This window comes from Eleutherodactylus coqui, chromosome 13 (genome assembly GCF_035609145.1).
Source record: "Eleutherodactylus coqui strain aEleCoq1 chromosome 13, aEleCoq1.hap1, whole genome shotgun sequence".
Taxonomy (NCBI): domain Eukaryota; kingdom Metazoa; phylum Chordata; class Amphibia; order Anura; family Eleutherodactylidae; genus Eleutherodactylus; species Eleutherodactylus coqui.
The window spans coordinates 31,032,321-31,176,499 of record NC_089849.1 but is presented as its reverse complement, the minus strand read 5'-3'; the positions used below and the strand labels follow the sequence as shown (position 1 = coordinate 31,176,499).

Here is a 144,179-nt window from a genome sequence, read left to right as displayed (position 1 = left end):
GATAGGTGATAAAACTCAATTTTACTTATGGACAGTGCATTAGTCAGGAGAGTAACAATGAAGACCTGTGAAAGCGAAGATGGAAGACCTCTAAGAATGCAGGGTTCAAGGTGATCAGCCAATCACCTCGAGTCCTGCTTTTGGCACCACCGGCAAACAGTTGATTATGCCAGGGAAATTGCCATTGCCGCTTGTGGTGCTTTTTGGATGTGCTTTGCCTTGTAGCAGGGCATATAAACAGGAAATACTGTCTTGGCACAAACCTTTAATGTTATGTACAGATCAGGATAAACTACTTCTCTGCTATTTTGATGCACTGTATAAAAAGTGAGAATCTTTTACAAACGTGCTACAGAACAGAGCTCCTAGATAATCCACGGGGTTGTATGAGATGCGATAGAACAGTCAACTTTTTTTTTTTTGCAAGAAACAGCGCCACCCTTGTCCATGGGTTGTCACAGGTATTTCAGTTCAGTCTTTAAGAAACTGGGCACAATCCAGGAAGAAGTGCATTGTAGTTTCTGGGAAAAGTGCAGAGTTATTTTTCTCTTGTCATACAACCCCTTTAATAGAGACATTTGCTTCTTATTTATAGTCTGATGGCTTCTTTCAGCATCAAAAAAGAAAAATGTCCTCTTACCACCACAACGCGGATCATCTACAAAAAGTGTCAGTGACGTTGGATGTGACAAATGTTCTCATCTCTAGGGCAGTTCTTGAATGCTGCAGAATAGAATGAAGCTGTTTTTGGAGACAATTTGCAGGGTTATATGTCCCACTTACGTGGTCACTCATCATGGTGATGGATGAGACACTATTGTGACATTTATACAGATATCCTGCAGACCTATTATGTACCGCTGCCAATTTCTAGGCTTTTCAGCTCTGTATAAGTATAGATCATTGTTACAGATATTGAGGCTGCCTGCCTACTCCACATGTATATAGGTGGAGAAATTACCGGGCTCCAAAGAATGAACATAGGACGACTTCCAATTGTCAATCATTTAGTTGTAGTATTAGTACCTATAGAAAAGAGTATAGACTATAATATATTAAATACTTTCATGCAGTGCCGACCCTTAGGCTAGATGGCACCTTGTGCAGAATTTTTTGGTGCCCCTTCCTTGTTATAAAAAAAACTATATATATATATATATATTGCACTGAAAGCCGCAAGACAGTATGTTGTAGAGCAGGACAAGCTGAGCAGATTGATATATACTGTATATACTCGAGTATAAACCGACTTTTTCAGCACATTTTTTAATGCTGAAAAAGCGCACCTCGGCTTATACTCGAGTGAGGGACTAGGTTAAAAAAAATGCAATACTCACCTCCCAGCCGGCATCTGTGTCCCCGGCGCAATGGCTCTCCCGGCAGTGCCGCAAGCTGCTATGCAATTCTCCCCACTGTCATCTCTCTGCTCGGCTTTCAATTCCCCCACTGTCAACAAGTACGCTGTGATTGGATCGAGCGCCAGCCAATCACAGCCGGTGAAGGACATCACTGAATGGCACTTGATCCAATCACAGCGCTTACTTGCTGACAGTGGGGGAATTCAAAGCCGAGCAGAGAGATGACAGTAGGGAGAATTACATAGCAGCTTGCGCTATCGCGCCGGGGACACAGACGCCAGCTGGGAGGTGAGTATTGGGGTTTTTTTTTACCTAGTCTAGCTAGGCTTATACTTAAGGCACTTAGTTTTCCCCGCTTTTTGTGGTAAAATTAGGTGCCTTGGTTTATGCTCGGGTCGGCTTATACCCGAGTTAATACGGTAGTTTTTTGGGAAAAGATTCAGTATTTTATTCATTAAAACCCTGCTGGTTTTTATGCTTAGGAGTCCAGTGGGCGGTCCTATTAGTGATTGACAGCTATCGCTATATGCACGATCATACAAGGAAGGCTGTCAATCACTGAATAGGACTCTTAATCATAGAATGACAACTATTGATGTCACCATGAAGACATGGTGGTATTTGAGATAGCTGACTGAGTGGAGTGGGTCAAAAGCTGTTAATGCTGCAGAGAGTAAAGGTACCTTTACATGGAGCAACTGTCAGTCAGATAGTCGCTCAGAAAAGTCGCTCAAGCGTACGAAGGACAGCTGTTTGAAAGTTTTTACATGGAGCACTTATTGCTCATACGTTGTTTGCCAAGATATCGTTCATAAAGGGGGTCTCCACGCTAAGTCACTATCCCATTGTTCAAAAACTAATAATCATGACTTTACACCAGATGACTTTTAATCAACCAGCAACTATTTTTAAGTGAACTGAAAAGAAATGACTAGTGTCTAGTGAGTGAATTATCATTTGTCACCCAGTTGGTGGCTGTCTTTACGTGGCACAACTGTTCTTGTGTAGGCTACACAAATTTAGGGTTAATTCAAAAACATGTCCACTCTTTATATTGCCAAGCAGTGATAATAACTAGAGATGAGCGAACACCAAAATGTTCGGGTGTTCGTTATTCGTAACGAACTTCCCGTGATGCTCGAGGGTTCGTTTCGAACAACGAACTCCATTGAAGTCAATGGGCGACCAGAACATTTTTGTATTTCGCCGATGCTCGCTAAGGTTTTCATGTGTGAAAATCTGGGCAATTCAGGAAAGTGATGGGAATGACACAGTGACGGATAGGGCAGGCGAGGGGCTACATGTTGGGCTGCATCCTAAGTTCACAGGTCCCACTATTAAGCCACAATAGCGGCAAGAGTGGCCCCCCCCCCCCTCCCAACAACTTTTACTTCTGAAAAGCCCTCATTAGCATGGCATACCTTTGCTAAGCACCACACTACCTCCAACAAAGCACAATCACTGCCTGCATGACACACCACTGACACTTCTCCTGAGTTACATGCTGCCCAACCGCACCCCCTCCCCCCCACAGCGCACACCAAACTGTCCCTGCGCAGCCTTCAGCTGCCCTTATGCCACACCACCCTCATGTCTATTTAGAAGTGCGTCTGCCACGACGAGGGACCGCAGGCACACACTGCACAGGGTTGGCACGGCTAGGTAGCGACCCTCTTTAATAGGGGCGGGGCGATAGCCCACAATGCTGTACAGAAGCAATGAGAAATACAATCCTGTGCCACCGCCATCAGGAGCTGCACACGTGGGCATAGCAATGGGGAACCTATGTGCCACACACTATTCATTCTGTCAAGGTGTCTGCATGCCCCAGTCAGACTGGTTATATGCACCTTAACAGTAACCGCGTTGGTGGTAATGTGGTGGTGACTGCGGACCTAGTACCACGGTTGTATTTTGTTGGTTTTCGGAATGTGGCCAGGATTAAGTGGGCCGTGGCGGGGGGATGGTGGGGGGGCTGTCTTGTAGTGTCGGTAAAGGTGAAATTCTTGGACTGCCACCAGACGAACCAATGCAAAGGCATTTGCCAACAATGTTTTCCCTGTTGGAGGAGGAGGGGGATGTTTTTGAGGCACTACGTGTCCTCTCCACGTGTCCGTGGTTATATGCACCTTAACAGTAACCGCGTTGGTGGTAATGTGGTGGTGACTGCGGACCTAGTACCACGGTTGTATTTTGTTGGTTTTCGGAATGTGGCCAGGATTAAGTGGGCCGTGGCGGGGGGATGGTGGGGGGGCTGTCTTGTAGTGTCGGTAAAGGTGAAATTCTTGGACTGCCACCAGACGAACCAATGCAAAGGCATTTGCCAACAATGTTTTCCCTGTTGGAGGAGGAGGGGGATGTTTTTGAGGCACTACGTGTCCTCTCCACGTGTCCGTTCCATGTAAGCAATAGTAGCACTCAAGACAGGCCCCAGTAACAATTCTGAAGCAGCAGTATAGCGGGAGCGCAGTCTTCGTTCCATGTAAGCAATAGTAGCACTCAAGACAGGCCCCAGTAACAATTCTGAAGCAGCAGTATAGCGGGAGCGCAGTCTTAGTTCCATTTCAGTAGCCTTAGTATAGCCAAGGCACAAGTGACATTTATGTAGCTAAAGTGTAGGCCAACCCCACACACCTTTCTGTACCATGAGTGCAGGCGAAGAACATAGAAATTACTATGATTACACTGTAGGTGAGGGCCCCAAAAAATTGGTGTACCAACAGTACAAATGTACCTCAGTAAAAATTGGCCATGCCCAACCAAGATGGCAGGTGAATCGCTTTGGTTAATGTGGCTTAAGTGGTAACTAGGCCTGGAGGCAGCCCAGTGTAACGAAAAATTGGTTCAAGTTAAAGTTCCAACGCTTTTAAGCTAATTGAAACTTATAAAAATTGTTCTGAAAAATTATTTGAGTGAGCCTTGTGGCCCTAAGAAAAATTGCCCGTTCAGCGTGATTACGTGAGGTTTCAGGAGGAGGAGCAGGAGGAGGAGGAGGAGGAATATTAGACACAGATTGATGAAGCAGAAATGTCCCCGTTTTGGATGGTGAGAGAGAACGTAGCTTCCATCCGCGGGTGCAGCCTACGTATTGCTTACGTATCGCTGCTGTCCGCTGGTGGAGAACAGAAGTCTGGGGAAATCCAGCCTTTGTTCATCTTGATGAGTGTTAGCCTGTCGGCACTGTCGGTTGACAAGCGGCTACGCTTATCTGTGATGATTCCCCCAGCCGCACTAAACACCCTTTCCGACAAGACGCTAGCCGCAGGACAAGCAAGCACCTCAAGGGCATACAGGGCTAGTTCAGGCCACGTGTCCAGCTTCGACACCCAGTAGTTGTAGGGGGCAGAGGCGTCACCAAGGATGGTCGTGCGATCCGCTACGTACTCCCTCACCATCCTTTTGCAGTGCTCCCGCCGACTCAGCCGTGACTGGGGAGCGGTGACACAGTCTTGGTGGGGAGCCATAAAGCTGGCCAGGCCCTTAAAGACTGTTGCACTGCCTGGGATGTACATGCTGCCCGATCTACGCACATCCCCTGCAACATGGCCCTCGGAACTGCGCCTTCTGCCACTAGCGCTGTCGGCTGGGAATTTTACCATCAGCTTGTCCGCAAGGGTCCTGTGGTATAGCAACACTCTCGAACCCCTTTCCTCTTCGGGAATCAGAGTGGGCAGGTTCTCCTTATACCGTGGATCGAGCAGTGTGTACACCCAGTAATCCGTCGTGGCCAGAATGCGTGCAACGCGAGGGTCACGAGAAAGGCATCCTAACATGAAGTCAGCCATGTGTGCCAGGGTACCTGTACGCAACACATGGCTGTCTTCACTAGGAAGATCACTATCAGGATCCTCCTCCTCCTCCTCCTCCTCAGGCCATACACGCTGAAAGGATGACAGGCAATCAGCCGGTGTACCGTCAGCAGCGGCCCAAGCTGTCTCTTCCCCCTCCTCCTCATCCTCCTCATGCTCCTCCTCCTCCTCCTGTACGCGCTGAGAAATAGACAGGAGGGTGCCCTGACTATCCAGCGGCATACTGTCTTCCCCCGCCCCCGTTTCCGAGCGCAAAGCAGCTGCCTTTATGGTTTGCAGGGAATTTCTCAAGATGCATAGCAGAGGAATGGTGACGCTAATGATTGTAGCATCGCCGCTCACCACCTGGGTAGACTCCTCAAAATTACCAAGGACATGGCAGATGTCTGCCAACCAGGCCCACTCTTCTGAAAGGAATTGAGGAGGCTGACTCCCACTGCGCCGCCCATGTTGGAGTTGGTATTCGACTATAGCTCTACGTTGTTCATAGAGCCTGGCCAACATGTGGAGCGTAGAGTTCCACCGTGTGGGCACGTCGCACAGCAGTCGGTGCACTGGCAGCTTAAAGTGATGTTGCAGGGTGCGCAGGGTGGCAGCGTCCGTGTGGGACTTGCGGAAATGTGCGCAGAGCCGGCGCGCCTTTACGAGCAGGTCTGACAAGCGTGGGTAGCTTTTCAGAAAGCGCTGAACCACCAAATTAAAGACGTGGGCCAGGCATGGCACGTGCGTGAGGCTGCCGAGCTGCAGAGCCGCCACCAGGTTACGCCCGTTGTCACACACGACCATGCCCGGTTGGAGGCTCAGCGGCGCAAGCCAGCGGTCGGTCTGCTGTGTCAGACCCTGCAGCAGTTCGTGGGCCGTGTGCCTCTTATCGCCTAAGCTGAGTAGTTTCAGCACGGCCTGCTGACGCTTGCCCACCGCTGTGCTGCCACACCGCGCGACACCGACTGCTGGCGACATGCTGCTGCTAACACATCTTGATTGTGAGACAGAGGAGGAGGAGGAGGAGGAGGGTGCTTTAGTGGAGGAAGCATACACCTCCGCAGATACCAGCACCGAGCTGGGGCCCGCAATTCTGGGGGTGGGTAGGACGTGAGCGGTCCCAGGCTCTGACTCTGTCCCAGCCTCCACTAAATTCACCCAATGTGCCGTCAGGGAGATGTAGTGGCCCTGCCCGCCTGTGCTTGTCCACGTGTCCGTAGTTAAGTGGACCGTGGCAGTAACCGCGTTGGTGAGGGCGCGCACAATGTTGCGGGAGACGTGGTCGTGCAGGGCTGGGACGGCACATCGGGAAAAGTAGTGGCGACTGGGAACTGAGTAGCGCGGGGCCGCCGCCTCCATGATACTTTTGAAGGACTCAGTTTCCACAACCCTATACGGCAGCATCTCAAGGCTGATGAATTTTGCTATGCGGACGGTTAACGTTTGAGCGTGCGGGTGCGTGGCGGCGTACTTGCGCTTGCGCTCGAACACTTGCGCAAGCGACGGCTGAACAGTGCGCTGAACTACACTGCTGGATGGGGCCGAGGACAGCGGAGATGAGGGTGTGGGTGCAGGCCATGAGGCGGTAGTGCCTGTGTCCTGAGAGGGGGGTTGCATCTCAGTGGCAGGTTGGGGCACAGGGGGAGAGGCAGGGGTGCAAACCGGAGGCGGTGAACGGCCTTTGTCCCACCTTGCGGGGTGCTTGGCCATCATATGTCTGCGCATGGTGGTGGTGGTGAGGCTGTTGGTGTTGGCTCCCCGGCTGAGCTTTGCGCGACAAAGGTTGCACACCACTGTTCGTCGGTCGTCAGGCGTCTCTGTGAAAAACTGCCAGACCTTAGAGCACCTCGGCCTCCGCAGGGTGGCATGGCGCGAGGGGGCGCTTTGGGAAACACTTGGTGGATTATTCGGTCTGGCCCTGCCTCTACCCCTGGCCCTGGACACCGCACTGCCTCTTGCAACCTGCCCTGCTGATGCCCTTGACTCCCCCTCTGAAGACCTGTCCTCCTGAGTAAGCGTTGCACACCAGGTGGGGTCAGTCACCTCATCGTCCTGCTGCTCTTCCTCCGAATCCTCTGTGCGCTGCTCCCTCGGACTTACTGCCCTTACTACTACCTCACTGCAAGACAACTGTGTCTGATCGTCATCGTCCTCCTCACCCACAGAAAGTTGTTGAGACAGTTGGCGGAAGTCCCCAGCCTCTTCCCCTGGACCCCGGGAACTTTCGAATGGTTGGGCATCAGTGACGATAAACTCCTCTGGTGGGAGAGGAACCGCTGCTGCCCAATCTAAGCAGGGGCCCGAGAACAGTTCCTGGGAGTGTTCCCGCTCCTGAGCAGGTGTTATTGTAGTGGAGTGAGGAGGCTGGGAGGAAGGAGGAGCAGCAGACAGAGGATTCGGATTGGCAGCAGTGGACGGCGCAGAACTGCGGGTAGACGATAGGTTGCTCGAAGCACTTTCTGCCATCCAGGACAGGACCTGCTCACACTGCTCATTTTCTAATAACCGTCTCCCGCGTGGACCCATTAATTGGGCGATGAATGTGGGGACGCCAGAAACGTGCCTCTCTCCTAATCGCGCAGTAGTCGGCTGCGACACACCTGGATCAGGAGCTTGGCCTGTGCCCACACCCTGACTTGGCCCTCCGCGTCCTCGGCCGCGTCCACGTCCTCTAGGCCTACCCCTACCCCTCAGCATGCTGTATTACCAGTGATTTGATTTCACAGGCAGGAAATAAATTGGCGCAAGACTGCAGGCCAAATATAATTTTTGCCCTTTTTGGAAAACGAAAGGCCCCACTGCCTCTAGTGAATGAATTATCTAAGTTTAATAACTGTGCTGTGTCCCTGCTTATGTGTCACAGAACGTGAGGGTAGCAGAGTTATTATAACTCTTGGAGAGCAGGTATTTTTTTCCCAATTAAGGAAAGCAAATGGCGAAGCCAGCAGTAAAGCGTAGCTGGGTGCGTATGATTTAGCACTGTTCTTCACGCAGCTCACACGTCTCCACCGCCCGTAAGGACGGACAGAGGCTGGACAAATAGATTTGTTTTCAGTTTTTTCCCACCAACAGGCAGCACTGCGTATATTCAATGAACATGAGAAGTTTAATAACTGTGCTGTGTCCCTGCTTATGTGTCACAGAACGTGAGGGTAGCAGAGTTATTATAACTCTGGCAGAGCAGGTATTTTTTTCCCAATTAAGGAAAGCAAATGGCGAAGCCAGCAGTAAAGCGTAGCTGGGTGCGTATGATTTAGCACTGTTCTTCACGCAGCTCACACGTCTCCACCGCCCGTAAGGACGGACAGAGGCTGGACAAATAGATTTGTTTTCAGTTTTTTCCCACCAACAGGCAGCACTGCGTATATTCAATGAACATGAGAAGTTTAATAACTGTGCTGTGTCCCTGCTTATGTGTCACAGAACGTGAGGGTAGCAGAGTTATTATAACTCTGGCAGAGCAGGTATTTTTTTTCCCAATTAAGGAAAGCAAATGGCGAAGCCAGCAGTAAAGCGTAGCTGGGTGCGTATGATTTAGCACTGTTCTTCACGCAGCTCACACGTCTCCACCGCCCGTAAGGACGGACAGAGGCTGGACAAATAGATTTGTTTTCAGTTTTTTCCCACCAACAGGCAGCACTGCGTATATTCAATGAACATGAGAAGTTTAATAACTGTGCTGTGTCCCTGCTTATGTGTCACAGAACGTGAGGGTAGCAGAGTTATTATAACTCTGGCAGAGCAGGTATTTTTTTTCCCAATTAAGGAAAGCAAATGGCGAAGCCAGCAGTAAAGCGTAGCTGGGTGCGTATGATTTAGCACTGTTCTTCACGCAGCTCACACGTCTCCACCGCCCGTAAGGACGGACAGAGGCTGGACAAATAGATTTGTTTTCAGTTTTTTCCCACCAACAGGCAGCACTGCGTATATTCAATGAACATGAGAAGTTTAATAACTGTGCTGTGTCCCTGCTTATGTGTCACAGAACGTGAGGGTAGCAGAGTTATTATAACTCTGGCAGAGCAGGTATTTTTTTTCCCAATTAAGGAAAGCAAATGGCGAAGCCAGCAGTAAAGCGTAGCTGGGTGCGTATGATTTAGCAATGTTTTTCACGCAGCTCACACGTCTCCACAGGCGTAAGGACGGACACAGGCTGGACAAATAGATTTCTTTTCAGTTTTTTCCCACCAACAGGCAGCACTGCGTATATTCAATGAACATGAGAAGTTTAATAACTGTGCTGTGTCCCTGCTTATGTGTCACAGAACGTGAGGGTAGCAGAGTTATTATAACTCTGGCAGAGCAGGTATTTTTTTCCCAATTAAGGAAAGCAAATGGCGAAGCCAGCAGTAAAGCGTAGCTGGGTGCGTATGATTTAGCAATGTTTTTCACGCAGCTCACACGTCTCCACAGGCGTAAGGACGGACAGAGGCTGGACAAATAGATTTGTTTTCAGTTTTTTCCCACCAACAGGCAGCACTGCGTATATTCTATGAACATGAGAAGTTTAATAACTGTGCTGTGTCCCTGCTTATGTGTCACAGAACGTGAGGGTAGCAGAGTTATTATAACTCTGGCAGAGCAGGTATTTTTTTCCCAATTAAGGAAAGCAAATGGCGAAGCCAGCAGTAAAGCGTAGCTGGCTGCGTATGATTTAGCAATGTTTTTCACGCAGCTCACACGTCTCCACAGGCGTAAGGACGGACAGAGGCTGGACAAATAGATTTGTTTTCAGTTTTTTCCCACCAAAAGGCAGCACTGCGTATATTCTATGAACATGAGAAGTTTAATAACTGTGCTGTGTCCCTGCTTATGTGTCACAGAACGTGAGGGTAGCAGAGTTATTATAACTCTGGCAGAGCAGGTATTTTTTTCCCAATTAAGGAAAGCAAATGGCGAAGCCAGCAGTAAAGCGTAGCTGGCTGCGTATGATTTAGCAATGTTTTTCACGCAGCTCACACGTCTCCACAGGCGTAAGGACGGACAGAGGCTGGACAAATAGATTTGTTTTCAGTTTTTTCCCACCAACAGGCAGCACTGCGTATATTCTATGAATAATAACTGTGTTGTGGCCCTGCCTATACAATTCTTTCCCTGCAGTATCAATGGAGGGTGGAATGCTCTGCAGAGGCGATTTTGAGAAGCCCAAAAAAAATGCAGCACAGCCAACAGCAGCCTGGACAGTACTGCACACGGATAAATATGGCCCTAGAAAGGACCGTTGAGGTTCTTGAAGGCTACACTCACTCCTAACACTCTCCCTGCCTATGCAGCACTTCTGTCCCTAATGCCAGGTGCAACGGTCTGCAGAGGCGATTTTGAGAAAAAAAAAAATCCCACTGCTAACAGCAGCCAACACACAGCTATCAGTGGCCCTAATAAGGACCTTTGGGGGGTCTTGAAGCCTACACTAACTACCAATTCTTTCCCTACAGCAGCTCCGGTATAAACAGCACTGTCCCTCATCTAACTCACACCGCATCTGAGGCGAGCCGCGGGAGGGGCCGACTTTTATATTAGGCGAACACCTGATCTCGCCAGCCACTCACAGCAGGGGGGTGGTATAGGGCTTAAACGTTGCAGGGGGAAGTTGTAATGCCTTCCCTGTCTTTCAATTGGCCAGAAAAGCGCGCTAACGTCTCAGGGAAGGAAGTGAAAGTAACCAGAACACCGCATGGTGTTCGTTACGAATAACGAACATCCCGAACACCCTAATATTCGCACGAATATCAAGCTCGGACGAACGCGTTCGCTCATCTCTAATAATAACCCATTAAGGTTCATCAGGCTGCTTCACTTTTAATTTCATTGTAATCTTCGCTGCTTTCATTTTACACATATAAGGTCAGGCAGATTTCTTTATTAGTTTGTTTTATGACGTTTTTGTGTTGTCTCTTACTGCTATTTGTATGTATATATAATGACACAGAACCATCACTACATAATTAGTTAGTTAGATAGTTATATTTCTGTGGACTGCGTGTAGTGTATATGTCTTTCAGTGTGTTATATACCCGTGTTTCCCCAAAAATAAGACAGTGTCTTATATAAATTTTTGTTCATAAAGGTTTAACTTTTTTACATGCATAGCTGCCTGGACACTATTTAAATTGACTTTTTTAATTAACTGTTAGCAGGGCTTAATTTTGGAGTAGGGTTTATATTTCAAGTATCCTCAAAAAGCCTGAAAAATCATTTTGCATCCTCAAAAATTCTGGAAAATCATGCTATGCCTTATTTTTAGGGGATGTCTTATTTTCAGGGAAACAGGGTACTAGATTGTCTTGCCTTGAAGATGGTGGCTTGTTAGAATCTAGTACAGACAAGGATAGAACAGCCCAGTGAATTAGCTCTTTACAGAGCAGCCAATCACTACTAAGCAATGGATGGAGCAAAGTTTTAAAAGTTCTTGTAACTTTCTAGAAGATGCAGAAGGAGAGAGTAGAGTGTAGTATATAAACCAGTAAGCTTGTTTTAAGAACGGCATCTCACTGCTTGGAACTGGTTCCTGTAGAAGTGGTGTATTGGGAAAGGTACAGTCTCCAGGGCTGTGGTGTGATACCCACATCAGCAGTATGTTGCTACAGCCTGGCTACACACTCCAGGACCATGGTGCAAATCCACATCAGCTGTATGTTGCTACAGACTCCAGGACCATGGTGCAAATCCACATCAGCTGTATGGCACAGAAAGGGTAGCCCTTGCTTAAAGGGGTATTCCCATCTCGGCTTTTTATGGAAGCTCTGTTCTGATCTGTTGGAAAGAGCCAAGCGCTTAGTGCTACACTCTTTCCACAGTCTCATTGAAGTGAATGGGAGCAATGAAAGCAGCGTATTACAGCGCTGTTTCCACAGATCCCATCCACTTCAATAAGAGCTACGAAAAGAGCACAGCACTAAGCACTTGGCTCTTTTCATAGGCAAAAACCAAGTGACTGGTAGCCATAGCAGCATTTTCCCATCTCGGCAATGAAAAGCTGAGATTGGAGTTCCTCTTTAACCCATTTAGGACCAAGCGCTGTAAATATACGGTGCTTGGTCCTGGGCTTAAAGCCCCGCTGATAGTAAAATTACGGCAGGGATTTAAGCCTCCTTCCTCTGCAATCAATCAGAGGCAGAACGGGTCGTCAGCTGTTAGTAACAGCTGATAACCCGGAGGAGAAGGCAGGAGGGGTTTTTACCCCTTTCTGCCTTTTTCTTCCCTGAGTACACAGTGCTCAATGGGCGCTGTGTACTGAACAGTGAAAGTGGAAGTGTAACTTTCACTATGGGAGTCGGGGGTCACATGACTGTTGGGATTCTCTACTATAGCAGAGCTGCAGGGTCATACTAGACCCTGACCAGCTCTGCCAGTGACTAATGTCACTGCAGGAGATGTTTCCCCCTGTAACTGGGGCTCCTATGGATGCCCCAGCTACAGTGGGAAAGTGTCAAAAAAAACCAAAAAACATTTAAATGTTCCCCAGATGTGTTACATGACATCATGGGGGACATTGATAGTAAAAAACATGATTACATACATAAGTAAAACAAAATTACAGAATAAAATAACAACATATACATCAGAAAGAAAATAACTCAAAGCCAACACCAACCAAAACCGTTTCTATAAGCGCCCTGTAATCCAAAACCATACATATTATATATCAAAACGTCCGAAACAAAATGAGGAACCCATTCCCATATTTTATTTTAGCATAAATATACTAATTTAAAAAAATACCTATAAATGTTTTCAAAAATCATGTTTCTAGCTTTTTACCCCCAATAAAACTAAAAAATGGGGGGAAAAAGTCAGTAAAAAGATATAAAAAAATAGCCCTATATGTCACGGGAAAAAAATGTAGCAAAAAATTTTGGTAGCTAAAGGAAAAAAAATAGGGCAGTAAAACCACCACATGGGTAAAATCCCTAAAAAGCGCCTGGTCCTTAAGGTACAAAAAACAGCCTGGTCCTTAAAGGGTTAAGCCACCAGCCTCAGGGCTGGACTCTCAAATTGGATCACCAAGTTTTGTGTCTTTCTCAGTTGGATGTTGAAACATTGTGCTTGTGGATCAAGTAAAAGTGAGTTGCGTTCCAATCCTCATCTTGACCTTCTCAACTCTTCTTTTCACCTACAGATCTCAAGGTGTCCGACTGCATCACACAATGAAGAAGAATAGAAGTAACCACAGGGCAAGTGATTGGCTCTACATGCGGTTGTCTTCTGCTTGACCATTGGAGCCTATTACTGGGTGCCCACTGGAGGATTGTTTTGTACTTTGGTGGGCTAGCTTCACCCTGTTGCCAGCAACTCTATACAGTTTTTACATTTGTTATCCATTCAACATTGTGTAAAGAATGATCCCCTCTCCCTTTTCATAACTGTCTCACAGGATTTATTTGCTGTCTGCACGATGGTTAATCTTACAGATATACTTTAAGTCATCTGTAAAGGTTATGCAACAGAATGATATTCTATTTGAGAATGATTAATTCAATTGAAAAAATGTCAGTCAGGTCTCTCAAAGCTCCGAAAATGTATTGTTGTCGGGATTATAAATAATTTCCAGGGAAACATTGCTATAGAGAAGTAGCATCTGATCAGTTGTTCGTCGGCCTGTGTGCTTATGCACTGAGCTGATTTCTGCAGGAAGCAGACAGCTCTATTCCCACTGCAGTGGCAAGGTTTGGTATTACAGGCAAAGTTCCCATTGAAGTGAACAGCTTGCAATACCAAACCAGGCCACTGCAGTGGGTACAGAGCTGTTTGCTTCCTGACAAATGAGCACACCGGCCCGGCAAACAGCTGATCATAGGGGTCCTAGGCGGTAGTCCCTCACATATTTACTATTCATGGGTTAACATAAGAAAAGACCATCAGTAATTTACAACTGGCCAATCCCTTTAAAGGGTTTTTCTATAAGCACACAGCCTTACTTAATGGCTTTAAAGAGGACACTCAGCTGATTAAAATAAACAAAAAGGCTCAAATGGTGTAAAATAATAAAATAAGTTGTACTCACAACTCCCATTCTGATGCTTCTTGAGTTCCCCCACTGATCTCTACTTCCTGGTCCCTTTCAACATGGACATGTGACCACTGCAGCCAATCACTGGCCACAATGGTTACTCTTTACAATCAGTGTTTGGCTGCAGGAGTGGTGGGTCACCACTGCGTCAAGTGATTGGCTGTATCAGTCACATGTCCACTTGTGATTGACTGCAGAGGTTACATGCCTGTGTTGAGATGGATCAAAAAGTAGAACTCAGTTGGGAACCCAAGAAGCATCGGAATGACTATGGCAGGGGATTGGTAAGGTGAGCATGACTTCTATTATTAGTGAAAGGGGCCAAAGACTTTCTGGATACACTGTAAACTTGGAAAGGTGTCTTCAAGCCTTAAAGCATGGTTGGGACAGTTTAGTAGGGTGGCAAATTGTGATGGGTCCCCTTTAAATAGTGAAGGCCCCAATGGCATTTAACCCTTTTAACCCTGCTATATAATCCAGATTATAATCCAGGACTGTCTATAAGAAAAAAAGAGCAAATCTTCTGGAAGCTCCAGACACTTGGCAACTACCCTGCTGCTAACGTGGGATCATCAGTGGTGATTAGAACATTACCGTAACGGACTGGGCTTGCGGAATGACAGCACATTTCTCAGACACTGTCTGAACTGGGAATTATTTCCAAATCAGCAGTTTTCAGGGGATATTAGCAGGTAGGAATTTTTCATTTAATGACATGTCACTCGATTGGTCTGTAATACGGGGCGTTTAGGGTGGTCTTCACAATGCAAGATTTGAAATTTGATGGAGAATGTGTTCTCCCCCGAAACAGACGGCAAATATTTCTTTCCACACTTAATATTCCAGCTTCACGTTACAAGTTGGAAATGTCCCTTTTGTTCAGTAGTCGAATTGGAGGGGAAACTTGTCTTCCCAACACTAATAGGATCCAGACTGTGATAAAGCTAGCATCTGTATCTATATATAACCGGATTTACAGGCCAGTTGGATGCTCGAATGAACTCTGGCTTCTAGTAAAGTAGCAGCCAGAAAAGCAACGGCGCACCACGTCAAGGCCTTGGTATGATGGACACCTGTCAAGACAGACAAGCATGAAAGGAAGAGTTCTGGGAGACCATGCAGGGCGGTGGGCACAGCTGTTGGGGCCAAGATATGATAGGCATATCAGACCTTGGCACAAGAATCTTGCTTGGGCATGGGTGGTTTCAACGCAACATGATACATTCCGACCCTGCTAACAAAGACAAAGAATGTTACATCTCACTCACTTGGGTCATAACTCATATTTGGCCCCTAACTTCTGTTCATAATTGTGGAGGGAATTTAGGATGCCAAAAATGGTGTAAAAAAGTCATAACTTTTGGCACAAGAACGATTTATTCATAAATGTTCAACTTTTTACATTTACGCCAGCTCAGATCAATTTTGGAAAACGTGGACATGGCTAGTCCGGAGGTGGTGTGGCTGCTTTGTCCCGACAGATGTAAATATGATTTACGTCAGAAACTGGCAGAAATTGTAAAACTCGTAACTGGTGTAAATTTCTTTTTAGGCACAAAGACAGCCCGAGATGCGCCAAATGTGTGAAGAGGAGTTTAAAACGGCTTTCTTAATAAGTTCCTCCATTATTTATATAGCGTATCTCATTGTATGACTTGTGTGGGAGACTCTTAATTAAGACTTTTTGAAAAATTCCTTTTTTTTTGATACTTTGATGCAAGACCCTTTACAAGGGTTGTCCCACAATCGGGAATAAGTATCAGAATGGTGGTGGTTCAACCACTAGAACCCACATTAGTTGCAAAAAATGAGCATCAAGAATGTCCATGAATGAGTGGAGTAGTGATTATACATGCATACCACCACTCCATTCATTTCAATAGGACTGCTAGAGGTAGTGGAACGCTCAAACTCGACTATCTCCTGCAGTCCCATTGAAATTAATGGAGTGGCGGTGTGCATGCGTGACAACTGCTCCCTTCATTCGTGCATGGTCAGAGTCCTTGTGACGACAGTTAAATTCATGCAGGGACCTTTGGGACCCCTGTTCTTGTAATCAGTGGTGCTCCCAGCAGTCGGTCCCCCCACCAATCTGGTAGTTATCCTCTATCCTATATCAGTGCGACACTTGAGAGTCAAGTGGGAGTGGCCTTTCCAAGGGGTGTGACTTATATAAAAGGCTGGTGCTAAGTATATTCAGACATCCTTTAATAATATCAGATCCCAGATCAGACCGCAGACCTTCTAAATATAACCAGACCCTCTATGTTTATATCAGACCTTTAACTTAATTCACACTCCATACCAGACCCCTAAAAATAGTCAGACCCCCTGATCAGACAAAAAGGTAGTCAGACCAGAATATATATTTACCCTCTTCGCTCCCAAACACTGGCACACTTGGTCCTAATGGTGTCCAGTGTCCATTTTGGGAAACTATGTCCTGATGTTGGCTGGCATCAGGAACCAGTATAGCGTGGCACAGAGCTGGGAGTGAGGAGGATAAGCATGCAGGCAACTATTTATTGGATTAATCCAATGGTAATGGCCAATTTTGCTGCACCTTATTTTGGCCTCCCTCCGTGAAAACTCTATATGATAGGGTGATTGGGCTAAAAATACTGTGACTCCCTATAAACCAGATGGGTGGACATGTCTAGGACTGCGACAGGGCAGAAAACCCAATTTCTTAGTAAATTTGCCCTCCAGGGCATTTTAAGTAAATGGTCCTGATGCAACCAATTGGCGGAGGGTAGCTTGGATTACAGAAAACAACAAGCGGGATTGCTTCGGTTGGTATTTTCCTCGGAGACTCGCTGTCTATTAAACTGCAATAAACAACTACTTTTATTTATGACTAATGTGCGAATTGGATGCGACAAAGTGATATGACACCTTGAAATGTGAAACAAAAGCTGGCTGTGTGAGCATTATACATGCACGAATCATCACTGAAACCTTTCTGGGGACAAGTTTTAACACGGCGGCTTTTAAGGATGTTTTGGGTCCCTTCCTTGCTAGAAAGATCCCCTGACAATAAGCTGATCACAAAGTCTTCATCAATCATGTCTACGAGGAAACCTGGCAGTAAGTATTCAATTTCCCTGCAGCGCCACCACAGGGGAGATTAGGTATTACATGTAGTCGTAAGGGGGTGGTGCAAACACATTAGTGAATATTTGTTTGCATGAATGTTCACTTGCCCAAGCAAAGCATTGCCCTTCCCGTGAGAGTTGCCAGCGGCCATCCTGAAGATATAAATGATTTGTAGCTGCGCCATCAAGAGAGCGCGGGAGAGACAGCGGACAAAGGAGCAGCAGTGGGTGCTGCTCGGCATACACTAGAGTGGACTATAACCAACAGAGGACGGAATGTTACGTGGCAGTAGCCATTGAGCCCACATGGCAGCGCATGCAGCACTGACCCCAAGCTGGGGAGTAGTGCAGAAAAAGGCCCTGAAGACCAGGGGCAAAGAGGAAGACCCAATGGGCTCTGAGAGCGGGGGGCTGAAGTTACAAGCCAACTGGATAAGAGGATAGCCAGACATCACACACATTTGAAGGTATGCCTCCTGCCAACACACATAAGACAGGCAGGCTCGGAAAGTTTGCATACATGGTTGGGACTAGGGGCTCGGGTACGAGCAAAGAGCTGGGACTGTGCTAGTTGGGGATCGAAAGCGATAACTTTTTTTATTTTTCCATTGACGGAGCTCAGAATAAAAATTGTGTTCAATTTATTGTACAGGTTGTTATGAATGCGATGATACCAAATGTGAGTTTCCACATTTTTTATAATTTTTTAAAACAAAGTAGGGAAAATATGCAAAAAAAGGGGGGTACCGGTTGACTATTTTTTCACTTTTTTGATCGCACTATTGGTTTCCTGTCTGACATGCTGCTCTAACTTAAGCAGTTCTTAGGGCATGACTGTAATTTTGTCAGGTTAAGCAGGCATGAAAATCACACCCACAAAACGTGTTGAAAGAAACCATTGTTTGCAAAGAAAAGAGAGGGCCGGACCTATCTCTCAGTTTGTTTGTTTTTAGCGCAAAATTTAAATGGTGAAAAAAGGAAAACTTTTTACTAGCTCATGCACAAATACACTTTTGTAGCGTCAGCGTCATTGTGCATGCGCCCGTGTCTTTAAGCCCTTATACACTCATTTATAATAATGCAACAGTGCATAATTGTTGCTTCTCATAGTGATCATAGGCCATAGCAGACCTGGACGCCATTATCTGGTGTCCAGTTCCATAGCAACCCATCGACCCTGACAATTACATAGCGTAGGGCTGATGACACCACAAAGGGAGCATTCTCCTTTTGTGAACCCCTTACATGCCGCGATCAACATTGATTGTGGCATGTAAGAGATTAACAGCGGGGATCGGAGTTCTCACTGATCCCCGCTGTTGCAGTAGGAGGCCAGTCGTCTCTGGCTATGGATGGAGCAGGCTCAGCTTCTGGGTGGTTTCAGATGAACGTGTTTTCGTCATGTTTTGTGCCCGTGAAAATTACGGCATGCTGCGATTTTTTTCATGTACGTAAAAACATGTATAAAAAATGTATACGTCAATGCAAATCAATGGGATTTCAGCTGTCCATATAATACACGTAAAAAATATGCGCACCACTTCGAACGCAACCATAATGCTGATGTGGCCCCTGATTTAGATCATAAAAGTAACAAGGAGCATTTTGGAAAACTAGAGCAATTTGCCATTCAGGGTTGCAGGAAAGTTGAGTAAAACCGCCAGTAAAAGCCGAAAAGAAGCCCCTCTTTGTCATCAAGCAGTGTTTCGTGTAAGAGACGTTTACCGCCATCGTTGTAGATGTCCAGAGACAAAGAGCTGGTTAGGATGCGGTTTGGAACAAAAGTACAAATCCAAGGAGCTGACTTCTACAAGGTACTAATCCTCCTTCTGCACCTCGCTGCACGGAGCCATCTCCTGCCAGATGTCAGATGGAGGAAATTTAAACACCAACTTCTCAACACATACTTGTGTGCGTCTCAGACATTATGTGCTCCCACACAGCCGGACCACCCGGGATAAGTGTCATGTCACCCAGTCCTGCCAGGCATTGGGAAAGCAGGCGCGGCGAACGCTGGGACACGGCTCCGTAAATGGATTGTGATCCCGGGTGCTTACGCTGCATTAGTCTCTTCCTATTCTAGGCTGTCGACACGCAGAAGATTGCTCCAAAGTTTAAAGGGCTACCAGACCCGAAGTCAGCACTTTATAGGAACTGCTAATGTCAGTCACATATGGAAACCTTTATGGTAGTAGGCGCAAAGGGATCTTTCTGTACTGATACTGAGAAATATGGATGGCTGATAACAGGGGAGAATAGATTATATTCACCTACAAAGCAAATATATACTAAGTGACCGCCTTATTAGAGACACCGGCCCTCTCACGGTTGGAGCTTCCCTGTGTGGGAATTAGACTATTGACCCCGGAGTGCAGCATAAAATCACGTAACAAAGTTTTCCGTGGATCCGTTTCATCCGTTTCTATAAAAGGGCGGTTTCAGATGAGCGTATTCCAAAATACGCTCGCTCACTCTTACGCAACATTTTGCGCAGATGATGAGTGCATTTTGTGAGCGTGCCTGCACAAACACTGTGCGTAATTGCGCAGGCACCACTAGTTGACATGGGCGTGGGATCAGCCCACATGGCTATTAATGGCTATTAAGCCAAACAAGGTTCTAATGCGCGTGGGTTTGCACATACAGTTGTGCACCTCGCATAGACCTCTATGGGACTCTTTGGTGTGCAAATGCGCATAAAATAGAGCAGGTCCTATTTTTTTGCGTCTGTAAATACTGCACGCACACAAAAAAAAGGAATGAGAGTGAACTCAGTGGGTCCTATTCTCCGCGGTTTGCGTGTGGGACTTTCCCACATGCAAAAATGAGCTAAAACACACAGTATTTATGCAGGAGATGCGAGTTGCGCAACTCACATTGCACAGCGCATGGACACTCCGTCCGTGTGCTGTACAATGTGTGGCATACAGCACCATGCATGTCATACTCTCGTGTAACACAAGAATAAAGCATGCAGCAAATTTTCAAACCCAGACCATGCGTCCTACCGTGTTTCCCCGAAAATAAGACTCTGTCTTACATTAATTTTTGCCCAACAACAGGTGCTAGGTATTATTTTCGGGAGAGTGTAGTGGCCAGAAACATCTATTTCTGGCCCCTCCATAACTGTCATACATGTCATGTCTTTTGTGTAGATGCACTGTGTAAGCTGTCTAGTCTCTTGTTATGTGTATTGCACAGCTGCAGCAAGTGAGAGGCTAACGTTTGGATGTGGCTGGGATATGTCTGCAAATGTATCAATTTGTCCTGTCACGTGGTATGTTAGACACTATAAATATGAGTGTTTGAGAGCGAGGTGTGGTCTGAGTCAGAGAGTCTTCATCATCTTCAACAGTTGAGAGTGGAGTGCTGGCCATATGGGGGTACCTTCAACCCTCATGTGGTGAGGAGTGATGGAGGAGAAAGAGCAGTATCCTGAGGTCCCCAATTCCAGGAACCATTTGTGACAGTGGGCGAGAGAGAAAGAGAGAGCAAAGTAAAGAGTCCGCTGTGCAGAGATTTAAGTCCTTATTAAGTGAGTGTCTATGGAGTGACCCTACCCCCAACGTCCTCTGGAGAGTTTCCCCTTCCAGGAGCGGTACCTGAGAGATAACGTGGACTGCAGGACTGATATCATCCTGAGTTTCCTACCTGATCTCAAGTCTTCTGTTCTACCTGCACTGGTGTGCTTTCCGCTGTATACTGTTAAAGCTACAAGTAAAGTTTTGCCAGGCCCTGACCATTCCCAGGGACTGAGGTACTAAAAAGTTATTGTGTATATGGACTTCCTTTATTTCTCCGCCGAGGGTCATTCTGGTGAGTAAGGAACGGTGGCGTCACCTGTGACATATCTACAGTTTACCGCACGTTTATAGGCCATCCCTGTTCCAGGGCTGTCTGTTGACAAAGGCTTTTGCCGAAACGCGTTCAGCGTGCACTTGTGAGCTGTATGCTTTATTTTATTCAATAAAGAAGGAAATTTTTAACGGTAGCAGCTCCCCTCCATCTCTATTTTCTGCTCATATGGAATCTGGCCGTTTGCCGTCGGCTACTTGAGGATGGAGCTCCTGTTGGATCCCAGATCTTCCTGCAACATTGAAAGTTACTGCTGGTGAGGTGAGCCCACATCTCTCTTTTTTGGCTGTCTGGAAGAGGCCTAGTGGTACTTGGGCTGATGTGGTGTGCGTTCCTCCAGGAAGGAGTTGGTAAGAGCCACCGTGACAAGTGACAACTCTACCCTCCCAGCTCCTCAGTGCGGGCTTCGAGTCCTGAGTGGCCCTTCGGGACACCACAAGAGGTTTTTTTTATATTTACTTAGCAGGCTCGGTCCAGGTCCCTCCCGCTGCTCTCCGCATTGATTGGCCAATTCATAAATCCCGCCTCCACAACGCGATGGCTGTGATTAGTTTTTCAACCGCCGCTCAGCCAATCAATGCAGCGCTCGATGAACCAATCACAGCCATCGTATTGGTTCGGGTGCTGCATTGACTGGCTGAGCAGGGATCGAGAACCAATCCGAACTATCACTTCCTGAAGGTGGGATTTATGAATCCCGTAACCAGGAAGTGATCTTTTGTGCACAGCTCAGGACTGAAAGAAGCGTGTCGGGGCTCTGGAGAGCAGCCGGAGGACCTAGACCAAGCCTGCTAAGTAATGTATTTTTTATTTTTTAAAATGTAATGCCGATGGGGCTTATTTTAAGGGTAGGGCTTATATTTCAAGCCTCCCCAAAAATTCAGAAAAATGGGATAGGGCTTATTTTCAGGGTAGGTCTTGTTTTCGGGGAAACAGAGTAGTGCAAAAAAGGAAGGGCAGACATGCACGCTATAGCACGATCTTCACCGTATAGAAACGTGTTCTATCGTGTGCAGTTTTGCTCTTATGCTAGTGTGAAGAAGCCCTTAAGGCGGCTTCACACAGCTATATGCACAAATATGCTCACCTCAGCGGGATGCATCTGTGCATGAATGAGGTTGATTTGCGTATAGTACTGTACTTCATGCACCCGCAAGATTAAAAAGCTATTAGCCCAATGAGGTCCAGATGTGTTCTTTTCCACGCAGTTTTGCATGCCTCTCATAGACTTCTGTGGGGCCATTGTTGTGTAATGCACAGAAAGATAGAGCAGGCTGTATTTTTTTGCACAAGCACGAAATGTGCGTGCGTAACATGTTCATAAGGGCTTCCTCAGAGGGCTGTGATTTCAATGGTTTCATTTTCACTGTGGTGTTTCTTGCACTACACGCAAGAAAAAAATAGGCCTTGCCAGAAAGGATAGGGCAGGACTTATCTTTCTGCTTTTTTTTTTAACCTGTGCGCAATAGTGCGGAATTTAAATGGTTAAAAAAAACTTTTGACTGGTTTATGCGAAAACACGCTCCAAGGCGGCAAGCGTATTTGCGCATGCGCCTGTCTGAAGAAGCCCTTAAATCGAACCCATAGACAGCAGTGGGTTCTATTCTCTGCATATTTCACGCATATATAATACGCACACAAAAACACGTGCAAATACGGTCGTCTGAAGAAGCAAAACAGAAAGGAGAGACTCCAGCAGACAAAAGAGCACAAAAATTGTATAACTGAGCAGTGGAAAACCATCACCTGGTCAGATGAATCCAGATTTCCGTTGCTGATGAGAGGTCAATATTTGGTGCAAGCAGCATGAATTGATGAACCCTTCCTGTCAGCATCAATTGATGAACCCTTCCTGTCAGCTGGTCAGAGCATGTCAGTACTACCAGCTAATCTGTGGTAACTACAAGAAGCTTCCTGCCCGCAGGGGCCGATATTCCTGCAGTGCCATTTCATTGCCTAGTAGAATCTACACCATGACGAATTGCTGCGGTTCTGAAGGTCAAAGGAGGTCCAACGCGCTACGAGATGGGGGTCTCTGATCATTTGTAGATCATTTGTGAATTTTCAGTTCTTTTTTTGATACAGAGCTCCAAATCCTCTACATAATCATACAGTGAGCCTCTTCCAGCCTGAAATGACCGATAATGGAGGATGAGAAAATGGGGGGGGGGGGGGGGGGGGGGAGGAATCAGATATCAATTAGATTTGAGATTTCGTGTTCTGTGATGCGCCGCGGACTATGTTATCTACACAATGGTTCCATCTCGGCTATTTTTGGTATTTTTGAAATCCAATTTTTCATTTTAGAGGCGGATTCATCGCTTCAACAAGATCTGCATTTGCAGAGTATTCACGAGGGAACTTGAAGGACTCTCAGATACAAAAGGGAATCTCAAGGCTTTTTCCCGTGGTATCTTACCAGACAATAGCCGAATCATCAGCGCCGACCAGAACTGACGGTTGTTACATATGTCGTGGCATCTGCAGGCAGTATTGAGGGACCTGCTGGTAATACAATGTCTACAGTAGCCAACCACAGAGATGTGCTAATCTACGGGCGGCTTCACACGGGCACATGCGTTTTTGCACACACCTCAGTGCAACGTATTTGCGCTGGAAACAAGGCGATGCTTAGTGGGGGTCAAATTGTTGGGACCTACACTGATACAGAACAGGTTTTGGTCAGTCCATAAATGAACGCAGTGGAGATCACACAGGCGCACCGTGACGGTACATGTGCACAACCTCCACTCCGTTAAGTTAGGAACTGGACAGACCCACATTATTAGGATCGGTGGGGATCCCAGAGGTTGGACCCCACTGATCAGCTAGTTAACCCCTATCCCATGGATAGACAATAATATCTTATGACCAGAATACACCTTCAACAACTCTAAATCCAGAGGTATAAAGTTTCAACTTTTCAATTAAAAGTCCTGTCAGGTTGCTGGACTGCTAACAGGTTTCATGTTGGTGCCAAGTGCGCACCATCTATTAGACTAGGGGAGCCATTTACTTCCTTGGCATTATGGAAACTACTATGATGCTGGCACTGTAGGCCATAATTGTTTTACTCAAGGCCCAAGACTTGTATTTGAGAACTTTTCTATGGCTTGCCATGCTATGCAGGCCACATACACTAACATGGCAAACGTAATGGGACAGGAACTAATATTGTATAGGACCCCCTTCAGTCTGGTAAAGTGAAGCAACTTGACATGGCATCAATTCCACAAGTGGAGGGATGTTGAGCCATGCCGTCTGGATAACCACCGCCATCTCTATGGTATTAGTAGGTGCTGGATCTCAGGTAAGGTGTGAATTTGCGGCAAGCGGGAGTTGAGGATGTCAGCTTGGGTTCACAGTAGCTCTTAATCCTGATTCCCATCTGCTCCACTACAAGTGAAAAGGCGGGGATAGGGAAGATCAGTGTGCAGCAGGCCAGAGAGAGGGGCAGCTGGATAGCTACACTACCAATCGGTCCTACTACAAACAAAGTTTTTTGTTGTTGAGGGTTGAAGTCCCTTCCTCTGGCGGGTGGTGTAGTATGCATCGAAATGCAGATGTTCCCAAGTGAGAAAGAGCTCCAGGAGTCGGAGTAAGGGCGCCTACCCACTGGCGTTGCCGATTTTCGTGCGTGAAAAACGCAGCGTTTTCAGCGCGTTTTTTGCGCGTTTTTCGCGGCTTTTTTGCGCGTTTTCCGTTACTTTCCATTGACATTCATGGGTGCATTAAGAGAAAAATAAGGACACATATGCAACTGACAGTTCCTATGTGAGAAATTGCAACGGACCGGAAAAAAAAACCCGCAAGTGGACAAGAACACATTATATACTAATTGCTCTTGAGAAAAAACGCAAAGGAAAAAAAATCGTCAGTGGGTAGGCGCCCTAAGGGTGAAGCAGTAAAACTCACTTTTATTTGTAGTTCCTGGAAAATAAGACAACTTCCAACACAGGTCTGATTCCCATCCACAGCAATGCAGAGTTTGGTGACTGGAGATACCGCCTTCGGAACAATGCATTGTATCTATCACCTGTGATACCGCTCCCTATAAATTGTGTGGTATCCAGGACCTCCCGTCAGATGTGGGGAATAGATTTGCTTGACTTCTAACTTTCCTTTATTATCTTCTTTCTTTCTCTAACTTTCCTTATCCTAATCTTCTCCTGCTCTTCACTATACCTTTCTTTCTCCAGACAATTAAATAGACTCTCTAGCCCGGCGATTGCTTCTCTCTGACTTGTTTACTCCTACTACTCCTCAAGACTGAACTTTCTGGAAATTGGGTGCGGCTATATATAGAATCTAAGTCCCCCCTGAACATAGAGCTCAGGGGCTAGACATGGGCCTAGACTATCCTGTAACTGGGAGTTGTTGGTCCTCCAATCACCAAATCCAATATATCAAGGGTAAATTAAAGTGGTATACACACATAGATAAAATCTATACATTAACAAAAGAAACATAAGTAATAAAATAAACTATGCACATATTCTTTATGTAGTGACAATCTAGGTCACTACAGTTGGACCTCTCCACCACATCTCATAAATGCTTGACTGGGCTCATGTTGGGTGAACGCGCAGGCTACACCATTTGTAGGGACTCTCCAGAATGCTCCTCCAGCCAATTCTGGACAACTTGTGCCCAATGGCCCAATGCATTATCCTGTTGCAGTATCTCATCATTGTAGGGGTACATGAAGTCCATGAAGGGCAAATGGTCACCAAGCAGTGGAATGTAGCAGCCCTCGGTCAATGATGTGTTTAGGCAGACCGGTAGACCCAACCTATGCCTTAAGAACATACCATACACCAGTATGGAACCACCACCAGCCTGCACAGAGCTTGGCGACAGTTGGGGTCCATGGCTTCAGAGGGTCTGCACCACACACAAACCATACCATCAGCCGGAAACAATTGGTACAGTGACTTATTGGACCCCACTGCTATATTCTAGGGTCCACTTACCAACCTCCCGAGCCCAGGTGAGGTGCTGTATCCAGTGTCTTGGTGTTAACAGAGGCCCTCTGGTGGGTCTTGTGCTCCCAAATCCCATGGAAGCTAAAGAATGCTGCACTGGCCTGGGGGTGTGTGGGGCCTCTTGCATTGAATGTAGATGTGAATACTGCCGGAGGTGCTTGTATGTTCACATGGACATTTCTAGCCAACTCCGTTGGTCGCAATTATTAGGCACCTGTGAGTGGCCACTCTAATGTCCATTGTGGGTGGTAACGCCTTCCATGACGTACTCCCAGTACTTGTGATACTGTGGATCGAGGAATGTCCACACAACTTTAGAAGTGGACTATCTCACCCGTATCGTGCCCACTGTCACGCCTCACTCACACTCCGATATGTTGCCTTGCCATGAGCACGCTGACCAGTATTCAACCACACATAAAATTTACATACGCAATACACAGAGAATAGAACTAATTGAGTGCAATGGGTTCATTCTCATTTCCCAATTTTGGACGTGAGAGAAAAAGTCAAATCTGCTCTATCTTTCTACACATTTGCGTACCAAAAAGTCCCAACATAAGTCTATGGGAGGTGCGCAAAATGTGCAATGGGATGCGCAATAACCTGTGCAATTCCATGGAAAAAAGAACACATCTGTACCTCATTAGACTAAGGCCTAGTTCACACGGGTGACACGTTGCTGGTCTACGACTTTGTAGCACCACATGCGAGGATTTTCGGGTGGGGGAGCGTGAAATATAAGCCCTACCCCCAAAATAAGCCCTGGCTGCAGAAAAAAATAAGTGTACGTCACCTTAGAAGCGCTGTCTGCAGCTTCCCGGTCCCTGACACTGTTCTTGACCCCTTTGACCGGGGATTGAAAAATCCCTGCCTCCTGGAAGCGCTGGATGTGATTGGCTGACGCTTAGCCAATCAGAGCAGCACTCAATGAATGGCTGTGATTGGTTCATCAAGCGCTGGCTGTGATTGGCTAAGGAAGCGGGGTTTTTTCAATCCCCGGCCAGAAGAGATGAAGAAGAATAGTGTTGGAGACTAGGAGAAGATGTGGCCAGGCTGACAGCGCTTCTAAGGTGATGTATGTGTTTTTTAAAAATTTTTCCTGCAGTCAGGATTTCCTATTGTGAAAGTTGCATCGCACCGCACAAAAACGTGATTTTTGTGCGGTGCGATGCAACAGAGAGGAAGGCTTCATAAGGAAACATGGGCTACAAAGCCTCATGAGTCACGTACATATCGCCGGATCCGTGAGGTTTTTGTGTCTGGTTATCTCACACTCCAAAACATCGCATGTGTGAATTAACCTATAGGAAAGCATGGGCTTTACACACATGCGATTTGTAGCATTGTCACAATGCGACAAAATTGCACGACTTTATCGCCCGTGTGAACGAGGCCTAAATAGCTTTTTAAATGACGGCAGGGTGTGTCGCATGTGCATGTGAACAGGCTCTGTGGCGCAAAAAGCACAGTACTATGCGCTGATACATGCGCAAATCTACCGCATCAAACCTCGTTCACTGCGCTGAACCAAACACAATTGCGCTCACATGGGTGTATTTCCAAGTGTTTTTGCACGCGTAAAATTTATGGGCGCAATGTACAGAGAATAGAAGATAGACTATCCGTGAGCTCGCATACATATTCTGATTTAGCAAAAAATTTGAACATGCTCTATTTCCTGCGCATTTAAATACCAAAGGTCCCTATAGAAGTCTATAGGGGGCGCGCAAAAACGTGCACAATACGCAACGGGATGCACAATAGGCTGCACAATTCCGCAGGACAAAGAACACATCTTGACTTCATTAGGCTAAATAGCCATTTAAATTAAGGCATCTTCGTCTACCGCAAAAAGTATGTTGCACTGAGGCGTGCGCCAAAACGCATACGCCCGTGTGAAGCCATTGCTTCAATTCTCATATGAAAATTACCTGTTCAAGTCAAAGGGTGGGTTAAAGAAAAATTGAATGCACTTGCATGATGCGATTCCTTTTTCACGTATGTAACTATGGGAACCATAAAAGGGCATAGAAGTAGGAAGGGTCACTTTCCTTTTATTAGCGCACAGAAAAAAAAAATGACTCTTTCGTTGAAAAAAAACAAACAAAAACACCTGAAAATTGCACGAAAAAATGGTCCTTTTTTTCACGGATCGCATTCGCACTCACCTGTGTGAATAAGGCCTTAAAATCGCATTTGCTTCGCTTCAACTGCAAATACTGTGGATTTTCCGTACGCAATTCCAAAACATTTGCGTCTTGTGTGCCTATACCCGAAGAATTTTAGGTCGAATCCGATAAAAGGTGAGAATTTGGGGGCCGCCTGTGTGATATCGGAAGAAATGGAGAGGCGATGGCAGGAAAATGTCATCTTTCCAAGCATCAAAGCGTTAATACGAAACTTACAGCACAACTTGAAAAACATGACACCGAGACGGAGAATCCAGGATTGAGGTCCCCCCCCCCCTCACCGAGGAGCAGGACACGTTCTCCCATTGCCATGACTACCGCCAAAGGCCTCTAGTTGCTCAGCTAGGCCTGGTTTAGGTTGCCATGGACACGACTCAAGGCTTCGCTTTCCAACCCCAACATATTAGACCCGTCTTCATTTTACATAAGAGGATCAAAGAACAATCTCTTCTAGTCCCACACGGCGTTCATTGTCGATAAACCTCTGCGTGAGTTACCTTCTCAGCATCAGCCATAACCGCGGCGTCTGGAGGACATGCAGATATTCCGTGAAGGCGAAGATTCTCAGCCACGCCGCCGCCAGGCAGACAAAACATCTACACAAAGGCTGCGATGGATAGTAGATTTCTTTTATCTCACAGCTATAGCGCCATTTTTAGTACAGGGCGACGGCGAGGAAGATTACAGCGCTAGTCGCTTGCGAATACTCTCATACTCGATAAGGGCTCCTTCACACGGGCATATTTGCGAATGCAAAATTTGCTTGCGCAATACGCAAGGGAAGAGAGACCAGTGATGTCAACGGGTTCCTACACATTTTCCGTTTTAGAAAAAATATAAATATACGCACCAAAGGAGAGAAGTCTATGGGAGTGCGCAAATGCGCATGCAATGCCTGCACAGAGGCGTAGTAGGTTGCGCAATTCAGTGAAAAAAAACACATTGGGAACTCATTAGGCTAGATAGCCATTTAAATCTGGACGTGTTTGTCTGCTGCGCAAAAATACAGTAAAATGCGCCAAAATGCACACACACAAAAAAATATTGTTCATAGCGCAATACGTTGCGCTGAGGTGCGCACAAAAACGCATACGTCCGTATACTGGGAAGACAGATGCCACATTAAAAGGCTGCGTTCACACATGGACTTCCTGTGGACGTTTTTTAATTGCAGTTCTTCCGCTATTAAAAACCACATTTAAAAAAATGCATGCGTTTTTTTTAATAAACCCACATGTATTGTTATAGAACCGCGTACGTTTTTTTTGCTACCCACAACTAAAATGCCACGTATGAACGCAGCCTTAGGGAACTGCATAAATCCCCGTTACATGTGGACTTATCTATCATGACCAGGATTCTGGCGTCCACGTTCGCCACATCCGGACACTTTTTCAAAAAGTGAGCAGGGCTTTAGGGGGCGTGGCCACCATGGCCTGTCATGTCTTATATATAAAATGCTAAATCTGTTTGTGTCGTCTACAACCCCTCAGTTCTGGTCCGATTTGAGTGACATTTAGCATGAGCGTTCTTCAGCACCAGGCGACGAATACTGGCGGAATTTAAAATCGAAAACTCACGGACATCCTCTGCAATTTTTGTTGCCAATAGCAACCAATCACAGCTCAGCTTTCATTTCTTACACAGCTGAGGTAAAATGAAAGCTGCACAGTGATTGGTTGCTATTTCTTCTACTGCTAAGGTAAAATGAAAGCTGCGCTGTGATGGGTTGTTATGGGCAACACACATTTTGTTTTGGACACCTTTCATAAGAGTGGGTGCAGGACTCATTTTTGTGACCCACTTTACTGGATATTCCCGGACTGTATATTCCCCACTGGATATTCCCGGACTGTATATTCCCCACTGGATATTCCTGGACTGATATTCGTAAGATTTCTGTGCAACGCAGGGTATATTACCTAGTGTACTATAATACACCAGATACTCGCGTAAACAATTCAAAAACCTACTGCAGCTCCTAGGTGGGAAGGTTTTCACCTGGTGCACAGATGTCACAGGTGAGGTGTAGCGATACAGGATTCAGGATACAACGCAGCAGAGGGAGTAACCAAAACCAAGAATATTCATCTTAGAACACAGAAATCGGGATAAATGATATAATGATGATGATTAAACTAACTGAACTTTCACCTTCGGTTCACAACATGTTATCAACTAACTCGTAATAGTACATTCCAAGTAATATTGTTAACACCCTACTACCAGCAATACTGTGTCATAGAAATACAGATTACAGAACCTACTTGCAATATTTTCTTTATCTCAGGCTCGCATGAACAGAGACTTGAGAAATGAAAACCGATAGACAGTTCAATTCCTTCAATGTAACTCTGTCCCGTGCAGCAGACCTGCTGGCTAACTATTGCTTAACCCTGCTGGTGCGCGCATCTTTATTGAGGTCAGCCTCACTTACAGTTTGATGCAAGTCTGCAGAGCGTCGCCTCCAACTCCCTTAGGCTCAGTCTTGTGGACCTCAGTATTGCTTTTCCCCCCTCTCTAGCCTCTTTCTTACAAGCAATGTGCATCTTCTCCTCGCAGCCAGCAGCTTCCTCTTCCTCTGTCTAGCATCGGCTCAACTCACTATGCAGCTACATAGCGTCCAGTAAGCATGCTCAGTCCCGACACACCTAATTTTGGTTCATGCAGCGATCCTGGCGCAATTTTTGGCACATTTACCTAGTTCTCTTCATGGCAACATTAACCCCTTTAGGGTGGGTCCCTTACATAGAGGTGTGACCAGATGAAACAAATGCATTAAGAATAGAGATGAGCGAACGTGCTCGTTCAGAGCAATTAGTCGATCCAGCATCGCTTTTTTTCGAGTAACTGCCTAATCGGGCGAAAAGATTCGGGGGGCGCCGGGGGTGAGCGGGGGGGGGGGGGGAGTGGGGGAGGGGAGAGAAAGAGAGAGCTCCCCCCTGTTCCCCCCTGCTACCCTCCGCTCCACCCCAGCGCCCCACGAATCTTTTTGCCCGAGTAGGCAGTTACTCGAAAAAAGCGATGCTCGATCGAGTAATTGTCCTAAACGAGCACGTTCGCTCATCTCTAATTAAGAAGCTTTCACCTCTTAATACATTTGTCGCTCATAAACCGGCCGTGCCTTTACTGGACTAACGTGTGAAATGTCGGACTGAGTAAAGAACCCCCATTTTCTTTAGGGGACATTATTATAATTACTTATGTAAGACCCCATGATAGCTCTGCAGTTCAATCAGTGGAGTACTAATTGCTGCTTCCAATGCAGAATCCAAGTTGCTACTCCTAATGCAGGCTGTGCAAGGTACTGTTTACACCTGCGTTGGAGGCTCAGTCACAGAGCCTGCCAAAACCCAGACAATATAGCACAGCAAATTTTTTTCACTAAAATGTTGGGTCATCATGATGATAACCTGATGGAATCCATTATAGTCATATCATTTTCAGCTCCTATTATGTCAACAGAGCCTAATGAAATCAATAGAATCAGGCCAATGGTTGCCAAATTTTACATGAATTTCTTAGGAACTGTCAAATGACATTTAGTAAAGTATATAGTCAAGGCACCTTCAGTCGTATGAAGGCCTGGTACGTCTCTATGGACATGAACGCCCTGTAATCACACAGACATTGGATATGATATCATGCATGCTGAAGACACTATATTGGCAAAGAAGGTCGGGTTAACCAACAGTGCTAATGCCTTTGAATTTAATCTCTACGAGTATATTGTGCAAGGACTTAACGCTATTGATATGTCTGACTTTATATGGCTAAACTTGTGTTTAAGGACCTTCCTGGGAGATCACATGATACAAGTGAGTTCAGCTCTGATACACAGTAAGCAGCCAGACAGCAATGGAAAGGGTCTTTGGCCATGTCCTCTCACATGAATTTTCAGTGGTAGCCATCTTGAAAGAGGATATATGAACCTAGACCATATTGAAATCAAAGCCCCTGGACTGTAGCTCCACCCCCTCCTAGCGAAGGAAAGGTCAGGATTCGGTAGAGCAGGGAAGGATGTAAAAAGAAGAGTGACAGAGCAGTTTTATGGAAAGACTGTGATGCAACAGATAGTCCTACACAGCCAGCCAGCCAGCCTATTGAAGTGGCAGAGGCTGCCGTCACAGAGCGCAGCATTGACCGCAGAACAGCCCCATCGAGTCTGCAAGTAGAGTAATGTTGCTGAAAGTGGTCTGGGCAGAAGGTTAGGTTCTGTACAGCAAAAATGAAGGACCAAATGCTTCCAAAGCAAGCAATATACCGAGTGCTACTGAGCTCAACTGACAACTGACTGCCGAAAGTATTCCCGAGGGCCTCCATGAGTGCCTATTACCGAGAGCTTTGTACCAAGTGTGATATGCTGAGAGAGAAAGGGCTGTGTTGGAAGCTGAGAGTGTGCTGCTGGACCCCCAGCTAGAGAATCACTGCAAAAGACCTAAATCCAGAAAGGTGGTTACTGGTACCAACCATGAGTGCCCTCTTCTTCCCAGTTCTGTTATACACAAAAATTTCTGGCCAGGGTAGGGGTCTTAGATGTTCTGGGAGTGCCTAAAAGGGTTGTAACACAACAATTCCTGTAACATGCTGAAGAGTTAATGCTATTGAACGATGTTAAATTTTGGCGCCTTACATAATTAACGTGTTTCCCCCGACACTAAAACCTACCCCGAAAATAATCCCTGCCCTAACTTTTCATGATTTTTGAAAGGACGGGGGGGGGGGGGGGGGGCTTGAAATATAAGCCCTGCCCTGAAAATAAGCCCTAGGTAGACTTCCTCCTGCTGCTCTCTGTAGCTCTGCAGCGCTTCTTGAACTCCTCGGACGCTGAAAGAAGCTCACTTTCTGGATGCGGCATTCATAAATCCCGCCTCCAGGAAGCGATGGCTCTGATTGCTTCAGAGAGCTCTACTCAGCCAATCAATGCAGCGCTCACTGAAGCCATGCAACTCCATTTGGAGATAACTTTGAAGCTAATTGCTTGCCACTAGGGTTTATTTCTGATGGGATGATTCACAAAGGACCCGGTAGACCTTATTGATGATATTCCCTGTGTGCCATAGTGGGCCCAAAAAAACAACCTCATCAAAGCCATCAGCGTATATGAATTCATACATTCCTGTCAGATTACACAACAGATTGGCCAAATACATGTGAGCATGGTCAGAGGCGTAACTTGAAGCTCGTGGGCCCTAATGCAAACCTGTAGCAGGGCCCCCAACTATAATGCTTTATTCATAGTACTGGGCTTCCTATAAGGAGAAGAGGGACCTTATGGGCCCCCTAAGGCTCCTGGGCCTGGGTGCAACAGCATCCCCTGCATCCTCTATAGTTACGCCCCTGAGCATGGATGGTCTTATGGGGTAGAAATTGTTACACCCCCATCATTCATGAAGAGGTCAGTATAAAAGTCATACTAGAGAAAGCTTCGCAGATTATGTATTCACCGTCTGGCCCACAGTCCTGCCAGCGGTTGTGCCAGCGGAGTTTACGCCCAAACATACCCTTGGCACAGCAATAGGTGCAGTAGTGCGAAACTAAATGCATCATGATTTTGCATCCTTTGCCTTTATTAAATGAGCTTCTTAAGATGTTAAAACCCACTTGCTTATTATGCATTCTGCTTATCTGGGATTACACGGTAATAGCAACATGCAAGCTAAAAGCTGTCTCATTAGTAACCTCACTCGAAAACACAATATTCCCCCCAGTAGCCAATTCCAACACCAGTAAAAACAGTGTTAGTATGGAAATGTGAATTGTAAACGTCTTCCAGATGTTCAACTTATTAGTACAAACCTAGGAGACACCAGTTCTTCTTAATGAATGGTCTGTGATTGCTGGGCTCTCTAAGTACACTTACATGCCAAAAGTGATGGGATAGCAGTATGTTAATTGATTGTAAAGTGGCTTGAGAATGTCGACACCTGTATAAGTTGTGAGATGATATCTTGTGAGTGAGGTTGATCAGTGGCAAGGCAATGTATCAGAGATCAAAGAAGACATGATAGTGAGTGCCAGATGGATGGGATATTCCATTTCTGAAGTTGTGTGGGCATTTAACACTCTTTGATCCACAATGTCATGTGTGTATGAGGAATACATCATAGAAGGTATTACCACCCATAGTGGACTGTGCAGTGGCTTAGTGCTTAATAATTGCGACCAGCAGCATCCGGCTAGAATTGTCCATGCAAACAGACAAGCGACTCTGGTAGAAATCACACCTGGGCTCGTGAGGTTGCTACCTGGACCCTAGAGGACTGGCAATATGTGGCATGGTCCAATGAGTCATAGTACCAGTTTTTTTTAGACTGATGGTAATGTTTGTGTGTGGCATAGACTCCAGTTGACAACAAGACACTTTTCAGGCTGGTGGTGGTTCCATATTGGTGTAGGGTGTGTTCTCATGGCATGACTTCGGTTCAATGTTCCACCTAACCATGTCATTGACTGGTGCCTGCTATGTTTCAGTGCTAGGTGACCATTTGTAGCCCTTCATGGACTTCATATACCCTACAATGATAGTCTATTCCAGCAGGATAATGCACCGTGCCATCGGGTCCAAGTTATCCAGAATTGGTTCAAGGAGCCACCTTGAGAGTTGCTATGAATGGTGTGCCATGCACATTCGCCCGACCTCAGCCCAATCGAGGATTTTATGGGATCATTTTTATGGGATGTGTTGGAGAGGTCCATTTGCACCTACTAATACCACAGAGCTGTGGGTGGCTTCCCAGGAAGCATGGCTCAACATCCCTCCAGATGTCTTTTATCCACTTGTGGAATTAATGCCATATTGAGTTGCTGAACATTGCTGGGCTAGAGGAGGTCCAACATAGTATTAGCTCCTGTCCTATGACTTTTGGCACATCAATGTATATGGGTCTAACCTCCAAAAGGTGTTCATATTTATGGAAAGGCTGCATTCAGATGGTCTTGGGCGTAACTGGCATCAGAGACGTAACCTGAAGGTCCTCAGCCCCAATGCAAACTATGTAATAAAGCCCCTCACCTATCATATGCCATTTATAATACTGGTGTCCCCTTAGGTACTAGGGCTCGGAACGGACTACTATCTCTGCATTCTTATAGCCACGTGGGCCTTAATAGGTGAGTTTGGGATCGGAATGTAATGCTTCTGTACCGGAAGACTGCGCAAATATGTAATATACACAGGAGAAAAATAATACACTCTATTAAAGGAGTTAACTTCATATAAATATGAGCACATAGATTTCAGTTCGGCCCATAAAAGCCGACTGCCACTTATTACAACATCTTAGCAGATTTTCCTTCATATAAATCACTGCTCTAGAACATGCGAGGATGTCTGTAAACTGCTCGTTAGCACTAACGACAAAGCACCCTAATGGTGTGCAGGTGTGGGTTATATATCCAGTACAAAGGCTCCTCTAGGGCTGTGGCAAGTAACATGAGGCTCATTGGTAAATATATATGGTGCCGTCCATGGTTGTGGCCTAAGGGTATGGCAGCACAAGTAGGGTGTGCTAAGAATTTTCCATGCCGAAATTCAGTGCAGAAAATCCCCAGCATTTATAGTAGCAGCGAACGGGATGCGATTCACACAAAACAAAACCTCATCTGCACAAAATCCACTCGGAAATGGAGAAGTGATGCCGATTTATAAGGGTGAAATCTGTGGGAAACATGGGGAGTTTCTTAACAAAAACTGCACTATTTGGTAGAGCTACAGTAGATACACAGTGAAGTTTTGGGAGTGCACCCACTTCATGTGTTCAGACCTTTAGGCCTTGTTCACAGGGGCAAAATCCATTTTGGAAAAATTTGAAATGGATTTGTCCCATTTTCCACAGCAGGAATATGAGGCTGAACTTTGGATTTCTGCTCCGAATTTCATTTTCAATAATGATAATACACACTCTATCTATCTATCTATCTATCTATCTATGTAATATCTATGTTTTTGTCTATCTATCTCATATCCATCTATCTATCTATCTATCTCATAACTATCTATCTATATCATATCTATCTATCTATCTATCTATCTATCTATCTATCTATCTATCTCATATCTATCTATCTCATATCCATCTATCTATCTCATATCTATCTATCTATGTAATATCTATGTTTTTGTCTATCTATCTCATATCCATCTACCTATCTCCTATCTATCTATCTATCTATCTATCTATCTATCTATCTATCTCCTATCTATCTATCTATCTATCTATCTCATATCTATCTATCTCTCTATCTATCTCATATCTATCTATCTATCTATCTATCTATCTCCTATCTATCTCTCTATCTATCTCATATCTATCTATCTCCTATCTATCTATCTATCTATCTATCTATCTATCTATCTATCTATCTATCTATCTCCTATCTATCGATCTATCTATCTATCTATCTATCTATCTATCTATCTCCTATCTATCTATCTCATATCTATCCATCTATCTATCTCCTATCTATCTATCTATCTATCTATCTATCTATCTCCTATCTATCTATCTCCTATCTATCTATCTATCTATCTATCTCATATCTATCTATCTATCTCCTATCTATCTATCTATCTATCTATCTCATATCTATCTATCTCCTATCTATCTATCTATCTATCTATCTCCTATCTATCTCCTATCTATCTATCTATCTATCTATCTCCTATCTATCTATCTATCTATCTATCTATCTATCTATCTATCTATCTATCTATCTATCTATCTCATATCTATCTATCTATCTCCTATCTATTATCTATCTATCTATCTATCTATCTCAAATCTCTCTATCTATCTTCTATCTATCTATCTATCTATCTATTTCATATCTATCTATCTCAAATCTCTCTATCTATCTTCTATCTATCTATCTATCTATCTATCTATCTCCTATCTATCCATCTCATATCTATCTATCTATCTATCTATCTATCTATCTATCTATCTATCTATCTATCTATCTCATATCTATCTATCTATCTCATATCTCTCTACCTATCTACCTATCTATCTATCTATCTATCTATCTATCTATCCATCAATCTATCTCCTATCTATCTATCTATCTATCTATCTATCTATCTATCTATCTATCTATCTATCTATCTATCTATCTATCTATCTATCTATCTATCTATCTATCTATCTATCTATCTATCTATCATGCTGCCTTCTACTTGCCATATCCAAAAGCATGCAGCTCTGAAACACAATTCAAACACATAATAATCGCCCTAAAAAGGAGGCACAAGGGATTTTCTGTAATAATTATGTTCATTTTTTAATTCTCAGTCAAATTATTTTACATGGGTCTGGCGGCGACGGGGGAGGGGAGGGGTTTAGGCTTATCACAGAATAAAACATCAACTATTTACAATTTTAACAAAATCAATGCAGAGAAAACGGCAGAACCATAACAAACAATATTAACAAAAGAAAAAAATTCCAACAATTTTAGATATTTATATAAAAAGTGCTCTAAAAAATTATTATTTTTTTTAAAATAGCAAAAATGCTGCAATTAGGATTTGTTACAGAAAAGACAACATAGATAGTAAAATAAAGGCACATTATTTGTTGTGTTTCATATTAAATAATGGTAACTAGGCCCAAAAAATGACCTCTGACCTCACAGGTCGGGATAGAAAGGTTATGACCTCTGACTAAGTGCTTTAGCCGATACCGCTGATACGGCTGAATGAATTGATCTATTGCAATTCTTCATTGCTCCCCTAAGCATTACTCCATTAGCCTAAGGATATCTGAAAATCGTTGTATGCTTGGGCCAAGTGACTTTGGCTTATACGATCTTGTAACCTAACCCTTCCAATGCCTAATTGCAACACATGCAAAAAGCCAAAGGAGCGGATATTTGGCAAAGTGTTCCAACTATATAGCTCCGAAAAACTGGGCTCACAGTGCAAATCATGACTTCAAGTCATACCTGTCATTAAAAGGGATGTGCAGGGTTAGAAAAACAGGGCTGCTTCCTTTTAAAAAGAGCGCACCCCTGTCCACAGATTTTGTGAGGTACCACGACTCAGCCCCATTTGCTTCAATAAAGCTGCAATACCTGGCACAACCTATTGAAAAGTGTGGCGCTGTTTCTGTTAGAAAGTAGCCATGTTTTTCTAATCCCTTGAATCTGCATTGTTGCAATCACCAGAGGACTCTTTGCCAGAACACATAAGGAGAGAGACAGAGGTCGAGGGGAAGTCATTATGATAACAGAGTACACGAAGCAGTTACGTATATGGCTTATGCTCAATATTGTCTACTAGGTTTTCACAGACCTGTTTGCTATCAGATTTCTCAAGTTACTTTTTAATGCAATTAACCACAGTGTTTGAGGTACCTATTACCTATAATACCTGCTCTATGTACAATAGAAAATCTAGAATACAGTGGACAGCACATCAGAGTTATGATAGGAAGTTTGGCGGAGCTTGAGTATGGTGGCTTTAAGTTCCCCAAAAAGTTCTTATTAGATACTTTTCATGGGTTCAAGGCAATTTTGGGTGAGACCATTCCATTACTAGACTATTCGTTCAACATCCTTGAAGTGTCCAACATATCCTTTCGATTAACGGCATCAGTGGTATGACTCAAGAGGTCTACCTGGTGGAAGTGTCTATCTTGTGCTTCATGGGTCCATGTCTCATATATACTTAGCTGCAAATGTTCCTGAAATCTTGTAGGACAGCTAAATACATGGAAGACAAAGAGTGAGAGCACCATGGCAAGGACTTGTTCAAAGTGACGTTTTGTTTTTGGGTGGAAATCTTGAGAACAACCTATGATTTGGCTTTTGGCTATTGTTGGGACCAACAACACCTTGTGCGTTTCCGTAGAAGTAAAAGCTATTTTGTCTAAAGATAGAAGCTACACTAAGTAAGAAAAGCAAGAAATCTTGGTATATTAGGTTTTGTTTGGAATGTAGGTCAATACTAACAGTTAGTAAAATCTAATACCAAGAGTAACCACCTAGTCTTGACTAAACCTTGCACCAAAAAAAGTGGTTCTAATCAGAACCCAACTGGTGTCCTTGAAGAACTGGACTACTCAATCTACCAAGCTGGCCAATTCAGGAACCAGTAGATCTTACCATATGTGGGAAACAGAATTTGAAACTGACTGATACTATCTTAGAGGATTTGAGGGTGGTATAGGATTGTAGACTAATGGTCCATTTTCCCTTTAGGTCCTCCTAATCACATAACTGAAGCAGGAAGCACATTCTATATGTTTTTGACATTATATATGGAGACACAGAGAGAATTGATGCATAAGAAAAACTGATGTTACCAATAACAACCAACCAGATTCTAACTGCCATTGGTTTGAGGGATTTTAAAGGAGTTTTAGAGAGGTTTTCAAGCTCTAAATTATTAATGACCTATCCTCAAAATAGATCATCGATAGCTAATCAGTGACGGTCCGCCACCTGGGACTCTCACGATCAACTTTTCACCATTCAATGGGCCTGTGATGGCAATACCATGTTAGGCCACTGCACAATGTATGGAGCTGTCTTCTTCCGGCTCTGTACACTGAAGCAGTAGCCAGGCAGGGATCATTAGTTGATCAGCGGGAGTACGGGATGGCAAATTCCCACTGGTCAGCTATTGATGTCCTATCCTGAGGATATTTAAAGCTGGATAACCCCATTTAGCAGGGTTTTCCAAGATTAGAAAAAGTTTAAAAATGTTTTCTTCCAGGAACAGACATTTCAAATGACTAGTTACAATGGGTAATGAAAACTTTATTATGGACACCATTTTGCATTAGTGTCTATTGTGTTGGCTATTGTTTGTGTAATGGGGGAGTATCTAGCAATAAGAGGGTTACCCTGATATATGTAAGACTTCTCACTAGTATCTGGTCCATTCTATGTATGGAACGTGCTATATCTGTCCATTTTATCCCTGAGTGTGTCACAGTCTGGAGGTATTGAAGATGGCTGTCTATAGGATTGCTATATAACAAGGCTGTAGTTGACCGCACATACGGATGACAGCCAACGGATCCTAGTAATTTATGAGATTTGTGTCACATAACATGGTGTCATATTAGCTTCATTTATTAGTTCCACATTTTATTTGAAGGAGGCCATGATAATTGCGTCTCTTAATGTTTTTGAAGTTAGTACCCAACAATTCACCAGGTAGTAGGTACAACATAGTTTGGAGGCACATGCTTTTTGGATGTCAACAGGGTTCATAAGAAGCACTGTAGTTGACAGGAACACTTTTAGACATGTTTAGTAAGTAGAATGTACTAGATGATACATGATCCGGGGATCTAAGAGGCTGCCATCAATAATTGGACTTCAAATTTTACATGTGGGGATGTAGTCGTTATTGGGAACATAACCTTAGGATTGAAAAAAAGCTACTTTTATACAATACTTGCATTAGAGTGCATTGATATGGCATGGTACTATGGTATAGTGTACTAAGTATAGTGGGTATTTCATTGGTACCACTATGGATGATTGTCTAGGAGCCTGATGATAGTCATGGCTTTGTATACATCTAGGTACTTGGCAATAATACTAGCTTGAGCTCTGCTGGCTGTCCCAATTGATGGTCTACATATACACAAGTCTAAGTCCTTATGGGTTAATAAGGCTTCATGTTTGATCCCTAGAAACTCTAGATATTGGTCCACATGAATACTGGTGGTCCAATGCACACGCCTATGGTGTAGTACAACTTTGGTAATTTTCCGGGTTTCCCGAAACTATGGCTAAGTCATCTAATAGTAGCACACTGGACATCATGTATGGTATCTGAATTAAAAGTAATATCCTTTTGCAAAGTTTACAGTGCACCCATTCCCTACACAGTGAAGGCTACCAGTTGAGGAACTGATGACAAGTCTTGACATACAACATGCCCAAGTTGTTACTTCTTGCTAGTAACCTTAAGGGCTTCCTGTTGGCTTAAACAAAATGACTTCCTCTACGTTGGGTGGGTGTTTCTGGGAGATATCTTTTTCAATGTTCGGTCATAATCTTTGGGTTAAATATGGTCCATCTGAGTGAGATACAATCGTAAGATTCTTTTGAAGTACTGTGACAGCACCCAGTCGACAAACTCTCCATAGGGTAGCAGCCATTTGGGTTATTGGAGGGAAGGGAATGGGTCACCAATCGAGGCCTATAAAACAATGAAAAACTGTAGATTAAAATAAAAAAGACTGACTATAGAAGAAGGTGGGTGCACCTTTGAATTCTCAAAGCAACGTCTTGAAGATTCATAGTTCACGTTTCCTTATCATCCCAAAGTCTTATGGTCCATCACAGTGAGAAACCTGGAGATACAGGACATGAAAGGTCCATAGAGAATATTACACACCACAATACTGAAAATTATGATTCAGTGCAGACGGATTGTCCGTTAATACTGGGTAAAAAGGGTAGCTGGGGGGATTTTGAGGGGCAAAGGGCAAACTTTCCTTCACATCTCGTGCGGAATGTTCCATTGAAACATTTCAACATGGAACATCTTTCTGTCCCATTACGTCTTGATTACACTGGTGAGGTAGCAGTAGAGTCGCTGTACAAACTCTGGGCGATATCCTCCCTTTGAATTTTGCGTAGAGCTGAATACAGAGCGTCAGTGGTGGCGCAGTCCTTGCTGGACCAGTCAGAGAGCAGCGCTCGTACCGGAAACTCCTCTCTTGTAAAAGTGTCTATGATCTCATCCTGATAGCCAAGTTCTCCAGCCAGATTTTTCCAAGTCTGGTCCAAAGACCCGCTCAGAAGTTTCTCCACCTCTTCTTGCTTATGTGGTGATAGGTTATTGTATAGGTGAAGATCATTCTTGCCTGAAGAAAAGAATAGAAAATTATAATGGAAGAAGGTATCAGTACAATTCAGTTAACTGCTTAAAGGGGATGTCCACCTTCACAAAAGCTTATTCTTTTATTGATGTTTAAAAACATGAAGAAACTGCAAAACGTTCTGGCATAGAAAATTTCCACCATTTGTGTTTACAGCTTCTATGGAGACCTTTGTGTCTCCATGGTTACAGACTACAAACTAACCCAATGTAGTCTGATTCTGCTTACTACGTTAGTAAGAAGTAGGAAACACAGTTAAGCTAGAATTAAAGTGGTTGCCCATTTTAAATAAACCCTTTTTGTCAGATGATAAGCAGATCACAAGTCCTTCTACTATAACCTCCACCAATCCGCTGCAAACTGTGAGCAAGTGTTCAATTATCCTCCAGTGTCACCACAAGGGAATGAGGTATTACACACATTTTTGTTGAAATCAATGGGCTATCTATGTAATATATGGACTTGCCTGGTCATCCCAAGAGAAAACAAAGAGAGTGCAGAAGTGGGTGAAGATACCCAAAGAATAGAAGTTTAGAAGATTAGTAACACAATGCTACATATTCTTGTGAAGTGGGTAAACAATAAACCCAATATATGAGGTGCTGCCCACCCGGTGGATGCCTCGATGAGTGGATGGGTGTGTGAGAATTAAACTAAGAGCAGAAATACTGGGCAAATGGCGCAGCTCTTAATGCGAAATATAAGCTCTTGAGACCAGGATAATAACCTGACTCCTCATCATTGAACATGAAAACCAGCACATTGATGCATTTTTGGGACACATCCCTTCCCTCAGAATAGCTGGATGGAACACACTATCCAGAAGAAGATGACCCTCAATTTCTCCAGCCAAACAAGAGCCCATCTTTCGCTTTAAGAGCTGCGCCATTTGCCCAATTTTTCTGCTTTTAGTTTCATTTTCCAGAGAGAAAGCCACTCTTTGTAGCCCCTCTCCATTTCATTTTTTCTAATAGATAAGTGTACTAAATAATCATATCAACTATTTCATTATGCCCACCCCACCTTCTTATGCAGGAGTGGGTGGCATTATATAGTTTACTCATGTTCATCAATGGAGGTTGCATACTTCTATAGGGATCAATGGCTATATCCCAAATTTATGGATAGGACTATATGAGCAAAGACTCCCCTCCTATGCACATTGGTGGCCCCAGAGGTCAGTGGATGAAAATATATTACAGTATAAATCAAGTCGAGCAAGGTACAATTTCTCCTTGTGGAGACCACCAAGGTGGAGTGTGGAGACTTTTAGGCCATGCAATGCTCCTCTGGGAAATTTGGTATGCAAATGAGCACGTGTAATGCTCAGTCAATTTGATCCAGTTTATATATTCCCGGAGAATCCTATAAATAAATTTACACGCAGTCTTGGTGGTAGCCGAGCTCATATAAGAGTACAGAGGGTTATTTGTCCCCAGATTTCACGGATCAGGATTACCGCACCCTCGAGTACTATATGTTCCTGTTTTATTATGTAGATTGGTAAAGTAACACTAATATTTCCCTCATTTTAACCTTGGCTCCGTTCAACACCCTAAACCCCAGGAACTCTACACCGCTGCACCGCTCAGTGAATGCACAGCTATGTCAATTTCCTTTTTATCTTTCGGTGAACTGAAAATGTAATAAAACATTGGCATAAAATCAGTTTTTTTGACACCTACAAGGCAAAAGAATATGATATATTCAGGCATTTATACGAGCGGCAGAGTTACAGACAGTACATGTGACAAGTTTTCACTTGCTGGGTTTCTCTGGGTGGCTCTCAATATATCAAGCTCAATATATGACTTGTCAGGAGTAAGGTGTGAGGAAGAGATTGTACTGTGTATTAAAAAAGGAAAAGAAAAATACGTCGATAACCTTAAAAGGGGTTACAATAAAAAAAATCTGTTTATGTCAGGAAACAGTGCCACTCTTATCCAAAGGCTGACTTTGGTATTGCAACTCAGTTCCATTCATTTTAATGGCAGTGAGCTGCAATACCTGATATAGCCTATAGAGCAGGGTGGTGCTGTTGCTGGAAAAAAAATGAAATGTTACATAGCACCCATTGGAGCATGAGTTTTTGCAGATCTTCCATACCTTGCGTGTGTCCTGTAGTTTGCTCAGCTGTGCTGTCACTATTCACAGAGATTCCACTGTCACTATGAAGCTTCTCTCCTTCTGGGGATGGGGTCTGGTTCACCGGATGACTGTTACCCCCTTGTTTGTTCTGTTTACAGCTGTTCCACCTGTGGAAATATAGTGTAATAAGTTTTGACTAGTAATGAGTGAACTTTTAAAAAAGTTTGGTTCTGCCACCTCGTCAAACTTTTGGAAAATTAATTTGAACTAAAACTGGTGTGTAGCACTGTCGAAGATCCATAAAAGCCCTGTATAACACTCGGAGAGGGCTTTTAGGACTTTTAGACAGTGTTACACACCAGTCTTCTGGACTAGTGTTGAGCGAACTGAACCAGTAAAACCCTGTTTCGAGTAGAGCTTCACTCAAAGCCCAGTTCTGGGTCATGCCGAACCAGGCTTTTAGCAAAGTTTGACCCGGAACAGGGTTCTACTGGTTCGGTTTACTGAACACTACTGTTGATGCATATTTCTTATACAATTCCCACCTATTTAGGTTGGAATGCATAGAGCTGAGGCACATGGGTACCATACAACATTGCCATACAATAGAATTCAAGAGACTATATGGACATCTCCTCTAGGATAAAGCCACCATGGCATTCAACTCACTCAGATGAATAAGAGACCATGCAAAACATGGTTGTGCCAAGTCCACCATAGAGGGAACCACTCTTTGTAGTGCCTCTCTTTGCTCTGATTCATAGAGGGAGTCCCAAACAAGGGATTTCCTTTGATGATGTCCATATGCCTTAATAGGCCACATGGAATAGGCTTGTCCTGATATATTTCATGAAGACAATGGCCTTTTTAGCCCATCAACTCAAATATAAAGTTGACCCTAATGCCAGATGAATTTCTTCCTATCTTCATCTATGAATCATGGCAACGAAAACATTGGCAAGCATATATTGCCGATGGGCGCTGTATGCAGCCATAGCCCATTTTGTTTTCATGTAGATTGTAGATCAATAACTGTGAAGTTGGTCTTGCAAGATTTGATAATCCTCATAAATACTGCTAAGATGGCCTACCAAGAACAGCATTGAGTGGCATGATTAGGAGTGGTGTACTATACTATTATGGAGGATGACTGCTTGGGTACTCATGCAAAGGTATGAGGAGGAGGAGGACTCACCGTTTAAAGACTATGAATGCCACCAGTCCTGCGATAACAGCTGCCAAAATGGAGCAGTAGACAGGGATGAGGTTCTCAGTAGCCCCACTAGGAGTGATAGGTTCAGTACCCTCAGTAGATGGTATGATAGTCTCCATTTCTACCAGCGTGCTATCCTGAATAGTGGTATTCGTGCTGAGAGTAAAAGGTGTCACTGATGCCATCCGTGGATTGGGATCTGAGAAGACGAACAGAAAAACAAAAACTTAGCTTTATACAGTATTTCATGTACTTTATTGCCTCGTATTAACTTGTCATGGACATTTCTGGTATACTTGGGGGACATTGCTAAATCTCAGAGAGGGACAATGGAGGTATCACAAAAAAGGGGCATTTAGGATAATTTGATAGTTGAACACAGGTTCTAGGACTAGGAATCTACAGGGGCTCGAAGAAGGGATAAGATACAAGTTGCTGAGGTCAAGAACCAATACATTTGTCAGCAGTGCCACCAAGTGCTTTACTATAGCATGACCCATTTGTGTAAATGTGTGTACTGGCTTGTACTACGTGCTATACTGGACACTTTTATTTGGCATTGGGGGAATTAAACAAATTGATCCATTGATTATTCTGACTGGCATTATGGAGCCGGCAAGGAATTTTTTCCCAAAAAAATAAGGGATAAATGGGCTTCTGCCTCAATGTTTTTTTTTTGCCTTCCTCTGGATCAACAAGGGGGGTGGAAACAGGTTGAACTGGATGGACATTTGTCTTTTTTCGGCCTAACATATTATGATTGTGCCCTCCACTACAAATAGGGGTCAGACATGAACAGAATAAGCTGTGTATTATGCACGCCGTGGACTGGGCATTCTTTAATTGGCATTTGAAGATATTTCAAAAAATTGACTTCTTCCCAGTAGTAGTTGTAGGTATACTAGAAGCAAAACTTTTTTTATTTTCTGAAATCTTTTATTTCTTATCTGAATGTGCCTTTTTATTCGCCCTCGAGCAACGCACAGGACTGTCTGCCAACCCTACAAAATATTTATAGTGACTTAATCTCCTTGTACCCTCATTTTGAAGATTTGCCTTAAGCAAATCATAGATCGTCTGCCAACCGTAGAAAACATTCTTGTGACAACTTTATAAGGATTTTCATGACATCCTCAGATATTGGAATGTTTAACACGGGTTTGTACTATGTCTTATATGGTGGCCTCACATAATTTCAGCTCGTGGCTAGTGGGTTATCCAGGATGAGAAAAAGGGTCTTCATGTTTTCCAAAAACACTCCTGTACATGAGTGGTTTATCGTATTGCAACTTAGCTCTATGGGACTGGGCTGCAATACCAGCATAGTGCATCTACAAGAATGGTGCCAATTTTGGCAAAAATGCAGCCTTCTTTTCTAATACTGGATAATGAATATTAGGCTATATAGTGGACCCACTGTAATACAGTCCATCACTTTGTGGCACAATGATGATAACCTGTTAGGAAAGGGAGACCAAACTAGGTTTGTCCCATCTCCTTTACTACTGGATGACAAAAACCCATGGGGAGCTGGTATAGAGCAACCCTAAGCTGGTGACTAGAGGTTTAACATTTAAGAGAGTTTGATGTTCCTGACCAAAGAGAAGAGGGAGAGCTGGAACAGAGATGCTGCCAACCAGTTGAATGGCTCCCCACAAGGGTGGGCGTGGGATATTGCGTGGAACAACCATAAAAATCCTGTTACACAGCTTAATCCTCTAACAAAGAAACTTTTGACCAATAAGTAGAAAAGTATATAATGGTTAGACCATAAAAAAGGCCCCAGCGCTCCAGGGGATAAACCAATCAGAGGGGAAATAAGAGTGAGAGACTTACTTCACAGGGGTGTCTCAGAAAGAGTACTCCCCTAAATCCATGGAGGCAAAATATCCCCTCAGCGGTGATACTCCCAGGAAGGAGTCCAGCAGGGAATTCAATAGTTGCCAGATAGAGGTAGTTACAAAGTAGTTATTGAAAAAGTTACTAAGCAGCTTGAAAAAGGCTCTTTATAGGGCCGAAACACGTTGCCTATTTATATTTACCCTATGGCCACATTACATCTTATATGGCCGTAGCTTTTTTATGGTCTGACCATTATATACTTTTTTTTACATATTATCCCGTATTCCGGAATCCCCAATGGCACTCTTCACATGATTGGATGCCTGACCGGCTAGGATCAATGAACCTATTGGAACCCCATTGATTACTACAGCCCACTAGGATTGAGGTGTGCCGGACCGTCCTGTATAGGCTAGGGTGAGTTATACTACATTTTCCTCACCTCTTACTTTGCATTAAAACCAGTATACGGTATCTCTTTCTATGCTCTATCCCTGGAGCGCTGCCTATAGCTGGTTGAGGACCAATAAGTAAAGATTGATAACTTTTATAGTAAAAACACCAGCAAAGACATGCGTTTCAAGGCAGATAGCCTCTTCCGCAGTCAGGCTGGGATAAATCGTAGTCGATACATAGCTCAGTAGTATTGAAGATAGTCAGTTAGACACCAATCCTGGAGGATATTGCTGCGTGCTGCTAGCTAATTTGGTTAACAGTATCGTAGTATGTAAGGCCAAAAAAAAAAAAAAATGTGTATCCAATTCAGCCTATTAACCCCCAATGTTGATCCAGAGGAAGGGGAAAAAAAACAATGAGGTAGAAGCCAATTTTCCCCATTTAAGGGAAAAACATTCCTGACTCCAATCTGGCAATCAGTATAATCCCTGGATCACAAACCTTTTGAAATTATTAATGATTATAACATATATTATTGTATCTCTCAAGAAAGGCGTCCAGGCCCCTCTTGAACTCTTTTATCGAATTTTTCATCACCACGTTCTCAAGCAGAGCGTTCCATAGCTTCACTGCTCTTACAGTAAAGAACCCCCTTCTGTGTCGGTGTAGAAACCTTCTTTCCTCTAGATGTAGAGGGCACCCCCTTGTTACAGTCCTGGGTATAAATAGATGATGGGACAAATATCTGTATTGACCCCTTATATATTAATACATAGTTATAAGGTCGTCTCTGAGCTCCCATATGTCCTTCTTAAGTACAAGTGCCCAAAACTGTACATAGTCTTTACTCATTGGTCAACAGTTTCTTCGTTAGACAGTTGCGCCCTGTACCAGACTTTTTATGGTTGCCCCAACGCAATAACTTATGGAGGAATTGGATTGTTTGCAAACAATGGACCTGGAAATGGTTTGATTGGAAAGATCTGGCACAATAATAGGGGCCAATCTTTTACCATGGACCCCTCTCTTCTATGTATGTCATTGCGTTTGAGCACTTTTCACATGAAGTTGCCCACCTTTAGTGGACCACATGGTCCGATACGTTCTTTGGTGTTTTTGATTATCTCAGCTTCTCTCAGACCTTTTGGCCAACTTTTTGGAAGACATTGTAGGGTTAATATTTTATGCAAAACTAAAACAATAAAAGAAAAAAAAAAGTACAGTCTAATACAATATCTCCAGACATCTTCAGGCTGACACTACACGTCTTTAGCTGACTCCATCAGGCTATCTCTGCTCTAATGAATCCATGCAGAGTGCTGTGCGATGTCCAGGACAGTGATGGCCCTGTTGTGGTCGAGGATGCCCACGGGCCGTTTCCTGCCTTTGCTGTGTCACACAATAAGGTCACTGTGAGCAATTAGGACAATGAGTCACAGACAGACGGAGGGACCCATCATTTGGCTGATGTGGATGTTATGTCATCTCGAGTTTATGTGAGAACAAAGCTTTAGAGCTAGTCCATCTGTACGGTGATGCCGGCATGTACATCTGCAGGCATGGCTCTATATGTAGAGTAACTGTATGGGGACATGTAGCATCATTCATTGATGAGAATGGCTTAATAGGGAAGCCACATGGAATCCAAATTTCCCGAGGCTTCCCTGCAAAATACAAGATGATATGGCCAGAGGCTCACATTCTAATGGCGGGGAACTGCAGGGAATAGGATTTGTTCACCGCACAGTTTTCTGCATTGGTATCAAAATTATCTTAATCATAGAGGGGGATTACTAAATGACACATAAATCAGGGGATAGATAGATAGATAGATAGATAGATAGATAGATAGATAGATAGATAGATAGATAGATAGATAGATATGAGATAGATAGACAGATAGATAGATAGATATGAGATAGATAGATAGATAGATAGATAGATAGATAGATAGATAGATAGATAGATAGATAGATAGGAGATAGATATGAGATAGATAGATAGGAGATAGATAGATAGATAGATAGATAGATAGATAGATAGATAGATAGATAGATAGATAGATAGGAGATAGATAGATATTAGATAGATAGATAGATAGATAGATAGATATGAGATAGATAGATAGATAGATAGATATTAGATAGATATGAACTAGATAGATAGATAGATAGATATGAGATAGATAGATAGATAGATAGATATTAGATAGATAGATAGATAGATATGAGATACACAGATAGATATATAGATAGATAGAAAGATATGAGATAGATATAAATAGATAGGTATGAGATAGATAAATAGATAGATAGATAGATAGATAGATAGATAGATTTGAGATAGATAGAAATATATGAGATAGATATAAGATAGATAGATAGATAGATAGATAGATAGATAGATAGATAGATAGATAGATAGATAGATAGATATAGAGAGATATGAGATAAATAGATAGATAGAAATGAGACAGATATAAGATAGATAGATATAAGATAGATAGATATAAGACAGATAGAAAGATAGGAGATAGATAGATAGATATAAGACAGATAGAAAGATAGGAGATAGATAGATAGATATGAGATAGATAGATAGGAGATAGATAGATAGATAGAGTATAGTGCTTCATGCTTAGTTACCGTGTAAAAATTCTAGGATTTATTTCCTCACTGATTGCTAATGAAATGTGGCCTAATTGTTATCTAAGTCATAATTGTACCATCCATGTCTTTTATTGAATACATTGAGTAACATACACAGCACAGGGAGAAAAAAAAGTAAGTGAACCATCTCTGTTAATGGCTTCTCAGGGTGCTAACTGGTTGAAAAAGAAGAAGATTAGTGTTTTAAAATGAAAAGGCCAAAGGCCTGACCTTAAAGGGGTTGTCCCGCGCCGAAACGTTTTTTTTTTTTTTTTTTTAACCCCCCCCCCGTTCGGCGCGAGACAACCCCGATGCAGGGGTTAAAAAAACAACCCGCACAGCGCTTACCTGAATCCCGGCGGTCCGGCGTCTTCATACTCACCTGCTGAAGATGGCCGCCGGGATCCTCTGTCTCCGTGGACCGCAGGGCTTCTGTGCGGTCCATTGCCGATTCCAGCCTCCTGATTGGCTGGAATCGGCACGTGACGGGGCGGAGCTACACGGAGCCGGCATTCTGCACGAGCGGCCCCATAGAAGACTGCAGAAGACCCGGACTGCGCAAGCGCGGCTAATTTGGCCATCGGAGGGCGAAAATTAGTCGGCTCCATGGGAACGAGGACGCTAGCAACGGAGCAGGTAAGTATAAAACTTTTTATAACTTCTGTATGGCCGCCTGCAGACGAGCGGAAATCCCGCCGCGGGATTTCCCGCGGGATTTCCGCCGCTGAAAGTCTGCATAGGAGTGCATTACAATACGCACTCCTATGCAGACGGCCGCGGTTTGGCCGCGCGAAATCTCGCGCGGCAAACAAACCGCGGCATGTTCTAATTTTGTGCGGAGCACGCACTCACCTGGCCGCCGGCTCCGGTCTGCGCATGCGCCGGCTGCGCGGCAGCCGGCACATCAAAGAGCCGGGGCCGCCAGGCGCGGGTGAGTACGCGCTCGTCCCTGCAGGCTCTGGGGTCGGATCGCGCGGCGAGATTTCTCGCTGCCGGATCCGACCCGCTCGTCTGCAGGCGGCCTATGGCTCATAATTAATGCACAATGTACATTACAAAGTGCATTATTATGGCCATACAGAAGTGTATAGACCCACTTGCTGCCGCGGGACAACCCCTTTAACTCTATGGGGATGCTGTGGCATACAAGGCATCCCAGAAATATTGATGAACTGAAACCTTCAAAATGGTCCAACATTCCTTCAAAACGTTTTGAAAATTTGGTCTGCAACTACAAAATATGTTTTATGGAGGTGCTTGCTGGTAATGGGGGAGCTACATATTATTAAATTCAAGGGTTCACGTAATATTGCTCCCTGCATTGCGGATGATTACTCAATGTGCTCAATGACCTTAGTCCTATGCAGATGTTATGGCATGACCTGAAGAAAGCTGTGCACACAAGGCATTCCAGAAATATTGATGAACTGGAACACATTTACAGAGAAAAATGGTCCAACATTCCTTCAAAATATTGAGAAAATTTTCTTTTGCAGCTACAAAAAAATGTTTGGCAGGTATGATTACTGCTAAAGGGGAATCTACGCATTATTAAATGATAGGGTTCACTTACTTCTTCTCCCTGCATTGTGGATCATTACTCGATGTGCTCAATAAAAGACATGAATGGTACAACTGTTTATGTGTTATTAGTTACATTGTGTATGTCTATAACTATGATTTAGACAATCTGGGTTATTCCAAAGGGTTCACTTATTTTTTCTTGCAACTGTATACTAGTGATTCTGGGACAAATGCTGTTTATGTTGACTATAAAACCTCTCATTTCTCGTCTGCATTACTCAGCGGTTTGGGCAGAGACTGTGGATCGAGTTCTGTAGATATCAAGCCAAGATTTCTTAAGAATTAATGCATTTTCCACAACTTTAAAGCGGCTTATGAATTGGATGTGCGAACACACTACTGAGAATCCTTCAGTGAATATTTGATATTTCCTGCAGTACAAATAACCTTCCAATGCCTAAAGCAGTCCTAAAAATATTAGTATTAAATGTGCTTTAAGATAGAAAAGAGAGGTCTGATTTTTTTCCCCTCAGAAACAGCACAAATATTAAAGGAGTTGTCAAGTTGTAAACTATTGATGGTCTATTCGTGGAATAGGTCATCAAAAGTAGATTGGCGGGGTCTGTTGCCAAGGACCCCTGCGGATCATCTGTTTTCAAAGCCAGTGCAATCATTCATCAAGCTGATTTCTGCATGAAGCAGACAGCTCCGTTCCCACTGCAGTGGCCAGACGGTTTTATTACAGGCAAAATGGGAACTTTGCCTGTAGTATCAAGCCTGGCCACTGCAGTAGGAACGGAGCTGTCTGTTCAGTGTACAATCAGCTCAGTGCACAAGCACACCAGTTTGGCAAACAGCTAATCGGTGTGGCTCCATGACTGTACACCCCTGCTAATGTAGTATTCATCAAATATCTTGAGGACAGACCATCAGTAGTTTACAACTGAACAACCCTGAGAAAATGTGTATGGAGAGCAGCATCAAGTAGAAGCTATTTCAGAAAGACATCCTGGAATCTTCAGGGAATCCAAATCCAATTATCATCTTTATTGAGTTAAAAACTCCATCAGCATGAACAACAAAACTTGCGACGTTTCGTCCTATGCAAAGGACTTTGTCAAGCATGTTAACACAAAGACAGAGACAGGAATATAAATGAACCCCCCCCCCCCCAATCATACAAAGCCAGAGGGTACCGCCCCCGACTGTGGTGTAAACAGGATTGGACAAAAGAAGGGAGGTTCCCAGTTGGAAAAGGACAGTAATCAGTGCGCTACAGTGTGATGTAGCGCACTGATTACTGTCCTTTTCCAACTTAATACCATCATAATATGCGCTCTATGCGCTTTCATTTCGCCCCTTCGGGCGTTATAGATCACTACTGTATCCCCTGCTTCTTTGGTGTTACCCATTATGCATGTTGTATAGCTCTGCCGCATCACTTCCGGTTTTGACCGGAAGTGACATATCGCTATACTTGAACATCTAGTATACATGGGTGTTCCGCACCTTAAAGGGGTTGTCTCACGCCAAAACGGGTTTTTGTTTTATTCAATAGGCCCCCCGTTCGGCGCGAGACAAACCCAGGGGATGGGTTAAAAAAAAAGTTTATTACTTACCCGAATCCCCGCGCTGCGGCGACTTCTTTCTTCCTTTACCAAGATGGCCACCGGGATCTTCACCCACGATGCACCGCGGGTCCTCTCCCATGGTGCACCATGGGCTCTGTGCGGTCCATTGCCGATTCCAGCCTCCTGATTGGCTGGAATCGGCACACGTGACGGGGCGGAGCTACGAGGACCAGCTCTCCGGCACGAGCGGCCCCATTCACCAGGGAGAAGACCGGACTGCGCAAGCGCGTCTAAAAACGCCAGAAGACAGCGAATTTAGATGGCTCCATGGCGACGCGGACGCTAGCAACGGAACAGGTAAGTGAATAACTTCTGTATGGCTCATAATTAATGCACAATGTACATTACAAAGTGCATTAATATGGCCATACAGAAGTGCTGAACCCCACTTGATTTCACGAGACCACCCCTTTAATTGCTTCCCCACACATCCAGCTCTGATGATCAGAGGATGTGGTGAGGCCTCTATGGCTGTGTTCTTTCGGACCCATTTAGATGCCGGACATGGCACTTCCGGCAATGCTGCTGCGCCTCTGTCTCATTACTGACACTTCTGTTTCAGGTAATCTTGGCCTCTATACATTACACCTGATGTGCTGGGAACCTCCCTTCTTTTGTCCAATCCTGTTTACACCACAGTCGGGGGCGGTACCCTCTGGCTTTGTATGATTGGGGGGGTTCATTTATATTCCTGTCTCTGTCTCTGTGTTAACATGCTTGACAAAGTCCTTTGCATAGGACGAAACGTCGCAAGTTTTGTTGTTCATGCTGATGGAGTTTTTAACTCAATAAAGATGATAATTGGATTTGGATTCCCTGAAGATTCCAGGATGTCTTTCTGAAATAGCTTCTACTTGATGCTGCTCTCCATACACATTTTCTCTATGCTGCATTGGGATCTTTGAAGTCCGGATCCCCTAGGTGAGCGCGCATCTACTGGCTTGACGCCATATTCTATCCTTCTCTCCCTATTTGTGAGCCTATTGGGCTGAAGGTGTGCTGCTGAGATCTTTTGTTTTTAACTGAACAACCCTGAAATCATGAGCCGCTTCTGATATTGCAGTTCAGCCCTATTCACGTGATGAGACTTTGCTGCAGTACCAGATGTAGCCCACGGACAAGAGTGGCGCTGCCCTGTTGTGTAGCTGAAATTTAAAAAATGATGCAAGAGACGATTACAAACCTCTCTTCTTATTGTGTGTGACGCTCCTATGTGTCTCCATAGTTATTGACAACAAACAAACTCTATATAGTTTGATCCTGCATGCATACTCCCTTCTATCAAATTCAAAGGTTTTCTCCATCTGCCTCTACACCTAACTTTCCCGAACTCAGCCTGTCCTGACCTCCGCCAGCTTTCAAACTTCATCTTGAATGCATACTGCCTGCCCTGACCTACTTACTGCCTGTTTACTGCATTGCATGAGCTCCACCTGCACTGAACTCAGACTGTTATACTGACTTTTTCCTTGCTTGTTCCATTTGTACCACACTCTGGTGCTTTTTGATTCAACTGGGTTACCTGTCGCAATGCTGAGACTACTCCTGGGAAACAACTTGAGGGTTCCCTGCAGCAAAGACCACATTTCTCAAAAAGAGGTGAAACCAAGAGAGCCTTAGACCAGCATTCAGAAGTAGCCCAAAGTTAAGGAAAGAAGTATGACAATAGGATCAGACTACACAGGGTTTGCTTGTAGTCTGTTACCATGGAAACACCTGCCTGCATTGAATTATTTTAATCAATTCCTTTATATATCCCAGCTCTTTCTATATATACTTACTGTAGCATATTGTGTCTGCGGTTGTGGTGCACTCTTTCACCGTGACCTCATCCTCTTCACAGAGCATACATGGCAGACATGGGTCCATGTTGTTGTCCACATTTGAGAAGGTCCATTCGGGACATTTTTCACACGCAGTGTTCTGGTTCATGTAACATGGTAGGATCATGCCATATCCCACAGGACACGTATTGCAGTGTACACATTCTCCGTTGTCTTCGTTTTTATAGAATCCATAAGCACAAGCGCACACAGCATCATCGGTCTCCACGCAGGGAGCTATCATACGCCTGTTACCATGACATTCTGTACAAGGCTTACAAGCTTCAGTGTGACTGGTCGTGTCCGAATAGGTTACACCTATGAGAGAAAAGGTAGAAAGTCAAATCAAGGTCATAATAATAGTATTACAGAGTAGCAAGCCCTAAGAGTGCCACCATATGGTGCCTCTGTAAGTGTTGATTGGGAAATATTAGACAATATTACAAATTATGAAGTCTAGTGGTAAATCCTAGGTATTGCACCCAAACTTTAATAAGCTAATAATTAGTAATTGACTGAAATATGCGCATTCATCAGCAACAAAAATGAATGTTGAAATCATGTATACATGGAAAGTATTCTTAATAAGAAGACCCCTAACCTTGTCAAGTTGGACAAGTTGAAGACCCCTTAACCTTGTCAAGTTGCACATGCCAATTGTACCCCCACCTCATTAAATGGAATAAGAAGCTGGAAATCCAAGGTTTTCTCAAGTAGAAAACAGATGCACCATAGATATAGCGGTGGTGACTCATATATGACTCATCGAGCAATTATACTGTATACAAGGCAGGACCAGGACAGATAATAAACACAAGTCAGAAATAAAATGAAAACATACAATATTTATAAAAAAGTTCTAGAAACATTTCCAAACAGTTGCTCATTTGTACATGAAATGCTATATTTCTCACCGGGTCTATTAAAATAAATTTCCATGAGAATGCAAGTAGAGCTTGACTACCAAAGTGTTACAGCCTGTACACTATACAACATTGAAGAGGGTATAGACAGGAAACACCGTACTCTATTGAAGGTTGTATGGAAGGGCACAGTGGAAGAACCCCATGGTAGGACTCCATGTATGGAAATACTCAATATTAGGATTTCATGGATAGAAGGACCCAATGAAAGGACTCTACATATAGGACTCAATGGAAGGACTCCACATAGAGAAGGGCTCAATAAATGGACTACATGTTTGGAAGGACTAAATGGAAGAACTCCATGTATAGAAACACTCAATGGTACAGTAGGACTCCACATATGGAAGGACTCAGTGGAAGGACTCCAGGTTTGGAAGGATTTAATGAAAGAACTCCATGTATGGAATAATTCAATGGAAGGAGTTCACGAAAAGAAGGACGCAATAGAAGGACTCCATGTATAGTATGACTCAATTGAAGAACTTTATGAACAGAAAGACTCAATAGAAGGACTCTAAGTGTGAAAACACTCAATGGAAGGACTCCATGTATGGAATGATTCAATGAAAGGACTCTGCGTAAAGAAGGATTCAATAGAAGGACTTGTATAGAAGGCCTAAATGAAGGAACTCTGTGCATAGAAGAACTCCATGCTTGGGAGGACTCAATGGAAGGACTCCATGTATAGAAAGATTCAATGGAACTACTCAATGTATGGAAAGACTTCATGTATAGAAGGACTCAATGGAATAACTAAATAGATGGACTCCATTTATGGAAGGACTCAATGTAAATACTCCATAATGGAAAGATTTAATAATAGGATTCACTTATGTAAGGACTCAATAGAATTACTCTATGTATAGGAGGACTAAATGCAAGGACACCATGTCTGGAAGGACTCCATACATAGAAGGACTGAATAAAAGTACTCCATGTATGGAAGGACTCAATAGAGGTACTCCATATGTGGTAAAACTCAATGGAAAGACTCCATGTATGAAACGACTCAATGAAAAGACTGCATAAATGGAAGGATGCAATGGAAGGACTCCATGGAAAGACTCCTGTATGGAATGATTTTGTAAAAGGAGTCCTGTATGAAAGAACCCCATGGAAAGACTCCACTATAAAGTGGTACTATATATATACCATCTAACTGCCCTGTGTTTTCTGGGACTGTCCCCTGATTCTCCTGCCTATGGCTGTTAGGGCATGCTGAGTGTTGTAGTGTTGCAACACCTAGAGAGTCACAGATTTGAGACTGCTGGTCTAAATGTTCTTATAGTTTCATTTTAGTGACCCCTCCCACAATATAAAATTCATCCTATAATCTGTATCACTGTCCTCCATGGGCTTGCCCTTGTGTATGAATGCAGGTGGCACACTAATACCCATTTCACATCATGCTCTAAATGGTAGCGCAAAGTCATACGATATGTGTAATATAAATTTCCATTCTAATAGAGGAGACAATTGTCTGTGTGGGCGAGACACATTCTAATTAATGGCATAATGTTGTAATAATGCCAGGAATGGAGGAGCACAACTGGCCATAAAAGGACCATTTTCTGACTAGTGTTTCACCTTTCTGGAGACAAGATTCCCTACAGGCAATTTTCATGTATCAACCATGTAGGGGCCATATATTAACAGAATTATGTAAATGTAATGCCTGTGTGTCCTATGTCTATGACAGTTTATCTTCTGAATTTGTATACTATGAAAATACATTAAAATAATGCAGCTGAGCAGCAGTGGTTCCTTGGTTGGAAAAAGGCACCACACCCTATCACAGGATGCATGGTGAGCCTATTCCCATACCATTTATTGTAAGTAACTACCACCACTAGAGGGAACTCACCAAATTTATTGTTGTGTTCAATGGGAGCTGATTAAAAAATCTGTTTTATGTAGCTCCCCCTAGTGGTGGCTGCAAAAGGTCCAAATTTTATCATTTACTTCTATTTGACTTATTTACTAATACTTAAAAAAAAAATAAACAGTGTAAACCTAGGCCAGGCTCACAGGACCGCATAGGATTGTGCATGCGAGAGGCCCCCAGCGTATTCCAACTGTGGGCCCGGATGGTAATCTTCTGTACGCCACTAAACTGAATTGCGTATGGCCACCTTGTTCTGTTTGTATTTCCTGCGCCGTCACTCAGCGATGACACGGGTACCCCCAGCCCACATGGAATGTTAATTGCGTATGGCTGCGGGTCGGATGCCTCCATTGACTTCAATGGAGGCTGTCCATGCGGATTCCCCAGCAAAATAAAGCATGCTGCAATTTTTCTTCCGCTCACAGAATACGCAATTTGTGTCCGTGAGTGTGAAGGCAAAAACGAAACTATATACATTTCATTGCCTCCGTTTTACAGCGGAAAGTGCAAGCGGACGACAATCGCAGATTCCGCAATTAAAATCTGGTCGTGTGAGACCCCCCCTTAAAATTCACCAGTTTCATCACAGTAGCTCTGCTGAATGATAAATCTATCAAATTGTAGGACTGTCTAGTCTTAAGTTTGACCACCTCTTAGATACTTTTTTTGTCGGACAGAAGAGCTTTTCAATCGCACAAAAAAAATGGAAATGAATGCCTCGCTAAACGTTATCAAGCATATCCATAGTTTGACTGCATTATAATCTACGGGTCCATTAACCGCTATGTTTTCATCCATTTTTTGGAGTAAAAACGTGTGTTTCACGGATGACCATATAATAGTGTAAAAGGGCCCTAAAACATAATAAATGTGGCGCAAAACATGTCTGACAGTGTTCTGGCGCGATTTTCTCCCAAAAACTTTTGAAGTTTCAATAGTAAATAGGCGTCTATGTTTGCGCTGATGTTTTGGAGCTCTGTATCAGGAAAACGGGATTCCAACCTCTATAAAAATGTAATATGAAGTTAATCAGCACAGAATGGTGAACCGAAGAGTGACATAAAGGACAATCTACAGCGTTTTATTACTAGTTTGCGTCCGTGACTGTTCATACATTCATGTATTACTAGTTTGGCCGGGCTCACACGAGCGTAAGTTTACCACGTATTACGCATTTGCGTATGAACTTGCAGCAGGGGCTGCAGAAGAAAACAAGCTGTCGACTTGTGTAATATATAATATCAGAAGAGGATACAGGGGGTCAGGCCCTCTAAAGCTGGGGTCACAGGGGACGGAATCTCAGCAGAACTTCTGTGCGCACTTTCCGCACGGAAATTCCACCAGCATTTTTAAATCTAAAACTAAACAGCAAAGTGGAGGAGATTTGCAAAGATCTCGTTCACATGCTGCCGACAGTCCGCTGTGGACAAGCCACGCAGACACTGATATGCGGCGCGGAATTCAAATCCGCACATGTCAATGGTATCGCCATTTTCGCTGCGGACTCACTTCTCTCTATAGGTAGAGATATCCGAAGCAGAATACTGGCTTTTTAAATCCGTGCCAAATGCCGTGGGAAGAGGCGTAACTTGAAGCTTCTGGGCCCCAATGCAAAACCTGTAACGGGGCCCCCAACTATAATGCTTTATTAATAGTACTGGGCTCCATATATGGAGAAGAGGGGCCTTAAGGGCCCCCTAAGGCTCCTGGGCCCGGGTGCAACCGCATCCCCTGCATCCTCTATAGTTACACCCTTGGCCGTTGGTTTTGAAGCAGCCTTTCAGTTGAGGAAATCTTGCAGAATTTCCGTGCGGTCCCGCTGCGTTCATTCAACGAGATTTCCGTCCCGTAGGAACCCAGCCTTATAATTCGCATGCAGAACTGGCTAAGAGCCATGGCTAAGCCCCAAGCAGCACCCTGTGTGATACAGGCCGACGTACCCAAAACCTTACCTTCCTATTAGAACATTGATTTTACACTGAAAAGCTAAAAGAACCTGATGATGTTTATCAGACCGATTTCATTGTGCTTCGCACATGGCGAAGGTTCAGAATGTCACAACTATTTTGGCAGACTTCTGACAGACCGCAATTTGGCTCAAACTAAGAAAACTGATATTAACAAACAAAACAATTAGAACTTTATCTACTGAAGAACTTCAGGGGCCGCGGTGTACGAATGTCCTCTCACATGATGGAGATATATAGCCAGAGAGTGCGGTACTTGTATCCACGGCCGTCGCCGCGTCTCCTCTTGTGTTTTCGGCTCCCACAATCCACCTTTTTTCCGCAGTTAGATACACGGCTCCCGGCAGGCCGAGCACCTGACTTGTGGTTTTGTGGCTGCAATCTCCTATTACGCTCTTAATTTAGGTTTTTTTTAATGATTTTCAATTTTTAAAAAAGGTCAGTTAAGAAGAAATACTTATACAGATAGATCATTCCAGAAGTGTTATGTTTATAGCTGGGGAAAGAGTTTAAATATCATCACTTGTGTGCATGAAGATAGATAGATAGATAGATAGATAGATAGATAGATAGATAGATAGATAGATAGATAGATAGATAGATATGAGATAGATAGATATTAGATAGATGGATAGATAGTAGAGATGAGCGAGTATACTCGCTAAAGGCAATTGCTCGAGCGAGCATTGCCTTTAGCGAGTATCTCCCCGCTCGAGACGGAAGGTTCGGGTGCCGGCAGCGGGCAGGGAGCTGCGGGGGAGAGCGGGGCGGAACGGAGGAGAGATCTCTCTCTCCCCCCCGGCTCCCTCCAGCTGACTACCGCTACTCACCGCTCCCCTGCACCGGCACCCAAACCTTCCGTCTCGAGCGGGCAGGTACTCGCTCATCTCTAATAGATAAATATGAGATACATAGATAGATAGGTAGATAGGTAGATAGATAGATATGAGATAGATAGATAGATAGATAGATAGATAGATAGATAGATATGAGATAGATAGATATGAGATAGGTAGATATGAGATAGGTAGATATGAGATAGATAGATAGATAGATATGAGATAGATAGATAGATAGATATGAGATAGATAGATAGATAGATATGAGATAGATAGATATGAGATAGATAGATATGAGATAGATAGATATGAGATAGATAGATATTGGATAGATAGATATTAGATAGATAGATACGAGATAGGTAGATAGATAGAAATGAGATAGATCTGAGATAGATAGATATGAGATAGATAGATAGATGATAGATATTTCTAAATGTCTTTAAATATGTACTATGAATTTAATCAGCACAGAATGGTGAACAGAAAAGTGACATAAAGGACATTCTGTAATATTTTATTATTAGTTTGGGTCATTATGTTTCTGACAGTTGATTTTCCGAATTTGCATGCTTAGATGATACATTGAATTAATGCAGCTGAGCAGCAGTGGTTTCTTGGTTAGATAAAGGCATCAGATCCTATCACAGGATGCTTGGTCAGCCTATTCCCATACCATTTATTGTAAAAAGCCACCACCAGAGGGAGCTCACCAAATTTATTGTTGAGTTCAATAGGAGCTGAAGAAATCTGTTTTATGGGCCCCCCCTAGTGGTGACTGCCAAAGGTCAGAATTTTATTATTTACCTTTATGGAAATTATTTACTAATACTGTCTAAATGATAAAAAATGTAAACTTAGACTAGACATTAATCAGCACAGAATGGTGGACTGAAAAGGGACATAGAGGTCAATCTTAGCATTTTATTATTAGTTTGGGTGCGTGACTGTTTATACATTCCTCCAAGTCTGTCAGACATTTATAGTGATATGCCTGGGTAAATGAACTTGTAATTTGCAGCAGGGATCGCAGAAGAAAACAAGCTGTCAACTTGTGTAATATATAATATCAGAAGAGGATACAGGGGGTCAGGCCCTCTAAAGCTGGGGTCACATGGGACCGAAATCCTGGGAAATCTCGCAGAATGACCGCACAGAAATACAGCTTCAAAACCGGCCGCCTCTCGCCACGGATTTTGGAGCAGCTTTGCCAACTGCATTCTGCTGCAACCATCTCTCCCCATAGAGAGGAAAGCGTCTGCCGCAGGAAACAGGAAAAGAATTGACATGCCGCTTCTTTTAATCCCGCACGGCTTGTCAATTTCAGCGCGGCGTGGCCGCAGCATGTGGACGACATTTTTGTAAATCTCGTCCACTTTGCTGGCTAATCCCGGGATAAATGCCACGGGCGGAATTTTCGTGCAGAAAGTCTGCACCGAAATTCCGCTCCAATTGCGCCCCATGGGAACCCAGCCTTATAGTTCCCATGCAGAACTGGCTAAGAGCCGTGTCTAAGCCCCATGCAGCACCCATGTCATAGGGACCGACGTACCCAAAACCTTACTTTTCTATTAGAACATTGACTTCATTCTGAAAACCCAAAAAAACAGTGATGGTTTATAAGACCGATTTCATGGTGCTTCCCACATGGCGAAGGTTCAGAATGTCACAATTATTTTGGCAGACTTCTGACAGACCGCAATTTGGCTCAAACTAAGAAAACTGATATTAACAAACAAAACAATTAGAACTTTATCTACTGAAGAACTTCAGGGGCCGCGGTGTACAAATGTCCTCTCACATGATGGAGATATGTAGCCAGAGAGTGCGGTACTTGTATCCACGGCTGTCGCCCCGTATCCTCTGGGATTTTCTGCTCCCACAATCCACCTTTCTTTCTGCAGTTAAATACACGGCTCCCGGCAGGCCGAGCACCTGACTTGTGGTTTTGTGGCTGCGATCTCCTATTACGCTCTTAAATTGAGGTTTTTTTTAATGATTTTCCAATTTTTAGAGAAGGTGGTGTAAGAAAAAATACTTATGCAGATAGATCATTCCAGAAGTGTTATGTTTTATAGGCGAGGAGAGAGTTTAAATAACGTCTGAAGATAGATAGATAGATAGATATGAGATAGATAGATAGATAGATAGATAGATAGATAGATAGATAGATAGATAGATAGATAGATAGATAGATAGATAGATAGATAGATAGATAGATAGATATGAGAGATAGATAGATAGATAGATAGATAGATAGATAGATAGATAGATATGAGATAGATAGATAGATAGATATGAGATAGATAGATCTAAGATAGATATATAGATAGATAGATATGGAGATAGATAGATAGATATGAGATAGATATGGAGATAGATAGATAGATAGATAGATAGATAGATAGATAGATAGATAGATAGATATGAGATAGATAGATCTAAGATAGATAAATAGATAAGATATAGATAGATAGATAGATAGATATGAGATAGATAGATCTAAGATAGATAGATAGATAGATATTTATGAGATAGATAGATAGATAGATAGATAGATAGATAGATAGGAGATAGATAGATACATATGAGATAGATAGATAGATATGATATAGATAGATAAATATGATATAGATAGATATGAGATAGATAGATAGATAGATAAACTGACACATATTTCCAAATTTGGCAATGCTAATATGTATTTAGCCCGTCAGTAAAGTGTGTTTTAAAATGACAGATTGTAGATAGATATGATATAGATAGATAGATATGAGATAGATAGATAGATATATAGGAGATAGATATATAGGAGATAGATAGATATGAGATAGATAGATAGATATATATGAGATAGATAGATATGAGATAGATATGATATAGATAGATAGATAGATAGATAGATAGATACTACATTTTAGATGGATGGTTGCCCCACTGATCACCTCCTTAGCTTTCGCCAAACATTGCTCTCTACCTTCTTAATGTCACCCCAAGAGTGGCCCTGAAAACAGTAACATTCTTGAGAACACCATTCCTGGTCTATATATAATACGGTATATTATGCTTCTATTTTCCCTATTGGATTTTCTAAGGGAATATAGTCATAAATCTGGCCAAGAGCCACAGTGAGCTGATGGGGGGCGCTTACTAATTCCCTATTAGTTCACGGATTAGTGGTGACATCATGGAGTAATCTAACGGTCTGATGATGTTACTTATCAGCAGTGAACCCTCCCCACCGTCACCTGCAGAGCAGGCAATAGGCACATTCATACATCATTCACGTTTTCTGCTGTTTTCAGACAAGCGTCCCCTGACGTTGACAGTGGTCTGGCAAGCGCAGATCCTAATTGTTGTCATTCACTATTTCTTCCCACAGTGAATGAGAAAATCAATTCAAGATGTTGTAAAATCTGGCACAACGTGTTATGTGCAAACAAAGGAAAGTGATTTCTCTTCTGTATTTTATGTTTCCACCACTTTCTATTGTTAAACTATGCACTATTTATATTTCCACTCCCCGGCTCATTGACTACTATGTCAGCAAGAATGTATGCAATATCTAACTTCATCATCACCCTACGTCTTCACCGCACTGTGTGGGGCAGGGGCATTGATTGATGGGAGGTTACAGAGTGAGGGGGAAGCATAGCTAATTCCAAAAAATGGCTGCCAAAAGGATTTGATAGGAAATTACCATGGTTAGCAGGAATCGGAAACAGGGCTAGCGCCAGTTGTATGTGAAGACTTGGGTGACAGAATGTCACATCTGGTACAACTGGTTAGAATGACCGGAAATCACAAATTCTGGGTCCAAACACGGAGTCAAATTGGTGGCAGGTGATCCTGGTTTTTCCACGCTAACAGTATTGTAACGGAATGCAGCGAGCATCGTAGAAATATGTGAAATAATTAATCAGAACTACACGATCTGGACTGGTCCTTCAAGCGGAGCACCCACCCCAAAAAGGATGACCCCACTGCAGGAGATAGACAGAGTACGAGTCTCTGATGCACTGCCGAAACCTGACACTAAACTCTCTAAAGACGCAATACACTAGATGTATAACAGGCAACCTTTGCACCAAGAGGCCGGTCTAAATACTTTTACAAAGAGACCAGTGGAATGATTGGGCTGATAAAAAACCCAGCAAGTCTATTAGCACTGGCAACAGAGGGAGATGTTACTCCATCATTGTCCAGCTCAATATGCATGCCTGGCTCAATACATGCTCTAGGGCTGCCATATTGAAGTCACTCCAGACCCATTCACACAACCTGGAAGTGACGGCGTTATTAGTGCCGTGACACAGTGTCATATTGGTCACTTTCTTGTCCATTGTCAGTTTGACAAGCATAAAATATGTTTATTGATTCCCATGGGCTCTCCTTCTGTTAGGCTGTTCCTGGTTGGTACCAACAGCTTTGTGAACTCTAAATGGACAACCTTTGATGTTTCCATATCTTCAGATAGTCAAGCACTGGCTTCAATGGATCCATGGCCTTTGAAAATCTGGTCTGTGCCCATATGGAAGCCTACAGAATAAGGTAAGTCAAAAAAGGGTCAAGATGTATATGGAGAATCCCTTTAAGGATTTAGGAAGAAACAGCTCAACAAATCTTGGACATCCTATCATCATAAGGTCATTATTATGCAGGTTTTCCATAGTGCCTTTCCTTAAAGAGGACTTGTCATATTCTCAAGTCAGTAGGGCTGGCTGCATAACTTTACAGCTGTGGCCTCACTGACTCTAGCGATGTCTTTTGTGAATGTGTCAAGTGGGCGATTCCCACTGCTTACTGTTAATGGGTGGCATCAGACTTGAGTGACAGTGAATGGTGAAAACAGCCCACTTAACACTTTCAAATCTAAGAGATGCCCGTATGGGGAAATGGGGGTAAGTATAAACAAAAGAAAGATTTTGTTGGAGTCAGTTGGTCATGTCTGCAAAGTTATGCAGATAATAGGTGAGATCCAAGAGTTGGGACTCAAGCCTATGTGGAAGACGATGGTCCCCTGACTCTCCTTCAACCTACTTAGAGGACCAACACCGGCGACATATAGCAGAAGACCAAATGAAGTGGTACCCATGGTTTTCTGTATTGAGGTCTACCGGGTAACTGAAAGAACTGATCACGCAATAGGCATGCTCTAAATATTTTAGCTAGGAGAATACCATTAAAGTTTTCACTTCTCTCAGCTGTAATGTAGTTCTTAGATGTGACCTTAGAAGACTTCATCAATGGAGGGCTAAGAACTTGAATTTCAATAACGATGGGGGCAAGACAACCTTCAGAGCGCCTGTATCCCCTGGGAGATCATTTCCAGCATAGAGATTCAGAACATCACACTCTGAGCATGGCATTTTGCTTAGCTTTTATTGCCATGACTATATGCTATAAATCTGTTGCAGTGAAGATGTTTCATTGCGGAGGTCAAAACCTCCTTATTTCTCTAAGAAAAAAGGAATATCTCTCCCCCCCACTCCCTCGCAAACCGCTCCATTATCAGCCTTATCATCCCATATATATTATGTGCATCTGTCCAGATCCAGGATTTGCTCCCCGATGCCAACCACTATGATTCTACCAAGTCCCTCAACCCTAGCAGCTGCTGCATCACTCACGTAACTGGAAAGCTATTAAGTGAACATTAAGCCTATTTCTCAGCTTTCAGGGAAGAGGGCACCAAAAAACGCGTTTGATGCACGCAGACCATAGTCCCAACAGGACGGCAGGAATTCCTACAGCATTTGACTCAGTGTTCTGCTGGAGGCATAAATAATTGACTTTCATTGCATCCTTTGTATAGCAGGAGACAAGTGAATCATTTGTTTTAACAAGTTCTTCTAAGCACGTCAATTCCCATCTATGTAAAGCTTTGTCGGAAGCGGCACTGACATTTACATGTATATTAAACACAAGCTGCGGGGCCCCCTAGAGGCAAAAAAAGCATCAAGTTCTTGAATTTTCCTCTTTGTCAGAAATTGTATTCTATATCTGTTGGATTACAACTAATTTGCCTATACGCCAAACTTCATCTCTTCCTGCGTAATATATTAAATTCACAACCCAAAGTCAAGGAAAAATCCCGTGATAGCAGCAGGTGTAGTCGCGTATAACACATGAAGATAGGAAGATGCAACACTCTACCAGGAATACAAAAAATTGCAGCTCTATTTAATCACAAAGATGAAAACTCAGTAAAAATGGGATATACTGCGTCAATGAGGAAGTCCAAAGGAATGCAGGTCAAGGTGCCCATTTAATATCTTGACTTGGACGGCATGAAAACTATTCTAAAACACTTTAAGATGTACCATAACTGCGACCCTTGGGATTCCATGATAGAGGAATTGACCGAGTGCTTGTCAATAGCAGAGATGGTGACTGGAAAAAGTTACTGGCACAACGGGAAACAAAGTGGATTTTTTGACTTTATACCATTGCACCATCTGGACTTAATGAGAAGATGAGTTTTGCCTCTTTTTTGTGGCTTACCCTTCTCTTCCAGATTCTAGTTTTATGGATCTTTTAATAGTAGGATTATTTGAATTTTTGCTTTCCTTTGGCCATCTGTTAATTTATTCTGGTTGCTCTCTTATGGCAGAGCATATGAATTTGAATTATGATGTGTATGGAATATATATGTTTAAATAGTCAAATCAAAGGGTCAAAGTGCATAAAATGGGAAAAGCGAGTAAGAGGAAGAAGACCTTTTATATTTATTTATATATATATATATATATTGAAGGTATTCTTCCTCTTATTCACTTTTCCCATTGTATGCTCCTTAACTCTTTGCATAACATCTCCCCTTCACTTGTTGCTGGACGTCTCATCAACATAAGTTTGAAGAACAACTTGTCTCCACCCAGTAGGACATCTCATCTCCTTCCATCTGAAAGCACAAGGGAGTACATGCCATAAAAGTAGCCCTTGTAGGTTCTATGGGGACCCATTCCAAGTTGGTTCATCAGTACCCATATAAATAAGTGTCAAGAACCTGCACATGAAAGTGGTAAATGTAATAAAGGGAGGAGGACATCAAACAGGTTGCGGGTAAGGCATCTGAGTTGAAGGATATATGATGGCGCAGTCTGCTTTCTAAATTTAGAGCTCCGTCTAGAGTGCCGCAGAGTGGCAGAAGGGACTTAGCATGCCTGGGACCTGACAGAGTGGCTAGGCCGCTGTTATCAGTAAGAGGGGAGAAGGGCACTGCTCATCGCCCTAACATACCCTCACTATTTTAAGGTTTCCAGTCCCCCTACAACTCGGCAGAACCTACAGGTAAAATGTACCACATACCTTTTATCTGCCACTGGTTGTGCCATTCTGCCAACTATGCTAAGCTGAACTAGGTCATGGGTATGATGTCTGAGTTGCAGGTTACGTGATGGCGCAGCCTGTTTCTTAAATTTAGAGCTCTGTCTGGAGTGCCACAAAGTGGCCAACAATGGTACCAGGCCCCTATCACCAGTAAGAGGGGAGCAGGGCACTGCTCACCCTTTTTACAAAAACCTGGACCCCAATGCGTAACTTTAAGCTGCTGGACCCCAATGTCAAATCTTTAACAGGGCCCCTTATCAATAATGTTTAATTTGTAGTATATGGGGAAGGGAGTCCTTATGAATCCCCTAAGGCTCCAGGGTTGAAGTGTGACCGTATCCTCTGCACCCATTAAAGTTACACCTCTGCAGCTGGTCTTCCTATCGCTAGTAGTTTGGCATGTGGTAGTGTCAAGTAGCTGCTGAAAGAAGGATCATTATTATCATTGCTACAAAATTCCCCATCCTCTACGTGGATGACTATGCAGGCATTTCCACAGCTCCAGCTAGCAGTGTCACCTCCCATGCCGACACTGTCGCTGGTCAGGCAAAGGACTTGATGATGCTGGAAAGACATGAAATGATATGTTATTAGAGATGAGCGAGCACCAAAATGCTCGGGTGCTCGTTACTCGGGACGAAATTTTCGCGATGCTCGAGGGTTCGTTTCGAGTAACAAACCCCATTGAAGTCAATGGGCGACCCGAGCATTTTTGTATATCGCCGATGCTCGCTAAGGTTTTCATTTGTGAAAATCGGGGCAATTCAAGAAAGTGATGGGAACGACACAGAAACGGATAGGGCAGGCGAGGGGCTACATGTTGGGCTGCATCTCAAGTTCACAGGTCCCACTATTAAGCCACAATAGCGGCAAGAGTGGGCCCCCCCCCACCCCCCGCACTGTCAGCATAAAGATCGTTCTCCTCTGTCACAGCTGTGGCAGAGAAGAACGATGTTAGCCCATTGAATTCAATGGAGCCGGCAATACAGCAGGTTCCACTGAAAGCAATGGGCTGCCGGCGTGCGCGGGATGAATTGTCGGGAAGGGCTTAAATATATAAGCCCTTCCCTGCAATTCATCCAGAAATGTGTAAAATCAAAAATATATACCGCATCTGAGGCGAGCCGCGGGCGGGCAGATTTTAATACTCGGGTGACACCTAATCTCGCCAGCCACTCACTGCAAGGGGGTGGTATAGGGCTTGAACGTCGCAGGGGGAAGTTGTAATGCCTTCCCTGTCTTTGTATTGACCAGAAAAGCGCGCAAATTTCTCAGGGAAGAAAATGAAAGTGACTCGAACATCGCGTGGTACTCGTCACGAGTAACGAGCATCTCGAACACGCTAATACTCGAACGAGTATCAAGCTCAGACGAGTATGCTCGCTCATCTCTATATGTTATACATTTCAAGCCTCTGGTGAACAAAGGCCTGTAGATACGGTTAACGTATACTTTCCCCTTGCGTGCGCCAAACCTAAAATAAAAGCGATCAGAGTTGAATATACCATTTTCCAATATCTGGCACGGTACAGGGAGGAAAACCCAATGTGACTCATTAACCACATTATAATACACTTAGAGCATGTCTTGCGTCAGAGCAGTTGGCGCCTGGAAGTCATGGCATGCCTTCTTTCCAGATGAAATAGGAAATTCGCCAGCTCGGCATATCAGAAGATGAAATTAAGTAATTAGATCAAGAGATAAGATTAAATAATTCAATTAAGAAAGCACCACTGTTGTACATCATGTTATAATTAAAGGATTGCATGTACATTCAAAGAGGATCTATCACCACGTCTGTTGTGTTACTTCAGTACGTACAACCCCAATTTCAAAAATATTTAATTTAAAAAATTAATTTATTTAGAAATTGATGGCAGCAACAGATCTCAAAAAAGTTGGAACGGGGTTAACAAAAAGCTGGGAAAGGAAACGGTACTAACAGTGCTTTTAGACGGGCGATCCAGCGGGCGTGTACATACATGCGCCGACTGGACGACGAACAGAAAGTCATTCACTTCTTGTTCATCATTTACTTCCTGCATGCAGAAAAATGAATGATGAATCGGCCCGTGTAAACACTTATTCTTTTTGGAATCCACGGACGCAGTGTCCTGCAGACTCAGGGCTTAGTCACACGGGCGCATCGGCACCCATACACGGGCGCCAATGCGCCGTGTGACTGCAGGAAGGAGACGGCCGCACTTCAGGACGGACGTCTCTCTGCAGTGCCGGAGCAAAGAACATATGGCCGGATCCATTGACGGTCATGTGTTCTTTCTTCTGCGCTGCGGGGAGTCGTCCGTCCTGAAAGATGGCCGTGTTCTTCCCGCAGTAAGGGCACAGTCACACGGGCGCATCGGCGCCCGTGTGACTAAGCCCTCAGAAGGGTAGGGACTAGAGATGAGTGAGTATACTCGCTAAGGGCAATTACTCGAGAGAGCATTGCCCTTAGCGAGTACCTGCCCGCTCGAGAGGAAAGGTTCGGGTGCCGGCGCGGGTGAGCGGTGAGTAGCGGCAGTCAGCAGGGGGGAGCGGGAGGAAGAGAGAGATCTCCCCTCCATTCCTCCCCGTTCTCCCCCGCAGCTCCCTGCCCGCCGCTGGCACCCGAATCTTTTCTCTCGAGCAATTGCCCTTAGCGAGTATACTCGCTCATCTCTAGTACGGACCACCAGCGCACAGTTCAAAGGCCTGCATCCCCGATGGTATGGGTTGCTTTAGGGTCCGCCCACACATGGAAGCAGCAAATCGTCGCAATTTCAATCACAGCGCTTTGCAGCGACTTTACTTTCTTTTTCGGCTGCAGCGACAGCGTGCTTTAGCGCCACCCCCTATCAGTGTGATGGGTTATGAGGTGATATGGGGGTGGGATTCACAGCCCTGTATCGCGCTCGCCTGTATGAAGTTAGCCTTAAGAGGTTGTACAAGATTAGTAAAACATGGCTGCTTTCATCTAATACTGGTGCTACATCTGAATATAGGTTGTGTGCGGTATTGCAACTCATCCCCATTCACCTCTGTGGAGCTAAGCTGCAATACCACACTCAACCCATGAACAAGTGTGGTGCTGTTTCTGGAATAAAGAAGCCATATATAGTTAAAAAGTCATTTTTGACTATATAGGTCGTGGATAGAGATGAGCGAGCATACTCGCTAAGGACAATTACTCGATCGAGCATTGTCCTTAGTGAGTACCTGCCCGCTCTGAAGAAGAGGTTCGGCTGCCGGCGTGGGTGAGAGGTGAGTTGCAGCAGTGAGCAGGGGGAGAGGGGGGGGGGAGGGAGAGATCTCCCCTCCGTTCCTCCCGCTCTCCCCCGCCGCTCCCCGCCCGCCGCCGGCAGCCAAACCTTTTCTTCCGAGCGGGCAGGTACTCGCTAAGGGCAATGCTCGATCGAGTAATTGCCCTTAGTGAGTATGCTCGCTCATCTCTAGTCGTGGACTGTGCCTGTGCCCTGATGGCTCTGAGAGATCTCTGCCCCAAACGCATCATGATAGGTGGGGGACGCTGTTACAGATTTTGCATTGACTTTTAAGTTTTCCCCCCTATGGACGGCGTTGACATGCAGCCGTGGAGCTGAACATGACAGCTCGGCAGGTGTTTTCTATTAACGTGACAGGTTTCACACTGGTGTTTGCAGTTCACATACCTTTGGGCAGTCTTTACTTCAAACATGTCACCAGTAATTCTAGATTTATGTAGCCTGCGCCTTTAACAAATCCTTACAAATCTTTAAAATGCTAGTAAAACCCAATCTATAGTAGACAATGGGACGGAAATGCTGGGAGTTGCTGCAGCGCGACGGAAAACTACCGATAGACGTATCACAAGTGGAGAAATAGGTCTCTAGTGATACACGTAGCTATATGGGGAGCAGACGGTGAAAGTGCACCTGGGTCCTGGAGCCTAAGGCGGCCTATAAAGTCGCTCTGCCACATATAAGGAGACCAGGATTACAACTCCTTAAGGACGTGGACAACTTTCTCTTTTTTTTTTTTTTTGCTTTCATTTTTTTTCATCCACATCTTCCAAAAACCATAACATTTTTCCGCATGAGGGCTTCATTTTTGTGGGGCGAGTTGTATTTTTTAACGGTACTATATAATGGTTATTCTGCGATACGTATTTTACTTGACTTATGACATTCATTGTATGGGATACATAGTGGGAAATTTTAAAATTTCAGACTTTTAGAGACGCGGAATCCCAATATGTTTATTTTATATCCTTTTGTTTATGTGAAAAGTGGGAGGAGGTTTGTTTTTAAAGTTTTAATTTTCTTGTTATTAAAAAAATTAGTTAAACTTATTTTTACACTTTTTTTTGGTCGCACCAGGCACTTAAACTTGTAATCATCTTACCACTTGTACAATATACTGCAATATTTCAGTATTGCAGTATATTGTTCTTCTCATGTAGTGATCCAGACTTGTCACTACTAAGTAGTGTTAAAGAAAAGTTTATTACTATGATGATTCTGCGTTATTTTTCTTGGTAAATGGGCTGAATAGATGTTTAAAGTGGAGTTGGTGATTGGAGGATAGTGTAGCTTCTGATCTGCAGTATTAGGCCTCGATCACATGAGTGCACAGCACATGCCGAAGTTAGCCGCATACAAAAAGCGTGGCTATTAGAACCAATGGTTTCCTCTGGAAACGTTCAGACACAAGACTTTCAAGCGCGTAAAAGAAGTGCACCTAAAGAGCTAGGACATGAGCGATTGAAATTCAGCAACTGAAATTCCCAGCTGCATAAAAAGAAGGGACCTGACTAAAGATGAGCGAGCGTACTCGCTAAGGGCAAATACTCGAGCGAGTATTGCCTTTTGCGAGTACCTGCCTGCTCGTCTCAAAAGATTCGGGTGCCGGCGGGGGTGGGGAGAGACGGGGGGAGCGGGGAGGGAATGGGGGGAGATCTCTCTCTCCCCCGCTCTCCCCTGCTCACCCCCGCCGGCACCTGAATCTTTTGAGACGAGCGGGCAGGTACTCGCAAAAGGCCTTACTCACTCGAGTATTTGCCCTTAGCGAGTATGCTCGCTCATCTCTAGACCTGACCTGTCTTTGGTGCGCAAGGTGGAGGAGTTTCCATAGACTCCTATGGGATCTGGATAACAAGGGAGGTTGATTAAGTAAACATTCCGATTGCTTAGTGAAAACTTCTAAACAATCAGAATGGGAGATGAAGGGAGATAAGGGGGGAGGGAGTGCTGCCGCGCCGCTAAACACAGAAGCACATTTTAAATGTCCTGCTGTAAGCTCCTGTTAGTCCCTGCGGAGATGAGGGGACTAACAGGAGTTTACAGCGAGACCTTTAAAATGTGCTGTTCAGCTGTCCGGTAGAGAAGGAATTCCTCTGCAGGGGAACCACTCTCTGCAGTGGGGAGAGAGAGATGGAGGAAATCCCTGGGGAAACTCCCTTCTCTGCGGGGCTTCCCTTCATCTCTTTCTCTCCCGTCTCGGAGCAGCGGCGCCCATTTCCTGCGTTGTGCGCTGCTATGTTTTTAGCCTTGCAAATTCCATTGTGTAAATGGACAAATTTTACGCGAAGCAACTTCACAGAAAAATGTCCATTCACACTATTTTTGGGGAGTTACTCGTGGTTTTTTTTGTGCGGCAAACTTTGGCATGCGTTGCACGCTCGTGTGAGTGAGACCTCACTTAGTAAACTTCTCCTGCCTCTTAACCAATCCGACTTATGCTGCTGGGAGAACCCAAAAGTTTAGCAAGAAGTGCAGACAGCTTTTTGAAGGAAAGCTATATCCAGCCTAATCTATGAATCTGAGGGAGGGGAGAGGTGCCAGATACATAGCTGAAGTATTTTATTTAGGGCACCAGTGAGAAATCTGGACAAGCAGTATGGGAATTTTTGTGTCGGACCAGCGGTATCTCCGATCACCAACTCTGAGCCCGGTTGTATGGAAATGACCTGTATGGACAGTCAGCTTGTTTGTCTGAAACTTCAATAAAAGTAAATGTTGCTGTTAGCCCCTTACTAACTCCTGAATCTCCTTCCCACTGGAGTACCTGTACCATGCTACACTGTAAAATCTACCCCAGGAGCAGAGACAAGCACGAACATCGAGTCCCACTTACTTTATGTACTGTAGCCTGGTGTCAGTTATGGATTGTAGCCACCGTGGCACTAGCAGCTCCCACTCTGGCTCGCTACACTGACATAAGTCTATTAAAGGGATTAGCCGAGTAATTATTTTATTTTATTTTTGGGCCCCTCCTGCCCCTAACTATGTTCGGTTAATATATTTACAGTGGTGCTGGAGCCCCCCACGGCATCTGACAGGTGACATCACCAGGTGTGGTGGCCCATGGACGCCCCATAAACATTATGGTACATCACCAATGACGTCTGTGTCGGGCCCCTTATTGGCTGCAGCAATGTGGGTAGACAACCATGTGACCACTGCAGACAAAGTATCAACAAACCACAGGAGGACCAGAGGGGCAGCGGTGGAGCAGCGTGGACATGGAGAGGTATTTCTTCACTGATAATGCCACCAATGATGTTATAAATCAGAAAACGCCTTTATAGGAGTATTACCACCAACGACATTTATTCCCTATCCGTAGGATAGGCAAAACATTTTATTTTGCTGGGGATCCAACCGCTGGGACCCCAATGATCATAAGAATGTCACCATTGAATGTCCCATGTGACTCAAGTGGAGGTGCACATGTATAACCACTGTTCCATTCACTTCTATGGGACGGATAGAGCTTTCTGACCACATTGATATCTGCCTGTCCCACAGCAGTGAATCAAATGGTGGTCCCACATGCACACCTCCGCTCCAGTCACATGGGGCATTTGGGGATGCCATTCTCGGGCAAGCTGAGTCAGACCCTCAGCGATCAGACACTTATACCTCATCCTGTGGATAAGAGATAAATGTCTTTGGTGGTAAAACCATTTTAATCCTTGCTACGATCAGGGCTTAATAGGCGGAAATCTATGGCAGGCCTGAGAGCCTTCACTAGGCCCCAGCCCACCATGGCAACCCATTAGCACCCTGAGATCACATCGGGCTCCCCTCCAGCTAGCTTCTTAGGCACTGTGGTCAGTCTTGACTGCAGCATCTAAGTTGTTAAATGTCTGTATTTAAAGCTAGCTCCACTTGCAGCCATTGCGGCTGTTTTTCAGCTGTATGAAACAGCTGACAATTTTCCAGCTATGGAGCGGGCTCGAGTCAGGCATAATGGTTGTGTAGTGACCCAGTACATCATCCTGGTTCCCTCCATAAATGTCATACATGTATGTTTTATGTTGATGCACTGTGCAAAGCTGTCTTGTCATTTCCAATATTTGTGTTGCACAGCTGCAGCGCTTGAGAGGTTAATGTCTGCAAAAATCCAAAGCCTGCATGTAAATGTATCAGTTATGTCATGTCACATGGTATGAGAGAAGGTATAAATGTGGGTGCTTGAAAGCGGGAAGGGTCTTCCATCTTGTCTGCCACCTGAGTTCCACCTACCACAGAACCACATGGAGGCACCTTCAGCCTTCCTGTGGTGAAGATGGAAAAGGAGGAGAGATTTCCTGTGCTGCTTGTGAGCTGGATGTTAATAGAGTGAGCCACCAAGAGTGAGAGAACATTTTTAAGTAACTACTTTTTTTCAAGGCCAGTGCAGAGGTACTATCTAATCATCTAATTTTCCTACGTGGCCATCTGGAACCTGGATCACCATGTAGAGGTACACCCTTTAATTGTCACACCTACGCGTCTCCAAGGCGGGGTGGAGGTACTACAAGATAATAATCTCTGTTCACACATGTGTCTTTGAGCCTGTAAGAGCCCTGTGTTGGTACTAAGTTAATAAGTCCATTCATTTGCCTGCGCTGTGAAGTCTACAATTGTACTGCCTTATATTATCTGTTTTCAAGTTTCAAGTAAAGTTTATGCTGGGCGCTAACCGTTCCTAGAGACCCGTGGTACTAAGAAGCATCTGTAGCTGAATTTCATATCCGCCGAGGGTCATATCGGTGTATGTAGGAATGGTGATGTCACGTGTGACAACTAATTCCTTGTTATCCTGTTTAGGGTGCATTCCCTATCCTAGGCGTGTCCTAGGTGACCTGCTGTGCTACTCTAGCCTTGGCTGCGTGTGTTCCTCCAGGAAGCAGCCTGGTAAATGCCGCTGTGGCAAGCCAACTCTTTACCCTCCCAGCTCCCCTCGTATGTCAGGTGTCTGGGGTCTCCCTATGGGACGCTGCAGTTGGGAGCCCTGTTAGTGATTTTGAATTAGCGGCCCGGGGGCTTAAAGTTACACCTCAGCAAGGGACCCCATAGAAATAATCAAGCCCCAGATTTACCATACACATTATTTCAGGCATAGATTACTTTCTACTTCTCATTTTGGAAAGTGTTTAGTCGTTGACTAAATTTCTTCATTTACAGTAATGCTAATGACTAAGTAAATCTCAATATTCCATTACATTTCAATTAAGGTTTTGATGAGATTCCCTTAAGGATTGAAATCCCATTTGAGTTTGGAAGCAGGAGAGGTTTGATCTTCTCCAGACCGTGCTTGGGGAGAGGCAATATATTTAGTGTTTACGGTTTAATACCACTTTTCTCGCTGGTATTAGAGTAATTTGCATCGTTAACTTATCCCATTAAAACTCTTCACTTTAATAGCTGCTTTGCCTTGTGAGTCACATGAGCATCTTGGACTCCTTCCTATAGCGGGATTAGACTACTGATCTCTGTCTTCTTGCTGTAACTGGTAAGGGGTGGCGGCCGTCCCATGAACAATGGAGATGATGACAGGAAGATGTAAAGGTTCCAAGTCACATGCAGCTTTCACTTTACACAGTCATGGTTGTTAGGATACATGTTGTGAATAGTCTAAGAAACACCGCCACCTTTGTCCATGTCTGGTAATGCAGTTCAAATGAATGATGTTAAAGGGCTTATCCGAATGATGTAAATTTTTGTTAAATATAGATCCAAATCAGTGAAAACAAAAAAAAAAAAACAGCAGTACTTACCCATCCGCACCCCTGGCAATCCAGCGCTGCAGCCCTACGGTCCTCATGGTCTTTGTTTTGGAACGAAAACCACCTGACTGGTGCAGCCAATCACAGGCTTTCAACATCTGAGTGGTGATGCCAGGAGAACGGTGGTTTCTGTTCCAAAACAAAGACCTTGAAGACTGCAGCACTGGATTGCCAAGGCTGAGGACAGGTAAGTACCACCACTTTTATTGTTTTCACAGATTTGGATCTAAGTGAGTCTATCAAGTGCAATATGCCCACCAAATGATTCACAGCGCACTTAGAGACTAATGGACATTTTTGCAGTTCATTGCTTATTGATTGCAGATGAGAGGAAGTTTAATGCAGTATGTAAATTACGTCACAAGTGCCTCGAGGGTAGTCCCAAATTCAGCAAGTGCTCTGGGCCCCGCTGATAAACCTTGCCCAATGCTCCCTCCTGGCCTTGGTTGAAAGCACCAACCTTGGGTGACGTCACTGGATGCTGCACTGATATTGGGTGTAATACAGGTATTGTATGGTGTCAGACTGATGCTCACAGCAGGACAAGTATTGGTGGACTGTGAATGGATCGTTCAACTTAAAGGGGTTAAAGGGGTTGTCCCGCGAAAGCAAGTGGGGTTATACACTTCTGTATGGCCATATTTATGCACTTTGTAATATACATCATGCATTAAATATGAGCCATACAGAAGTTATTCACTTACCTGTTCCGTTGCTAGCGTCCTCGTCTCCATGGTGCCGTCTAATTTCAGCGTCTAATCGCCCGATTAGACGCGCTTGCGCAGTCCGGTCTTCTCCCTGGTGAATGGGGCCGCTCGTGCCGGAAAGCTGGTCCTCGTAGCTCCGCCCCGTCACGTGTGCCGATTCCAGCCAATCAGGAGGCTGGAATCGGCAATGGACCGCACAGAGCCCACGGTGCAGCATGGGAGAAGACCCGCGGTGCATCGTGGGTGAAGATCCTGGCGGCCATCTTGCTAAGGTAAGGAAGAAGTCGCCGCAGCGCGGGGAATCGGGTAAGTACTAAATGGTTGGTTTTTTTTTAACACATGCATTGGATTTGTCTCGCGCCGAACGGGGGGCCTATTGAAAAAAAAAAAAAAACGTTTCGGCGCGGGACAACCCCTTTAAGGACTCAGCCTAGTTTGGATCTAAGGATGTGATGGTTTTTTGGACTTTTCATCACCTCTTTTCAAAAGCCATAACTTTCTTTACTTTACTGTTGTAATAGTTATATGAGGGCTTGTTCTTTGTGTGGCGAGCTGTAGTTTTTATTGGTACCATTTTGGCACACATATAATGTATTGTAAAACTTTGTTCTTTGTGTGACGAGTTGTAGTTTTTATTGGTACCATTTTGGGTACATATGACTTTTTTAATGACTCTTATTGTGGATTTTGAGAGGCAAAATGAAGAAAAACAGCACTTTGGCTCTTTTTTTTAAGTAGAGCTTGCCATGCTGGATAAGAAGTGTGTTTAATTTATTGTATGGGTCATGACAAGTGCAACAATACCAAACATAATTTTTTAAAAGTTTTTTAAACAAAAAAGGGAAAAACTCAACAGAGTTTTTCTTTACTAATTTTACATGATTTTTTGGCCTATATTTTATTTATTATTATCTTTTTTAAACTAGTTTTTATTAGCATTTTCCAATATATACAAACAGGAGGAGGTTGCATTATTTATTATTTTTTATGTCCATATAGGGGAACTTTAACTTGCAATCTCATAATCGCTCAAATAATACACTGCAGTACTTCTGTACCTCTGTGTATTATCACTATTATTTCCTATGACAAGCCCTGGTAGACTCGGAGGTCATTGACTGGCGTCTGGCAACCGCAATTTCACGGGAGGAGACTTCACAGAGGGAGCATCCTCCCCCTTTTAACCTTATATATGGAGTAATCAACATTGATCACAGCATGTAAGTGGTTAACAGAGGGGATTGGCATTCTCACCAACTCCTGCTATTGAAGCAGGTGGTCGGCTGTCTGGCATAGCCAGCTTCCGCTGCAGATAGTGCAGTCTCACTGTCTGAGACTTATACATGCTGCAAATATATGGCATATTGCGTTAACCTGTGTACGTCATGGGGCGTGAAGAGATAAAAGCATAAACTTCTGGCTGCCTGCAGCCACCACTAGAGGGAGTTTACTGTATACTATGTTATTATTGAGTTCAGTGTATAGCAGAATACAGTTTGCATGCAGCCAGGAGTTTAGGGTCTGACTCTACACTGCCGGTCAAAAGTTTTAGAACACCTCAATGTTTCTAGTTTTTGTGAATATTTACACAGCTTAATGTCTCAAATGTACTTCGAAATGAAAGCAAAGAACAAATAAACAAGTCAACATGAATAAAAATAATGGATTAAATCTAGATTTTTGACTCCTCACAGTAGCCACCTCTAGCTGAGGCATTCTTTCACCAAGTGAATTCAGAAATTGTTCCCAACATTGTTGCAGAAGTTCCCACAAATATGCTGCAATTGTAGGTTGCTTTGTTTTCATCCTTCTACCCAGTCCATCCCAAACAAGCTCAATGGAGTTTAAAGGGGTTGTCCCGCGGCAGCAAGTGGGGTTATACACTTCTGTATGGCCATATTAATGCACTTTGTAATATACATCGTGCATTAAATATGAGCCATACAGAAGTTATATACTCACCTTCCCTTAGCTCCGCCCCATCACGTGTGCCGATTCCAGCCTCCTGATTGGCTGGAATCGGCACACGTGACGGAGCGGAGCTACGCGATGACGCGTAGAAGGGGGCGGAGCCAGAACACCACTCGTGCCCGGACCAACCAGAAGGGAGAAGACCCTTCTGCGCAAGTGCATCTAATCGGGCGATTAGACGCTGAAATTAGACGGCACCATGGAGACGGGGACGCCAGCGCAGGGAAGGTGAGTATACAACTTCTGTATGGCTCATATTTAATGCACGATGTATATTACAAAGTGCATTAATATGGCCATACAGAAGTGTATAACCCCACTTGCTGCGGCGGGACAACCCCTTTAAGTCTGGAGACTGTGCAGGCCATTCCATTCTTTGAAGCCTATGGGCTTCTTCTTAAGTAACCAAGAAGTATGTTTTGGATCGTGGTCTTGCTGAACTATCAACCCCTGACCAACTAAGCGGACACCAGAGGGTATTACAAGGCAAATTAAAATGCTGTGGTAGCCCTTTTTGCCCAGTGTGCCAGTTACCCTATGCAAGTTGCCCTTTCTGAATCTAGAGAATCTAAAGAGCCCCGGAACATCACACTTTCTCCTCCATGGTTGACAGTTGGCGTCACACACTCAGGAACCATCCTTTCACCTACTCGACGACATTCAAAACCCTGAGTGATGCACCGAAGATGTCAAATTTTGATCCATCAGTCCATAAGACCTTCTTCCACTCTTCAGTAGTCCACTGGAGGTGCTGCTTGGCCCAAGCAAGTCTTCTTCTTATTTAACAATCTCAGTAGTGGCTTTCTTACTGATACTCTACGTGTCAAACCTGCAGATAGAAGTCTTCTCTTCACAGTTGAAATGGAAACTTGTTTATTTTTTACCGCATTAAGCCGTGCCTGAAGATTTTATGCTGTGAGGTTTCGATTACACAAACCGTTGACTTTCTAAAACTTGTCATCTGATTTTGTAGTGGCCTTTGGTCTGCCAGACCTCTTCCTGTCAGTTTCCTCCTGTTTCCAAGTGCCTTTTTATCGTATGGGGAACTGTACTTAAAGGGGTTCTGACATGAATAATTTTTTTATGCTTTAGCAGCCATTGTTCCCTGGTCTGCCTAATGGACCCAGGGAACCCATGGGTTAATGGCTGCTAAAGCATAAAAAGATAACACTTACCTGTTCTCCTGTTGTTGTTGACATCGGGGGGTCATCTCCCGGCAGCATATTAGCACTTTCTGCTTAGGTTAAGCAGCCTGACTAGAGCCACCTGATTGGTGCACGCTGTGCAGTCACGTGGTGCCGAAGAGCCAATCAGGTGGCTCTAATCAGCAGCGCTGCTTAACCTAAGCAGAAAGTGCTAGTATGCCTCCCGGCAGGCAGTCTTCTTTCTCCAGCAGCCGCGCCGCTCCGGGATCGCGCGCATGCGCAGTGGAGAGGTGCTCTCTTACAGGAGTCAGGACGGGCTGCGTCTCCACTGCGCATGCGCAGCACTCCGGAGTTCAGCCGGACGGACGGGCCGCCCACAGCAAGCACTGCTTGTGACGTGCTTGCTGTGGCGGTCCGTCCGTTGACCTCGGAAGTGCCTGACGGACGGACCAGAGCAGGAAGCGGTCTTTTTGACCGCTCCTGCTCTGCTTTAAAGGCACAGAAGAAGATGCCGGCTGGAGGGGACATGCCTGGCAATCGGGCCAGGCCAGGCAAGGTGAGTACAATTTTTTTTTTTTCATGTCAGAACCCCTTTAATGCCACCTCGACTTTTTTGGTAATTTCTCTGTAGGACAGACCTCCACTCCTAAGAGCTCATTCACACGAACGTAATCTCACCGCACATTACGAGCGATATACGCGGTGAATGGAGTCAATAAAAATACATTGATTTTCATTGACCCACTCGAACTAGCATTTTTTTATTGTGTCTAATAGACGCATACGTTCTATTTTACTGCGTATTACGTGTGTACAGCCTCTCTGGATGCATATGAGATGCTGCACATACACAATACACTGCATATGTGCGGCGTTTAGTACTAGAGGCTGCTGTAATACAGTCTATTCCAACACTGTTTATATATAACCTATATAAGTCTCTGTGACTTCAACACTGGTTATATAGAATCAGTGGGTTTGAAAGTAGTCTACAAAAGTTAAAACACCCCTAGAAAGGCTTTGCACCTAATTTCAAACCATAATTTGCATTCTGTGCTGCAGAGCAGCTATCTCTCCTTGATATGTTCCCCGAAAAAAAGCCCTTTGGTTAAAATCATAAATTCAGACTATTCAGGTTAAAATTTCATAATATTTTTTATGGTTTTAACTTACTTTTAAACCTTTGAACCATTTCAAATTATTTACTAGACTAAAACGGTGTTAATGTAAACGATGACTGGAAAAATGATGGCGTTCTAAAACTTTTGACCGGTAGTGTATGTCTATGCCGCGGATTTGTTGCTCTGTATCAGAAAACTTGAACTGCAAATTCTCTAAAGATTTATTAAGACATGAACCATCACAGAATTTCTGACCTAAAAAGGACATGGGGCTGAAAGTAGAAATTCTTTTTAATCATATAATAAAAATTTGCATAAGCAATAGGTGAAGCTACATTATTCTGCTATCGGCACAATAGTTTCCTTCCCACTGAATTCCTTCATTTGCTTTAAAATCATCAAATTTACTTGGAAATTGAAGTGTCCCTATAATTGGATTATTGTCCACCCGCTGCATGAGCAATCTTGGTCCTTCGTGAATCTGCCCTTTCATTGCACTCATTAGGGGGATATTAGAGACAATGCTACGTCTGCTACAGTGCATATTATCTCCCTTCTTCCCAAGGTCACCGTCAAGGACGCAACAAGAAGAAGGCAGGGTGCCATTGATTTTGAAGTAATGAGGTTTATATTATGGCAGATGGAATCCAGATTTTGATTTGAAGGACATAAAGAGAGGCCCCTGAGGGGGGCAGAGCGGTGCCCGGGTCTGGGGCGCAGCTGCCGAATTAACCCCTTTACTTCAACAAAGCAGCAGATATGCTGTATAAAATAAAGTGATGTATAAAGTCAAACAAACACGGCTAGTTTCAGATAGGACACAGAAGTGCAGGGTAAAGAGCAGACTGAGCTGCAGTATATTAATTATGTACCGTGTGCTCATAAATAAATATATATATACAATTAGTCTGGAGCTACTTACTGTCAAGACAGGGTTCACACACAGTCTGGTTCACCCCACACTGTTGTACGACTCCCTCTCCGGATCCGCAGGCTCTACAGCATTCTCCGCTTGTGGTGTACTGTTCCGTTGGGCAGTCTTCAGCGCCCACCAATAACTACAGAGATACACGAGACAACAATCAGATTAACTCAACCAATCAATTAATATCTATCTGTCTGTTCATATTTATTTATCGGTATCTTTATCTATTTATGCTTATCTTTATCTATCACATATCTATCTATCTCATATCTATCTATCTCATATCTCTCTCATATCTATCTATCTATCTATCTATCTATCTATCTATCTATCTATCTCATATCTATCTATCCATCTCATATCTATCTATCTATCTATCTATCTCATATCTATCTATCTATCTATCTATCTATCTATCTATCTATCTTGCTCATATCTATCTCCTATCTATCTATCTATCTATCTATCTATCTATCTATCTATCTATCTATCTATCTATCTCATATCTATATATCTCGCTCATATCTATCTATATATCTATCTATCTCATATCTATCTATCCATCTCATATCTATCTATCTATCTATCTATCTATCTATCTATCTATCTATCTCATATCTATCTATCTATCTATCTCATATCTATCTATCCATCTCATAGCTATCTATCTATCTATCTATCTATCTATCTCATATCTATCCATCTCATATCTATCTATCTCATATCTCATATCTATCTATCTATCTCATATCTATCTATCTCATATCTATCTATCTATCTATCTATCTATCTATCTATCTATCTATCGATCTCATATCTATCTATCTCATATCTATCTATCTCATATCTATCTATCTCATATCTCATATCTATCTATCTATCTATCTCATATCTATCTATCTATCTATCTCCTATCTATCTATCTATCTATCTATCTATCTATCTATCTATCTATCTATCTATCTCATATCTATCTATCTATCTATCTCCTATCTATCTATCTATCTATCTACTATCTGTCTATCTATCTATCTATCTATCTATCTATCTATCTATCTATCTATCTATCTCCTATCTGTCTGTCTATCTATCTGTCTCAGGAACAAACTAAAGCTACCCTGTACTATTTAGTGGTGTACAGTACCATGGGCATAGCTATAATGGCTGCAGAACATGCAGTCCCACCTAGACCAAGCCCTAGATCCTTAAGGTGCCCCCAAGGTCTTTTACCCCCATATATGAAGACCAGTATTATAAATGATGCATTATTTTGGGGGTCCCTGCTCTAAATTTTCCACCGGGGCCCAGCAGCTTCAGGTTACACTTCTGTATAGTTCAATCATTTGGGAACTGAATTGCAGTATTATATGGAAGCTATATGGCAGCAGTATTTAGAGTTTTTAAGGGAGTATTATTTGAGCACTTTATGTTGGTATCTTAAGGCAGTATTATTTGACTTTTTAAGGGAATATGTTTTAGCACTCTATAGTGATATCCCTACAGGAACCGTATAAGGCATTATTATATTGACCAAAAATGTCAGAATTGTGATATTATGGCTAAATTATCTAAAAACGGCAAGCAGAAGACTCGATTTTGTTTATTTTCCAGAGGCCCATTTGCTATAAAACTGGCCCTGATCAGATCATCTTGACTGTATTTCCCCTTTAAGCAGTTGTAGCATTGTGATATTATGCAGGTCTTCGGAGGAGTCTTAGGTTGGCCAACTGTATCCTACACTGAAAAAAACTCCTAATAATAGTATTAAAAAAGACGTTTGTTCACATAAAATCCTCCATGAAACTGCATTACAGGGGTGATGTTCAGGACCCCCAACTTGTCAACACCTCCCTCCAATGGGAAAAGTTCCACAGCTGGGTTAAGAATGTGGAATTTAAGAACTTCAAAGGTCTTGGAGCTCGTCCAGAATTAAAAGAACACACAAGCCAAAACTAAATTTCTCACTTTCGAACTTTGACCCACCAGGGGTTCACTGCAGTGAAGATCAGAGCTGTTATCTCTGACCACTGGGCATTTAGCCATATGTAAAAGGGGCTATCTGATTAGAAAGTTGCAATTTCAGCGATTCCTTGCAGGATTTTCTAGGATTATAAAAACATGGATGCTTTGCTCCAAAAACAGCACCACATCTGTCCTCAGGTTGTGTGTAGTACTGCAGAGTGGACCCATAGGCTTCAATGGAGCTGAGCTGCAATACTAGACCCAACTGAAGGACAGGTTTGGTGAGGTTTATGCAAGAAAGCAGCCATGTTTTTCTAATATATATATATATATAGCAGCAGCATAGAGAATAAGGAATAAAAGGTGACAAGACAGCTGATCACCAATAGAATCATAGCAAGAGGCAGCGGACGGTGTCCTTCCAATTAGTCGAACTATATTCCAGTCAGTGAGCCATCTTCTAATGACCAGGGCTCCTAATAAACTAGACCAATTTGCCACGAGACATAGGACAGCTTTCCAATAATCAAGCTGCTCCTTTTCCCCACACTCAGCATGGTAATAAATATACGCAAATGACTTTATAGAGCAGCGGTTTCCAATATCATTACCCATCCCCCCACCCAACCGGCCATGTCTTAATAGCATCCTCACCCAGAAAGCTTAGCCATTAGTGCAGGCAAATATGTCAATGACCATCCGTGGTCATTACTTATACTGGCTGGCGTATGGCCGCGTTGTACTAAAACCATGGGTGCATCTATAGAGGGAGCAGAGGTAGCAGTTGCACCTAAGCTTTGGTACCTCATGCCACATAAGAAGACATCAGCTTTATAAATGGCACATGATAGTTGGGGAACCTGATACATTGAGACCCGGGAGCTTCACGTTTTACTGCTGCATATGCAAGCAATATGAGGTTATTACTGAGTCTCTGAGCAACTTCAAATCACAATGACTATAATAGATACGATAGATAGATAGATAGATAGATAGATAGATAGATAGATAGATAGATAGATAGATAGATAGATAAAAAAAGAGAAAGAAAGAGAAAAAGAAAATAGGCAAAAAGAAAGGAAAGAAAGAAAGAAAGAAAAAAAAGAAAGAAAGAAAAGAAAGAAAGGAGAAGAAAGAAAGAAGAAAAGAAAGAAAGAAGGAGAAAAGAGAGAAAGAAGGAAAGAAAGAAAGAAAGAAAGAAAGAAAGAAAGAAAGAAAAGAAGTCCACCCATCCACCTGATAGTCTATCCATCCATGAATGTTAATGATAGATAGGAGATAGATAGATAGGAGATAGATAGATAGATAGATAGATAGATAGATAGGAGATAGATAGAAAGATATGAGATAGATAGATAGATAGATAGATAGATAGATAGGAGATAGATAGATAGATAGATAGATAGATAGATAGATAGATAGATAGATAGAAATGAGATAGATAGATAGATAGAAATGAGATAGAAATGAGATAGATAGATAGATAGATAGATATGAGATAGATTGATAGATTTGAGATAGATAGATAGATATGAGATAGGAGATAGATAGATAGATAGATAGATAGATAGATAGATATGAGATATGAGATATTAGATAGATAGATATGAGATAGATAGATAGATAGATAGATAGATATGAAATAGATAGATAGAAATGAGATAGATAGATAGATATGAGATAGATAGATATGAGATAGATAGATAGATATGAGATAGGAGATAGATAGATAGATAGATATGAGATATTAGATAGATAGATATGAGATAGATAGATAGATATGAAATAGATAGATAGAAATGAGATAGATAGATAGATAGATAGATAGATAGATATGAGATAGGAGATAGATAGATCGATAGATAGATAGATAGATAGATTGATAGATTTGAGATAGATAGATAGATATGAGATAGATAGATAGATAGATATGAGATAGATAGATATGAGATAGATAGATAGATAGATAGATATGAAATAGATAGATAGAAATGAGATAGATAGATAGATATGAGATAGGAGATAGATAGATAGATATGAGATAGATTGATAGATTTGAGATAGATAGATAGATAGATGGATAGATGGATAGATAGATATGAGATAGATAGATAGATATGAGATAGATTGATAGATTTGAGATAGATAGATAGATAGATATGAGATAGATAGATAGATAGATAGATAGATAGATAGATAGATATGAGATAGATAGATAGATATGAGATAGATAGATATGAGATAGATAGATATGAGATAGATATGAGATAGGAGATAGATAGATAGATAGATATGAGATTTGGGATATTAGATAGATAGATAGATAGATAGATAGATAGATAGATAGATAGATAGATAGATAGATAGATATGATATAGATAGACAGATGGATATGAGATAGATAGATAGATAGATAGATAGATAGATATGTAATAGATAGATAGATAGATAGATAGATATGTTAAGGAGGAATTTAAATCATTAATAAGCATCAGTGTATTTTGCCCCCAAATTATACTAGGTCTATATCTTTCATTAGTGATCAACTGGATCCAGTACCATCCAGAATCAACACCACTGGATTTCAGGATCTGAATGCCTGCATCATTAAAAAGCCATGTGCTCGTCATTTAGCAGTGTAGAAAAGCGCAGGAAAAGTCATTGACATCAAGAGTGATCCACTAGACTGGCAGATAGACCTCACTGCTGTTTGGGGTCCAGGATTGGCCTTGTGCATTTCTGTCACTACTGAAGGGAACACCAGTGGTCCTCATGGAACGGGCAGCTGGAGCTTCCATAGTTAATTAACTGAACAATATTACCACAAAGCTTTTGACATCATACCGCACATCAAACGATGTATAAGGTACCAATCAGACAATGGTCGGGTGCTATAATGTTGTCAAAGCCCGGTCCCACCTAAGGATGAACTTCTGATGGACCAGCCTGACCCTGATGATACAGGATCTATCGACTAAATCCCTGACATTTAGTGGGTTCCCGTTCTCTTGGATATAAGATATCAAACCCCGTCTGTGTTCCCCAGCACTATGTCCTGGCATCGCCCCAGCAGCAGAGGACTAGTATTAGCAGCAGTGACAAATGCTGAGGCTTATGGTTCTTAGTGGCCCCATTGTTACCTCGAAGTGCTACTTGAGCTCATGACAGCTGCTTCTTGCTTCCAACTCCATAAAGCCTTAAGAAGAATTGTTTTTAGTATAGAGACTTTTAATATATACATACAATATATATATCGTACAGTATATATCAGGAAACAGAGTTGGTAAAAATGTTGTATTCTGGTGAAGATGATTGTCATTTTGTCATTGACACTATAGCTATGGTAGTCATGGTTGGCAGCCATTGTCAAATATCTATATTATATAATATTAAGAGTTAACGCGCCTGTCCCAGCTCAGGATAAGTCATCAATATTTGATCAACAGGGATCTGCCTCTTGGGATCCCCACTGATCACCTGATATCAGGCTAATGGATAAAGCTGGTTTGGTAATACAAGCACAGCTCCCATTCAATTCAATGGAAGCTGTACCTGCAATACCAACCCTGGCCACTGCACTAAGAACAGAGCCATCCCCTTCCAGCTCTATTCTCAATGACAGCAGGCCTTATATCAGCTGTTTGAGGCGATTCCAAGTGGAGGACCCCCACCCATCTACTATTGATGACCTATCATCTATAGTAAAAGTCCTGGTCAACCGCTTTAATAGAGGTAAGTCCCTCATTTGGCACCTTCATTGATTAAATGGAGAGTGACTAGAAAGATTGTCTTCATCTCTCTGAAGGACACATAATACCCTTGCATTACACAGACAGGCCATTGAGTTCTATGTGCAACATGTAATGCCTAATTTTCCCTGCAGAGGCGCTGCTGAGAAATTAAACATTTACTGCGCGGTTCTGCAACATAATACAGCTAAATATTCACTTAGAGAGGTTTTTTCATGATTGGACACTGTATCTATGGCCTATACTTAGGGATTCCCAGAGATTTACAGAATGAAGGCACTGTGGTACACAATGCCTTCATGTGTGTGTGTTTCAGTATGGTACTGCAACTCAGTCTATTCAAGTTAATGGGGTTATGTTGGAGTATCAGATATAGCCTCATGGTCATGGAGGACTAAGTCAACCTGTTGGTATAATGAAGGTATTTCATCCTGCTCAAGAGAATGCAAGTTAAAGGGATTTTTCAGCACGACCTTATTGATCACCTGTCCTCAAGAAAGGTCATCGATGTTTGATTGGTGGGAGTCCACCATTGGCAATCAGCAACAATCAGCTAATTGAAGTGACAGCGGCACTTGGGTGAGTGCCGCTATAATTTCAGCCCATACCAAGCACAGCAACATACATCATATAGCAGCTATGCCTAGAATTACAGCTCAGTCCCATACACTTGGCTATGGGACTAATGTATGTAACATCACAGGCCTGAGAAGAGGCTGTGGTGCTCACCCAAGTGCAATGGACATCAGCAATCAACTATTGATAACCTATCCCGAGGATAGGTCATCCAAAGTGTAGTCCAAGAAAACCCCTTTAACTACAGTACCGGTCACAACTGTATGTACGGATATGCCGCTGGAACACCAAGATTCCTTCATCCTACTGAACATGAGGATCCTAAGGGTTGGACCCCATTGATCACTAATAACGAAGGAGGGCTATAGAGCTCTTGGGTGTTCCTACTGTACACAGCACTTCATAAGTGACCCTGCACTCGCTTAACTCTTACGTGTGGTACTTTTGTTATGATAAATCACACGTATCATGTATCCGCGCAACCTTTCCGAACGTAGCTGTTTAAAGAAGGGATCATAGATTGATGCAATGTTTACATTCCCTTCGAAACTCTGGGACTTTTTCATTAGTTTTAGATTCTTAGCACTCTATTTACTGGGAAACCAAGCTCTTCTATAAATAAGCAAAATCATTATATCCCCTCGTTATTACTTTTATGTGGGTACTATATGAGGAGAGCTTATTAGTTTTAGGAACAATTAAGTTAAAGGACATTTCCACCTTCTAATTGAAAACTTGTCAGTATGAAAACCTGATTTGTTCACTTCAGTCGTGTTTTAAGGTACCTTTAGGCTGCGGTTTGGATAAAGTTCACCACAGGGCTTCCTCGGACAGATTAGGCATAGTAATGTCAAAGCCAGGCTCAGAAAATAGTTCCCTGGCAGGTCCATTTAGGAAGCACCCGTCTAGGATCCAACGAGGCGGATGGTGTAGGGGTTTATGCCATCCTACCTGGGGTTAGCCGCAACTCCTGAGGTTCCATTGTCAAAGAATTAGAGGACCACATCAGTGCTAGTAGACTTGCCTTTACTGGTCAATGGTGGAGCAGGAAACAAAGTCCCAAGTGTCTTTACTTAAAGAGGACATTGCCTGGTGAAGTGCTTCCTGGGTTCAGTACCAGTGTCGCGTGCTCTAGATCCCTTTTTCCGTCTGCAATAACTCACTGCCCGTTGGACAGATTTGGACACCGTGTGCTGAAAACTCCCATAGGTAAGAGGGTATTCTTATCCAGGGACTATCTCTAAATTTAAGTCTCAAACGCTCCAGTGGTACACTTCACACTAGAACGCTATTCACACACAAACTTGGCAGCCGCCTAACTACTGCTCTCTGGAGCCTTAGGCCCGCCCACATCTATGTAGACCTCACCAGCGGCGCTCACCAGGCCCGATCCCGCTTAAAGGTACATTACATCAAACAAAACGTTGCCAAATAAACAGAGGAAGAAATCCTTAGAGTCATGGGTAATAAAAGTAAGGTGTGCACCACCCCCACCTCTATTACATTTGAGGGGCTCCTGTTTACTGTGAATGGAGACTTGGACGACTATGGCTTCTGCGTAAAACACAGGAGCCATAGTCAGGCAGTAGTCCGTGGGATGGCTGTTGGACCCTTTCTGTCAGGTGTCAACAGTACAGGCTGGCGGAGTAATGGTGTAGGGAAGATTTTCTTGGCACTCTCAAGGGCCTTTGATACCTGTCGATGGAAGCTATTGTGAATTTTCTTGGTTCTGAAGACCAACGGAGGCTCAACACGCTACTACCGTGTTTGTGGTTCTTCGACAGCTGCGCAGCCAATCAATCCAGCGGTCAATGAACCAAACACAGCCATCGTATTGGTTCATCAAGCGCCGCATTGATTGGCTGAGCAGCGCTCGAGAACCAATCAGAGCCATCGATTCTTGGAGGTGGGATTTTTGAATCCCGTAACCAGGAAGCTATCTACTGTCAGCGTCCGATGACTGAAGCAAGCGTCCCGGAGCTCCAGAGACCAGAGCGAGGACCACACCTGCTAGGTAATGTATTGCTTTTTTAAAAAATGTAATCAAGCTAGGGCTTGTTTTGGAGCAGGGCTTATATTTCAAGCCATCCCAAAAAGGACCTATTTTCGGGGAAACACGGTAGATAAGTCTCTCTAATAAAGTGGCATTCAGTGTATGCTATTAACCGCCTTCCTAGGAGAAGATATATTGAAGAAAAACAGCTGGTTGATGGGGTTGCTAAACAGAGTGCTAAAGTGGGCGCCAAAAAGTGACAATATGATCTGAGATCTTCTAGCCTGGAGATAAGTTACTAGTCAATGTTGGACTGGGGTATCTTGGGCTAACTAGAAATTTTGTCAAGCCTATCAAAGGAAACTATGGTACCCTGGGGCCATGGATCAGTCTGATCATGAAGTATATGGTTCCATGGCATGAGAAAACAGGCTATATGAGTAGATCAGTTGCCGTCTAGCCTTGGTCTTATTGTTGATAAACAGATACTAAAATAGGATCGGACTTCTTCAATAAGATAAAAATAAACCCATATTTTTCTACACCCATTTGCATTCCAATCTCGCAGAATCGGCACACTTCTAACATTGTAATAACAGCCTATAAACAAATAAAAGCAATACATTTAATAAAGGCCATCCAGATGTGCCCTGCGGGAAACACATAAAATCTAAAATTATATTAATATATTTAGGGAAGCGTCGGTGATTAAATGAGGCAACAGATGGACTTAGGTTTATGGACACTACTGATTCCCACCGATTCTTTGTACCTTGCTTATTCATAAACGTGTATGACTGAGCTTATCCCTAAAGCTCACTGCTTATATGAAACAGCCACAGATACCAGATACCATACGGATGTTTTGAGCTCATCTGTACAGCAATTAAAGCAAATCCCATGATGTCAACCTCGTCTTCAAGGTCATGTCTTTGTATGAATCAATCTATGCCTAGATAGTTGCAAACATCAATGCTTTTTGCTTCTTGGTGATTCTGAAGGGTTTAACCCAAGTACCAGCTTGGATCTCATTAACCGGTTGTCAACAGGAATGCCAAGGTGACCAATAATGTATTGGACAGACCCACAAATTTGTCTTCTGTAGGGCTGACTACACACTTTAGATTGCGGTCAGTTGAAAGCTCATTCGGCTGACAGCTAATCTTCCTAATCTTCACCCCACACATGCATAGGGCTTGGCCAAGCATGCATGGGGAAGAAAGCAGCTACCAGGCAACTCCGGCTGCGGTTTAGCTCCAGCAATGACAAATGATGGGGCATGTAGAAATCCAATATGTTGACCCTTTGTTCTCTTGAAATCTGGCATTGGGAGACAGTCAAGACAACACCATATACGTTATATCGTCGAACAGTTCCAATGAAATTGTCTGGTTCAGCCAACATTCATCTAATGTGTATGGCCACCTCAAGTCAAATGTTCTCCAGGACATTTTGGTTCCAGGAGGTTACGTCAATGTGGAAAGGATGTCTTTATAGTGGACCAGAGAGTTGATGTTTTTGAGATTATTGACCCAAACACAGTCCATAGGAGCTGCTCAGTGACACAAACGCATGATACGTGCAGAATGTATAACTACTAAGGTGTCCACCAAAGTTGGGTTGAAACTCCTTCCTCATTAGTGGAGGAGGTTTTGGGAAGTCTTCCTGTCTCCTCAAGCACTAACCAACATGGAAGCATAGAATCTTCACAAATATCTTGCACTATGTTTTCTACAAAGGGTTAGAAGGACCAGTGAACTATGTACCCACTTGGGAAGTTTTGAGATACGATCATAGCCGGAAAGAACACCAGGGCAATGGGGGGGGGGGGGGGGGAGGAATCACAACTTTTCCCACTACTCAATATACAGCCCTTAGAGAAGATATACGGTACCCGGTTGCTATGAATAAGTACTCACATGCATTTTGTAGCTACTCTGCTAAGGCACATTGTAAAAGGACAAAACTAATATACTATTATTGTTATGTTAGGGTCTAGGTTAAGAATCTAGGCTCTCCACTTGTGGTGCTTGTACCCCACGAGGGACATGCTATGTCTCTGGGGTGACCCAGGAAGTATATGTTATGTCTCTAATGTATCCTAGGAGGTACAAATCATGTCTCTATGCTCCCCCAGAAGGTCCATGCTATGTCTTTAGAGTAACTCAGCTTGTGCATGCCATGTTTCTAGGCTAACCAAAGAGGTAGTTGTCAAGCTTCTAGGGTACTCCAGGAGGTACATGCCATTTTTCTCGGGTACTGAAAGAGGTACATACCATGTCTCTAGGATCCCTAAAAAAGGTACATGCTATGTCTCTAGAGTAACCCAGCCAGTGCATGCCATGTTTCTAGTCTACCCCAGGAGGTAGTTGTCATGTCTTTAGGTTACTCTAGGAATTAATGCCATGTCTCTAGATTACTCAAAGAGGAACATGCCATGTCTCTAGGATAGTCAAAGAGGTACATGCCATGTCTCTAGGGTACTCCAGGAGGAACATGTCCTGTCTCTAGGGTACTCCAGGAGGTACGTGCCATGTTTCTCACGTACCCCAGGAGGTACATGCCATGTCTCTGGGGTACTCAATGAGGTACATACCATGTGTCTTGGCCACCACAGGAGGTACATACTATTTCTCTAGGATACTCCAGGAGGTACATACCACATCTCTAGGGTATTCCAGGAGGTTCACACCATGTCTCTTGGGTGTTTCTTTAATGTGAATCACAGTGTATGATCATATATTTGAGGGTACTTTGAGAAGGGGGTACTCGGCTTACAAACATTGAGAAATACTGATTTAGACATCATAGAACAAGATGGCCAAGTTTCATCTAATTTTGCAAATAACCCCATTCATTAGGTCAATTTTGATGTGGAAGGTCCATATATGGCCAATCCAAACATATAAAGTCTCTGCTCCCACCATTCCTTATAAATAGGACAATCTGGAAATCATAGTGGTAGTCCTGTAACTTCTTAGGGACAGAGTAATACAAACTGTGATGTCACACGATAAAACCTTGCCTCAGGGGTGGGCAAGAATGTAGATTTTAGGTTATTTGTCAAGCAGTTAGAGATGTTTATTGAACGGATTGTGCATAATTGAGCTGTCACATTCCACGTGTCGATCTTGCCGATGGTCCACCAAAACGTCTGTAGTTAAAATGGGACTCCGTGTCTTTAATACATCTAGACAAGCCATACACCGTATCAATAACTGTTACCCATACACTCAGCAAGCGTAATCTGAAAGTATGTTTATCCATCCTATATACATCTGTAGTCTATGCATAAACCTGTGTAATATAAGATGCATGTATATTAAATGAGCTTCATAGAAAACATGACAGACTTTATATATAAACAACAAAAACTTGATGTAAAATGTCAAATGTGGTTAAATTCTTCCTAAAAGGTGCAAGCAAACAATAAGGACAAAAAATACCTGCACAACTTCCAAAACACCACCAGAGGCAGTATAAAGCACTGTGGTAGCTCATCAGCCACCTGTTGCCTTGGAACTAGAAGTTCCCAGAAGTGATTGGAACGCGTTGAAAGGGCCTGTGCTAATATTAAAAGTTATTCCCTATCCACAGGGTAGGAGATAACTTTAACCATTAGGGGGTCTGATGGCTGGGATGCCCACCGATCCTGAGAACAGGGTTCTGGCGCATCCTGAAGTGAAGGCAGGAGCAAACATATGCACCGTTGTTCTGTTCATTTCAGTGGAACCACCTGAGATACCGTAGCTGAGTTTAAGCACTTGGCTATCATGAAAGTCCCATGTGCAATAGTTGCTTCTTTCATTTCAGGACTCCCCATTCTTGGAGTTGGTAGGGGTCCTAGCCATTGAACTCCCATCAATCTGAAAACTATGCCCTATCCTGTCGGGATGATTTTCAATCATGGCACAACCCATTTAAGGTATTTTATTCTACTTATTGGTACAAATTAACACATAGACTGTGTAATGCCTTTTTTACCCTGTGGAGGCACTGCAGGGAAATTGAACATTTGCTGACAGGTTCTTCTGCAGATAGCAGCTGATCACTGAAGGGCCAAGCCGTAGGATACCCTGTGATCAGCTTTTTGTCAGGGAACACCCATTAAAGTAGATAACTAATTTTAGACAATATCACACCTCCTAACTTTTGAACAGCAAACAGAGGGATGACACTTATTACAGTCACACCTCTTTTATGTTAGGCCACTCCTTTTATGTCCCATCATACTAATAGTGCTCCTTGGTATCTCCCTCACAGTAATTATGCCCCTGATCCCCTCAAAGGACTAGTATATCTCTAAATAATAGTGTGATAGCAGTTATACATAGTAATAGTGTTTACAGCCCAGTTACCTCCAGTGATCACAGGTAGAACTTGCTCTGATTGACGTCGTCATGCATTTTTCTTCTCTATCCAGCCCCTACTTGCCACTGCACACTCTCCCCTAAACCTCTCAGTACCTTCATAGTATTAGTGCACCTTTGTGGCCCCCATAGTACTAGAGCATGTTCTGAGGCCCCACAAATAATACTGCCTCTGTGGCCTGGACTTCCTAATAGTGCCCCCACTAAGTTATAGTTTCACCCTCTGTGGCCCCCGTAGTGTCCCTGTGGCATCCATAATGCACCACTCTGTGGCCTCAGTTGTTACACTTCACCACCACTGGACTCTATTATAGAAACGCTCTCCCTCAGCCACTGCAATGACCGCCCTGTACTCAGGCATGAGTTGGGGGGAGTGTATAGAGCAATGTGTAGTACCCCAGAGTTGGGGTCCCACAGGACTTCAATAGCTACCTCACATAAATGTGGAATACTGTGTATGTGTACTTATATTTAGTTATGTGTATTGGCCTAGAATGGTCACTAGAGGGCCAACATCTCACTACCCAACACTGCATGACTATGCAGAATTCAACCTAACCTGCTCTGTTACTAGTCACCCCTAGCTGGTACTGGGAGTGGGTAGAAGGATTCCCCTTAGCTCAGGATTGGTTAGTGGGGGTGTATAAAAGACAGGGCATGGGTGGAGTTAGGCAGTTGAGACTAGGGAGAGAGGAGCAAGCTTATTCTTGTCTGTCTGGAGTAGAGAGCAGAGAAGAAGCAGAGGATGTAGGTAAGTCTAATCCAGGCTAGCCTAGGCTAGGCTAGTCTTGGAGCCCAGTCCTGGAGGAAGCCAAGTGGTGCAGTCAGCAGGAGGGAAGTGCAGGAGGACAGAGAGGAGTCTTCTTCACCCTAGACCAGAAGGTCTCTGAGCCAGGGCAGACTCTGTGGGAGCTGAAAAGACGTCAGGCACCGCAATCGTGAGTTTAACTTGTCCCTGCAATGTCAGAAGTCAGGGGGTCACAGGAGAGTCTGCATTGATCCCTCCATTCCTCCACAAATAACCTCCTAGCACAGTGCCCAATCAACTCAGACTGGTGGCCTCATTCTTCAGGCAAAGAATTAAGGAAGGAATGTATGACATTTAATCTACGCAAGAAGTTGATGGAGAAATGAATGTTGTATTTAGCCTGTCAGAGTAAACTGTGTGCCTTCGGTTTTACTGACACTTCCATGGACTTGTCTCTTTATTTTGTCTCCACAAAGACACCCTCATTCAAAGGCACTGGCGTCACAGCGGACTTACACTTATCACTAAGTACTCTCACCAAGAAACTCTATTGCAATCCTTCCTACTGCACAAGCCCCCATTTTAGGCAGAGTAGCCACCACCGTGACAAGGTCAGAGTTAGCTTACCCACTCAGGCTGCTCCTGACGACTTCTGCTCGCTGCACAATGTCACACTCAGTGGCCCACGCCAGTGTGTGAAGCACAGAGAAGTTACTGCAGAAGCTCAGGAAGTGCATTGTTGGTAGTGGAGATCGGCAGTGGGGGGTAGAATATTCAGCAGGCCTCCCAGAAGGGTGGGACAGACTAACAAATTTGGGACTGTCCTGCCGAATGGGGGACAGTTGAGAAGCCTGCCAATATATAGAAATACAATTCAGATTGTATTCTCTTTTTATGTGCTACCTTTCTTTCCATTGAAAACTACTAACAGGAAGTCCGGAAAAATGTCTGCCTCCATGATCGCTACCAGAGGCATAACTTAAAGCTCCTGGGCCCCAATGCAAAACCTGGAACGGGGCCCCCAACTATAATACTTTATTCATAGTACTGGGCTCCCTATATGGAGAAGAGAGGCCTTATGGGCCCTCCAAGGCTCCTGGACCCGGGTGCAATCGCATCCCCTGCATCCTCTATAGTTACGCCCCTGATCGCTACTTTATCATCCATCCCTAGAGTTCCGAGAACGTCCAGGAACATTGACATACATACTTGTGACCCGTATCAGCAGCTCTTTACTATAAAGCCAGATGTAATTTAGGTTTATTTGTCCTTTTAAACAGCCCATCAGCGAGAAGCCCGGACAGCGGTACTAAAAGGGTGTTCCACATAAAGGCAGCGCCAGATCTGGGAAATGCTGTACCCCAGGTAACTAATCTCCGAAGGAGGTCGAAGACTAAAGGATTTTCAACTCTTGGATGAATTTTCAGTTCAGATGTCTTTTAAGTATGAGAGTCTGCAAAATGCCCCGTCTTAAGTGGATAAGAGAAATAAAACAGCATGCTAATATGCACATCGATTTCTAAAGATCGGGGAGATGAAGAAAAAACAACAATGAGGTTCTAATTCTAAACCAGGCTGTATGGGGTCGCCCTCGCCATAACACTATATATGAAAAGCATATGTCCCCCACTGCAAGCTTTTCCCCTCTGACATGATCCACATCAAAGTTCATACACCGCCAAAGATCACAGAGCTCAGAATCCGTGAACAAGTGGCATAAAAACTTCCAAAGGAGGAAAGACCGTATCCCAGCTACAGTATGCTACATATTACCTATGATATATATATCACACATGTGTAATACAAATATCATACAGCAGAGTAGGACTGGTTCTACCGTAACCTATATGCTGTACGTGTGTATATGGAGTAAAAGGAGGACATATAGGGGGTTTATATGGAGTAATAGTAGGAGGTTATATGAAGTACTAGCTGATATACCCGGCTCCGCCCGAGTTAATTTGGTACTGGTGTTTATCTGGTGTTAACACGGAAATCTTATGAAGTCGTGGTTACTTTAGAGATACCGGAAAAACATATATTCACCATTTTGCATAGTTCTCTGTGTTACCCAGGAAACACCACGGGAGGTAAACATGCGACGTTTCCTTTATATAAAATGACATCAGGAAGTGAGAGAATTAGATTCCATACGTAAAATGTGGACGCTAATTCTTTTGCTCTTAAAATTGAACAATCAAGGTGGGACCCATTAGCTTTTCCTATTTATGACATAATGCTCGTGCCAAATTTCATGTTTCTATGACACCGGAAAGTGAGAAAATTACATTCCGTACGTAAAATTTGGACGCTAATTCTTTTGCGCATAGAATTGAATAATTGAGTTGGGACCCATTAGCTTTTCCTATTTATGACATAATCAATGCTCATGCCAAATGTCACGTTTCTATGACACCGGAAAGTGAGAAAATTACATTCCGTACGTAAAATTTGGACGCTAATTCTTTTGCGCATAGAATTGAATAATCGAGTTGGGACCCATTAGCTTTTCCTATTTATGACATAATCAATGCCCGTGCCAAATTTTAAGTTTCTATGTGAGAAAATTACATTCCGTACGTAAAATTTGGACGCTAATTCTTTTGCGCATAGAATTGAATAATGGAGTTGGGACCCATTAGCTTTTTCTATTTATGACATAATCAATGCTCGTGCCAAATTTCACGTTTCTATGACACCGGAAAGTGAGAAAATTACATTCCGTCCGTAAAATTTGGACGCTAATTCTTTTGCGCATAGAATTGAATAATCGAGTTGGGACCCATTAGCTTTTCCTATTTATGACATAATCAATGCTTGTGCCAAATTTTAAGTTTCTATGTGAGAAAATTACAGTCCGTACGTAAAATTTGGACGCTAATTCTTTTGCGCATAGAATTGAATAATGGAGTTGGGACCCATTAGCTTTTTCTATTTATGACATAATCAATGCTCGTGCCAAATTTCACGTTTCTATGACACCGGAAAGTGGGAAAAATACATTCCGTACGTAAAATTTGGACGCTAATTCTTTTGCGCATAGTATTGAATAATCGAGTTGGGACCCATTAGCTTTTCCTATTTATGACACAATCAATGCTCGTGCCAAATTTCACGTTTCTATGACACCGGAAAGTGAGAAAAATACATTCCGTACGTAAAAATTTTACGCTAATTTTTTTGCGCATTGAATTGAATAATCGAGTTGGGACCCATTTGTTTTTCCTATTTATGACATAATCAATGCTCGTACCAAATTTCACATTTCTATGACACCGGAAAGTGAGAAAATTACATTCCGTACTAAAAATTTGGACGCTAATTCTTTTGCGCATAGAATTGAATAATCGAGTTGGGACCCATTAGCTTTTCCTATTTATGACATAATCAATGCTCCTGCCAAATTTCGAGTTTCTATGACAGCGGGAAGTGAGAGAATTAGATTCCATACGTAAAATTTGGACGCTAATTCTTTTGCGCATAGAATTGAATAATCAAGTTGGGACCTATTAACTTTTCCTATTTATGACATATTCAATGCCCGTGCCAAGTTTTAAGTTTCTATGACATTGGGAAGTGAGAGATTTAGATTATGTACGTTAAATTTTGACGCCAATTCTTTTGCGCTAGAATTGAATAATCGAGTTGAGACCCATTAACTTTTCCTATCTTGGAGATAATTTATGCTCGTGCCAAAATTCATGTTTCTACGATATCGGGAAGTTGGAGAACTTTTGGCGAGTCAGTGAGTCAGTGAGTCAGTGAGTCAGTGAGTCAGTCAGTGAGTCAGTGAGTCAGTGAGTCAGTGAGTCAGTCAGTCAGTCAGTCAGTCAGTGAGTCAGTGAGTCAGTCAGTCAGTCAGTCAGTCAGTCAGTGAGTCAGTGAGGGCTTTCAGCTTTATATATATAGATTAGGAGGAGATATAGAGGGTTATATGAAGTAAAAGGAGGAGATATCGATGGGTGGTTATATGGATGATAGGATAGAATATAAGGGAGGTTATATGGACAACTAGGGGGATATAGGGCAAGGTTAGGCTGGGTTCACACAGGGCGGATTTGCCGCAGTTTTGCCGCAGCAGATCCGCCCGCGGCAAATACGCCCGCGGCCGCTAATCTCGGGATTAGCCAGCCATGTGGATGAGATTTCTCAGAAATCTCGTCCACACTGGACGGCTAATCTGCTGCAGTAAATCCGGTTGAAACCGCGGCTGTGGCCGCCGCAGCCACGGTTTCATAAGATGCAGCATGTCTATTTACTTTTTTTTTTGTTTATTTTCGTCGCGGCCGCGCTCTCCTCTATGGAGCGCCGGCCGCAACGGAAAAGCAAGCGGCCGGGTCACTTCAAGGCCGCCACGGCAGTTCTCCCGGCGGAAATCTCGCGGTCTTCGCTGCGGCCAAACCGCGAGATTTCCGACGGGAATACGCCCTGTGTGAACCCAGCCTTATATGGAGTAATAGGAGGAGAGATAAAAGGATGTTATATGGAGTAATTAGAGGAGATATAGAGGGGTTATATGGAGTAATAGGAAGAGACATAAGGGGATTATATGGAGCAATAGGAGGAGACATAAGGGGGGCTATATGAAGTATCGTATATACTCGAGTATAAGCCGAGTTTTTCAGCTCAAAAAAATGTGCTGAAAAAGCCCCCTCGAATTATACTCGAGTGAGGTAAAAAAAAACAACTCAATACTCACCTAACAGCCAGCGTCTGTGTCCCCGGCGCGATGCTGTCCCCAGCGGTGCGGCCAGCTGCTGCAGTCTTCTCACCACTGTCTTCTCCCTGGCTTGCTTTTGAAATCACCACCGTCAGCGCTGTGATTGTATCGAGAGCCGGCCAATAACAGCCAGCGCTCGATAAATCATTCACAGCCATTCAGTGATGTCATTCTGAATGGCTGTGATTGGTTTATCGATAGCCAGCTGTGATTGGCCGGCGCTCGATCCAATCACAGCGCTGATGGCGGTGATTTCAAAAGCAAGCCAGGGAGAAGACAGCGGGAAGAAAACTGCAGCAACTGGCCGCAGGCCGGAGAGAGCATCGCGCTGGGGACACAGACGCCGGCTGATAGGTGAGTATTGCTTTTTTTTTTTACCTATTATATACTTGAGTATAGCTCGGCTTATACTCGAGTCAATAAGTTTTACCAAATTTTTGTGGTAAAACTTATTGACTTGGCTTATACTCGGGTCGGCTAATACTCGAGTATATACGGTAATAGGAGAAGATATAGGGGGGTTATATAGAGTAATAGGAAGAGATATAGGGGAGGTTATTTAGGGTAATAGGAGAAGATATGAGGGGAGGTTATATGAAATAATACGAGTAGATATAGGGGAGGTTATATAGAGTAAGAGAAGGAGATATAGGTGGTTAAATGGAGTAATAGGGGATATAGTGGGTTATATCGAGTAATAGGAGGAGATATAGGGGAAGGTTATATAGAGAACAGTAATAGGAGGAGATATAGGGGGTTATATGGAGTAATATAAGGAGATATAGGGGAGGTTATATGGAGTAATAGGAGGAGATATAGGGGGATATATGTAGTAATAAGAGGAGATATAGGGGGTTATATGGAGTAATATAAGGAGATATAGGGGGCTATATGGAATAATAGGAGGAGATATAGGGGGTTATATGGAGTAATATAAGGAGATTTAGGGGAGGTTATATGGAGTAATAGGAGGAGATATAGGGGGATATATGTAGTAATAAGAGGAGATATAGGGGGTTATATGGAGTAATATAAGGAAATATAGGGGGCTATATGGAATAATAGGAGGAGATATAGGGGGTTATATGGAGTAATATAAGGAGATTTAGGGGATGTTATATGGAGTAATAGGAGGAGATATAGGGGGATATATGTAGTAATAGGAGGAGATATAGGGGGTTATATGGAGTAATATAAGGAGATATAGGGGAGGTTATATGGAGTAATAGGAGATATAGTGGGTTATATGGAGTAATATAAGGAGATTTAGGGGAGGTTATATGGAGTAATAGGAGGAGATATAGATGGAGGTTATATGGAGTAATAGGAGGAGATATAGGGGGATATATGTAGTAATAAGAGGAGATATAGGGGGTTATATGGAGTAATATAAGGAGATATAGGGGGCTATATGGAATAATAGGAGGAGATATAGGGGGTTATATGGAGTAATATAAGGAGATTTAGGGGAGGTTATATGGAGTAATAGGAGGAGATATAGGGGGATATATGTAGTAATAGGAGGAGATATAGGGGGTTATATGGAGTAATAGGAGGAGATATAGGGGGGATATATGTAGTAATAGGAGGAGATATAGGGGGTTATATGGAGTAATATAAGGAGATATAGGGGAGGTTATATGGAGTAATAGGAGATATAGTGGGTTATATGGGGTAATATAAGGAGATTTAGGGGAGGTTATATGGAGTAATAGGCGGAGATATAGGGAGTTATATGGAGTAATAGGAGTTTGTTGTATATACAATAATTGAAACAATTACAACAGAAAATACATTTTGGAGAAGTTTCAGCTTTTCTCTTAATGCAGATTGTTGGGAGCAGTGAAATTAATTATGAGGAGAGGTTATAATGTGAGAGGAGGACGGAGCCACATATTCAATGTGTTATAAATATAGATCTGTCAAAATATTTAGCTCAGAGCCCATTTAATATCCCCCGTGGACATCGGGCTAATTTATGGTTACTTGAAAACTATCTAATAACATGGAATGAATACCTAATTAAAAAGAAGATGTTATTATAAAGAGCCTTTTTTCGTGAGGTCGGTTTATACGGTGCGACTATAAAAGTAAACACTTACAGGAATAAAGACCTTTTAAGCTGAATTACATCACATTTATGTGACTTCAAAAAGTCAAACACGCTTTAGTAATGAGGCGAGATCTCTTAGCCATGGAGGCTGGATGAAAATAGAACAATATGGCCGCTTCATTCTAGAGAGGGCGCCATTCCTATCCACCGGTTGATTTTACCCAAGCTTTTGCTTCTGGATCTGATTTATAGATTTAAGCTACAAACTTTAATAAGTTTCCACAAAGTTCCCATCTGGTCTTTACCAGCATATAAGCCCTAAGATAAATTATTTAATGATTTATTACTATTTGCTGCTTATATATTTCTTTAGTCAGCCATATTTTGTGGAGGGGGTCCCTCACTTGGAATTTTCTTCTACTAGGGGGCTTATACCCTGTTGGATCTAAGCTGATCACAGAGTGTCCCACTGCTTGGACCTTCAGCCAATGGGAAATTCAAAGTAAGTGTTTAACTTCCCTGTAGCACCCCCACAGGCAATATGAAGCATTACATATTTCTCATAAGAATCACTGGGTGATCTTTAGAAGTACCAGGTCCTTCAGAGCAAGAGCAGTTGCCTTGTTCCCCAACTAAAGGCGGCCATGCACATTAGATGAATGTTGGCAGGACCAGCTAGCCTTCCTGAATCTATCCCCAACAGAATATGTAAACCACAGCGGAAAATTAAAAAAGAGCGCTCCATAGTGCATAGGGAGACATGGGCGTCCGCAGCTTAATTAAAACATGCAGATTTGTTTTGCGGACCTTCTGGTCCGGAAAACAAATTGCAGCGCACTTCATTTTGCTGCGGTTCCCGCATGGACGGCTTTCATTGAAGTCAATGCAAGCCGTCCGATCCGTGGCCTGTCCGCAGTTGAATTCTGGATGGGCCACGATTCTGTCTGTAGGTGTACACAGATGCCTGGTGTGAACTAAGCACTGTTTGCTGCTGTATTTATGTTGTGTGCTTGGTTCTGGTACTGTATTTACGTAATGAGCTTTGTTCTGGTGCTGTATTTATGCAATGTTTGGTGATTTTTGTGTTCGGTCTTGAATGCTTATCCTTTCCTTTAGCTTTAATTACATGACGTTTGTTTTAGGTTGCTGTTCACACATGCCTGCATGAACGTAACACGAACACTGTAATAATATAACATAAAATCAAGGGCCCCTAACAATACTGCTCACCTAGTTGGTTGTGCAGGAGGCACGAGAGGCGTATCACAGCTGCAGCCACTCCTGGGATGAATTGGTGAGGCACCTCCAGAGAAACAGCAATCAAATAGATACAAATGACAGGAGCTCCTCAGTGCTGCCGAATTAGGAGAGTCAGTGGTGCATATTGTGGTTACGCGTTTCAGTGTCATTGGTCTGAAATGTGTAAATCGAAATGCATAACCACAATAAAGTATTCCTATATACCACCGACTTTCCCAATCCAGCAGCGCTGTGGATCACCTACCATTTTATCTACCTGGCTGCCCAGCAGAAACTATGGGTGGAAAGAAGGGTTGGGCATGTTGGGTTTTAACATGTCCCATCCTTTTAATCTCAAGCGAGATGAGCTGCCACGAGAGGTGTCTGGCAGCAACTTACATGGTCGACCTTTGCTCAGTTCTGCTCTGTGTCTATGTTATGAGCTTGAATCTTGGGCTGTATTTATGTAATGAGCATTGTTCTGGTGCTGTATTTACGTTATGTGTTTGGTTCTGGTGCTGTATTTATGTATTGAGCTTGGTTCCGGTGCTGTATGTATGTTATGAGTTTGATTCTGGGGATGTTTTTATGTTATGTTCTTGTTTCTGGTGCTGTATTCATACATTAAGCTTGATTCTGGGGATGTATGTATGTAATGTTTTAGTTCTTCAGCTGTATATAATGGTATGGGGTTGGTTCTGATGCTATATTTATATTATACGTTTGGTTCTGCTGCTGTATTTATGTTATGTGCTTGGTTCTGGTGTTGTTTTTATGTAATGAACTTTGTTCTGGTGCTAATTTATGTTATGGGTTTGGTTCTTGTGCTATATTTATGTTATGTTCTTGTTACTGGTGCTGTATTTATACATTGAGCTTGATTCTGGGGATGTATTTTTTGTAATGAGCTCTGTTCTGGTGATGTATTTATGTAAAGTGTTGATTCTGCAGCTGTATATAATGGTAAGGGCTCAGTCACACGAGCGTTTTTTCGCATGATTTTTTGTGCGCATAACTGATAACCGCTATCCTCTGCCACAGCTGTCACAGAGGAGCGCGATGTTCTCACCTTGAATTCAATGGAGCCGGCAAAACAGCCGGCTGCATTGAAAGCAATAGGCTGCCGGCAAACGCTGTAGTAATTTTCGTGGAAGGGCTTAAAATATATGCCCTTCTCTGAAAACCATCCTAAAAAAGTGTAAAAAATAAAAAAAAATCTATACTCACCCCTCTGCGGCTGCCGGGGCTCAGCCACGTCCAGTCGGCTCTTCTCCTTAACTGCTCTCTGTAGTATTCAGCAGCCGGGGATTTAAAATCCCAGCCTGCTGAATGGGCTGCCTCTGATTGGCTGAGCGCTGTAACCAATCAGAGGCAGCTCTCAGCTATTGAATGACAGCTGAGAGCTGCCTCTGATTAGTCCCTGCGCTCAGCCAATCAGAGGCAGCACTCACCCATTCATGAATTCAGAGAGCTGCAGAGAGGTGAATATAGATTTTTTTTTTATTTTTTACACTTTTTTAGGATGGTTGTCAGGGAATAGCTTATATTTTAAGCCCTTCCCCAAAAATTACTACAGAGCTTGCCGGCAGCCCATTGCTTTCAATGGAGCTGGCTGTATTGCCGGCTCTATTGAATTCAATGGGAGAACATCGTGCTCTGTGACAGCTGTGGCAGAGGATCACGATCTTTAGTATATGTTCTCAATGGGGCCGGCACTGCTGCCGCTGGCCCCATTGAGCGCACATACACAGGAACACCGATTTGAGCAGAACGCAGTTACATGTGTTCTGCGAATCGTTGTGTCATATAATTTTCGCCACATGCGTTTGTGCGCATGAAAAATGCGCACATGTGACTGCTCCCATTGCAAAGCATTGGGTCTATATAGATGCGTATCGCAAACGCAGCTGTCAGACGCGTACAAACGCCTGTGTGACTGAGCCCTAAGGGTTTGATTCTGGTGCTATATTTATATTATACGCTTGCTTCTGCTGCTGTATTTATGTTATGTTCTTGGATCTGATGTTGCATTTATGTAATGAATTAATATACTGCAATGCGTTGGTTCTGGTGCTGTATTTATGTTATGGGTTTGGTTCTGGTGCTGTATTTATGTAATGAGCATTGTTCTGCTGCTGTATTTATATTATATGTTTGGTTCTGGTGCTGTATTATGTTATGTTTTGGTGTTGTATTTATGTAATGACTTTTGTTCTGGTGCTAATGTATGCAATCTGTTGGCTCTGGTGCTGTATTTATGTTATGGGTTTGGTTCTGGTGCTGTATTTATGTTATGTGCTTGGTTCTGGTGTTGCATTTATGTTACTAGCTTGGCTCTGGTATTGAATCTATGTACTGAGATTATTCTGTGCTGCATTGACATTATGAGCTTGATTCTGGTGCTGTATTTGTTATAAGCTTGGTTTTGGTACAATATCTATTCACTCAGCTGTGCTGGTGTGGATTTACAGCTGTCTTGCTTCTTTCTGCAAAAGTAGAATAAAGACAGACTGCCTATCAGTGCCATAGATATTATTTTTTTCTTATGATGGGGGGGGGGGGGGTGGTAGCACAAAAAAAAATTCTGCATAGGGTGTCATCTAACCTAAGGCCAGCACTGGTAGCTTTTTTCCCCTTACCATATATGCTTGACTGAGCCAAGGAATAACTGTTCACCATCTAAGGGGTATGGCCTGCTTTAGAGGTGGTCCTGACTGCTAGACCCCCTCTATTAACAAGGAATTCCCTAACAGGGTATCTGAGAATGGATTTACATCTTCAGTCTGATAAGGCCTCATAAAGTGTGTCAGTGGCTCAGCAAATGTATACATTAAGGTGATATCAATCATATTGAATGTCAGGTGATTGCACGTTTCGCCTTCTGTAGGCAGAGTACTTGCCAATGCAATGAATTCCACCTGCAAACCTGTGTCACTTTGGTCTGCAGAGCATCTCCCTATCCCTCCCTCAGGTTGTTTGCATTCTTGCAGAGCGTTTTACATGTGCTTTTGGCCCCGTCTGACATAACTAAGTGATACTGACAACCTGCAGGCACAAGTTTACCGCAGTTCGCAGCAGGCTCCTAGTAAACACATAATGCCCGAAGCATCTTATGTACCTGTCCCTTTCACACCCTCTGCAGGAAATCTACGTTTTTATACCTCACACATTGACGTAGAATCGCACTTAATGCCATGGAAACACATATCGTACGGAAAACATATATTTATAGGGGAGCTGCACCCTTTTTTCTGTAGATGGCACTAAAAAAGTTACAAAGTACCAGTGAGTCAACTTGCTAAAATGCTGATCTCTGGCACTAGTGCTGCAAATGAGGGTTTGTGGATTGGGCTTTCCACAGACTTGACAATGCATGGGGGGGGGCTACAGCCAAGACTAACCATGTCTGAACCACATACATAAAAGGGCACATGCATATAGTATTGCCCAATGCACAGACTATGCATGGCAGCACATGGAGCCTCTTAGGGCTCGCGGCCCGCATGCCGAATCTGGGCCTTCTGCATTTCCACAGGATTCACAGCATTTCCGCAAAAGACACGGAAGTGGCATCACCTGACCACCGACAAAGCGGATTGAGAACCTTTCGGCAAAAACCGTGATGACCCCTTGCTGCTCCAGAATCAAATGTGGACTGGTTCCATAAGGCCTCTCTTCTCCATATAGGGAGCCCAGTACTATGAATAAGGCATTAAAGACCCTGTTACAGGTTTTGCATTGGGACCCAGGAGCTTCAAGTTACGCCTCTGTGTTAAGGGGGTAAGAGAAGTTGGGGGGCCTCAAGATAAACTTTTGCACCCGGGCCCATGAGCCTTTAGCTACGCCCCTGGGTTGGTTATAACAAGGTGAGAAGAGCCCACTACAATGACCATTCTGATCATACTGGCCCATCTATAAGGACTTTCAGAGTCAACTCCAAGGGCTTAGCTATAGGGAATGCAAAAGTAACAGTCGCACCCAGCCTCTGGTGTCTGAGGGGGCCCAAAGACCCAGACAAAGACACCAGTGTTATAGATGGCAGATGGGGGCTCCTGGTCCAGATTTTGCATTGGGCCCAGGAGTTGCACATGAAGATGACAATGAATGAGTCACGCCCTGCCTGGTTTGGTCATTTTCTGTATTAAACATTTACATTTGAAATACATTATATTATTGACTAGAGAAAACTGCTTTCACTATATCATCAATTATCTCTTTTTGTCCCCAGGATCACCACCCTTTCTCATAAGGCCTCCTTAGGCAAGGGCCTCTTGTATTGCATGGAAAAATGCAGGTCTGATTTTGGTCATTGGGAATCTGTTCCCTTCATCCATGGTAGTTCTTGATGACAACAATTACCCATTCTGTTTGAGTGAATCCTCCAGAAGGGAAGCCACTCTTTACAATGGCTCTGCTATGACTGATGGGGGTCCCAGAGTGTTAAAATGACCTATATGGGGTCATCAAAACTTTACTTCCACTAGGTTAATTTCTACTGAACTGAAAAAGTGCAATGCATTATAATAGAAGGTTCATTGAGCCATTGGGTAGTTATAATTGGAAGTGGGCCCAGACCTGGTTGGGCTTTTAAAGGGGTTGCCTAGTTGTAAACTATTGATAGACCACCACTAGTAGATCAGCAGTGTTTTTCTGCTCAGGACCCCTGCCAATCAGCTGTTTACCAACCAGTGTGATTGTATAATGACATGATTTCTGCAGGAAGCAAACAGCTCTGTTCCAGCTGCAGTGGCCAGGTTTGGTATTACAGGCAAAGTTCCCATTGAAGTGAATGGTCTGTAATACCAAGCTGGGCCACTGCAGTGGAAATGGAGCTGTCTGTTTCCTGTAGAAATCAGCTCAGTGCATGAACACACTTACTTGCTGAACACCTGATCAATGTGGGGTCCCAGGCGGCAGACCCCTGCTGATCTACTACTGATGGCCTATACTTTGGATAAGCCATTAATAGTTTACAACTGGATACCCCCTTTAATGGTGAGATGGTTTAGATGGAGAGATAGAAGTGTCATGTGAGAGGTAGTGGGTTAAAGGGGTAATATAAGGGGACTAGTGGGAAGGGGCTACCCATTAGCACCCTGTAGGGTATTACATAACCACATAAAGGTACAAATTCCTTAAAGACATTCCCTGAAGTTTACTGAATCAATAAAAAAAAAGTCTTAAAAACAAGTCTACACACACACACACACAAACAAGGTGTAGACACGCACCAATTCACATGATCGCACAATTAAACACACGACCAGGCATGTAAATAGACACAAGGTCTTGGACACATAGACTCTTGAAGTATGCGGTGGATTAGTTAGATAGAAGGCATGATGCATGAATCATTAGGCTTCAGCTCCGGACCTGTCATGTAGACACCCTCATACCATGTGGGCATGGGAATGTTGAAAGACATGCAGCTGTAGCAGAGTTGAGTTTGTCAGAAGCTGCAGAGCTGATTTCACATTTTGCACAAGCTCACGGTGATACAGCATTATTTTAATTCAAGGAGCTATCATAGCACATCATTAGTGCACATCCAAAGAGTGAAGAGACCAGCTCAGCTCTGCTACATCTATATACAGATGTGCATTATATAGCTTCTACTAGCATTCGTTTACATATAGTACAAGGTTTGGTTGATTGTGTGTTTTTTGGTCATACTGGTTTGCCAGTTGTACTGTACATACATGTTATTATAGTGCTATTACTATTGTAATGAGGACCGCAGCATTTATCTGCTGCCAGTGCCGTGTCTGACAGGTCTACAAAGTGTGATGGAGTTTAGGGTGGAGTAATTAGCAGATATTAGGAATGCTGTTCCAGGTTATTTGATGTTTGATCCAAGAAAATGAAAGCTCCGAAAGGGGAAGCCTAGGAAATCAGCAATGCAGTTGGATTGAAAGAGTAGAGATGACTGGCGTAGGACCCCACCAAGTCGGAGATGACACTGCAAAATACGATGGTACCCAAACCTCCACCAAAGAAAATGCTATCAGTAAAACCCAAATATAGTGGTCAACTAAGACATCAGAGGACACCCAGAGGTGCTCACATTTTACGGACCATCTACACATCGTAAGGTTGGGTTCACATTACCGTCAGAGGCTACGTCAACAGTTCTGATGGGAAGACAGCAGACAGTGTTAGTCTTTCCGACAAACCAACGGACACCACGACGGAAACCCGATTGACCCCATAATGGGCACAGTGGTGTGCCGTCGGTGTTATAGATCCTACACTGCCATTATGGCAGTGCCAAGAGAGCCTAGGGAAGTTTTTGATGTGGGAGGAAGCCTAGTTAAATATAAGAAGAACATGTAACCATTATGCAAATGCTGACCTTTGAGAATCCAACCCACAGCCCCGTTAATGGACAATGCCAAGCACTGAGCCAAACTACACTCAACATGATATAAGATGTATCCGGAACTGTAGCCCAAATATGTCATAAAGGCTGGTGATATGCTATAGGTCTTCTCGAGCCACCCAATATTCCAATCACGGGCGTACATACCATAGAAACACTTATCATAATGGGTTATGAGAAGAAAGCTCTCCTCTTCATCGGGTCTACCACATTGGAGGACAGGTGTGTAATATATCCAAGGGTCATCGAAAGGAGATTGGGGGCAAGCAATCACCAAATCCTCCTGTTCAATTTGGTAAGAAATTTAGGGATGTATGACATGGGATGCCATCTTCCAAAGTAACATTCTATCATCAACCAAAGAGTCAAGAATGTCTTATTATTAAATCATGCCTTGGATTCGACCTGAAGACCAGGTCAACCCAACTCGTCCATCGCATCTAATGAGTTTGAGCCCAAGCCACACGTGAAGGTTCTTTTGTTATCAATTCATATACAGTAGAACATATTCCATGGTCCTCTACTGTCCTCTACTCCATATGTGTTCTTCAGTGCCGCTTGCCAAAATGTGCTTTTCCTCAATAATTGACAGCACTCAAGTGAAGTGACCCATAAACAAAGTAGATAATCTGTGTCACATTCCTTAAATAGTCAACATTCATTACCTCTTTCTAGCAACTGTAATTTTTCTTACATTTCTGACATATTTACGTCATTTTTGGTCATTCTTGGCATACTTATGACGACTCACACAGCTGTGTACTATTTTACGTGGTGGCGACCACAATCCGTATCGAGTCCCGCTGACCTCGTACTTGACTTTTCACACCATCAAATTCTAATCTGTCACATATGTACACAAAGCCCTCATCCACATCAAACCCTATGACAATGGTCTTCTCAAGTTTATTTACTACTCTAGTTATTTGGTCATTATTATGACAAGGACAGACTCGTCAAAGACTTTTAACAGCTTGATACCATTGCCAATGGAAAGCTTGAAGACGGGAAAACTTGGAGAAACACTGTTAAAGTCATCATAAGTCCAGACCGGTTCTATAGTACTTCTAATAAATCACCACCATGACCTTCATCATATTGTATAACATATATATATACATATATAACCAAATGGACCAAAAATCCTTGGAGGTAACACAGCCTCATATAATATAGTCCCGATCCAGTTGATTGGTTTTACTAATGTCAAGTTGGCAATGGAAGAGTTAAAATTGGACTATAGAAGTTATAGATTTCCAATGGACCATCTCAGGATCATTGTTCAACTCTTTTAATACAAGGTTTTCAAGGGACACTTGACCCATTTTGTAATCTAGGCTTAACTTTCTGATCTCAAAGGCATAGATCACTGTGGACAACTCCCACCCCACCACCATATAATCCACTGTTAGTCTTAGAGGGTCCTTTAAAAAGGTCCAACATTGACTTTGTATGGTTCCAGTACTAAAGGCATTGTACTTGTACTGTACAGTATGTAAAATTATACTATCTATGGCCGGATTTACTAATGATTCTCACTAAATGAGTACATCAATAGCATCAAAATATCCCACCTAGATACCCCCCATTCCAAGTCTTTGCAGACACACCCACTAGAATCAATGTTTTATAGTGAATACTCCTTCCTTCCCTTATTCGTAAACCACTACCCTCGCCGCTCTCCATACGCCCTCCACCAGCCCCCTTCCAAAAAGTTACAACCCAAGTCATCTCCCCATTCAGAACTTCTCCCGTGAAATCTCTGAAATTTCTAACACAAGAAGCCTGCCAAATGCCGGCAGGAACATTACATGTGGAGAAAATCCCCCTGGTAATGACTTCCCACCTACACGGGTACAGTCTGTACATGGATGGGGCGCCACAAGCAGACCCAGGAATTTTAATTTGGGATGGGTGTTCCCTACTCATAACCAGGAGAAGGCTGCATATAATTACACTGGTAATTCCGTACAATAAAGGGTAGGATACATGTGTCATGAAGGGATTATGGTACTCAACCACAGAGCTTGCACTCTAGACTGAGCTATTAGAGATGGAACTTATAGTAGAAGGGAATTAGACCTAAGGAGCCTGCATTCTAGATTAAGCTATCACGGGTGAAACATTTATTGGACCCAAAGAGCTTGCACTCTAGACTGAGCTACTACAGGGGAAATGATGTAGATCAAAAGAGCTTGCATTCTAGACCCAGCTCTTATAGGTGCTACTGTATAGGGTAACAGGGATTAGACCCAAAGAGCTTGCACTCTAAACTGAGTTGTTATAGGTAATCCTATATAGAAGAAACAGAAACAGAGTCAAAGAGCTTGCACTCTAGACTGAGCTACTACAGGGGAAAAGGATGTAGATAAAAGGGCTTGCATTCTAGACCCAGCTCTTATAGATGCTACGGTATAGGGGAACAGGGATTAGACCCAAAGAGCTTGCACTCTAAACTGAGTTGTTACACATGAACTACATAGAGGAAAATTAAGTAGAGCCAAAGAGCTTGCATTCTAAACTATTATAGATGGTTCTATAGAGGTGAAGATGATTAGACCACCAAAGCTTGCACCCTACATTGAGGGGGAATAGGAATCAGATCCAAAGAGCTTGCACTCTAAACTGAACTATTACACATGGTATTACATAGGTTAAAAGGACTTAACCCCCAAGAGCTTGCACTCTATTTTGATCTAATACAGATGGTCCTGTATAGGAAAATTAATTAGACCTACAGAGTTTGCACTCTAGATCAAGTTGTTATAGATGACACCATATAAGGGAACAGGGATTAGACCCAAAGAGCTTGCACTCTATCATGAACTGTTACAATTAGAACTACATAGAGTAAAAATGAATAAAACCCGCTTGGAAAAAAGGAACACCTACACAGGAAAGGGAGTTAGACCAAAGAGCTTGCACTCTAAGCTAAGAAGGAACATTGCAATTAAAAAATAAACCCACAGAGCTTGCACTCTAATCTGTGCTATAACAGTCAAATATCATACAAGGTAGGAGGAAATAAGAAACCAGCCCCAAGAGCTTGCACTCTAACCCGAATGAGTCCAGACAGTGTGAGATGTTAGCCTGGACCTTATAAGGTTCCCCACTCTGAATGCCATCAAAATAAGCTGTAAATGTAATAAAGAGCATGAAAAGAAGCAGAATATGGAAGGAAAGGAGACTGCGAGGAGGAGATAAGAGGAGAGTGACAGCTTCCATGCACCAACTCACCAATTGATATATTCCATTAATGGGTTTTTACATAGGGAGGAGGGGGGTGAAAGGTTTGGGACTGGCTTGAGGACTGAAGGGCATGCATTGTGCAGCTCCTACTGAAATCTGAGTCTGTAGGGTTTTGTGTGTGCAGTAATAGGAAGGTAATTATCCACCACTGCATTATCCACGACAAGCCAAACCCTTAAACGCTGCAGATCCGGGCTAACTAGGGTTCCCAGCAATATAAAACACAACCTAAATACCCCAGACAAGCTAAAATAGCGCTGCCATAGGGCAAAAAGCATCACAAGACACAAGCTTCGCCTGGGAGGACACTTCTGGATAAAGGACCAAGGATGCTGGTGTTATCCTTGAGTCTGGATAATGGAGTTGGCCAATGGAAACCCTAAGAGCATGCGATGCAAAATAGGATGGTCATAGCTAGACAGAATGGATGGAGGGCCATTGGGGATGCGGTCCTAGAAGGGGTGCACTTACTATGCTGCATAGGATGACAAGCAGGGGAGCCTCCATTCTCCTGGTCCTATAAGGCTGATGGTCGTGGAGTGATAAGCAGATGGAGAATGCAGCGATTCAGCTACACCTGCCCCTAAAGCTTTGACAAGCCATCCCCTTCTGTTTAAAGCAAACCTTCCCCTTCGCTGTCCTCCCATTAGCTGCAAGTCCATCCCATTGACACACAGCATCGCCTCCCTACCTCCCTCCCATCCAGGGAAGCCATCCAACAAGCAACGACTGCTTGTCAGGATTGGATTTAGGGAATGATGTTTGGATCTCGTCCCCGAAAACACTTAACTGCTAATTATTTAAGAGGAGACGAGAAAAGAGAAGACGCAGCGTTTTCCTTTGTCCCTCTGCTGATCCTCTCGCTGTGCATTTGGTTCTTCGCACTTGGGGTTTGACAGGAAGAGTCAGCGCAGCTGGAGTTTGGAGAGTAGGGGGATATTTGTAGGATTTTTGGGGACTATTTAGGGGACATGCACGTTTTTTCCATACGGACCAAAAATCGGACGCAAATAGAACCAAATTATTTGGACACAGGATTTTTTTTAAAAGTCCAATTCTTGTAGAGTAGCACCTGTAAGGCGGCGTGTGCAAGGACTGATAAAAAGTTGCGCAACTCAAATTGGACATTCCGTCCATGTGCGGTCCGATGTGCGGGATACGGCATATTGACATGTACTATTTTGGTCCGAGAATTGAACAAAAAGAGGACAGGCTGAGATTCTTTTTTACTTAGACTATTAGTACGAGTAATGGCAGCTTCACACGGGCGTATGCGCGAAAACGCACACCGTATTTGTAATGTAATCAAATCTTTTTTGCGTACGTTTTTGCACATATTACAGTACTTTTCGCGCTATTTATTTCCTGATGTGTTCTTTTCCCAGCTACACATTGAACCATTATGGAGGTATCCGTTATTCTATTTGCGCACCCCTCAATGACTCCTATAGGGCTTTTGGTGCGCCAATGTGCACTACAATGGAACATGCTGCAGTATGTTTTCACGTGCACGCAAAAACGAAGAATGAGAATTATCCCATTGAAGTCAGTGAGTTCTATTCTCTAAGTACTGCGTGTACCACATTTTACATGTGCAAATGCCCACGCAAACGCGCTCATGTGGGTCCGCCCTGAACTCGCTGCATCACTGCAAGAGAAAAGTCGTACATTTAGATAGACCCGTTGAAAATAATGGGGTCTACTTCCGGGCGAGTTTTGTGCATCTTGCAGCACACAAAACGCACGTGGGAAACGCTAAGTTAAGGGCTTAAACGCAGAAACATGTTTTCCCCCGTTATGCGGCCGGGATAACAGGATGAAACAAAATCACTGATTTCTATTGATTTCAGTGATTTCGTTTTTTACTATCACGACTCTCACCCCTTAATTGTACGGACGAGAAAAGATAGGACTTGCCCTAAAAACCTTGTTCATGGGAACTATGCTCCGTTCCGGCGTACATTTTTGTACACGTGCATGAAAAATGCACACGTCAGAAAAAAAATCACATAGAAAAACAGTGACTTTTCACAAGGTGGGAAATTTTCAACGGTAAATTCTGCACCAAAATCCGATTTTGATGCAGAACGAAAATGGTTTAAATCAGTCTGACACTCCGCGCTGCGAACTTTGATGCGGAATTCTGTAATGGCAAATTTGGCTGCTTACCAGTGGAAATATTCCGCCCGTGTGAAGGGGTCCCAAGGTCCCGCCCACTCTGACACTGTGTGAGCGTATGGAGGGGCCCATTCTCACGGACGTATTTACGTAGAGAGTAGAACCCATTGATAGCAATGGGTTCGTTCCCATTCGCCTTTTTTCGCGAACATTTCTCGCATGCACAAAAAATAGAACCTGCTCTATTTTCCTGCATATTTGCCTTTCAATGGTCCACATAGAAATCTATGGGAGGCGTGCTAATGCGTGCGCAATATGCAGTGGGATGCGCAATATGTCATTTAAATCAGGGCAAGGCTGTGTCCCGCGCCCGTGTGAACATGCAGCGCCTGAGCAAACACATACAGCAAAGTACGTCTGCATGCATGCAAATAAGCCTCGTTCACTGCGTAAATACGTTGTGGTAAGACAAGTGGATTTGCGCATATGCTCGTCTGAATCCGCCCTTAAGACGGCTTAACAGCAGCGCATGCTTTTGCGCATATTTCTGGACTGTTTGCTCTGGCTGGACCATTTCACTGCTGTGCCCCGAGTTACATAACAATTTAGCCTAATTAGTTCCTGATATGTTCTTCCCCCCGTGAAATTGCACATGTACCCGGTTAGTACTTGCGCACCCTGGGGCCTTCGATGAGCAAATGCGCACTAAGGGCGGCTTCAGCGAGTGTATGCACAAAACATACACAATAGCACAATATTTGTGTGCCGCACCCCAAATTAATAGGCTGTTTAGTCTAATTAGTCCCCAGTGTGTTCTTTTTCCCATGAAATTGCGCAATCGCGTAGGTCTCAGGTGCTTTATTGCACCTCCTCCATAGACTCCTATGGGGCCTTTCCAAATGCGCACTAAAATAGCGCATGCTGCGGTCTGCAACTTGCATCGCCTGTTGTAAATACAGCCTCATGAAAGCTGTCTGTGTTGCCTATAGCAACCAATCAAAGCACAGCTCTCATTTTACCTCAGCAGTGTAAGAACCCATAGCAACCAATCACAGCACAGCTCTCATTTTACCTCAGCAGTGTAAGAACCCATAGCAACCAATCACAGCACAGCTCTCATTTTACCTCAGCAGTGTAAGAACCCATAGCAACCAATCACAACACAGCTCTCATTTTACCTCAGCAGTATAAGAACCCATAGCAACCAATCACAGCGCAGCTCTCATTTTACCTCAGCAGTGTAAGAACCCATAGCAACCAATCACAACACAGCTCTCATTTTACCTCAGCAGTGTAAGAACCCATAGCAACCAATCACAGTACAGCTCTGATTTTACCTCAGCAATGTAAGAAGAACCCATAGCAACCAATCACAGTGCAGCTTTAATTTCTTATCCAGCTGAAGTAAAATGAGAGCTGCGCTGTGATTGGTTGCTATGGGCAACATTCTTTCAGACAGCTTTCATAACACTGTGGTTCCGGCCTACGTTTCTGTGGCTACCTTGTAGTTGACCTACAGCAGATTGGAGCCGGCACAGGCCTCATTCTAGCTGCAGTGACCCAGACTTGTCACTACCAAATGTTCATGTAATTTCTGGCAAAGAGTTAAACTGTGTATTACTAGAGGATTTTGGTAAATATGCTAAACAAAAGGTTAATAAAGTGATTCCGCCTCCTTCAGCAGCCATCTGGCCCCTCAGCTTTAGGGCTTATTCACACGAGCAATATTCTCGCGCACGTTTTGTGTGATGGAATGTGCACAAAACGCGGAACCAATACGAAATCCATTCTTTTCCTCGATTTTTGCCCTCGTAGTATCGCAAATTTGTAAACAATGGGCGAGGAGTTGTGAGGGAGCGCCCAAAGACAGAACATGACACCCAAGCCACCGCGATGCAGGAAAAAAATCGCTCATGTGTATGACCCCATCAAAAGACGTTTTGAGCGTCTCACAACACACAAAACTCGTGCGAGATTCCCGCTCGTGTGAATGTAGCCTAAGTAGTTAGGATAGGAATCCGCGCTGCAGTCTGTATATGTGGATTTGATGTCCGCATATGCAAAAAAGATGTGAAACACCATTTTTTTCAGGGCTCCTGCACACGAGCGGATGTGTATATAAGCTCGCCAGAGCATGATGTGATTGCGCTGTGAATAGCGCACTATCATGTGTTCTCGCGAGCGCATCCGTGCTGTTTAGGGCAAAGACGCACGGTCGCATGAGCTTATATGCTCGCTGCTACAGAGCGTATTGGCGCATGAACTGTGTGTGTCTCGGGGACGTGCTTTTTGGGGGGCTATTCAAGCGCAGTGCTATTGCTCGTGATCTTTTTTGCAGATCTTTTGGTCCGGAAATCAAATCGCAGTACGCTCTATTTTTCTACGAACCCCCCAGGTACGGCTTCCACTGAAGTCAATGGAAGCCGTCCAATCCGCGGCACCGCCGCAGCTGACACCGCGGTAGTACCGCGGATCCGCGGGAAAGCAGGAGTTTAAAAAAGAAAAACTCCTACTGCGCATGTGCGCTGGAACACATTCGCCTTTCAGAAGAAAGAAGATTCGGCCGGGACGCAGAAGACCCGCACAGACCCGGAGCAGCTAAAATAATGTCCTCGGCCGCGGGCAGGGTGGGATTCCGCTGCGGGATTCCCTCCACGGAATCCGACCCACCCGTGGACATGAGGCATAAGGCTAACTTCACACAGGCGATCCCGGTTTTGTCGCGAGAAAATCGTGGCAAAATCGCTTCTTTGTTCCCACAATTTTTGAGCGTCAGCGATGCTTTTTTTGGAGAATGCTCTCACATCGCATCGCTGCCACCCGCACGATTTTTTTCGCTTGTTGCGCTGCGATAAAAAGAAGCCTCCATAGGAAAGCATAGGCGATAGAAAAATCGCAATGATTTACAATGGCTTCCTTCCTATCAGTGAAAACATCGCAGACGGGAAGTAAAGTGTTGTAAATCATTGCTGTCCTAATCTGCTTTTATACTGACTATCGCAGCAGGCGAAAATCGCGCAATTTTTTTCAGCCGTGTGAAAGCAGCCCAAAGGCTCCTTCACACTGGCGATCACTTTATCACCACGTGAAAATCGTAGCAAAATCGTAACTTTTTTCAAAAACATTCCCACCGCTTGTGATTTTCGTGCACGTTTTTTTACGCGACTTTGCCGTGATTTTTTAGCGTGAAAGTCAATAGGACTTTTTAATGTTAAAAACGCATGGCACGAAAATCGCAAGTTTGTGCATTGCGATGCGATAAAAAGGAGGCTCCATAGGGAAACATGGGAGATTAAAAAAAAACAAAAAAACGCATAAAGATAGAACATGACGCAATTTTTTTATCGCAACATCGCACGAGTAAAAACATTGCAAATGTGAGGGAAACCATTGAAAATCATTGGTTTCATACTTCTGCGTTTTCACTCACTCTTGTATTGCACGAAAATCACGCAAATTTTATTGCCAGTGTGAAGGCGCCCAAAATCGCGATCGCCCGAGTGGAATTAGCCTTAGACAGAATTCATGCGGAATATGTCATGGCGAATTCCGCCGTGTGAATATACCCTACGTCCTGCTACTTATGCTGTTGTGTCAGTTTCCCGTCACTAGGTGGTGAGGGCACTTACCATTTTGCTACCTGGCCTTATAAACTCTAGTTTTGCCCCTGCCCTGGCACTTTTGCCCAGTGTCTCTGGTCACTTGGCACAACGATTATCACATTCATCTGTATCCGCATCCTCCCCATGTGATACATGACCATCAGATGGATTTGCAAATGGGCACAAGAGGAAGACTGGCATATGCAAATTTGGCACACTCCATCGGAATATACCTTTGGAGAAACACTTCCAAAGGTGCCCATTAGGCACAGACTTCAATTCTGAGTGTAGAACCCAACACAGTGGTGTATAACTAAGCAGATCTGCCATTCAGGAGTCCGGGAAGGCTGGGTGAAAATCAAGACAGCCACAGATCTTACAGGGAATGTCATGCATTATTCTTGAGTGTTAAATCTGCCTAGTTATGAAAGGATATTTTAGCAGATTTGCCATACCAAAGCAGATTTGCCGTTCAGAGGCCTAGGAAAGCTGGGTGAAAACTAATTAGACTGCCATTCCCACAGACGAGGTCACCCAATTCTTCCTGGGTCCTACATTGTAGATCTACCTAGTTATCCAGAGACTATAGTGCTGCATAACTGGGCAAATTTGGCATTCAGGAGTCTGGGAAAGCTGGGTGATAATAATAAAAAAAAGGCTACAGGGGATGTCATACAGCGCTTCCTGACTATCAAATTGCAAATCTATTTAAATAAACTGGAAATAGCATACTGGATAGCTGAATGGATGTTATTCAGGAGACTGGGACAGCTGAATGAAAACCAGAAAAAAGTCAGAGTTCTAACAAGTGAAGTCATAACTTCTTACCAAATCCACCCAGAAGATCTCACGCTGTAAAGCCAGGCAGAATTTTTTTATTCAGTAAGGTGGTTTTGCCATTCAGGAGTCTGGGAAAACTGGGTGAAAATTAATTAAGCCACAGATATTAGAGGGGATGTACTCCAGACGTTCCTGACTACCGAGTGGTAACTCTGCCTAGCTATGCAGTGGATATAGCTTTGTATGCCAAAGCAGATCTGCCACTCAGGAGTCTGGGAAAGCGGAGTCAAAATTAAAAAGGCCACAGCTACTAGAGGAGGTGTAATCTAACCACTCCTGACTCTTGAGGTATAAATCTGCTTAGGTATGTAGGGGACATAGAAATGTATGCCAAAGCATAGCTGCCATTCAGGAATCTGAATAAGCTGGGTAAAACTATTTAGGCTGAAGACAGGCTGCAGTGGATCTAACTTTCTAACAGTCATCTAACTTTTCCTGACTCCTGAGTTGTAAGTATGTCTTGTTATCTAAGGAATATAGGACTGTGTAACTGGGAAGATTTGCCATTTGGGAGTCTGGAAAAGCTGGTGTCCTCACAGAGTGGAAAAGCTGGGTGAAATTCAAAATAGCCACAGCTTTGACAGGCAATGTTATATAGCTTGTTTTGACTCGAGTGGCAATTCTACCTCTTTATGCAAGAGATGTATGCCTGGAGAGATTTGCATATTTGGAATCTGGGAAAGCTGAGTGAAAACCAATTGAACCTAGCTTCCATTGAGGAAATCTATCCAGCTTTTCCTGACTCCTGAGTTATAAATCTGCCTATTCGTGTGGGGAGTATGATGATATGTAACTGGATAGGTTTACCGTGCAGGAATCAGAGACAGCTGAGTGAAAACCAATAAGCCCGCAGCTACTACAGGAAATGTAAGCCAACTTTTCCTGACTTTGGAGTATGAAATCTAGTTATGTTGAGGACATAGTATTCTATACCAGGCCAGCTTTGCTGTTCAGGAGCCTGGGAAAGCTGTGTGGGAGCTGTAATGAAGGCTATACTAATTGTCAGCTTTCCCAGACATGAAAACTGAAATGCTGACTTTTTTTAATTTAAAGAAGAAATGCTCTCATATTTTCTGCTGGGATTCACATGTACAGATTGGACAGAAAGAGCATCTTTTACTCTGGAGGACCCGGCCTGTCCATGACAGACTATTGATTTCAATAGTAAATGTGTGATGCTTCATGTCTCCTGAGGTGGCGCTGCAGGGGATTTGAACACTTGCTGATGGGTTCAAATGAAGATTACAGCAGAACACCCTGTTATCATTAGGTGTTCCCCTTAAAGAGGTTGTCGTAGTTCTAGCCAGTTTGCAGCAGGAAGCAGACAGCGCCGTACCTTTCACAGTGGCTTGTGTTGGTACTGCAGTCCCGTTCATTTCAATAGTGCTCCTCTGTAATACCCACAATGTACAGAGCCATCTGCTTCCTGCAGCAAAGCATCTAGAAGTCGGACAAACGCATTAAGAAAACGTGATTGTCCAAGGAGAGACCCTTTATACAACCTTTATTCTGGAATTTCCTAATACCAAGGGCATTGATAGCCACCACGGCTAATGGAGAAAATAGGTGCCGTAACACAGTGCCCCAAATCACATTTCAGCAATTCTCATCTTGGAGTCTTCTGCGTTTCTTCAGTATTTGGCTCTCAAGCACAATGACAACATAAATCCAGTTCTGTTCCTGGAAATACTTGGAGAGAACGCGGCTACATAATCCTAGAAGTCCAGAGACGGCGTAAACTGCCTATAGAAAGGGTTAAAACAAGAGAATGTTTCACAAAAGAATTGACAATTGACAGTTTTATACATAAGGGCTTCAATGATAGCTACATAAATCCATCTACAGCCAGCGCCCCCTAGTGGTGGCTGTATGCAGCCAGAATTTTTTTTTATCATGTCGGTAAAACAGAGTTCCTATATAAGGATATTGGGGCAAATGTGTTAAAGTAGGTTTTCTGGCATTGAAAAATCATAAATTATTGCTTAATCCATAATTTGTGATTTTTTTTGCCGAGATCATACAGTAAAAAGGGTGCTCTACTAAGGGAGGGATTAAATTAGGGTGTTTTAACATCTTCTGTTTTCCTGTTCCATTCGGGAAGCAAGAAAAGGGAATCCCCAAACAGCGCCGAACAGACCCCATTGACTATAACAGGGTCCATTCGGATTCCGCTCAGCTGCCCGGCACTATTTCTTCCGGGATTTTGTGCCAGATCTGGTTTCACAAATATGAACCTGGCATTCGGCGACCATACGGTAAAACTCTGCAGAAAAATCGTAGTGTTGTACCAGCGCAGGGAATTGCGTCTCCCTGCATATTCTAGTGCTTTTGCCTGAGCATCAACAGCGTATTTTACGCACGCCGTCGTGCACTGGCTTCCTGGTTTCTTCCTTTTTTTAACTTTCTTCTGATGTTTCCTAGCAACATGCGCAAAAAACACCATAGATACACAATGTCATTGCATATGTACTGTGTTCCGAACGCATGTGCGTAATACACAAGAAAATTGTGCGTTTGTGAGCCCGGCCAAAGATCTGTATGCTCATGTGAATATGCCAAGTCTGAGAATATAGGAGTCATTAAGGCCCCCTGTCCACGGGCGTTACAGTATCCCGCGGCGAATCTCAGCCGTGGGAGACACCGCCCGGGAGCAGGAGCTGTCAGACGGTTCTCTGCAGTCAGCCTGTCTGACAGATAGGCTGACTGCAGAGAATCAGGGCAATTCGTCGCAGCATGCTGCGAATTGCCTGCGGCGAGCGGAGAATTGCAATGATTCTCTGCTCGTGGACACGGGGCCGGGACTTTTCATAGCAACGCCGTGGACAGGGGGCCTTAAAGTGGCATTTTATGTTGTAATTCTGTTGTAACACTTGTTATATTAGTTGTGCTGAGCTATTTAAATTGTTCTTGTTTGTTTGTTTTTTTCCTTTTTTTTTAAACAGCTAGAAGTTTGTAAATTTGGCAAATATACCTAATTTGCAATGGGGGCTGAATCATTTTTGGACGGAGATGAGAGAGATGTATGATAGATGGATAGAATCATAGAATGGTAGAGTTGGAAGGGACCTCCAGGGTCATCGGGTCCAACCCCCTGCTCAGTGTAGGATCACTAAATCATCCCAGACAGATATTTGTCCAGCCTTTGTTTGAACACTTCCATTGAAGAAGAGCTCACCACCTCCAGTGGCAACCTGTTCCACTCATTGATCTCCATCAATATTTAATATCTAATCTGTGTCTCCTCCCTTTCAATTTCATCCTATTGCTTCTAGTCTTTCCTTGAGAATAGGGCTGATCCTTCTGCACTGTGACAGACCTTCAGATATTTGTAGACTGCTATTAAGTCTCCTCTCAGCCTTCTTTTTTGCAAGCTAAGCATTCCCAGATCTTTTAACCGTTCCTCATAAGACATGATTTGCAGACCGCTCACCATCTTGGTAACTCTCCTCTGAACTTGCTCCAGTTTGTCTATGTCTTTTGTAAATTGGGGTGCCCAGAACTGGACACAGTATTCCAGATGAGGTCTGACTAACGAAGAGTAGAGGGGGATAATTACCTCACATGATCTAGACCGGGGTTCCCCAACTCCAGTCCTCAGGGACTACCAACAGGTCATGTTTTCAGGATATCCTATGGTAAGAGCACCTGTGGTAATGTCTCAGGCACCGACAATAATTACATCACCTGTGCAACAATGAGGAAATCCAGAAAACATGACCTGTTGGCGGTCCCTGAGGACTAGAGTTGGGGAACACTGATCTAGACTCTATGCTTCTCTTAATACATCCCAGAATTATGTTTGCCTTTTTTGCTGCTGCATCACCTTGTTGACCCATGTTCAGTCTGTGATCTATTAGTATACCCAGGTCTTTTTCTAAGCAATGTGCTGCTTAGCACAGTTCCTCCCATTCTGTATGCGTTTTCTTTAATTTCTCTTACCCAGATGTAGGACTTTTCATTTCTCATTGTTAAATACCATTCTGTTAGTCGCTGCCCACTGTTCAAGCTCTTCTAGATCTTTTTGAATCCTCTCTCTCTTCTCTAGTGTTAGCCCTCCCTCCTAGTTTTGCATCGTCAGCAATCCTGATGAGTTTCCCCTCAATTTCCTTCTCTAGATCATTTATAAAAATGTTGAACCACACTGGCCACAGGACAGAGCCTTGTGGTACCCCACTTGAGATATATTTCCAACTGGATTTGTGGCTATTTATAACCACCCATTGAGTAAGTTTATTCAAGTTGTTAAGATCATGCCAGCTGTGAATCTACCTAACAGTTGCCTTGTCAATCCCATATTTGGTCTTTTTTTCTATAAGGATGGTGTGAGATACTTTGTCAAATGCTTTACTATATCTATCACATTTCCCTGATCAACCTAGTCAGTGATTCTGTCATAGAAGGAAATTAGATTAGTCTGGCATGACTTGTTTGCTACAAACCCATGCTGGCACTGGTTAATTACTCCATTTTCATCCAAGTACTTGCATACATGCGGCTTAATAATTTGTTTAAAGATCTTTCCCGTTATAGAAGTCAGGCTCACAGGCCTGTAGTTTCCTGGATCCACCTTCTTCCCTTTTTTGAAGATAGGGACAACATTTACCCCTCTCCAATTTTCTGGGACTTCTCCTGTTCTCTCGGAATTTTCAAAGAATGTGGCCAGTGGTTCAGCAATTACCTCTGCTGTTTCCTTTAGTATCCTAGGATGTAATTCATCTGAAACTTGAGACTTGAAATCATTTAAGTTAGCTAAGTGTTCTCTCAACATCTCTCTGTTTATAGGTAGCCTGCATTCTTTTATTACCCCCAACAGCACAGGGAAGATCAGTTGATGTTCTATCTACTTTCTGAGAGAAAACAGATACAAAATAGGAATTTAAAAGTTTGGCCTTCTCAACATCATTTTTAACCATTGTTGGTAACAATTAGGTCCAAGATAGCAGATCCCTTTATTTTACCTTCTCCCTTTTGGAAGATAAAGTTGTCAGCAAGAGCGGATAAGAATTTGTTGGACCTATTACTTTTGCCTGAAAGAGATTCCCAACAAATGTCTGAATAGTTAAAATCTCCCATGATCACTATGTTGCAAGAGAGAAAAAGGAAAAAATCCTCAGCGCTCACACCGTGTTATGTATCAGAATGAATAGATGAAGAGATTGTGGGACTTACTTGGTGGAGGCGCCTATAGCCAAAGGTGCCTCCCAGTCCAGGATAGTTTATTACGTAGTGATGAATGCCAAAGACGATGAAGATAGTTTCGCAACTTTAATATATGCAGTGGTAAATACACAACGCGTTTCGGCCGGATGGCCTTTTTCAAGTGTAAAAATTACAGTAAAAACATTCATATATATATAGGTAAATACCTGTTAGATGGTGTGTCTTGTAACGAGTCAGATCTCCCGTTTGTGTGAAGGGGAGGGGATACGGAGGGGAGGGGGAATGGGAGACGCTGAAGTTTGGTGTAATAATCATGTGTTCAAGTATCATGGGAAACCTCTGATGACGTGGGAGAATCGTATAGGGCCACGTCATTGTGGGCGTATGGTTAGAAGATGTCAGGTGACCTTTATAGGAGGGTTATATCTCTATAGATTCATTCCTGTTGTATCGTCTAGAGCATAACGCTCTGACGTGTTCAACGTAATGGCGTGTTGATTTGCGTGATGACGTCACTTAGTATGTGACGCTCCAACGTATGCAACGTAATGACGTGTTTTACGTATGGAGCGTCCGTACAATAGGGGACAATCAATCTCCAGAGTATCGTTGAATGTCCAGCGCCTTAGGAGTGTCGTGGTTTCTGTTACGGCGTTCCAACGTATTTACGTATGGAGCGAAAATTTGCATAATGGAAAACGTTTGCTCTCCAAGATGAGCTTAACGTAATGTTATATGATGTAAGGCGCCGTGATGCGCTATAGATATATATTGCAAATAAAATAGTATATTGCATGACTGATAATATGTTGTTATTGTAATACATTTTATAGCATGATTCTGGGTATGTATTATGTTATGTGATGGTGACACAATCTATCTGACACATCTATATGCTTCCTGTTATTTGTGTGAGAAGGTTAGGTCTATAGATTTTTAGCTTAGATCTGAGTTGTGGTCGTGATGGGGCTAACATGTTTGCTAGGGTGCTGCTCCTTCTAAAAATAATTTTAGGGTGGGAGGATATATCAGATGCGAGATATGGATCCGATTGGAGGATGTGCCGACGTTTCTTAATAATATCTTTGAGTTCTTTGTGATATGAATTATACGGGTTATTAGATTACTATTATGTTTTGTTTCTTAACCCTTTACTGTATTGGTGGAGTTTAGTGGTTGGAGATCCCTGTTTTCTGATTTAGCCCTAATGTAGGAGCTGGAAATTAGAGTTTCAGGATATTTTTTGTCTTTGAACCTCTCGATCAAAATTTTAGATTGTTTTTCGTATTCTTGGGTAGTTGTACAATTGCGTCTGATACGTTTAAATTGTCCGAAGGGGACGTTTAGCTTCCACTCTTTCGCATGGTTGCTTCGGAAGTCTAAAAAGCTGTTTGCGTCCACAGTTTTAAAATGAGTTTTGGTACATATCTTTCCTGCATCTATATATATGTCTAAATCTAGAAAAGTTGCTTTGATAGAATTAATGGAACCCGTGAATTCTAGGTTCCATGTATTCAGGTTCATATTTTGAATGAAGTTGGTGGCTTCTTCTGTGGTGCCATCCCATATCATGATGATATCATCTATAAATCTTTTATAGAATTTAATGTGCGAATCGGTGAGTGATTGTTCAAATGCGCCCATCTATAAGTTGGCGTAAACTGGTGCGCATTTTGTGCCCATAGCAGTCCCACGCGTTTGGATGTAAAAATTATTGTTGAATGTGAAAAAGTTATTATAAAGCATGAATTGTATGGCATCCAAAATGAATTGTTTTTGTTTTGGAGGAATTAATTGGTCTTTATCCAAGTGTTCTTTGACTGCTTGTAAACCTTGAGTATGTGGGATGTTTGAGTAAAGGGCACTAACGTCTAGGGTTACCCAATATTTTGTAAAAGTTGTAGAATATGTGAGGTATCTTTTAGATGGGATGGTAGTTGAACTACTAAGCGTTGTAATTGTTTATCTATGTATTGTGAAAGACTGCTAGTAATTGAGTTGATACCGGCTATAATCGGTCTGCCTGGGGGGTGTGTGATAGATTTATGAATCTTAGGAAGAAAATAAAAATACGGAATTTCAGGATGTTTGGGACACAAAAAAGTGTTTTCTTCTTTAGAAATACAACCTTCTTGGTATGCCTCCTCAATTAAAATGGATAATTTCTCCTTTAAATCAAGAGATGGATCTGCAGGTAAGGGTTTGTAATTTTGACTATTGTTTAGAATGCGTAATGATTCCTCTAAATAGTATGTTTTGTCCATAAGGACTATCCCCCCCCCCCCCCTTTGTCTGCTGATTTTATTACTATTTCTTGTTCGTTAGCAAGTTTGTTGATAAGCTTATATTGAAGTTTAGTTAAATTGTCCTTCTTGGTGTTTTTCTGAGATTTTATCTGATCAGCTAGTTCTTTAAAGTTGGATAAAACTTCATTATAGAATGTTATTATTTGTGGACCTTTCGATTCCACAGGATAAAAAGTGCTAGATGGTTTTAAATCAGTATATAAATATCTCGGTCCTAAATGATTCCCCTGCTGGGTGTCTTTATCTGGGCAATTTATTGTACCTTTGTAAATATGATCTTGATGGAGTTTGAAATGCCTCTTAAGTGTAAGCTTACGAATATAGGAATTTAAATCTAGAAATAACTCAAAAATGTCTGGATCGCTTGAGGGGCTAAAAGATAGGCCTCTTGAGAGGATGTTGACTTCGGCTCGGTTTAATTTATATTCCGAAAGATTGAAAATGCCCGCTTTTATCGTTTCATCGTTGGGGATTGTATTTTGCGCGATGTCATAGGGAGTTTTGTTATTTTTGGTTTTCTGGCGACCCCCTCGTTTACCCCTTCTTCTGATTCTCTGAGGGTGGGAGTTCTGTTTGGAGATTGGTAAAATTGAGTAATTTTTTGTGTCTGTATGTTGTGGACTGGGATGGATTTCTGAGGATGGTGTGGTGTTTTCCCTTTCGAATTGATTGAAAGAGCACTCCGAGTGATTCTTGTGGTGGTTTTGGGTCTCTCGGTTAAAGGGGACCGAGAGACACTCACCTCTAAAAAAGATTTGGATTGAATATTTGTTGGAAGATCAAGAGGGGGATTGGAATCACAGTTAATAGGAGATTTTATTTTATTCATATCCTGATTTTGTAGAAAATTAATCAGGTCTGTAGGGCTTCCCGGTGCGTCCATAAGCACGGGAGGTGTAGGGCAGAAAAGGATGTTATCAGAGTTATTAGTTATATTGATTGTGGGTAAAATGTTCAAATTCTCAGAGGCGATGGTATTCAAGGGGGTAGGTCTTTTTTGACCTCAGCGCTCACACCGTGTTATGTATCAGAATGAATAGATGAAGAGATTGTGGGACTTACTTGGTGGAGGCGCCTATAGCCAAAGGCGCCTCCCAGTCCAGGATAGCTTAACAACATGTATTGATAAACTATGGCGTCATACTTTAGATTGGTTAATGCTATCTATATATAGACTGAATAGTGTTGTACCTAGAGGTTTACGCATTCCCAAGTCGGCATTTCCCGATGACTCCAAATTCACGGGAGAAAAACACCAAGAAGGACAATTTAACTAAACTTCAATATAAGCTTATCAACAAACTTGCTAACGAACAAGAAATAGTAATAAAATCAGCAGACAAAGGGGGGGGGAGGGGGGGGATAGTCCTTATGGACAAAACATACTATTTAGAGGAATCATTACGCATTCTAAACAATAGTCAAAATTACAAACCCTTACCTGCAGATCCATCTCTTGATTTAAAGGAGAAATTATCCATTTTAATTGAGGAGGCATACCAAGAAGGTTGTATTTCTAAAGAAGAAAACACTTTTTTGTGTCCCAAACATCCTGAAATTCCGTATTTTTATTTTCTTCCTAAGATTCATAAATCTATCACACCCCCCCCAGGCAGACCGATTATAGCCGGTGTCAACTCAATTACTAGCAGTCTTTCACAATACATAGATAAACAATTACAACGCTTAGTAGTTCAACTACCGTCCCATCTAAAAGATACCTCACATATTCTACAACTTTTACAAAATATTCAATGGAAAAAGTCCTACGTCTGGGTAACCCTAGACGTTAGTGCCCTTTACTCAAACATCCCACATACTCAAGGTTTACAAGCAGCCAAAGAACACTTGGATAAAGACCAATTAATTCCTCCAAAACAAAAACAATTCATTTTGGATGCCATACAATTCATCCTTTATAATAACTTTTTCACATTCAACAATAATTTTTACATCCAAACGCGTGGGACTGCTATGGGCAGAAAATGCGCACCAGTTTACGCCAACTTATATATGGGCGCATTTGAACAATCACTCACCGATTCGCACATTAAATTCTATAAAAGATTTATAGATGATATCATCATGATATGGGATGGCACCACAGAAGAAGCCACAAACTTCATTCAAAATATGAACCTGAATACATGGAACCTAGAATTCACGGGTTCCATTAATTCTATCAAAGCAACTTTTCTAGATTTAGACATATATATAGATGCAGGAAAGATATGTACCAAAACTCATTTTAAAACTGTGGACGCAAACAGCTTTTTAGACTTCCGAAGCAACCATGCGAAAGAGTGGAAGCTAAACGTCCCCTTCGGACAATTTAAACGTATCAGACGCAATTGTACAACTACCCAAGAATACGAAAAACAATCTAAAATTTTGATCGAGAGGTTCAAAAACAAAAAATATCCTGAAACTCTAATTTCCAGCTCCTACATTAGGGCTAAATCAGAAAACAGGGATCTCCAAACACTAAACTCCACCAATACAGTAAAGGGTTAAGAAACAAAACCTAATTGTAATCTAATAAACCGGTATAATTCATATCACAGAGAACTCAAAGATATAATCAAGAAACGTTGGCACATCCTCCAATCGGATCCATATCTCGCATCTGATATATCCTCCCACCCTAAAATTATTTTTAGAAGGAGCCGCACCCTAGCAAACATGTTAGCTCCATCACGACCACGACAACTCAGATCTAAGCTAATAATATATAGACCTAACCTTCTCACACGAATAACAGGAGCATATAGATGGGGCAGATCTACATGCAAATGTTGCCACAACATTTGTCATAAACGAAAAGAAATAGAAATAAACACGGACACCCCAGCATTTCATATTAATCAATGTTTAAATTGTGCCAGTAGCTATGTCATATACCTGATAGAATGCCCGTGCCAATTAAAATATATTGGGCGTACAGTAAATACCTTACGCTGCCGTCTCAATCAACATAGATCAAACATAAAGAATAGTTTTCTCAAACATAGCGTGTCAAAACATTTTTTTACACATCATTCCTCCGATCCCACCCAACTCAAAATCACTCCAGTTGGACAAATAATAAATGGTGAATTTTCCAAACTAAAAACAAAAAAAATGTTTTATATTTTCCATTTTAATACGTTAGTACTAGAGATGAGCGAACACCAAAATGTTCGGGTGTTCGTTATTCGTAACGAACTTCCCGTGATGCTCGAGGGTTCGTTTCGAACAACGAACCCCATTGAAGTCAATGGGCGACCGGAACATTTTTGTATTTCGCCGATGCTCGCTAAGGTTTTCATGTGTGAAAATCTGGGCAATTCAGGAAAGTGATGGGAATGACACAGTGACGGATAGGGCAGGCGAGGGGCTACATGTTGGGCTGCATCCTAAGTTCACAGGTCCCACTATTAAGCCACAATAGCGGCAAGAGTGGGCCCCCCCCCCCTCCCAACAACTTTTACTTCTGAAAAGCGCTCATTAGCATGGCATACCTTTGCTAAGCACCACACTACCTCCAACAAAGCACAATCACTGCCTGCATGACACTCCACTGCCACTTCTCCTGAGTTACATGCTGCCCAACCGCACCCCCTCCCCCCCACAGCGCACACCAAACTGTCCCTGCGCAGCCTTCAGCTGCCCTCATGCCACACCACCCTCACGTCTATTTAGAAGTGCGTCTGCCACGACGAGGGACCGCAGGCACACACTGCAGAGGTTGGCACGGCTAGGTAGCGACCCTCTTTAATAGGGGCGGGGCGATAGCCCACAATGCTGTACAGAAGCAATGAGAAATACAATCCTGTGCCACCGCCATCAGGAGCTGCACACGTGGGCATAGCAATGGGGAACCTATGTGCCACACACTATTCATTCTGTCAAGGTGTCTGCATGCCCCAGTCAGACTGGTTATATGCACCTTAACAGTAACCGCGTTGGTGGTAATGTGGTGGTGACTGCGGACCTAGTACCACGGTTGTATTTTGTTGGTTTTCGGAATGCGGCCAGGATTAAGTGGGCCGTGGCGGGGGGATGGTGTGGGGGCTCTCGTTGTGTCGGTAAAGGTGAAATTCTTGGACTGCCACCAGACGAAGCAATGCAAAGACATTTGCCAAGAATGTTTTCCCTGTTGGAGGAGGAGGGGGATGTTTTTGAGGCACTACGTGTCCTCTCCACGTGTCCGTGGTTATATGCACCTTAACAGTAACCGCGTTGGTGGTAATGTGGTGGTGACTGCGGACCTAGTACCACGGTTGTATTTTGTTGGTTTTCGGAATGTGGCCAGGATTAAGTGGGCCGTGGTGGGGGGATGGTGGGGGGGCTCTCTAGTAGTGTCGGTAAAGGTGAAATTCTTGGACTGCCGCCAGACGAACCAATGCAAAGGCATTTGCCAACAATGTTTTCCCTGTTGGAGGAGGAGGGGGATGTTTTTGAGGCACTACGTGTCCTCTCCACGTGTCCGTGGTTATATGCACCTTAACAGTAACCGCGTTGGTGGTAATGTGGTGGTGACTGCGGACCTAGTACCACGGTTGTATTTTGTTGGTTTTCGGAATGTGGCCAGGATTAAGTGGGCCGTGGCGGGGGGATGGTGGGGGGGCTCTCTAGTAGTGTCGGTAAAGGTGAAATTCTTGGACTGCCGCCAGACGAACCAATGCAAAGGCATTTGCCAACAATGTTTTCCCTGTTGGAGGAGGAGGGGGATGTTTTTGAGGCACTACGTGTCCTCTCCACGTGTCCGTTCCATGTAAGCAATAGTAGCACTCAAGACAGGCCCCAGTAACAATTCTGAAGCAGCAGTATAGCGGGAGCGCAGTCTTCGTTCCATGTAAGCAATAGTAGCACTCAAGACAGGCCCCAGTAACAATTCTGAAGCAGCAGTATAGCGGGAGCGCAGTCTTCGTTCCATGTAAGCAATAGTAGCACTCAAGACAGGCCCCAGTAACAATTCTGAAGCAGCAGTATAGCGGGAGCGCAGTCTTCGTTCCATGTAAGCAATAGTAGCACTCAAGACAGGCCCCAGTAACAATTCTGAAGCAGCAGTATAGCGGGAGCGCAGTCTTCGTTCCATGTAAGCAATAGTAGCACTCAAGACAGGCCCCAGTAACAATTCTGAAGCAGCAGTATAGCGGGAGCGCAGTCTTCGTTCCATTTCAGTAGCCTTAGTATAGCCAAGGCACAAGTGACATTTATGTAGCTAAACTGTAGGCCAACCCCACACACCTTTCTGTACCATGAGTGCAGGCGAAGAACATAGAAATTACTATGATTACACTGTAGGTGAGGGCCCCAAAAAATTGGTGTACCAACAGTACTAATGTACCTCAGTAAAAATTGGCCATGCCCAATCAAGATGGCAGGTGAATCGCTTTGGTTAATGTGGCTTAAGTGGTAACTAGGCCTGGAGGCAGCCCAGTGTAACGAAAAATTGGTTCAAGTTAAAGTTCCAACGCTTTTAAGCTAATTGAAACTTAGAAAAATTGTTCAGAAAAATTATTTGAGTGAGCCTTGTGGCCCTAAGAAAAATTGCCCGTTCAGCGTGATTACGTGAGGTTTCAGGAGGAGGAGCAGGAGGAGGAGGAGGAGGAATATTAGACACAGATTGATGAAGCAGAAATGTCCCCGTTTTGGATGGTGAGAGAGAACGTAGCTTCCATCCGCGGGTGCAGCCTACGTATTGCTTACGTATCGCTGCTGTCCGCTGGTGGAGAACAGAAGTCTGGGGAAATCCAGCCTTTGTTCATCTTGATGAGTGTTAGCCTGTCGGCACTGTCGGTTGACAAGCGGCTACGCTTATCGGTGATGATTCCCCCAGCCGCACTAAACACCCTCTCCGACAAGACGCTAGCCGCAGGACAAGCAAGCACCTCAAGGGCATACAGGGCTAGTTCAGGCCACGTGTCCAGCTTCGACACCCAGTAGTTGTAGGGGGCAGAGGCGTCACCAAGGATGGTCGTGCGATCCGCTACGTACTCCCTCACCATCCTTTTGCAGTGCTCCCGCCGACTCAGCCGTGACTGGGGAGCGGTGACACAGTCTTGGTGGGGAGCCATAAAGCTGGCCAGGCCCTTAAAGACTGTTGCACTGCCTGGGATGTACATGCTGCTCGATCTACGCACATCCCCTGCAACATGGCCCTCGGAACTGCGCCTTCTGCCACTAGCGCTGTCGGCTGGGAATTTTACCATCAGCTTGTCCGCAAGGGTCCTGTGGTATAGCAACACTCTCGAACCCCTTTCCTCTTCGGGAATCAGAGTGGGCAGGTTCTCCTTATACCGTGGATCGAGCAGTGTGTACACCCAGTAATCCGTAGTGGCCAGAATGCGTGCAACGCGAGGGTCACGAGAAAGGCATCCTAACATGAAGTCAGCCATGTGTGCCAGGGTACCTGTACGCAACACATGGCTGTCTTCACTAGGAAGATCACTTTCAGGATCCTCCTCCTCCTCCTCCTCCTCCTCAGGCCATACACGCTGAAAGGATGACAGGCAATCAGCCGGTGTACCGTCAGCAGCGGGCCAAGCTGTCTCTTCCCCCTCCTCCTCATCCTCCTCATGCTCCTCCTCCTCCTCCTGTACGCGCTGAGAAATAGACAGGAGGGTGCCCTGACTATCCAGCGGCATACTGTCTTCCCCCGCCCCCGTTTCCGAGCGCAAAGCAGCTGCCTTTATGGTTTGCAGGGAATTTCTCAAGATGCATAGCAGAGGAATGGTGACGCTAATGATTGTAGCATCGCCGCTCACCACCTGGGTAGACTCCTCAAAATTACCAAGGACATGGCAGATGTCTGCCAACCAGGCCCACTCTTCTGAAAGGAATTGAGGAGGCTGACTCCCACTGCGCCGCCCATGTTGGAGTTGGTATTCGACTATAGCTCTACGCTGTTCATAGAGCCTGGCCAACATGTGGAGCGTAGAGTTCCACCGTGTGGGCACGTCGCACAGCAGTCGGTGCACTGGCAGCTTAAAGTGATGTTGCAGGGTGCGCAGGGTGGCAGCGTCCGTGTGGGACTTGCGGAAATGTGCGCAGAGCCGGCGCGCCTTTACGAGCAGGTCTGACAAGCGTGGGTAGCTTTTCAGAAAGCGCTGAACCACCAAATTAAATACGTGGGCCAGGCATGGCACGTGCGTGAGGCTGCCGAGCTGCAGAGCCGCCACCAGGTTACGGCCGTTGTCACACACGACCATGCCCGGTTGGAGGCTCAGCGGCGCAAGCCAGCGGTCCGTCTGCTGTGTCAGACCCTGCAGCAGTTCGTGGGCCGTGTGCCTCTTATCGCCTAAGCTGAGTAGTTTCAGCACGGCCTGCTGACGCTTGCCCACCGCTGTGCTGCCACACCGCGCGACACCGACTGCTGGCGACATGCTGCTGCTAACACATCTTGATTGTGAGACAGAGGAGGAGGAGGAGGAGGAGGGTGCTTTAGTGGAGGAAGCATAGACCTCCGCAGATACCAGCACCGAGCTGGGGCCCGCAATTCTGGGGGTGGGTAGGACGTGAGCGGTCCCAGGCTCTGACTCTGTCCCAGCCTCCACTAAATTCACCCAATGTGCCGTCAGGGAGATGTAGTGGCCCTGCCCGCCTGTGCTTGTCCACGTGTCCGTAGTTAAGTGGACCGTGGCAGTAACCGCGTTGGTGAGGGCGCGCACAATGTTGCGGGAGACGTGGTCGTGCAGGGCTGGGACGGCACATCGGGAAAAGTAGTGGCGACTGGGAACTGAGTAGCGCGGGGCCGCCGCCTCCATGATACTTTTGAAGGACTCCGTTTCCACAACCCTATACGGCAGCATCTCAAGGCTGATGAATTTTGCGATGCGGACGGTTAACGTTTGAGCGTGCGGGTGCGTGGCGGCGTACTTGCGCTTGCGCTCGAACACTTGCGCAAGCGACGGCTGAACGGTGCGCTGAACTACACTGCTGGATGGGGCCGAGGACAGCGGAGATGAGGGTGTGGGTGCAGGCCATGAGGCGGTAGTGCCTGTGTCCTGAGAGGGGGGTTGCATCTCAGTGGCAGGTTGGGGCACAGGGGGAGAGGCAGGGGTGCAAACCGGAGGCGGTGAACGGCCTTCGTCCCACCTTGTGGGGTGCTTGGCCATCATATGTCTGCGCATGCTGGTGGTGGTGAGGCTGTTGGTGTTGGCTCCCCGGCTGAGCTTTGCGCGACAAAGGTTGCACACCACTGTTCGTCGGTCGTCAGGCGTCTCTGTGAAAAACTGCCAGACCTTAGAGCACCTCGGCCTCCGCAGGGTGGCATGGCGCGAGGGGGCGCTTTGGGAAACACTTGGTGGATTATTCGGTCTGGCCCTGCCTCTACCCCTGGCCACTGCACTGCCTCTTGCAACCTGCCCTGCTGATGCCCTTGACTCCCCCTCTGAAGACCTGTCCTCCTGAGTAAGCGTTGCACACCAGGTGGGGTCAGTCACCTCATCGTCCTGCTGCTCTTCCTCCGAATCCTCTGTGCGCTGCTCCCTGGGACTTACTGCCCTTACTACTACCTCACTGCAAGACAACTGTGTCTGATCGTCATCGTCCTCCTCACCCACAGAAAGTTGTTGAGACAGTTGGCGGAAGTCCCCAGCCTCTTCCCCCGGACCCCGGGAACTTTCGAATGGTTGGGCATCAGTGACGATAAACTCCTCTGGTGGGAGAGGAACCGCTGCTGCCCAATCTAAGCAGGGGCCCGAGAACAGTTCCTGGGAGTGCTCCCGCTCCTGAGCAGGTGTTATTGTAGTGGAGTGAGGAGGCTGGGAGGAAGGAGGAGCAGCAGACAGAGGATTCGGATTGGCAGCAGTGGACGGCGCAGAACTGCGGGTAGACGATAGGTTGCTCGAAGCACTTTCTGCCATCCAGGACAGGACCTGCTCACACTGCTCATTTTCTAATAACCGTCTCCCGCGTGGACCCATTAATTGGGCGATGAATGTGGGGACGCCAGAAACGTGCCTCTCTCCTAATCGCGCAGCAGTCGGCTGCGACACACCTGGATCAGGAGCTTGGCCTGTGCCCACACCCTGACTTGGCCCTCCGCGTCCTCGGCCACGTCCACGTCCACGTCCTCTAGGCTTACCCCTACCCCTCAGCATGCTGTATTACCAGTGATTAGATTTCCCAGGCAGGAAATAAATTGGCGCAAGACTGCAGGCCAAATATAATTTTTGCCCTTTTTGGAAAACGAAAGGCCCCACTGCCTCTAGTGAATGAATTATCTAAGTTTAATAACTGTGCTGTGTCCCTGCTTATGTGTCACAGAACGTGAGGGTAGCAGAGTTATTAACTGTGGCAGAGCAGGTATTTTTTTTCCCAATTAAGGAAAGCAAATGGCGAACCCAGCAGTAAAGCGTAGCTGGCTGCGTATGATTTAGCAATGTTTTTCACGCAGCTCACACGTCTCCACAGGCGTAAGGACGGACACAGGCTGGACAAATAGATTTGTTTTCAGTTTTTTCCCACCAACAGGCAGCACTGCGTATATTCAATGAACCTGCGAAGTTTAATAACTGCGCTGTGTCCCTGCTTATGTGTCACAGAACGTGAGGGTAGCAGAGTTATTATAACTCTTGGAGAGCAGGTATTTTTTTTCCCAATTAAGGAAAGCAAATGGCGAACCCAGCAGTAAAGCGTAGCTGGCTGCGTATGATTTAGCAATGTTTTTCACGCAGCTCACACGTCTACACAGGCGTAAGGACGGACACAGGCTGGACAAATAGATTTGTTTTCAGTTTTTTCCCACCAACAGGCAGCACTGCGTATATTCAATGAACCTGAGAAGTTTAATAACTGCGCTGTGTCCCTGCTTATGTGTCACAGAACGTGAGGGTAGCAGAGTTATTATAACTCTTGGAGAGCAGGTATTTTTTTCCCCAATTAAGGAAAGCAAATGGCGAACCCAGCAGTAAAGCGTAGCTGGCTGCGTATGATTTAGCAATGTTTTTCACGCAGCTCACACGTCTACACAGGCGTAAGGACGGACACAGGCTGGACAAATAGATTTCTTTTCAGTTTTTTCCCACCAACAGGCAGCACTGCGTATATTCTATGAATAATAACTGTGTTGTGGCCCTGCCTATACAATTCTTTCCCTGCAGTATCAATGGAGGGTGCAATGCTCTGCAGAGGCGATTTTGAGAAGCCCAAAAAAAATGCAGCACAGCCAACAGCAGCCTGGACAGTACTGCACACGGATAAATATGGCCCTAGAAAGGACCGTTGAGGTTCTTGAAGGCTACACTCACTCCTAACACTCTCCCTGCCTATGCAGCACTTCTGTCCCTAATGCCAGGTGCAACGGTCTGCAGAGGCGATTTTGAGAAAGAAAAAAAAATCCCACTGCTAACAGCAGCCAACACACAGCTATCAGTGGCCCTAATAAGGACCTTTGGGGGGTCTTGAAGCCTACACTAACTACCAATTCTTTCCCTACAGCAGCTCCGGTATAAACAGCACTGTCCCTCATCTAACTCACACCGCATCTGAGGCGAGCCGCGGGAGGGGCCGACTTTTATATTAGGCGAACACCTGATCTCGCCAGCCACTCACAGCAGGGGGGTGGTATAGGGCTTAAACGTTGCAGGGGGAAGTTGTAATGCCTTCCCTGTCTTTCAATTGGCCAGAAAAGCGCGCTAACGTCTCAGGGAAGGAAGTGAAAGTAACCAGAACACCGCATGGTGTTCGTCACGAATAACGAACATCCCGAACACCCTAATATTCGCACGAATATCAAGCTCGGACGAACGCGTTCGCTCATCTCTAGTTAGTACCACACGGTTTAAATGAGACCCTGGAGAAATTGTAATAGGATCACCAAAGATAATTAAATTATGTATAGAAGAAAAATAATAATTCTTTATAATGCTTCTTATAACTGCAACAAAAGCATGAACGTATTTTTTTATTTCATTTTATTTATATATTTATAGCTAATAATTACACCATAATAGGATGATATCCCATTTTTTTGCATACCCCCTCCCTCTCCTCTGTTAATATATGAGAGTATATGAATTTTATTTTTTTTAGGTACATACTATATGATGATTGTATGATCAGTATATACTATTATCTATAGGTATTTTAAGTAGTGATGTGAGTCATTTTTATTTGTTGTTTTTAGAAAACCTGAAGTCCTTTATAATGTAATTTTCAATCTTTATAGTAATCATGTGAACTTTGTGTCACCATCACATAACATAATACATACCCAGAATCATGCTCTAAAATGTATTACAATAACAACATATTATCAGTCATGCAATCTACTATTTTATGTGCAATATATATCTATAGCGCATCACAGCGCCTTACATCATATAACATTACGTTAAGCTCATCTTGGAGAGCAAACGTTTTCCATTATGCAAATTTTCGCTCCATACGTAAATACGTTGGAACGCTGTAACAGAAACCACGACACTCCTAAGGCGCCGGACATTCAACGATACTCTGGAGATTGAATGTCCCCTATTGTACGGACGCTCCATACGTAAAACACGTCATTACATTGAACACGTCAGAGCGTTATGCTCTAGACGATACAACAGGAATGAATCTATAGAGATATAACCCTCCTATAAAGGTCACCTGACATCTTTTAACCATACGCCCACAATGACGTGGCCCTATACGATTCTCCCACGTCATCAGAGGTTTCCCATGATACTTGAACACATGATTATTACACCAAACTTCAGCGTCTCCCATTCCCCCTCCCCTCCGTATCCCCTCCCCTTCACACAAACGGGAGATCTGACTCGTTACAAGACACACCATCTAACAGGTATTTACCTATATATATGAATGTTTTTACTGTCATTTTTACACTTGAAAAAGGCCATCCGGCCGAAACGCGTTGTGTATTTACCACTGCATATATTAAAGTTGCGAAACTATCTTCATCGTCTTTGGCATTCATCACTACGTGATAAGCTATCCTGGACTGGGAGGCGGCTTTGGCTATAGGCGCCTCCACCAAGTAAGTCCCACAATCTCTTCATCTATTCATTCTGATACATAACACGGTGTGAGCGCTGAGGATTTTTTCCTTTTTCTCTCTTGCATTTATATTGTCTCCCTCACCATGTGATCGGAGTTTCCTCTGGCTGCTCTCTCACAAAGCATGTGAGATTTCTCCGAAGCACCTGCAATCTTCGGTTTCACTTGAGAAGATTCCCCCCTCCCTCTCCCCTGATTTTAGAAGTTGGATTTGCCATACAACTACATCCTTCAACAGCTTCACAGTGAGCGCTCTCCTATATAGATTTCCTAATAATCACTATGTTGTACTTTTTTGCGAACTTTGCCATCTGATGTAGAAAGAGTTCATCAACATCTTCTGCTTGTCCAGGCGGCCTATAGTAAATGCCTACAATGGTGTACTTTCTGTTGTTCTCTCCTTGTATTCTCACCCAAACAGTTTCTACAGAACTCCCATGCTCTTAAGCTTGAATCTCTGTGAAGGTGAATGTTTTCCTAACATACAACACAACACCTCCTCCCTTTTTTTTAGGTCTGTTTCTTATAAATAAGTTGTATCCTTCAAGCCTTGTATTCCAATCATGTGTATCATCCCACCAAGTTTCTGTGATGCCTATGACATCGTATTTCCCTTCCTGTGTTAGGAGTTCCAATCCCCTTGTTTGTTTCCCATGCTCTGGGCATTTGTGTAAAAACATTTTAGTTTGTGATCGGTGTCTCTTATTCCTCTACTTTCCTTCTGATATGTTTGTCTTTGCTCTTTCTTTCTACTGGCAAGGTTCTCAATTGTAAGCATTAGATGTATATGTTTATCTAACTTCTCTTCTCATATTGTTCTAGTACAGTGTTTCCAAACTCCAGTCCTCATGGACCCCCACTGGTCTTGTTTTCAGAATATACCATAGTAAGAATACCTGTGACGATGTCTGAGGCACTGACAATAATTAAATCACCTGTGCAATACTAAGAAGATCCAGAAAACATGACCTGTGGGAGTCCCTGAGGACTGAAGTTTGGGAAACACTGTTCTAGTGTAAAGCTTTCTAGATGAGTGTAGCAAGGTGCCTGACGAATATATGCTTACCTACCTTTGTAAGATGCAACCCATCTCAAGCAAGGAGTCCATCATATAGGTAATTCACTCCTTGGTCTAGAAATCCAAATTTTTGCTGGTGGCACCATCGATGTAGCCACCGATGAAGATTACCTGTGCTCCTAGTTCCTTCACTTTCCTTCCATGGTCTTCAAAGTCTCTGCAGATAGTTGCAAGGTCCTTTTTTGCAGTGTCTTTCATCCCTGCATGTATCAGCAGGAATGGGTAGTAGTCTGTAGGCCATCAAGACTCTTCAGTCCTATCAGGCTCATCTTTGATTTGTTAACCTAGAAGACAGCATACCTCTCGTGAGGTTATGTCAGGTGTGCAGATGACTACCTCTGTTCCTCTCATTAGGGAATCCCCCCAACCACCGCTCTCCTTTTCTTTTTCACAGCACTTCTTTTTCTCCATCCAAGAGGATTCTGAGTGCTTACTACAGAGTTCTTAGTGGACAAAGTCATTTCTTGATGTACCTCTTCATTGTTCTCCTGCGTGAGAGCCTGCTACCAGTTCCTGAGGAGTATTAGCATTAAAGGATAAAGAAGGAGGAAAAAGAAGAAGGAAAAAGATGAAGAATTAGAAAAGAAGGAAAACGTATATAAAAGTGTTATAAAGGGCCTTTATGGCCTTTAGATAGTGTTATACGCTATAACCGAACTTCTGTCGAAATTCGGTGAAGCAGCCAAACTGAACCTTTCAAAACTTCATTCATCACTAGTACAGAAACCAATATACTGGAGTGTTCATTCTCTCGAGTTTCTTTCTGACATTGTAGTAAAACTTACACAGTTGCTTCCCTTGACTTGCATATGATTATGTATTCCTATACTAAAAGGCATAATTAGTGGAAGCAGCATTATTTCTTTAGAAGAATCAATCTTCTGGGATTTGGGGGATTGAGACATGGAATTTGTAGCCCAGGGACTTTTGGGGTTTTCTGAGATTCACAAAGTCCATCGCATTAGGAAATTTGAAGCTTCGGAAAAACAAATGTCACTGAACCGTAGCCGTGTCTAGCTCCCTGGTATTATACTGGTATACAAAAAGCTCAGGGACAAGGATTTACTTAAGAAGATAGAAGTTTTATGTGCAGTCATTGAAGCAGAGAAGATTCTGGGAAGAGAAGAGTAATGACGTGAGCTGGCAGTACAAGCATCTTCTGGATATAGATGGCAATCTTGTCAAGGTGGCTCACTTCTTAGGTGAGATCTTTACTTCACAAGCATTGCAGACACTGCTAAGAAAAAGCAGATTTTGTAGAGGGAAATTGAATTTTGGATCTCTCATCTTTGAGGATCCTACAGATACAACAAATCTTTAGTAATACCAACTCATTTTCTTGATCTATGATGGTGATCACTTTAAAACTTCTCCAGCCCCCTAAGAAGATTTTGCAGAAGTCTACCTGTCAAGAGTCTTTCACAACTTGGAGACTCTATTGCAAATTCCATCACATTTGCCCTGTCAAAACGATGGGCACCAAGCCAGAACCCAATGGACCCCATAATACCACTGCAAGAAAAGTAAATGAACCCTTCAAAATGACTTGGATTTCTGCATTGATTACTAATAAAATGTGGTCTGATTGTTATCTAAAGGCCCATTTACACACACAGATATCTTTCAAAAGATTGAAAGATCAGCGATCGTTTTGCATAAAGTACTAATAGGCACTAATTGCTATTCGTACTTTATTAGCTTGTTTTGCATGCAAATGAGCTTCTTGGAGCTATTAGAGAACTCAGCAGGATGTCTGAACTCTGTAATTAGCTCCATTGTTCAACCATGGGCTCCCCATGAAGAATTCAGCACCATGGACTGCAAGACACAGGGTGCAGTCCTGTTTATCAGCTATTCTGATGGTAGGGCTGAGAACTGAGAATAGCCATAACAATGTTATAAGCTGTAATCAGCTCTCCGCTGGCAGAACACAGCATGCTGTCCTGCTTATCAGCTGTTCTGCTAAATGACGGTTTTTAAGCAGAGCTGAAAACTGTCATTCGGCCGAACAGTGAAAAATTTACACATTTAGACACGACTATTATCCCTCAAAAGACAACTTTTGAGCGAATTTTGAGCAATAATCGTTGTGTCTAAATAGGCCTTTAGTCACAATTGTAGACAAACATAATGTAACTAATAACACACAAATAGTTGTACCGTTCATGTTTTTTATCGAGCATGTGGAGTAATCTTCCACAGTGCAGAGAGAAAACGTAAGTGGACCTTTGAATTTAATAACCTGTAGCTTCCCATTCAGCAGCACTCGCCTCCATCAAATGTTTCCTGTAGCTGCAAATAGGATTTGCACAATATTCAGAAGGAATTTTGCACCATTCCTACCTGCAAATGTGTTTGAGTTCATCAATATTTCTGGGATGCCTTGCCAGCACAACCCTCATCAAATCATGCCACAGCATCTCCATAGGGATAAGGTCAGGAATGTTACTTGACCATTCCAAAACACAAATCACCTTCTTTTTCAACCAGTCCTGACGTGATGTATTTGCAGCTGCAGGAAACATTTGGTGTAAGTGATTGCTGCTAAAACGGGATTTACAAGTTATTAAATTCAGGGGTTCACTTTTTTCTTGCAACTGTGAGTCAATGGGATCCATTGGGTGCCTTTGGTACCGGTCATACAAAGGATGAGGCAGAGCACTTATCATGGAAGCATGCTATGCTATTTCATCCATTGTTACAGGGTATAACAGAAGCCAAACGAACCCCATAATGTTCAATCGGGTCTGTTCAGCTCTTTTTGGTTCCATCATTGGACTGGTCACTTCAGACAGGGACTCCATTTTCCTGTAGGAAAATGAAAACCTGAACAGAGCCCTTCACGCAGGTGTGAAACCATCCTACAAAGTAAAGTAAAAGGAAACTGTTACACAAAGCCATAAAAGGTAACATACAA

General features: G+C 43.6%; 1 protein-coding gene across 1 annotated transcript; it reads right to left on the bottom strand.

Moving 5' to 3' along the window:
* Window positions 1–37,542: 37,542 nt before the first annotated feature.
* NGFR (nerve growth factor receptor) lies at window positions 37,543–114,750 on the bottom strand. The gene is made up of 6 exons (XM_066587834.1): window positions 114,636–114,750; window positions 83,124–83,259; window positions 55,257–55,616; window positions 45,417–45,633; window positions 44,240–44,388; window positions 37,543–42,118 (listed from the first exon to the last, which is right to left on the bottom strand). Exons 1-6 carry the CDS (start codon window positions 114,669–114,671, stop codon window positions 41,820–41,822), a joined length of 1,197 nt encoding a protein of 398 aa, XP_066443931.1. The 5' UTR covers window positions 114,672–114,750; the 3' UTR covers window positions 37,543–41,819.
* Window positions 114,751–144,179: the final 29,429 nt, after the last annotated feature.

Excerpts from the sequence above, each read along its gene's own strand:
- NGFR (XM_066587834.1), bottom strand. The coding sequence starts at position 114,671 with ATGGAGGCTCCCCTGCTTGTCATCCTATGCAGCATA. Across the intron at positions 55,617-83,123 it reads GTGTGAACCCTGTCTTGACA|GTGTAACCTATTCGGACACG; the intron begins GTAAGTAGCTCC and ends TTTCTCTCATAG. Across the intron at positions 44,389-45,416 it reads GCATTCATAGTCTTTAAACG|GTGGAACAGCTGTAAACAGA; the intron begins GTGAGTCCTCCT and ends ATATTTCCACAG.